The sequence below is a fragment of the Fistularia commersonii genome, chromosome 17 (assembly GCF_037954325.1).
Source record: "Fistularia commersonii isolate RoL2024-O1a breed Wild chromosome 17, RoL_Fcom_v1.0, whole genome shotgun sequence".
In the NCBI taxonomy this organism is placed as follows: domain Eukaryota; kingdom Metazoa; phylum Chordata; class Actinopteri; order Syngnathiformes; family Fistulariidae; genus Fistularia; species Fistularia commersonii.
This window is the reverse complement of record NC_141300.1, coordinates 6,589,101-6,733,279: the sequence shown is the minus strand read 5'-3', so window position 1 is coordinate 6,733,279 and position 144,179 is coordinate 6,589,101. Positions and strand designations below refer to the sequence as shown.

General features: G+C 38.9%; 2 protein-coding genes across 4 annotated transcripts in view; both read left to right on the top strand.

Moving 5' to 3' along the window:
* The window catches only part of trim44 (tripartite motif containing 44), a 56,414-nt gene extending 13,285 nt beyond the window's left edge, over window positions 1-43,129 (top strand). For 2 of the 3 annotated variants that reach the window (XM_086163097.1, XM_086163098.1), the window contains exons 4-6: window positions 8,169-8,459; window positions 13,226-13,248; window positions 41,832-43,129. In XM_086163097.1, coding sequence (XP_086019223.1) covers window positions 8,169-8,459; window positions 13,226-13,248; window positions 41,832-41,913 — 396 coding nt within the window. In that variant the 3' untranslated portion in view covers window positions 41,914-43,129. The remainder of the gene's footprint in view (window positions 1-8,168; window positions 8,460-13,225; window positions 13,249-41,831) is intronic. The other variant, XM_086163099.1, reaches the window with a different exon arrangement.
* A 20,332-nt stretch (window positions 43,130-63,461) lies between these two features.
* Window positions 63,462-137,478, top strand: ldlrad3 (low density lipoprotein receptor class A domain containing 3). The gene is made up of 6 exons (XM_086163470.1): window positions 63,462-63,550; window positions 87,775-87,921; window positions 100,643-100,768; window positions 102,072-102,206; window positions 134,740-135,136; window positions 135,489-137,478. The coding sequence occupies exons 1-6, from the start codon at window positions 63,508-63,510 to the stop codon at window positions 135,691-135,693; spliced, it is 1,053 nt and encodes a 350-aa protein (XP_086019596.1). The 5' UTR covers window positions 63,462-63,507; the 3' UTR covers window positions 135,694-137,478.
* Window positions 137,479-144,179: the final 6,701 nt, after the last annotated feature.

The window sequence follows — 144,179 nt, the reverse complement described above, 5'->3', positions numbered from 1 at the left end:
ATGAGCAATAGGTGCTGTAAATTAGATTTCTTTTCATTTGAATTGGCTCGTTATTAACAAATTTGGAGCGCAGACCACTCTAAATCAAATATTCGAAACAAACAATTAACTTTGTTTGTGACTAAAGTCATTGCAAGTTTTTATTTTTTCCTTGTCAAGAAAAAGGAGATGAATCATCAGTAAAAGCATAACCCCAAGCTGATCATTCAGGCTGAGCTGATGCGGTTTCACAGGTCCAATTATCCAGACTGTTGCCTAGCTCTAATTATTGTTTGTATACAGTCAAGTTTATGCTGATCTGCATAATATTCTAGTGAACTGCATTGCACTCTTCTAGTACTGGTTGCCCCAAGGCAAGATAAATATACAAGTGTCATATGCATCAGTGGTGTGAAACACTCTGTTGTTCTACGAAATTCCTTTTTTTGGATTTTACACCATGAAAAATTCTAGGAACAGTAATCGATTTAGCATTTCTTTTGGGGGAGCCACTAGCTCGTGCATCTCCCAAAGTCAAATACATCTCCCTCCCAGCTGCTGATCTCAGGTTAAGATGCTAGGATAATTTTGCGGCCCTTCTGCTACCGCAGGCCGTGTACTCCATTTACGAAAAAACATGTATCATTTGGGAGTGACCAATTTTGCCATTTTTAAGTATTTTTTGTGATATCCTAGGGCCCTTACAGAGAGAACTGGTGTCATACTGATCTATAGAACCCACCCTGATGTTTCCTTACAACAGATGCACCAGAAATCAGCTGAACAGTTTATTAACAATTTCTGTGCCCTTCTACTTGAGAAGCACAGACTGTAAGAACATATTATGAATGTACAAAAAAAGACATTAGGATGATTGCCACATGAACATTTACCTAATTTTATAATATAAATATTATTTCTCTCAGCAGAAATCATGAAAACTTCCGGCACAACACATTGTTAATCCAAAACCGATTGGACTGAGCATGCTGAACCTTGTGAAACTGCTAACATCATAAAAATTGCAAATACTCAACTTTGGATCATGTTATTATAATGCCAAGTTATTTTTTAAGATTCAGTGCATTCTTATTTTTTCTTGGACTTTGGTGTTTGGGAGGGCCAGCATGGTAGGATAATGTGGGAAATTCTGCAAGTCATTTTCTGCAAGACTGTATTTCTCCCAGATCTGTGAGGTAATCTGGAGGTCGTCAATTTGAAACGTGTTTCAGTTAAATAATTTGGGTATTAAAGTCCCTGAAAAAATGAGGAACAAAATTTGAAGTGAAATGCATTCAAATAACATAACAAACAAACTCCTTATATAATTTGCCTGAATTAATGAATTTACTTGAAATTCTCATCTTGGAGTCTCTCTTTAGAAACGTGTCCTTACGACCTGGGTATGTTCTGTTTGAACTGCCTGCACTTATTACTGTATACCTAAATGGGCCTGTGATTTGTCATTGAAAGTTCCTTTATTCTAATGGGACCTTTTATTGGAAACAAAATGCACCTAGACATGATGACCTACTGATTTTGACTTGCCTTCACTAACCCTTTAAAAGAAGCTACTTGTCCCTTTCAAACCCAAATGTCACACACTGCTCTGCCTTTACTGCTGCACCAAAAATCGGCACACAGGAGGATTGCTGGATGCCTACAGAGATGTGAAATGACATAATGAAGAAGGTTAATCTGACTTGGTTATGAGGGCTACCATGTTTATTGGCAGCCTGCACCCCAGCCAAGTTCATGTCTATTATCACGCTGAAATATCAATGCTGCCCCAAAGACTTCCTGGACATGAAGTCATCTGCTGTTCCTCCACAAAGGTGCAGCACATTCGGCAAGATCCACTTATCTCCTCAGTCACAGGGCACTATATTAGAGACTATTATGTGGATTTGTCTGTGTCCTCTCTCCACTCTCAAATGTCAGTGTTTTTTATTATGCATGACAGGTTAGCTTCAGTGTGAGTAGTTGCATCTGTGTATGTGCGTGTTTGAGAGAGAGGAGGGGAAAGGAAGATAGTGAAGTAGATAGGAGAAGGGTTCTGTGCCATTGTCTGTTATTGCCGTCCTGAAGGACTTAACAGAGGGACACGATTATGGGGACTTGGCAAAAAAAAACTTTAACCATTATCTGGTGTTTCCTTATTAAGCTATCTTAATTATGTGCATAGGTATTGGGAGTCCTCCTCTCAAAGTGTATACTTCTATTCTCCACAGGGGATTTGAATGTAATGGAGACACTGTAAGTGATCTGCATGCATATAAATGTGGACCAGGGGGCATAGCATAACATGAGAGGCCTGCATGGCTGTCTATCATTCAATAAGTCAGCTAGTGTTACCCTTCATTGAAGACCTGGAAAAATTACAAGTGCGCATGTGCGCGTGCGTGCATTGGCTACATCCATTTTCTCTGCCTCATAAAATCTACAAGAGCAGCAGACACATTAAAGCTGTCTTAGGGAGCCAAGGCTGAGGAACAGACGGGACAGGCATGAAAAGACTTGGCTGCTGTTGTTGGGTTTATTTATCCTGCTTTTTCTTGTCCTTTTCTACCTCATCCTTTCTTTCCTTCTCCCCTATCCTCATCTTTTTTCTTTCTACCCCCTTCTCCCATAGCTGTTTAAGTCTGTCACTGCCTCTGTCTCTGCTCGCAGCATTTTAATTGAATTACTCGGTATCATTCCCCAGAAAGTTGCTTGGCTGACATTTCTTTGCTCAGAACCAATAAAAAAGGTGTTGAATATTGAAACTCAGCTAGTGACAAACCAAAGTACTTCTGTCTTGTTTTCCCCTTCCCTCTCTCAACTTCTTGTACATCCCAGCCTCATATCAATATATGAGTTTTGAAGTGCTTGCTGTGTGTGTGTGTGTGTGTGTGTGTGTGTGTGTGTGTGTGTGTGTCTGTGTCTGTGTCTGTGTCTGTGTTAAAGGCTAACTTGGAGAATTTAATTTCAGGAAGGGATAAAAGAGTGCATGACAGAGTACTGTTTATTTGAACCAGGGCTACTATCACTGTGGGCAAGGACGGTTCAAATCCATTTTCTCCTAATGTTCTATTAATGCTTTGTAGGCCTTGGAAAAAAGGCGTCACACTAAACAGACTTCCTGTGAAGTCACAGCTAAGGCTCAGCTTGGTGTGTTGTAAGAACGTCGCAGAAACTTAACCCTTTAAATTCAAGCATGACCAAAATTCCCTAAAAGAAGTATCTTTTCCTTTCTTTTTCTCTCCATTCGACCATTTGTATCTGGAGTAGTCAGTGCTTTATCAAAGCTCTTCTCACTTGTAAGCAAATATTTATACACAAACCATTTCTGCATTTTCTAAACCATTAAACCGAAAAAGCCTTTACATATAACATGACATATTCTCAAGCAAAGTCTTAGTGTTGTGTTGGACACAAAGGGGCGTGGTTTATATATATGTACAAATATACATATAGCCCGGAACAATAGCTAGGAACTGTTTTGCTTTTTTAGATATGCCATATCTTAAGTGTGAGAGATGTGATGATCCAAAATCTTAACTAATAAGATACTAATCACTTTGTGAGAGCTCAGGCCTTTGTAGCTCTGATTTAGACATTATCTTGCTGTATTGCAAACAATTATAGTTTGTAAAATTCAAAAATTTTATGCTATTATGAGATATCATTTCATGTCTTTTGATACATGTTAACCACATGTTTCCACATGTAACCACATGTAACACTGTATCCAGTGTTGAATTTGTTCTAGTTGTCTGTTATATTGTGAATGTTTTGAAGGATAGTAATTAGAAATACTAATTCAGTCGTAACCTACTCACCCCTGTGTAAAGCAGAGAAGTTCAGCCAAGGTCTCTGCTTTCTCTCAACACAACCGGAGTTGTAGAGGACCTTCCCCCCAAACAGCTAAAGTTAATGATGCCCAATAATAAACAGATAAATAATTTAAAATTAAATTAAAAAAAAAAAACCTACAAACTTCATGGTCAGGACTCTCAGCTGTTAGGCACATATTTAGTATGTTTGCCACTTTTTCACATTTGCAGCTCACAGTTCACCTCAGCTATTTGGGTTTTTCTTTAAGACTCTAGTTGTACTCTCTGGACTAAATTTTTTTAACCCTGGCTTCTCTCAGCTTCAGGCTGAGTAAGTAAGACTGATGTGTAGTTTGTGGCTGAACTATTCTTTTCAGCAAACCACAGCTTTTCTAGCTTTGTGCTCCTAAAGAAACATTTTCAATCATAAGTAGATTTTTCCCCTTGAGGTTTTAACTTTCAAAAAAAAAAAAAATTCTCCGTATGGACAGGAATAATAACGGTAGGTCTGTCTATTTTAGTTTTTCATTCGTATTGCATTACCATCTCATCTGAATATTTCATTCTGGAGTATCAGCTATACACATTTTAGAAACAGGACTTTGAGAGATTCAGACTCTCTAATTCTTCGCTCCCATCTCCGTCCTCACCTCAACTCTGACCTTCTAAACAGTCTCCTGGGGCCATCTTTCGTTGCCTCAGCTTGCGGCAATGCGAATTAGCTTTAGCAAGGGTGAATGCGTCTTCCTTGCCAGCAGGACAAACTCCCAGCGAATCTCACACCCACACGCACGCACGCACGCACACACACAGACACACACACAGACACAAACACATACACACACACAAAGAGCAGTGATATTGGATCAGGGCTCCCATCTGCCACTGAGGCCGAGGGGACTTGATGACAGGGCGGGGAGATGTATGGAGGTTCTGCAGAATGGTGGAGGTGGTGAAAGAATGGTTCAGACTGATGAGTGTTAAAAGACCAGGGCCGATTAGTTTTGTGTTACAATGCTCTCGGCCCCCATTCATGTTGCGTCTTTGCTCTCGGTTGGAGATTCTTCAGGATTTATGTTAGCTGCTTTCCTGGCTTTCTATTCACAGAAACCATGGGTGGTGGGGCTTTTGAATAAGTGATTACAGAGCAGTTGTAAGCACCTGGGACACATGCTATAGGTTATTTATAGATATATACATTATCGCTGTGTACGAAAGAAAGAGTGAGGAGAGGATGAGCAAATACAGAATTTGAATAATAAATACAATTAGAAACACTTACAAAACCAAGGCAGTCTATCACACATAAACTGCCTATGTAAAGGTGAAAACTGTGCACACGCTTTGAATTTGTAAGTATAATTAAAAGTATTTTTGTGAGTGACACATTTAATATGGTAAACTGATTTATATTCATAGACTGTAGTAGATCCGGTCTAACTTTACAACATACCAAGTAAAATAATTGCTTAGCAGATGTCAAAGTTTTGAGAATTGAATATTTGCCAGGATTACTTACATTTGAGGGAAAGCTTGACCAGAATTTGAATTAATTTATATTCAGTGGACATCAAAGGCATCAAAACACTTTTCAGCATTAGATTCTGCTCCCATCACGAAGTGAAGCCTTGTCACCTTTTAATGTATTCGTGTTTAAAATGATGAGTCTTCTGGACAATCTAACAGGCATATATTATCATGCAGTCTGTTGTGTATATACTTGAAGGCTGCATTTCTCTAAAAACAAAAATGGGTTCCATAAACAGTAAATTCCATAATCAGTATTCCAGAAAAGGAGGTCCACTGCAGAGGGCATCAGCTGTTACTCATTTATCAGATATCTATTCAGGCCAAAGATTTAGACATTCAAAAATTTGGAGAATTACTCAGCTTTCTAATTAATTTCAAGTAAATCCCTTTGCCTGATTCCAAGTGAATGATCTGCGTGCTTCTCTCACACAGAGAAAGTAAATCACAACTGTTACTACTTTTGCTGGGTTTAGTGAGCAATTTAGACAATTTGATTGCTTGCGCAGACATTGCAGATGCACAGTATAACTTTGGACCCTGAACGGCCACAGCTCTTCCAATCTCAGTAAAGACTGATGACTCTTTGTTCACTGAAGGGATGGGGCACATAAAATAGATGGAGGAGGAAGAAGGAAGAAGTTTTGCTAAGGAGGGGAGACACGCAGTGGCTGATAGGCATAGCCTGAACAAATAACATTGTCTGGGGCAGAAATCATGACCAGGGATTTGATGGTATTTTTACCTTTTGACAGAAGGTCCGTCTTTGACGCATCTTTTTTTAGGGGGGGCATCTGTTTATTGAGGGATTTAACATAACGAGCCATAGCTTAAGAGACCCTCATTGGGAAAACCGAGAAATGTATTAAAAGGTATTTTACTGAACAGTTCAGTTGACTTGAAAGCCAAACAGATGGCTTGCTGTGGTGGAAGGAGCCTCTAAGGTCTCAGTCTACAGATGGGATGCATGGAGTTTTCCTCCAGGATATCTGCTTCATGCTATCAATTAGCCAATGCATGATGAAAATGACCGAGCCCATTTTTCACAAAGGGTTAAACAGACATCTCTATCCAGCCTTTTTTCCCCGGTATACATGGTGTAATATATTTCTCTTGCTTTGATTGTTGCTGACTTTTTTTTCTTACTGAAAATGTATTAATTCCATACAGTCTTAGGAGCATATCCTTATCATGTATCATATTATGTGAATTTTGTAAAAACACAACCCCATAGAGGGCTTTTTATTTCACTTTCACATTTCACATAATGGAAAAATGAAGTTTTGCTTGTCTGTACCGTCCCTTGGTTGACTTTCTCGTAATAATGGTTTATCTTTAATTTTAAAGTGAGTGCCTCAAAGTAATGAATGGAAAAGACATTCTGGCAAAACATCAGTATTTATTTTCAAGAATAATACAAACAAACTATCAATCAAACAAATAGATAATCACAAATGGATTGGCTCATACAAGCATTAACAGCTCAGCAAATCACATCATACACACTGAGTCACGCAGAGGCAAGGCAGCCCCACAAACCCAGATGTGTGAGATAGTCACAGAGCCTGATCAACTCAAAGATTTGTAAATGCAAAAAATCTGATTAAGAGTATCAATCATGAAAACACTAGCCACCTCAACATGTTGCAAATTAGCAGTATCAGAGAAGATTTACAAATCTTAAATTTCAGTTGGCAACCCAGTTGTTCTTTTTCTTATCGGTGCTATTTCAAATATTTGATTATAGCCATTCAATTTATCGTTGTGTTGGACCTATTTTCTGTTGGCATTCTCCAGCCTATTCTGACATTTTCATCTGGACCTTCTTTGTGGCTTACAGAAAATGTAACCTATTGCATGAAATAGCATTTGCTAATGCTGCCAAATAATCAATAGTAGTTGGAAAGGACAAAAATAGAGATGGAGAAGGTTGATTTGCTGTGGTGACCTGGAGGGAATAGTCGAAAGGAGTAGAAGAAGTTGGAAAGGACAACACTTATAAGTCCCCTAAGCTGCACTCCCCATGTAGCTTTCCTTGGCCGCGTACTACATTCTAAAGGTACGACATACACATAATCACAGTTAGTTGGGTTTGTATTTTCATGATGAATATTTCAGGCAATTATACATTGACCTTTGGAAAGATCCCACATTTAGTGAAATTAAATTTGTCCATCCTAATAAGTGTACTTCATGTCTTTGTGATTGAAGAGTCATCCTGGATTTAGAACAAGGCAGAACAAGGACATCACTGTAAAACCAAATGCAACACAATCATTTATCCTTTTAACAGTGTGGGTGGCTTTGTGATTAATTTGCTCTGTTGCTTTATCTCGTCGAGTAACACACTGTTTGTGTGTTACCCTCTTTAATGCCTTTTTATTGTAATGTGTAGTTTTTATGCAGCACTCATGATGACATTCTCCCATGAGAGGCAATTATAATAACCTTAAACTCCACATCGTCTTATGGTCTTGTATTTGTGACTTTTTTCAAACCAGATGCTATATATCCCTTTTTCAGAGGATTATTTTGCTTTAAGCTGTTAAAACCTTCCAATGCTTAAAAGGAATTCCTTTAGCTTGTGTTTCTAGATATTTTGCTCAGATTTTTTCCTGTATTTTTTATGACCTAATTTTTACTTATTTGGTCTTGGGTTCGAAGTATCTCTGTTACTTTTGTTCAATTAATTTCAGTGTTTCATACTAACCATGAACTTGCCAATTGTTAATTCATAATAAAAGCCTTGGATTTCTTTCATTGGTAAAGCTGTCAGATGTCTCCCACTGAAATCTTCCCATTTCTCTTTCCCTCCTCCCATCTTCCTTCCCAATCTACGCACCTTAGATGTCCTCAGATGAATTAGAGAAGTATGTGAACAGCCAGTTCAATGAGCTTCGTGAATTGGTGCGGCTGGAGGAGAGGAGGACTCTTCACCTTGTTGACCTCAAGGCAGCATTCCTGACAGGATCGGCAGCTGAGAAAATTGCAGAGATCACTCTGGAAACGGAACGCCTGCAGGAAGAGATGGACAACATTACACACCAGCTTTCCCTGCTGGAACGGGTTGAAGAAATCAGCCCTGCGCTTGCAGCCGAGGCCCTTTCAGCATGCCCAGGACCCGTCCACAGAAGACTGGTGAGAACTGTTCTTCCCCTTTATCATGCACCCTTCTTATCCCTCTTTAATTGCTTATACAAGCGCAGGACAGAGAACTATAGTTTTTAGGTCCTGTACATTTTTGGTCATCTAAATGTGATGTCATAGTCTACCATATACAATGGATTTTATGGATTCACTTAATTGTGTTTTTATAATCAAGTTGTTATACCAGTTAATAGGCTGGTCATTACTCAAACTTTCAAGCTTGAAAGCACCTTCTCTTTTTTAACTGCTTTGGCATCTTGTACAAAGCATGCAGTTTGTGAGGCCGCCAAATACCTTTTTGATTGAACATGTATGATGCATAACATGCATGATCACTTTTGTCCATTCGCACACTTGCCCAAACAACAAGTCTAGGACAGTGCATTATTATGTTTGCGGCTCTTTTGTTTTTTATCCGTTTTTGTAGAGGATTAGTCAAAGAAATGAACTGTGCAAAAATGTTTTCCCTCTTGCCGTTTATTTCCTCACATTAAATTTCTCTTTTTTTTCGGCAAAGCTCTGCACTAATGACAGTTTCACATCACAAGGGGCAGCTCATTACCTAGTTCCTCATCTTTCTATTTGGTCACAATTCCCTTCTTATAAGTGTGACAGATTAGTTAGCAGTTTACAATCGGTGCTCATGCACAATCGCGCCCAGGACTGTGATACTTGTATGAGCCGCTCACATCACTTCAGGTTTAGCAACGCTTCAGTCTCCCTCTCGTCGCCCATTTAAAAATTGAAGAGGAAGCTTTTACTGTTTATAGGCCCCAAATTAAAACATCCCACTAGTGCACTTGTCACTTGCAATGCTGTCGTCACCACAGTCGGGCTAAGAATTTTGAGTGTTGCCTGGTGATGCTCTGCTGGCCAAGGTAGCTGTAGTGCCTCTAGTGTCTGGTGCACTGAATGCTTCTCTAGCTGAGAGTTGAAATTCACGGAGGGCCGTGTTCATTAGAAGCCTAATTGAATGCAGACGGCTGACATGTTTGTTCGCATGTGTTATTCATTTCTGGTGGAAGCAATAAGCAGTGTTATTTAACATATATGATCACACGGGAAAGATATGTGGCCACGTAATGCCGGCTTTAAGCACTCATGAATAAGTCAAAACCTCATTTATGAATTTAAGTTATAAATCAAAATGACTTTGCTTGACACATTCTCATAAGCTACCTATTGTTTAAGTGATTTAAAATGATCAATTTAATAATACGCATTTTGAAATTGACAGAGCTTGTGTGAAATGGCCTGAACATATTTAATTGTGTTCATATACAGTGCATTCAGGCATTTGCCGCCTGAGACTCTGTTGCAACACTGGCTCATTCACACATTCACAATCAAATGCATACTTTGGAAATTTCAGCTTAACTCTCATTAGTATATAAAGTTAACCCTCATTAGTACACAAACCGACCGTATAAGGAAATTACTTTCTTTGCATCTGCTCATCATGAAGCTATTGTTTGAGAGACCAGACTTATTTATCTTAGATTGTCAGTCCCAGTGCAGAGTGCAGTTGCACAGTGATGGAATAATGTTTGGGAAATGAAATCCATAAAAGAAACCATCAAGAGATTTGACAATTAAGGGGGGAAAAATACCACTACTTTGTGTATGGTTAAAGTTACCGGTTTGTTTCAATGAAAATTGATTTTTAAAACTGTTGGTTTTGTCCTTACGAAGCCTACTAGGGAGATACAGTTGTAGCCTTTAGCATTTGTGAATGTAATGCCATTGTTTGTTTGTTTTCTTGAACAAGAAAAACAACACTTTCAAGCATCTTTGTAAACATATCAATTGCACATGCCACAGCCATGAAAAAGCAAACTCATGTAATTGAAAAACACATGAAATATTTCTCACCTCCTTATAATCTGTTCCCCTAACCTCTCCCCAAAGATCATAGCACGTAATTGGGGTGAGTGTTCTCGCTCTCGGCCAGACAAACAAATTACCACCGGTTCTGTTAATAATCTCTTATCTGTCTCGTAATGCAGGGACACTGGCACACATGTAGAGGCAATAAACACACGCGACTACAGTCATGAATCACGAGAAACACCTCCTGAACACCAAACAAACAATTGAAGCCAGAAAAGAAAAAAGGAGACCATATTATTTTGGCGTATTTTGGCATTTAAATTCATATCTATCATTTCCATGTACTTATTAAAAAGTGCTGGGGGGTGTCAGTTTGTATAGCAGTATAGTGTGTTTAATTGACACAGACAATCAGGACTATCAAGGTATTGTAAAAAAAATTATCTCTAAAATAATATCTAAGGTATAAGAATTTGAAAATGTGGTATTAAAAATCACATCCATCCACAATTCCACCTATCTACCCATACATATTAAGAGCTTTATTGTATTCTTCATCCCAACAAACCCCTATTACTAACTAGGAATATACAAACCTCTCCTACAGTATAAGGAGAGACCAGATGCCCTTTCCAGTCTGTGTATACGAAAGGCCATTAAATACACAGCCCACCACCTCCTGAATTATTTCATGCAAATTATATGATGAATACATTCACTACATCATGTAATAGCAATGTGAATTTTATGAGAAAAAGTTCGATTTTTGAATAAAATCCAGACTCTCTAATTTCATGATGCATAGTTACGAGGAGGTTAGCTGTTTGCTCCTTTTTAGTAATGTGCTGCAACAGCAAATTCTCGAAAAGTTGCCATATACATTTTAATTAAGTACAGAGCTTGGTTCAAAGTTAGAAAAAGAACAGACACATGGAGATGGGGGAACAGGAGGTCTGTATTTAATAAAGTTTCATATCACACCATGGTCACAATTGGTTGTTTTTTGAAGTTAATCTTTGTAACTATTCTATTACAGCTGCGGCTGAGCATTATCTATTAAGATGGCAGACAGCAGAGTCAAGGTCGTTTGTATGCATACAGCCTTCGCTCAAGGATAAGCAAATAATAGTACATTGCAGGAGAAGCAAGTATCCTAATGTTTTGGCCCCTTTCATGAACTATTGTCATTAATGTGGCAACTCAGAGAAAACTTTGTGTCAATTTCATTTGTGTATTTCATTTGATTTGCAGCCAGTGATACTGAAAATAACAAGACTGAATTGGATGAAATGAAAACAAACCACACAACTGGGGATCCGACATCATTCCATTTTCATTGTAATATAACACAGTCTGAATACATACTGAAAAATGCAGTGTGCATAACTAAACTAATACTTACTGATCCCTCCAAGAATTACCATAGTATCATTCTGACAGTAGAAATTACATTCTGTGGCACAATTAGATCCTTATGAATGATTATTCTTATAATAGATGATAGCAATGATAATATTGATGATTTCCTCTCCCTGTCCAAAAACATGCCGTAGGTTAATTGGAGACCATAAATCGCCCAGATGTGTGAATGAGAGAATAAATGGTTGTTGCTCCAGCCCCCCCCCCCAAACCCTGAGCGTAGGATAAGTGGTATAGATAATGAGTTGATGAATGTTGATTTTGGTCATCTCTGGAGTTTACATACAGACGTTTCTTTCATGGTGCCAGAAAGAAAGTCATAATTAGAAACACCCCATTATCCACTAAGAATCATTTTGCTGGCTAAATTAACTACTAATTGGTCAGGTAAGCGAGTTTGTGCATTTTGACTTTGTGTGTTATTGTCTTTACAGCATTTCAAGATTGTCTTTTCTGTCAGTTTTTTTTACTCTGATATAATTTGAGTCTAATTAAGGATTTGACAAGGTAAACCAGAAACCTTCTCCCCCCAGCCCCGCATTTCAAATATTTGAAACCGAGAATTTGTCCCGATCTGAAGCTAATTAAATCTAGAGCCAAATCTTATTCAGAGAGGCAGACAGCCAGTCACGGCTCCACAGCCTCCTCTCATCAGCTCTCTTCTCATCTGCAATGCTGCCAAAGAGCAACAGCCTGCAAGAGGCTGTTCGTTACAGTGTCAAAATCCCTTCCTTGGCACGGCCATCTCGGCGCTGGTAGTCAAGGTCCACTGCTACAGCACAATCACTGCTGGGCAGAATATTAAAGACAACAAAAGAGGCCGGCTCTTGCTCGAGGTTCTTTATGAGAATAGAGCAATTAAGATCACGAAACATTGTAACAAGTGGTTTGGGCACTGAAAAATATTCCAGAAAAGCTTTTGAGCTGGGTCAATCATCGATTTCTCTTTGACTTCTTCACACAATTGCAACAGGGGAAGAAGGGAAAATAATCTCCTGTTTCACAAGCATTCTTTTGGTTTTCTTATATCTGTTGCACCTTTGCACCCAGCTAGATACCCACAGACCCAGCAAGACAGTTACATCTTTATTTCAGCTTAATCCAAGGTAAGGGAAAGCCTCCTAATCACGAAGAAGAATAGAACCACTTAAGACTGAAAAAATACACTCCGTTTTCAAGGACGGTTGGCAACAAGCAAAAATTATGTCTCCCATGCTGATGAGTATACTTCTAAAATAATAGTGCTGAGAATAAAGCAAATCTATTTTATATTTCAAACTTTTGACCATCCTATTAATGCTGATAACTATAAAGAACATTACAAATTGACAAAAATTAATTGGTCTGATTTGGAGGCCCACCAGCTGTGCAGCATGGACGTGAATCGTTATGTTGTTTACCTCTAATTTGACACCCACAACTCTTGCAGATATAATTTAAATGCTTTGCTCCTTATAGTGAGAATCAGTTCTAACGATCTCTGTCGCTCTCTCTCTCTTTGTTTCCAGCACAACGTTGAGGCCAGGCCACGGTAAGACTGCCAGCGTGATTCACGTTCACCTTTTTATAGTGCCATACTTAAGCTCAACCTAAGGCTTCAACTGCTCCTTCTGGCAGTAACCAGAAGGAAACGGAGGAGTGTGAGTCTGCTCTCTCCACATCTTCTTCTCCTCACTCTGATTTTTCATATACCTCATTTTCACTCCAGACAAAACCTCACCTATGTGTGTCAGCTCCCCCCCCTCCTCCCAGACTCATCCAGCCACATGCGAGTCACGTTGCTGTTCCAGTGAGGCAATTAGTAGTTCTTATCTATATGCACCCGCTGGAAACAGTAGAAGTGACAATCTGCCTGGTCCAATGACAGCGCGCGGAACAGTTGCTGACAGTGTAGCGTAATGTGTGTGTGTGTGTGTGAGGCCTGTTTGCGTGCACGACCATGCATGTACACACGCATGTAAGTTAAGACTTGCCCCATGATACGCAGTGTTTACATTTCTACTGGTCCAAAACTGAATTTGTGTCTGCAGTCATCAGTAAGCGACAGCCATTTAATTTTCAAGCTACACATACATTATGGGTTGTCTGGGTTTTTTGCAGGAGAAGAAGGGGCAGCATTTTTAGCAGGTATCTCTGTCCATGTCATACAATCTGAAAAGGATAGTCTTCATCCGGGCTAACATGTATTGATCTGTTGACACAAAAATGATGTGGCCTCCTTCAGTCAGAGCGTGAGTGCTCTGAGCACCACCTGCTGTTCCATCGTCCCCCTCCTGGCTGTCTCTCCAGGCTTTCATCTCAATCCCTGCATACACTGTTACACACATACACAACTCCGACATCCTCAGCAAATGTCAGCTCGTCCATGCTCGGAGGAAAGGATCTTTAAATTTCTACACCAAGCAAATACAAAAGTGATCAGCAAAAAGTGCACTTTTGATGAGAATGCTTCCCTTCCCTTTTCTGCTTCTCCAGCAAACAAAAATAAATTACTTTTAATTACACTTTGCTCTTTTTTTATTTTTCATTGCTGCATAAATCAAGCAAAAATCCTCTCTAGTGTGTAATGTGCCTGACTTTTAATAAGCTAATCGTAACCGGAGCTGATGCACCGTGCCAATATGTAATATGTTATTGATTGGTCAGCCAGTGTAATGGCTCCGAAGCTCTGGAGCAGATGGCAGCAAGCTTGGACCAAAACAGTGAGATGAGCTAAAATTTTGCCCTTGGTCAAGGTTAACCTTCACATTTTCATTACTCAGATGCACACACCCTGTGATAATTACTTCCAAAGTTCCACACATTGCCCTAAAAGTCAGTGGGTCAAGACAGCTACATAGCAATTTGGGAAGTAGCCCACTCTGAAAAAGAACGCTTGGATTGAAGGATATTATTTGTGAGGTTTTATGCATGTTTTATTGATAGAAATTGGACTTTTTATAGTCTTGAGGTAGGACAATAAATAAAAGTGAACAGGAGGGATAGAATGGAACTAGCGTGGGGAAAAATGAAAGGGTACAGCAGGATCAAACAAGGAGTGGATGTTTAGGATTATGTGCAATGGGATCCAGACAGCAAATTGATTATAGAGCAGAAACACAAATCCGCTGTCTGAGCTGCATATCGCTGCCATAGACGGAACATCCCCCTCAGGACCACAATCCTGCACCCACACGCATCTTTCCTGTACTTCCTCATCAATACAATCCCCCTGCCTCCTCCCGGAAGCCTCTTAACATAGGTACTTCATGCCAAGATTTCTTCCCCTCTGAATATAAATCTTGCATTGCTCCCTCAGTTCAGCCATCACATTGCTCTGGCTCAACTGAGATGCATTTAAATTTCATTTTATTCCTCTACTTTAATGCCACACCTCCCTTTCAGCCCCTTCTTTCAGTCTCTCGTGTTTCTTTTGTATGACCATAATTAATGGATACTGTAAGCATTTAAATGGAAATGTTTTTTTTAAGGAACACAGTGTGCTTATTAAAATTAGATGTAATGTAGATGTATCTTACGTGTAAGAGTGAATTACCAACTGATTTATTAAGGTATACATCCATCACTGCATGGGAATTAGTTACATTCATAATTGTAGTATGTAAGATATAAATACAATCTGCTGTTGAGTCCTTCTTTTATAACTTAAGCATCATATCATGTCATTATTAATTGAAAGGGATTTTTATTTCATATTGAAGCGTTTATTAAGAGCGGCGTAGAATGGGAGGTAGAGCAATCGTCTTTAGAACTGAACATTCCTGGTTCGATTCCTGGCTTCTCCCAGTGTGCCGAAGTGCTGTTGAGCAAGACACTGAACCCCTAACTCCTCCCCTGGAGCTGATGGATATCAGCCAACTGCTCATGGTTCATCCATGATGGGTTAGATGCAGAGAATAAATTTCGCTGTGAGGGATTAATTAAGTATACCGGTACATTACATTTTTATCATACAAAGTTGCAGCACCTAAATCAAATGATGATCATATCTGCAAAATCTACCTGGTTTGTTTCAATCATATTAATCATGCATTGTGATATATTGATATGTACTGTATTACCAAGAAATGTGGTATACTGCATTACCGAAACCGATCAATGTCAATGTGGCTTATAGAACTGACCTGAAAAGATTTATATATAAAACCACTGCATTTGCATATCTATATACAGATTTATTTTTCACTAGCTCACATAAACTTAGTTTGCTACAACATTTTATGGTATAATATTGCTTGCTTGATCACTACCTGTGCAGCTCTGTGACCTTGTAATAGAATTATGATAGAAACAATTGAAAGAGGATATATTCTTTCTTTCTATATTCATTTCTTCTATAAGTTATACCAATCAATAGTATGGACAATACAATTGTAAGTAAGAGGTCCCTTTGGATCATGGGGAAGCCCACCACATATGTGGAAAGACTCCCATACAGGAGCTGTGAACACTGCCTTTCGAGTTACATTTATTGGATACTGTCATTTTTAAGTTAAGTCGTCTTTTGGAGGCCCGGCACTGTTTTCTTCACCGCCTCCGCTGAGCCCTCCCTTGTGGTTTCATATCCTGTCATTCTGTCCACATAAAGAAGTGCAGATGAAAATGTGATGAGAAGCATCAAAGACGACACTTTTCCTTGAGGGAGAAGCCTGGCGCTTGTTAGTCAGCATTGTTTGGATAGTCTCTCGTTGCACTTACATCACTTTATGGCTTTATTTTCTACTGCGGCTTTTAATGTAAATATCTGAGCAGTTGCAGAATAGCGTCCATGCATCTCTTCCTTTTTGTGTATCCATTAACACACTTATTCATTATACCATTTAAAAAGCCACTTGAGGGATGTAGAGCTCTTCGTGCTTGGCTATTCATAAATCACTTGAAAATTGTTAACAGTGCATGCATTGAATAACATTTACATTTTTTTTTTCTTTGTAAGGGATAAAGTTGTTTATTTTAATTATCAAGCCATTGCAATCCAAGAAAATAAATAGGATACAATTGCCAAGGGACAATAGCCAAGGGCCAAAGGACTGTTAAAATGAACTCAAAACAAATAAGGCAATAATAAATTTAATGGAAATGGAATCCATTCAACAGGGATGGTCTAATCCCGGATTTGGTCAAAACCACTTCACAGTCAACAACAAATATCCTTGTGAGTCAAGCCCAGTTAAAGCTATGGGATGTGAGAGGCCTACCAAGTGAATACTGCAAATCACACAATGTAATCACCTGACATTGTTTCGCCCACGGGTCGCGCCTAGTGCAGCTAATTAGAATTGAAGATCTCCAACTCATCACTCTAGTCTCTAACACCCCACTCCATCTAAGGAGCTCCGTCACCTGCCCCACTCACTCAGTCATATCTTTCCAGCCTCAAACACGCACACACACAGCTGGAAGGCACTTGGACCCTGTCCTTACAATCACTTATCATTTTTCGCATGAAACTTTTCTCCAACAGTAGATCATTAGCATTTGTACACAGTTGCTCTTCACATTATTTAGTACTGCTAAGCTTTTCATTTTAATTCACTAAATATCAAATCTTTGTCATTTATATTTTCTATTTATGATATTTGAAAAGAAATTTTGAATCATGTATAGAATTTGAGCCCTAATGATTGGTCACTAGATTTATTGAAAATAATCTTATCTTCAGGCCCCTTAAAATCTGCTGTGATCAATATTTTATATTAAACAGACTGTTGAACTTGTATATTTATTCCTAGCAGGCACAAAACTGTACACAAACGTTGTATGACTGTTGAATTGGGGTTGAATGTGAGTTTTACAATTGGTATGCCAATGGCATTAAATCATACTCCTCAAGACCGTAACTTTCCATCACATAGATTCAGATCATCCTGGTCAACATCCAAAAGCAGTGTCCTCTGTGCTTCCTTTGTCCTCTTGATCTTCCTTGTTACCAGAGTCATCTTACAAACCACCATCCTATGCTGTCTGGCTACACCCTCAGCTACAACTACTTTGCAGTCACTGATCTCTGTCAGGCTACCTCATCTGTACAAGATGTAGTCTACCTGCGTGCTCCTACCTCCGCTCTTATAAGTTACCCTATGTTCCTGTCTTTTCTGGAAAAAAGTGTTCACTATAGCCATTTCCATCCTTTTTGCAAAGTCTACCACAATCTGACCCTCTGTGTTCCTATCCTGTTAACCAAATCTGCCTAGAACTTCTTCATCACCAACATGCCCATTGAAATCATCACTTCATCTAACTCATTCCAGAACTTCTCTTACTCCTGTCACTCAATCCCACCTGCAGGGCATAGTCGCTAACAACACTGAGCATCGCACCTTCAATTTCCAGTTTCAGACTCGTAAGTCTATCTGGCATTCTTTTCACCTCCAGAACATTCCAAATAACTCCTTCATGATAACTCCTACGACATTTCGCTTCCTGTCAGTACCATGACAACAACTTAAATCCTGCTCCTAAGCTTCTAGCCTTACTACCTTTCCATCTGGTCTCCTGAACACACAATATATCCACCTTCCTTCTCACCATCATGTCGACCAACTGTCTATCTTTTCCTGTCATAGTCTCATTATTCAAAGTCCCTACACTCGCTCCCAGACTCTTGCCTTTCCTCTTCTCTCTCGGCATCCGAACACACCTTACTCCTCTCCTTCTTCAACCCACAGTAGTCCAATTTCCACTGGTACCCTGTAGGTCATCTGTACCACTGGCTGTCCGGTACCACCCGAGCCTCGACCGATCCGGTATGAGATTATTAGGTTTGATTCGCATGTTTGGTATTGGCAAAAGTCTTACACAGGATGCCCTTCCTGATGCAACCATCTGCATTTATCTGGGATTGGGACTGGCTCAGGGAGACACTGGCCGTGCCGCCCTGAAGTAATAACAATAATACTAATTAATTTGGAATTTTCAGTGACAGCTCTCCCATTCCCTCTGTTAGTGAAAGTCTGATGTTTCCTAACTGTTAATCAATACCCTAGTGGTTATTTATTGAAAAGGAAACACCATTTGGATATTTACCCTGTGGGCCTCCAGCTTTATCTTACATTGTCCCCTGATCCTCCACATTAAACATTTATAACATTCCTCATCTTCCCAGTAATACCCTACTGAAATCTAACTATGTAAATGGAGGATTACGGCACCATAATCTCAAAACTGGATATGGGACCCGACACTCAAATTTTCATGTCTCGCAGATTTTCTTCTTACTGTGTCCTGGGGATCTAACAAGTTTTTGCAATTTATTCAGGGGGTAGAGTTGAATTATCTCAAACTCTCCTATACCTGTTTCTTAGTATTTCCCCAAATCCCTGCTTGTAATCTGTCATCATTACATGCTTCCTGACACATTGGGGAAAGGCCTAATCATTGCTGGAAGAAAGAAAAAGGAAAAAAAAAGAAAGAAATCATAGCACTACACTGAGTAAACACTCTTTATGTTGCTTGATATCTGGAGATGTGAACAAGGGAAAAGCATCTGACAGGGTCCCTTGCTCCAAGTCTCTGAAGGCTGTTGCTGGTCCTTCTCTGGGAAAAACAGAAGGTGTGAGGCGTCAGGAGATGAATGTATGGAGGGCAGGGAGGGGGCTGCATTTGCCTCAATTAAATTTATACATTGCTTACTCCTAAAGGAGTCATGTTATTTATGTGAAGGTCTGTGTACTTATTCTTCACTGTGCAAACATATAAAATCTCTTTTGGTAATGTGCTGATTAGACCCAACCCCCCTTATTGGTACAAAAAGCTAGTTTTCATGATGATATTTTCATGTCAAGTTTTGCAAGGTTAGACATATGTGAGTCTGCGGAGAATTCATGTAAATCAGTGTAGTGTCCTGTGCAGTGATCAAAACTCAACGGTGTGTGTGTGTGTGTGTGTGTGTGTGTGTGTGTGTGTGTGTGTGTGTGTGTGTGTGTGTGTGTGTGTGTGTGTGCGTGTGCAACCCTGCCCTCCTATAAATAATTTAAAATGTTTCAGCTGTATGCAGTAGTACGTTGTGTACTCCTACCCTAGAAATGAAATGGGAGATTTAGCATGCACTTTACAAAATCACCTTAATCCATCAAGCATTGGTCTCTAAAGAGAATGATATGACTGATATATTAATTGCCTTCTCTGATGTGTGGTCCAATTTGCATGTCTGGGTTTTTGAACTCCGTGTGTATGTGCGCTTGTGTGTGTGTGTGTGTGTGTGTGTGTGTGCGTGCGTGCGTGAGCGTGTATGTGTGTGTGTGTTTTGTTTGTTGAGCCTTTCTGCCTACCAAGTCAGTGTAATAAAACCTCTTAATTTGCTCTCTATCTTGCTCTCTGTTCCTGCCAGTGTTTATTTTTTTCTTGTCTTTTCTCCCTCCCTGCCATCACATTCACAGCAGTGGATATTGGATCGCAAATAGATGCAAAGCACACAAACCAAACTGACAAACAGACATGCCGATAACCGAATATGATCATGCATAACACATACTACACTTGCTGTGCTCATATTCTAAGATGGCTCTCATTTGTTTGTGCGTGTGTGTTATTGCCTCTCTCATCAAAAATATTTGTTTGAAAGACAGGTATGATAATGAAGAAAATGAATTGATCGAATGGATATTTTAGTAGCTTGGGATGTGTTGATCACCAGTATAATACATGGATATGATCTGTGAAAGAATTCTGACCGCGATACAAAGTTTATTTCAGCACTTATTCTTTTTGCATGCATGTAAGAGTGTCCAGTTTCATTAGGAATGATCCAGTGTTGCATTTAAGGTTTGAAAAAAAGCTGAGAAAAGAAGAGCTGTCAAATTAAATCCGTGCACAAGTTCGGAATGTGAATCACAACCTGTCAAAATGTGTGAAAAGGCAGGTGTACATTTATTGTTGTGAACCGAAATGACATCGAAGAATCTATTTTTGATATCTTAGTCCATGATTTTTTATTTGACTGTTGTGGGGGAACCAGCCTGATAAGAGTGATGTTATTTGGGTTTCAGAAGTGACCAGATGTTTACAGGCACTAATGCTTTTTTTATTTATTTATTTATTATTTTTTTTATTAAGTGCTTAATTTTCTGTAGGCTTGTTCATGGGCCTGCTGGGACACTGCAGAAAGCTTTGACCAGAACTGTAGGAGTGCTTTCAGTATGGACCTGCTGTGTAGATATGAGCACTGTGCCAAGCGCTGTGTGCCGTTGCCTATGACCCCATAGAGCTAAGATAAGGCACTAAGTGTCCTATCATGCGTCCAAAGGCTATACCGCTGCAGTATCAGTTGACTGCTGTGTTTGTGTTGATGCTTTCAGTCTGTGGTGCTTATAAATAATGTATTGTCAATCCATGTGTTCAAAATATATCTTACCACGCACATATTCACCATTCCCTGCCTTTCTCCCTCCTATTTGTGATTACTCCCCCTCCCCTCCTGTTTTGTAATGTGTGTGTGTGCACCTGCTTTTCTTCAGAGCCGGGTCACATATCTTAAAAAAGGGATGACTGAATTGTGTTATAACAAAAGGCTAAAGCAACCCGGAATGCATAAGTATGAATATTTGCCAAACTTAAAATTCATTGTGATAAAAGGTTCCGTTTGACATAAAGTAGTGGGTTGTGACTCTATACAAGGTAAAGGCATTCTCGGTTAATCTTATACTAAGCAGTATAAATGAAATCAGTTACACTCAACAGGTGGGTGGATAAAGACATCCCAGACTCACTAAGCTGTTTCCTCTCTTAAAATGAGTTGGTATCAAGCTGCTCAGGCTTTCAATTGTGCATTTTTACAGTGCCTTGAACTGGAGCTAGTCTGTAATATGTCATTGTAGGATTTCTACTAGGTCAAAATAAATTGATATTGCCATAATAAAGTGTTCTTCATTGAAACATAGAGGTGCCTACACATCAATAATTGATTACAGAGAGATGATATGTTCTGCAGGGCCTTAGGCCTGTCACACCGCCGACTGTGGCTGTGGTGGACTGTGCATGGCATGGGTGCCTAAACCTGACCGCTTACCGCAAGGTTTTGCTGCAGGGTCTTCAGCTGCGGCCCAGCACTCATTGATGTTTTCCCCCTTAACCGAGAACATCTCCTGGGGGAGGGCAACGAACAGGGGACATCTCCCTGACACCCCCTGCAGCAAACGCTATCTAGATTTTGCTCCCCAAGCCTTGTCTTGCCTCTTTAGCCACGGCGTGTGGCTTGCTTTTTCTTCTTCCTCAGAGCCATCTTTGATGGACCAGCTAAGTGTGGTTCAACGTAGGCCCCGGCTCTTGAGCAGGTATGATGTTGACCTGCCCACAAAGCCTTTAGCTTCCACCTCCACCAGGTAAAGCATCACGCTCCATCCACACTCTCTGCATTTTGTGACCAGGTCTGCATACTTCACCCTCTTTGTCTCGTGGGCAGCTTCCAGTCCATCCACCCGTGACACTGTCACAATCAGTAATGTTAATAGCTTGCTGGGTGGTCTCTTGCTGGTATGTATTGTGGGTTCCTCCTACCTGAGCAAGTGGATCCTGTGACAGCTCGCCAGTGAATTCTGGTTGTTTGCTTCCTGCTGGGTTTTCTCCAGCACCAGTGCCAGCTTCCTGAGCAGTTGGTCGTGCCTCCATCCGAGCCCACCCTGTGTCAGTGCTGTTTCGTTGCCTGGCAGCACATGCTGAAGTGAGGCATTGATAGTCCTGCAGAGATCACGGCATTGCTCTGTCCCAAGCCTTTGGTCAGTAGGGTGTCATATGTTGCCCTAATGAGAAAACTGAGCCGAGCCTGAGGCAGCTTCCAGAGATCCAACCAGCTGATTGCTTGGCTGTCGACACCTAGCTCCGTTTTCCACCGACCTTGCTGCCCCTGTGCCACAGACCTTATTCTGAGCACCTCCTGGTCAATCCTGGTGACATCTGCCACACCAAGGTCCTTCCTCTCCTTCCTGCTCGCCTTGAACCATAGGATGGCTGGGTTTCTCCAACCAAGGCCTGCTTTCCCACAGCTTCTTGGTGTTGCAGTCTTCCACCCACCATTTGTACCTCATCCTTGGCCCTCCATTTCCCTCCGGTCTCAACCCTGATGGTTGCATTAGCCACTGCCATGTCAAAGGAGTCCGTTAACTCCTTCAGCACCTTTGCCTTCTCTTGCCTGTAGCTCAGGGTGATGGATTTCAGGGGTAGCATGAGTGAGTGCCATCCATACAGGCTGGCAGTTGAGAAGCCCCTTGGTAGGCCGAGCCATTTGCAGATAAAGGAATTGACTTTTGCCTCCATGTGGCTGACAGGTGATGAGGCAACTTTACACAGGGCCACATCACCCTGGGGTAAGATAATATATAATATGGAAATATAGATTCTGCATTACCCGTTTCAAAAAATTACAGTTAAAAGTTGATCTGAGTATCAGACTAATTTATAATTAATTAGGTGAAAGTTAAGTTAAAATTCTTATTTAATTTTTATTTTATATTATTTACCTATTTTCTGGCTGTGTAAATATTAATTGTGTTTGATTTTCCTATGATTTAATCATGAAAATTATGGCTGGAATGTAATAATTCAGCATATCAACAAATAGTATATGGTTTACAGATGTGTAAGGGCCGAGGTGTTCTGTGTATGGGGTTTTTATAAACGCTTGAAAAAAGCAGCAGCAATAATATTAATAAGAAAAAATAAATACAAACTGATTAAACTGCTATTTATTAATTTGGTAGGCAAAACATTAAACGCTACCATGCTAAAACATACAGATAAAAAGAAGAGAGGGAATAGTGCCGTAAAATATCTTTGAAGTATAAATTATCTTTGTAGGTCTTTGTTACTATAAATAATGCTTGAAATAATTGAAATGTGTTGCATAGTTATATCTGTGTTTGCACTAGTTTTTTTTCATTCATCAAAAACTGCATAAATGATAGTCAAGCATTTCATAATAGATAACATTGCATACATTTTGAGAGCTTAAGTTTAATTAAATCTGACATTTTTGGACTGAAACAACATTCTGCTTGGTTGAGAGTCGGATTAACTTGGATGATTTCAGACTCTTCTTCCTGACATCGTGAAAGTCTGGCAACTTCACTTTGACGCCAAATGTCTTGTGAAGTCACAGAGACTTTGGATATGTGACTTGAAAGACTTGATACTCTCCCCAAGGCTATCATTTAAAAGAAGAGAAACAAGTGCCATAAAATATTTTATGTGAATCAGTTTAATTTCCCATCTTAAAGGTGCATTGTAGATTGAAAAAGTAATCTCACTGGGCAAATTTGTCCCATTTTAACTATTTAGGGGCATTTGGTAGCCTTGCTGTGTTGCACCCCAAGGGCCAACGCTTAGTGTAATTTCAGAGTTTTGTTCAATAGCAGTGGCAGGAGTGTGTGCCCAGCCTCTCTGCTTCTTTATAGTTTTACTTTTCCATTAATCACACTCATTAAACCACATCCTTGTTAATGGAAGAATAAGGTCTGCTGACTTGAGAGGAAAAAAAGGATGGGGAAATCCTTCTTTTTAAAAACATTGTCGTTTTGGTTCTACTATTATATAACGTTCAAACTGTTCATGTACTAATGCAGCTGATGGTTCTGAAATGAATGTGTTATTAGCAGGCACTATCAAATGAATGATAACGATAACCTATTGTCCGGTTATTCAGTGTGATGTTTCACACTCTCCCGAACTATATGCAGGATGTCAATCCCTGCACATATGTCATTTAACACAGTGACGCTCACAGGGAGAAGAGAACTTTTAGCATGGAGGTGGGCTTTCGGTGTCTATAACTTTATAAAGTGTTAAAGTCGGAAATGCGTGAAGACAGACTAGGTGTTATGAACGAAAGGGTAAAGACCATTTGTCATTTTGTCCAGGGTTGAAATGAAGTTGCACATAGACTTGTTGAGACAAGATGAACACAAAGTGTAGCCAGTAGAGATGTCTCTTCACTCCTTCACAGAAGATGTGGTCTGATTATAGAAGAGAAAAACAGGACACATCACAGCAGCTTTGTTGGCAGGTTGGAAACAGGAAAGGCATAAAAAATGAAGAAGAGCGTAGCAAATAATGTTTGACAAAGAATACTCTAGAATGTTTGACAAAGAATCCTCAAATATCACAAAGCTACCTGGCATGGGGATTTTATCTCTTACACTTATTCATATTTTGTTATTTCTGCTTCAAGAAGTATCCTCCATGATAATCTTACACCATCCAATATGTAGCCCAGTGTGCACCATTAGCCTCTGTCACTTACAGTTTTTTTTTTTAGTTGCCGCATTTTATGTTATCAGTGTATTCTGTGTAAATTGAAGCTATGTTTATGTCACTTTTGAAAAAGCAGTTGGGGTGTATTACCTACTTCATTACTTGTATATGTGGAGCAACTATTCCATATTACATGCCCTTTTTCTCCCTCAGCCCCTCTTGTTAATTCTTTCTGTCTGCACCTGCTCATTAAATCACCCATCCAGACTTGTCTAGCTGTCCAATTTCATAATCACATTGTCATAGAAGTCTCGGCAGTCCTGTTAATAGGATGGCTGTTAGCTATTTGTATCCCAAATTGATAAAAATAAATAAATAAGGGTTAATGTGTTCATTACAACTCACCGCTATGAAAACTGATACTTCCGCTGCATGCATTTAATGTGAGTGTGCTGATGTGGGTGTGTGTTTTTGCACCCGAGCAATTACTTGTAAAGATGAAAGTGTCATCATGAAAAAAAAAAAAAAAAAGGAAGTGATGGTGGAAGAAGAGTATGAGGAGACTTTGCAGACAGGCATAACTGGGAGTGTGCAGATGGTGCAGTAGTCCATCACTATTACATGTCAGGACACATCTGGCAAGATGCGGTTCTGCCACACTGCCGAAGAAGTGACCTTCAAATTCTATGATAGATTAATGACTTATCTATTATAGCCAGTCATTGCTGTGACGACAAGCATTTAAGTCTCCGTGACCGTTATCTATCTGAAAGCCATAATGTATGACTGTAAAATATTCTAAAAGCTCACATTCTGATCAGCAATAATAATTAAGGAAAGTTGTCTCTACAATATGACTAGCAGTTTACAGTAGGCATCTCTGGGAGACAGTGCTCAGACTAAGTGTCATCTAGAATTTGGAGCTGACATGAGAAGAGATGTAATTTCATCTCAATTTTTGTCCTTATAATCTTTTTGGAATGTGTCTGGTAATACGGAGATTTTTCAAATTGGAGATCAGAATCCATTCGATATCTGTGGATGTTCTCAGTCATCCAGATCATGGTGAATTCTTGTCGAAATCATCTTGTCTTGGCAAGACAACAGTCAGGAAATCATTGATTTAGTGATATTTCAGTGATTATCCACAAAATTATCCACAAAATTGAATTATCATCTGCATTTGTATACTAAATTAGGCATAATTCAGTGATGTTGAATTGAATTATAACAAAGTAGTTGGATGGGCAAAGGTCCTAGTTTTCTGCTGTTTCTACTAAATACAGAAGATACTGTTTTGAATGTCAAATTTTACATTAAAATGTTAATCATTTTATCTGGGTAGAATCACAGATTTACTGATCTGCACAGCTGTTTACAGATTCGTCTACTCATTAGCATATCTCTATACACATTCAGATACATTTTCCTTTTTCCCCTGGTTATGCACACATTTCCTACACATGCATTCATGTTACAATTACATCCCCATAATACATCTTATTAAACACCATTTCTGCCTGTGTTTTATTTCATCCGATGTTGTAGCAATCGATCTATTCATGCCATTATGTTGACTAGGATTGACATTTTATAGCACTCTGATTCTTGTACAATGTTGCACCATTAAATTCTTCTCTTCTTCTAATTGTTACTGTAATCCTTCTCCAACTGAGTAGATTATACCACTCACATTATATGCATTAGAAATCCACCAATCGATCTGACCACGGTCACATAAAGCAGAGAGAAAGTAATACAACAGAGTCTGTGTCAGGCTAATTGACATAGACAGTGAAGTGGATCATATCATGCCCACCCCAACATACACACACACACACACACACACACACACACACACACACACACACACACACACACACACACACACACACAAACACATGCACAAAGAGCTTTTAGAACTGAAAAATCAAGTAGCAGAGGACCTACTGTAAAAACTTTATCAGACACTTTCCATTACCCTGCTATACATGTTAAATCTAAAGAGAAAGAAACTGTGGCTTCTGATGCACTCACTACAAGCAATTTAAGTTAAAACGTCATTCTTCGTTAAAGCTGTGTTACCTGGTATTGTAATGGGCAGATTAATTTAAAAAACCTCTCATTAAAAGATAATTGACAAGATCAATAAGTGACTCTAGCTGCTTGGTTTAATTGATCTTTTCCACCTATATCCTTTCAGGAAGAACCCTTATCTAAGATTGAGTGGGACGTCCTGTGATTCATTTTCAGCTTTATTCTCATTTTATAACCATTGAGCACCTCAATTTAATATTACTTTAGTAAATGAAAGAGAACCCTAAAAGTTCTTAATTAAAGAAAATAAAAAAGGGTCACGTCATACTTTTTAAAAGGAACTACTTGTACTTCTTGTAAATCAGTTGGACATTTTTCTCCAAATATCTCAGTTTTCCAGGGTTCACCATAAAACACACTACATCTGATTATTCATGGAAATTATCTTGCTAAATGTGTTTTTTTATCTTCTATAGCATGCATAACTTAATTTAGTCTCAGAAGCATAATTCCAAGGAAAGTAATAAACGCTTAAATTCATGATTGGTTTTGTATAAATATGATAAGTGTCTTGTTAAATCTTGCCTGAATAAAGAGGTAGAGATTTTAATATATATGGGATAGCACAGTTATCATCCTTGGTAATGCAACGTTGGCTAGCAAAGGCCAATATGTGAGGTCATGACCTCCCTGATATTTTCTCTCAATTGTCAGATTTTTGTTCCCAAAACTATGACGCTGGGTTAAGAACAAACACACACACATCGCTCACGGTTTGAGCAGCAAGTCATCCTCTTGAGTCTCTATTCATGCTAGGCAGTTTTTCTAGAAGGAAGGATCTCTAACACAACATTCACTGCAGTTATGTCGACATTTTTAATCAATTTAAAAATATAATAAGCCTTTGAAGAACACCATGCCAGGAGATTTCATCCCTGCTCTTGTTTTAATAAGCAAACAGTTCCAATTGCTTTGGTTTTCAAATGAGCACTTAACTTCATTCACTTTGTAATTATATGAAATTACATTAAGAATTGTATTATTGATTCATCATTGATTGATACTGTTAAGTAGAGAAGTAGCCGCTGTGCACCGTTCAGCATAATGTTTGGTGTGAGAACAATCCAAAACGGAGAATATAATTATAGGTGGATCGATGATTAATTACTGGCTGCAGATTTGGATGGAAGACTTCCTCTTTCTTTTCTCCTTTTTTTTTTTTTAATCATCATTTCAGATCCTACATTAGCAATGCTTGCAATGTGCAATATTTTCTTAGCTGTTAAAACACTGGCGTGCCACCAGATAACGATAGCACCGGCTTAATCTACTCTCGGAGCAGGAATGATTAGCAAGTATTCTTATTCAAGCTGAAATATCAACCATCTTAAATTTGCTTTTTTAACAGCTTATGTGAAGAGCAAATGTGAGTGTTGTTCTGGGTGGGTGGTGAGTTGAGCAGCCAGACTGAATAGAGGAGTTGATGGTGTCATTTTGTTTACATTAGATAATAACATTATTCGGGCTTGTTTAACGGTTATATCATACAGGAGCCAAGAAAAACTTGAGTTTTCTCATCTAGTTCATTGTCTGGAAATGATACCCATTTACAATAGAGAAGGGTCGTATGCAATCACTTTGCCCAATTTCCGCCATTCTCTCTCTCTTTCTCTCTGTCTCTCTCTCTCTCTCTCTGTCTTTTTCTCTCATGCAAACTCTTCCACTCTGTTCTATCTGCAAGGCAGATTGTCACACTGAATCTCCAGAGACTTTGCCTCACACCCTTCCATGCATACAGTGTTCACGCACACACTAGTCAAAGCACTCAAACACTGTCACACTATGTATAAACATTCATTATTCATTCTAATACGACGCATAAACATGACACGCACACACTGTCACGATTAGAATAATTAGTGAGAAAATTAAAAGAACAAGGCAAATATCATCTCACACCAAGGAAGACATTGGTTCACCTCCTCTGCCCCTTTTAGACTCACACAAGCGCACGCCGCCATGCACATCGAAGTGTGTTAGCCTTAGGGGTGGAATTTCAGGTCTGTTCTCACCTCAGTGAAGATGCCGGAATATGATAGTAGCAGGCTTAACCAAGGGGCAATGAATCAGTGCCTTATCAAAGTTCTGGCCACAGGTATGAACTGCTTAGACGGGAACACAGCACACACACCGCTGGCCAACATCTCCCTTCCCGCAGCTCACATGGTTGGAGACAACAATGTCAGAGCCCATTTGTGTTGGCTTAGTGGGTCAGTTGTCATGATCGACTCCCTCTTTCAGTCCAGTCTGTTCAGTATGGAGATGGCTGACTGTGCACTGGGTGGCATGTTTAATTCAGCAAGCCCACAACAAGCCCTGTCGCCATGTAGATTTATAATATTGGCTGAAGAGGAATGAAGAGATGTTGGGGGGTTTAACTGCCGTAGGAATGTAATGGGAGATTTAGCAAGCACTTTACAAAATCACCTTAATCCATCCAGCATTGGTCTCTCAAGAGAATGATCTGACTGATATATTAATTGCCTTTTCGGATGTGTGGTCCAATTTGCATGTCTGGGTTTTCTTTTTCTTGTGTGTGTGTGTGTGTGTGTGTGAGTGTGTGTGTGTGTGTGTGTGTGTGTGTGTGTGTGTGTGTGTGCGTGTGCGTGTGTGTGTGTTCAACAATTAAAAACTGGTATCTGGAGGTCATTGAGATTTAGGGAAATTTGGAGCCAAGTGAGCATCCGGAGCTTTGTAGCCAAAACTATTACCGAACCAGTTTTGCAGTGTAACGGAATATTATTCCACTAAGGAGGATGCCATCAGTCAATGCAGTTTCATTGAAGTGAGTTTATTTGGCATGCAACAGTTTTTAGGTAGGCGTCTCAACTCAAAGTAGCCTGCTGCCTCTCCTTTCACTTGTAAATAATGCAACAGCCCCCAGGCCATCCACATGATGTTGAAAAAAAAAAACATTATTCAGCAGACCACATAGTCTTTTTTCTATTCCTCTGTGGTGTAGTGCAAATGTTCACTTGCCTGTTGAAGACACTTATGATAGTGCACAGCGATCAGCATTGTTGTCTTGACTGGTATGCACCCATGCAGGCCCCCTGCAAAGAAGCAGTAATGCACTGTGTGTGTGGGAAAAATTTTTGACTTTGCAACTTAAAGTTAAAAGCACTACCTTTTCCAGAAATTGCATATGTATATACATATATATATATATATATATATATATATATATATATATATATATATATATACACATGATCTCTTCCAGCATCCTTGACTTCACACACACTTCATTGGGGCTTCAATTAACCTGTTACAGGCACACCCATTTTCTTTTCTTCAACTTCTAGTCAGTACTGACCTCTGCAGCTTTTGAAATGTGCTGATCCATTCGTTTCCAATTCTTTTTGTTACTTATATCCTTACATTTGGCCATTTTTCCTGTTTCCATCTTATCTTGATATTTTAGCCAAAACTTGTCACCTTGGATTTAGACTAAAACAATGATTTCACCCATAATTTGAGATTAAACTATGTGATTACTGTTTTTTTTTGTTAGTTTGTTTGTTTTTTTAATAATGAAATATCAAATAGGGATATGTCACCTTCAGAGGAAGGTAAGGTTTTATGACTGATGGTTTATAGGATGCATTAGTACACATAAAATTTTATTAGTCAGGCAGCACTGGGGAGCTGTCAAGCCCCATGAATGTATTTCATCATGTTGCAATATCACATCTATCGTTGCTGCTGCAACTATTTCAGACTACAAAAGGCGAAGGAATGTCGGTTGGTGTAGATTTTATTGTTGGGCCTGGCAGGTAGCCTTATTCTTTAGCATTCATTAAGTTGTTGTTAATATTTTTTTTCCTCTCTCTGACGTAAGAGAAAGGTATCTTTGCTCCAGAGGAAGTCCTTTATCCCGGTGTTTAAGATTCTGCAGGGGAAGTACAACGGGGGAGTCGGTTGAGGCATGCGATACTTTTATCAGCAAGATGAGAATTTTGTGACAGTCTGGAGCCCAAGTTTTCTGGGCTGTCTGTCTGGGTGTCCTTCACACCGAGGGCTTGAATGTAGGGGGAGGGGGCTCGGGGTTTGAAATGACAGAAGGCTTTGACTAATAACCAGTCTGTTCTCTAGCTGTCTGATCGACCCCAGCATTCTCTTTTTCACATCTTCTCTTCTCCAGCCATATGTGGCGCTGACATCGCTCCATCTTTGATCAGAGAGATAGCAAACAGGGGAGGAGCAAGTCGGTGTCATTGTTCAGGGTCTAAATGTAAATAGCCTTTTAATTTTCAAAATACTCCAGGGCAATCCAAATTCTTGGATGGCGCGTCAGGGCACCTGGGCCGCCAGCTTATTAAGATGGCGCCAGCGGTCTTGTGTTAGAGAGGGGGCTTTTTGAAAGAGGCAACAGGGGGCAAGTACACCAGCCTGCCAAGTGTGTGGGTGCTGCTGTAACCAGGCAGTCTTCATAATGGCTGTCTGGCCCTGTGACAGATCCAGCTCAGTAGTCACATGGTACACTGAGGATCAGTCTAGAAAGGACTCCCTTGAACTACCTTGGATCGATGGTGCCTATAGAGACAAGGAAAAAATGACAGAGAGATGGGGATAGGGGAGAGTGATGGGTAGAATTATGTGGAAATGTTGAGACACAAAAAGTAAGAATTTGAGAATAAACTGCCAAGTTGAGGATATGAGAGGAGGGCTGGAGAGTGGAAGAATGTATACAATGTGTGAAGTAAAAGAAGGGGTGGGGACAGTGAAGGCACTTGCTATTCATTACCTCTAAGCTGATGCTATGTGCTTTCTAAAGGACAGATAAAAGTTTATCTCTCCAATGCGTTTGCACTGACTTTCTCACTCTTGTGGGTTTGAGATTCAAAAATCAAAGGAATATTTGATACTACAGAAATATCAATTTTATTTTCAATCATCAATCATATTTGTAATTAAAGATTACATGTTTTAAGATGAAAACTTAATTTTGATATTGTGTAGTATCAACATGGGATCCAGAGATCTTTATTATGACACATTGCAAACATTGTGCCTAAGGTTTTGTGTACCTTTTAATAGCGGTGATTGATCTGATAAAACCCATTAAGGCTCCCATTCCTGATCCAGTTATGAGCAAAAATGATGATGGCATTTAAAAAGAAGTCTAATCCAACTAAATTTTAATCCAAATATTAGCTTTTCTTAATTTGAAATCATTTACATGTATTAAGTAGTGCATTATCATTATGTAGTAAATATGAGTATGTTATGTATGGAGTACAAAAGAAGGATCGAAAGGATATGTAGGGCATTCTTGTGAAGCTCAGATGCTCTTTGCAATCAGAAAAAAACTCATCTGTTGTGTGGATAAAGCCTTTAAAGATAGTCTAAAACTATTAGGTATTTACCACTGGCGGGACAATAATGTTGAGTTTGGCCTGGAGTAGTGGATTAGGAAATGGTATGTGCCGGCCAGCACAGCAGGGCTGTGGTTTGTGCTGTTGCCCGACAGGAAGACTCTGGGTATGAGGCTGTCAGCTATTAGAGGCCTTTCTGCGAGGTGTTTTCAATGTTCTCCCATTGTCTTTGACAGTTCTCTCCAGACTCCACCATCTCCTTCCACCAACTAAAGACATGCAGAAGTATAATCAAAGACTTAAAATATCTGTTTGAGTGTGAATTATTATTTGTCAGCATATCTGACCCCATGATTTACTGAAATAACCTGTCCAGGGCAAATTCTGCCTCCCTGTGAATCTGTATATGTGGTATAAGAGCGATAAGTAATGAATAGATGGATGCCATAACTTTTTGGTATAAACACAATAATGGTATGGAATCAGTAATGGAGTTAACTTTTGACAGCAACCATGATATTGATTATTTTCCACATGTTAATTCCGTTTTACCATTATAAAGAATAAAATAATTTATGATGGACAGTCACGACCTTCAGACAACCCCACTGCCTTACATCTTTATTTTATAAATTGTTGATCAAAAGTTTGCTTGAACTTAAAGAGCAATTGGAATCATCTCAGATGAAAGGAAAATTAATAAATACATAAAACAGAAGAGAACGAGTCTTGGTTCGAGTCTGGCATTTATTCTAATTTCTCTTTTAATTGTGAATGTTGAAAAATCGTGAAAAAGCTTTCGATGAAGCTTATCAATCGTATCTTTTCCATGCCGTGCATGTGTATACTGTATATATTTAAAATTGTATATCAGCACCAAAAAAATGGTGTGCGTTTTTGTTTTTCTGTGCGCGTGTGTGTGTGTGTGTGTGTGTGTGTGTGTGTGTGTGTGTGTGTGTGTGTGTGTGTGTGTGTGTGTGTGTGTGTGTGTGTACTAGGTATATTTCTTTAGAACCCAAACCCCCGTATGAAGCATTCACAATCACAGTACCTCAAATAAAGAATGTAAATAGCTTGTCTGTAGCATGAGGTCAAATTACCATGATTGTGTTTTTACTAGAGAATCCAAAAGATATATTTTCTGTTAATTCCATTTATTTGTGTTTTTCTTTGTTTTTGTTGTTTTTCGTTTGTTTCTCTTGGTGTTCCATGCCATTAGAAACCAGAAGACCATTATGCTCTGCTGAAAAACTAAGGCCTATGTTAAACATTACTTCTCCAAGATAGGGTCAGTGCTATGCTCCCCCCACAAATCAACCTTTAATAATTATTTTGGAAATTAAAGGCAGGAATAGCCGATATCCAAGAGTCCATTCATGTGTGTCAAACTATAACCTCCTGAACACCAAAAAATCCTGTTAGCTGGATACATCTCTGTCTTGTTTGTGGATCATTATCAAGGTCAGTTATTGCCAATTCATGTGTGTGTGAAGAGAATAATGGTGCATTTCCCCTCAAGATGATACTGATATGCCTTGAGCAAATGCACTGTTAATGCCTGCCTTCGTATTGAAGCCACCTGACCTCAACATTGATGAGCAGTTTTAGTTTACTTGGCTACAAGGATTGGATCCCAGCAGTTCTCCTTTGAATATATCCTCCAGCTTCCAATAGCCCTTGCAATCATAAAAATCCCTAAATGAGCGAATGTAAGGTTGAGCCTTTACAGGAGTTTAATGTTCTTATCCTATCTCAGCATTAGTTTCTCTGTGTGATTAAAGTCCTACTTCTCCTGCTGAAGTGAATGTGAAATAACTTAATCGAGAGGAAACATAACCATCTCGCTTCTCAGACCAGCAGGTCTTCTCAGGAGGAGTGACGAAGAGTTTTAAGTGTGTGTGCTCCTGGTTGGAGTGGTGTGCACAGTGCCGGCAAACTTTTGTATCTAAAAATTATGTGGATTAACATTAGTGTTAAAGCACAGGTTCTCTTTGAAATGATCCATCATATCCAAGATTAGACAGGTTTATCCCAGCTCCTCTACTTTTGTTCTAATGAAGAAGCCATAGTCTGGGGTCATATTAAACAGCCCCTGGGCTTTGTCCCATCGACCGTTAATGCTCTCTGTTGAGCCTGTCGCTTGACTTCTGTATGCTCTAATGGTGTGGAAAAATCAATTCTTTGAATGCATGGCGACGTGTTGTCAGAAAATCTGAAGCCGAAAGTAAATTATGACATTTGCTTTGGCCAATATCCAAAGCAGGCTCACCGAGTTTAGCCGTAAAAAGATTTTTTATTTATTTTTAAATGACACAGGCTGCATCATTAGGACAAATCCATCATGGCAAAACATCTCACAGACGTGTTGATGCATCCTAGGAAGGATGCAAAGGAATCAACAGGTCAGCTTACAGGTGGAAGAAATACGTTTATTCTTTAACAAGCTCACTCTGTTCAGTTTGAGCAAATAAAGGTGATGATAACTCACCACACCATACTGTAACTTACAGCTAAAAATCAAGCTTTGCTCAGCCAGCCACACCATGGATTAATATTTAATGCATTGCTACTTGGTGCTTGTAATATACACTTTATGGCCAAAAGTATTTGCTCACCCTTGCAAATAATCGGATTCAGGGGTTCCAATCACTTCCATGGCCACAGGTGTATAAAATCAAGCACCTCAACATGCACACTGTTTACAAGCATTTGTGAAAGAATGGGTCGCTCTCAGGAGCTCATTAAATTCCAGCGTGGGACTGTGATAGGATGTCACCCGTTCATAAATCCGGTCGTGAAATTTCCAAACTCCTAAATATTCCACAGTCAACTGTCAGCTGTATTATATGAACTTGGGAGTGTTTGGGAACGACAGCAACTCAGTCAAAAAGTGGTAGGCCATGAAGCATAAGTATGGAGCTAAGGAGCATAGTGCAAAGAAGTCGCCAGCTTTCTTCAGAGTCATTAGCAACAGACCTCCAAACTTCATGTGGCCTTCAGATCAGCTCGAGAACAGTACACGTAGAGCTTCATAGAATGGGTTTCCACGGCAGAGCAGCTGCATCCAAGCCACTCATCACCAAGTGCAATGCAAAGTGTCAGATGCAGCGGTGTAAAGCATGCCGCCACTGGACTCTAAAGCAGTTGCATTCCCTGGAGTGAAAAAGTGTGTTTTTTCATCTGGTAATCTGGTTGACGAGTCTGGATTTGCTGGTTGCCAGGAGAACAGTGCTTGTCTGACTACATTGTGCCAAGTTGTGAAATTTGGTGGAGGGGGAGTTATGGTATGGGGTTGTTTTTCAGGAGCTGGGCTTGGCTCCTTAGTTATAGGGAAAGGAACTCTGAAAGCTTCAGCACACCAAGACATTTTAGTTAATTCCATGCTCCCAACTTTGTGGGAACAGTTTTGAGCTCCCCGCTTCCTTTTCCAACATGACTATGCACCAGTGCACAAAGCGAGGTCCATAAAGACATGGATGACAGAGTCTGGTGTGGATGAACTTGACTGGCCTGCACAGAGTCCTGACCTCAACTCGATAGAACAACTTTGGGATGAATTAGAGAAGAGACTGAGAGTCAGGCCTTCTCGTCCAACATTAGTCCGTGACCTCACAACTGCGCTTCTGGAAGAACGGTCCAAAATTCCCATAAACACACTCCTGAATCTTGCGGACAGCCTTCCCAGAGGATTTGAACCTGATAGACCTGCAAAGGGTGGACCAACGTCATAGTAAACCCTGTGAATTAGGAATGGGATGTCACTTCAGTTCATATGCGAGTCAAGGCAGGTGAGCAAATACTTTTGAGAAAACTACATTAGGAATGTAGTGAGGCTTTGCTGTGAAATAAATTAAAGGTACTGAGAACTTCTTTATTTAGTGCATCGGTCCAGTAAACCAGATAAAGGGGTTATTGCTTTTAATTTAATAAACAGTGTTCTGTGATGTAATATTTTCATTTTTTGATGTCGGGATATTACCACATATCTTGACAAAGTTTCTTTTTTTAAGCTACTAAATCACAATTAGATATATACAGATATATATATACAGACCAAATATACAGACCAAAGTACATATTTTTAAGAGCTATAGAGATAAAAGTGAGAGGGAGAGAGTATTTTTAATGTCAACACAACAAAAGGTCTTAACCTCAGACAGAGAACTTCTCTTGACTTTTTTAATTTGGTTCTGAAGGCTGAGTGAAATTACCAAGGCCACTTCAGCCAGAGCTTTGAAGTCGGGAACATTTTCTACCAGGGATATGATCAGAAGTCAGCCAGCCTCTGACCGTGGAATTTCAAGATCCTGGGTGCATCAGTGCACCAGGAGCGCTTTGCTTTCCAGTTGATCCCCCTCGGTGTCCTAATCTATCAAAATGAAGGATGGACAGATTTTTCCATCAATGTAAGAAAAAAAAAACCAGTCAATGGAAAAATATTACAATGTTGGTGGACTTGTAACATAATGTAGACTAAAAATCTTTGGGTTGAACATTTGTTGGGCTTTGCTGTATATAACTGGTTTAAATGTTGATGATTTTTGAAAAAACTCCCTAATGCTGGTTTCTACATCCTTAGCACGATAACAAGTTCACATGAATTGTATCTATCCACTCAATCCAATGTTATCAGTATAAACAAAGTTTTTAGAAGGGCCAAAGATCATTATCCCTTGTTTCCCACGATTCCTTTCCCCACACGTGCACAGTTTACTCTTACTTTGTGGGAGTCAAAAAAAAAAAAAAGAAAAGGATTTTTCTTTTTCATTATCTGCTGAAACCTTTCTAATGACAAATGGTTTAACTTCAAACAGCAGTGCTGTTTGAACACCTCTGGGCTAGCAAAACTTTGACGTTTATAATCCTTGAGTTTAAACAAAAAGAGCAGTGGTGTAACCGGAATACAAAATCCTGAAAGTGTTGACCCATGTCCTCGCTCAAATTCTCTAACGAACATAAGATGCTTCAATAAGCCTAAACTGTCTCTTCATTAAAGTCTCCCTGAGCTGAGTGTCACTTCTTTGCCTTCCTCTGGTTTTTCATCCAACTTCTCTTCATTTGGATACATATATATCCACAATTCTAGCTGGCAGGATTGTCCGGGTTTCAAGGTGTTGGCAAGATCACAGGGGTGTGTTAATGAAAGGTGTGCGCAGAGGCTGCTTCTAAATGACACATCCCCCAGTTGGGGCGCTCAGATGAAAGGAAAATGACATAAATCCGTCAGGAGAGCAGGGGATGTTGGCAGACAAGATGGTGAGCGAGAGAGAAGAATGCAAACCCTAACAGGACAATGGCCAATTATATCCAGCAGAGCATTAGAGCAGAGAAGATAATTTACACTTAACTATATACAGGGTGGCATTTCTTTCGCACACATCTACGCAGTCATGGTTTTTTTTTTTTTTATATCTGCTCCCCGTGAGGTCTGCTTGTCTGCCTCTCAGTCATTTTTTGATCTATTTTGTGTATCGCAGTCAACGCTGGTCACAAAGCTGTTTGTAGTGTTAAATCACCTTGCAGGAGCGACAGGTTTCACTTCATATAGCAGTGGCAGGGTGCACTGCTTCACAAGAGAGTAATGGCAAGCATCTGTCCTCGTGGGCTCTATCAATAACCATTAAGGATCTTCTCTCATTAGACCAAACCTCATAAGCCCTCAGGGCTTGAGAAATGGGCCACGCCATCTTGTGTGATGGAGTACACATAGATGGCATCACCAGTGTTTGGAAATGCAAATTGCAGTAGTTATTTTCCCCCGTGGGTGATTGCCACCAGTGCTGTACACACAGCCTGATTCTCAGGCAACCTCTTTGCTTAATCAAGAAGAACCCCGGTTCCCCTATCTACAAACCCCAGTTTGCTCTTCAGCTCCTCCCTTTCCCTTCCCTCCATCATTTCACACACACCAGCATACAGCATATCCAAGCTACTGCAGGATGATTCATGTGGCAATGAAGCTGGATCAAGCTGGCACGGCTGACACAGTGTGATGGGAGTGTTTCTGGATGATGACTTAGGAGTCCTGCAGCCTCTCTGCCAAGAGCAGGGAATTCAAACTTAATCAGGGCGAGGACCCCTCCCTCTTCTATCTCCCATAGAGCTCCACAGGGTTGAGGCCAAAATAGGGATCGAATGAGGGAGACAAGAGTCATAGCCAAAGTAACATCGCAAAGTTCCGTCCCAGTGTTTTCCTCATGGGTAGCCGGACGTTTTCTTCTCGTGAGTGACAGGTTCATTGTAGGGCTATTTGAGGCATTTCTGTGTTCAGCCAGAGAGGATACATTAGCTAGATTCACTTTATACTACTCTATCGGCCTTATCTGAACTCTTTCTTTCTCTCTCGCTCTCTTTTACACACACTACCACAAAAGTTACCTTTTGCTCTCAGCCCCTGTCCTCATTTTGCGTAGCTCAGCCAGGAACAGAGCTAGTGCACTTCCCTGCAACTGGTCATATCTAATGCTGCCCCGTCCTCAGGCCATGGTCACACCAAGGGGAGGAGGCAGTGATCAGTCCTGATCAATAATACATCGACTGCATTAGGCTTATGAATAAGTCATGGGTGGAAAGATGCCAAGCAACAGGAGTGAGACGCCCATTCGCACGCACACAGAAAAGTGATCTCTTATTAGGCCCGAGAAGTGCTCAGATAGAAGGAGAGAACAAAGCAACGGTTTTAAGTTGAGGGAAATTTATCACCAACCCAGTGACATTTTGTTTCATGGTGGAGCTCCACTCTGTCTGGTGTTCACCAGCTCCCTCTCGCTCTCTCTCTCTCTCTCTCTCTCGCTCTCTCTCTCTCTCTCTCATTCTCTCAAGTAATGGCCTTTTTCCTGTGGGTGGAATAAATAAGTTATTACATCCATGTGTCCTAAGGCTTAGCAAGGACCGTCTGAATATAAATAGTTCATTTGCCTCCGTAGCAGGGACCTTGCTTTGTGGCATATGAATATATTTGTAATTACTTTTTTTTTTTTTCTTTTATGTTTTATTTTTTTAATGAAGAGCAGGGTGACTGTTTTGGTTGACTGGAGATGCAAGATGAAATTGCCTTACACAAATAACTGCCAACGTCCTAGCCCAAATGCCATCTTAGAAAGGAGGGAGCCGTTTGAAAGAGCAGGCTTAGCTCAGAGCAGACTTTTGTACTGCGCTGACAACAAAGACAGCGCAGCCCGTGTGATGCTGCAGAAAATCTGAATACAGAGTGAAATTAGTGTGTCGTAAGGAAATACATGTGGTAACTTTGCCCAGACTTTGAATGAGAACAGCACTTTTGAATAATTAATCTGTCAATTCTGTACTGACAGTAGATGTAAATATATTACACAACAACTCTTTGCATGGAAACATAGTCTGCTTAGTGTCATCCTTTCTTTTGCCAGCCAGTGAGTCGTACTTAATGCCAAGATGTGTGTTTCTGCATGCATATCACTACAGCTTTGTTAAGAGTGCCAGTTTTACCAGACCCCTAAACATTACGGAGCTGATGGATTCAGGTCTTAAAGGCTGGCTCTTTGATGAGATGCCCCGGTGTTAGTTTGTTCGGTGATAATGTGCTCCTTGAGGCAGGAGCTCTTTGTTTCTGCCAACAGAAATGTGTCAAACAGGAAAATCGAGGGAGCAGCGCTCTGAGATATCAATGCCTGCGAACAGACACGGAATTTTTTTTTTCCCTTGTAAAAGACGCTGCTGTTTACAGCAGGGGCAGGAGGAGGGTGTCGACGGAGGTGGAACAGCGTTAAGCACAATGTAGGAGAGAAGCATCAACACAAGAGAAGGCAAGGAGAACGGAAAGGTTTCTTGATCACTTGATACAGACCGGAGTCACTTGATATTGATGCGACACAAAACCAACATGTGTATCTACCATTCATCAATTTGCTGCTTGAATGGAAAAGTTTATGGAGATAATTCTTGGTTATTTATCTTGGAGCATATTGTAATTTATTGCATGGCAAGTTATCTAATTAGAGGTAATTTGGGGAAATCATAGCATCTGTTTTTGCCATTATAGGTAGCATGGATGTGCTTGCATCCCTAGATCCAGTTCAGATTACATTTTTGCGTCCCTGTTTTGAAACCCTTATCAAAGGTGAACCGTTAAAAGATAGGGAGGCGTTTATTTTTATTACTTTTTCTAATAACTATCTTGCTGAAAATCTAGGATTTCAAGCAAGCAGACAGTCAATTATAGTACTTTTTTTTTTTACTTGAACTGGCACATATAAGATCATTACACAATCCCTTTAAGCATTTTCTGTATCATCTTTATAATCATGCGCCCATTATTACACGGCTCATCTAGTCAATCCACCTCTGAAACCCACACTCCCGCACCTGTCACTGAAGGGCTATCAGGTGAAACATCACATCATCATGTGAAAAATAACCTCATATATTTGTCTACACAAATACATGGTACCCCCACCACCACCACCACAGCCACACACACGCACACACACACACACACACAGATACACACATTCTGATATATGTTTTGTTTTAATTCAAATATGTTTGCTGATTTGCATCACAGTGAATATGGCGCTGTACAGTTTTTGTGACAGCCAACCCCTGTCATCTTCTTTCTAAATGCTTCCAGAAGCTGTCCATATGGTGGCACTTTTAGTGTTTAGTTGACGCTAACTTTGTCCGATAAATTATTCGTTCAAACCGGTCATTGCACTGCACTGCAAAGACTTTAGTTCGAAAAAGAATCTTCCGTCATACAGAAATTGCTTCTCTTCCAAATTTGATAGCGAGAGGAAGAAGCAGCTCACTGCGGCCATACATGATGTCGTTTTTGTTCAATCAAAATACAAATATTATTCTGAACCTCAAGTTACAGCAAAATAAATGTTATCACACTTGCTTAGGTTGTCCTTCTCATCCAAAAACTGTGAATTAGTATGAAACAGACCAGCTGTGTGTGAATTGCTTTGAAAGAATTAATAAATGAAATGAAGTGGAGCGACTTGAAGTGTGATGATGATCACAGCACCTCCTTCTGCCGTGCTTAGAAAAAAAAAACAAAACCTCTGTGACTCTCTTTGAAACCGGATGTGGTTGATCTTAAGGGAGCAAATCAGGATTTTAAAAAGGAAATGGTGGGTTAAAGGAGAGGAGGAAAGAAGTGAGTTGCTCCTTGAGGAGCAGAAGTGCTCGATCACCCCTCCCGACATTGTCCAATTAAAGCATATGATTAGTGTGGACTTTCCCCACTGAAATTGAATTTATCAGCCGGGGTGCGATTGCTACAGGTCCTTGCAATTTAACCATCACTTTGTCTCTGTCATCGCAGTAGCTGCTAATATAAAGCCGACTGAAAGGATGATTCCTTCTTAAGTCATACCATGATTAAAACTGATTACATTCCACAAAGGTTCATTATATTTCCATAATACGAGCATAGGTGGAAGCCGCATCCACGCACATCTGCAAACTGGTATTTGAGAGGAATGGTCCTGACTTGACAGTCTTATTTATGTGTTTCTGTTGTTTCCCTTTCCAGCCATCCGCCAAGGGTGGACCCCATGGACCTGCAGAACGCGGGGGATAGTGATACTGAGCCGCCCGCTGACCACGCCCCCTGATGCATCCTCTCAGTCCATCCGCCTGTCCTTCAACTTTCGCTTCAGCCAGCTGTCAGCCCTCTTCTGCTGTTAGCTCCAACCCCCACGCCAGCCTTCTTCCCCCCTCCCCTCCCCTGCTGGCTGCCGACTGGCAGATAGGTGACCTTGAATGAAGCTGCTGTGACAAGTAAGGATGGCTGTGCCTTTCCTGCTTGCAAACTTCTGAAATTCCTCACTTGCTATTATCTTGCTTTAATAGAATCACTCAAATTATGTGCAATCAATTACTATCGGGCCTGGTATCCGCAACCAGTCAGATTGGCTTTACTGAAGAATTTGGCTGAGTCAGCCGAAAGGGACCAACCAATGACAGAGCACAGAGAAAGGCTTTAATTATGTGTTATTCCATCTCTGTTGTTGCCATATTTCTTAAGTTTTCTATTTTTAATCAAATCTCTTAACACTCTGCCTCATCAAAAGGGAACATTTGCAACATACCTTGATGCCTTATATCCTTGAGAGAATATATAGCAAAGATGTATATTTAATTGTGAAAAAAAATCTTGTCTAGCTTGTTTCCTGTGCACTTGTCTCATCTTCTTCGAATCACCCCTCCTCTCTCTGCACCACAACAGTCACTTACTTCCATCTCCTCTTTCTTTAAGCTAGCGGGTTTCTAAGTGAGTGGATGTCAAATCTATTACCTGAGGCAAGGGGGCATTTTGACACCTATCGATCAGTGAATGTTGCTGAGTCTTTTGTAAGGTGAAAATCGAACTGTAATTTGACTGTGCAAAACAGCACGCCTGCGGTCTCACCTCTCCGCATGCCGTAGTGTCAGAGCTCATTACTCCTGGCCAATCTGCAGCACATGACGGATTACAGCCCTGACAAGTTTATGCACTTTCCACCTTGACCCGCTTAGCCATTGCTGTTGCTCATGATGTACCACCCCAGGTCTGTCTGTATCAACAGTTTGTTTTTACCGCGATTGTTTCCGTTGCCATAAATTCACGTAATTTGTGTATGAAAATGAAATGACTACACTGCTATGGCATTAAAACTGCGCCAGGGGTTGTATTTCTACCCAGGGGAGATGCCGATGTCTCATTGGGTGTTTGAAATAACTCAAGGGGTGCATTCTTTCTTCTGCAGTCTGACTGTCAGACATTTGCGCTTGTTTTTATTTCTTGATTTTGGTCTTAACGCTATAAATAAACTTGTTTCTTAGATATGACGATGAGCATTGTGTTCATTTTTCCACTGAAAAGCATGAGCCATATAAACAGCAACCTAGAGACTTTTAGTCATACAGACTCTGTCGACCAAAAAAGTTAACAGACAGATGAGGATGCAGGAAGAGAGATGACGTATTGAAAAGGGGGTTTGCAGATTTGAATGTAAAGCAGTACCACATTCCAGATAGGACTGAGAATTCAAAGTTGGGAACAAAGGGGTTTGATGTAACAGAAGAGCTCATAGCTCCTTGGTCCCCACACACACATTTAGATACAGATGTTTTAAGGCCACCTACCCACATAAGCCCACACAGCCCACTTTAATCAACTCGCAGCTGCAATCAGAGCGCCTTTGTCTCGACACCACCCATTTCCCTTTCTCACATTCCAGCTCTGTACCAACCCCTCTTACTGGCGCCACACCAGTGTTCTTGCTGAAGTGCTTCATCAAGAAAAGAATGCTTTCTCAGCATGTCCCCATCTCCGCATTTAGATATTGACTGGGAGCAACTCATTTAGCCAGTAGACGTTGCTGTCTGGCTGGAAAACCCGGCTGGATTTGCATACTCTTACGGGATTCCCCTTCCAGAAATTAAGGCTTGATGATTTAGCACAGGGCATTGATCCTCAGCGTTTCCAAAGCACTCAAAACCTTTTAGGGTTTTTTTTTTTTTCCTCGGTTTGTGTGTGTTTAATTAAGTGTAAGGCCAGATACAGTCTGGTTTTTCTGAATAATTTTCCACAGACATCGCTGAGTCCAACATCATCAAAGAAATAATAACAAAACCAAGAGGAGGGACGATGTTCCCGTTGTCTGGGGAGGAAATGGAGGGGAGAAGATTGTCTGATCTCGTTTAACCAGCAAGACCACAAGGTTCCCTTTTTTCCACACTCAATTACACCTGCTCTTCCAGGTTCACTTCACTGAGCATGTTCACACAGAAACAAAGACACGTGTGCACAAAAATAAACAGCCACAGGACCTCTGCTTCCTGACGGGCAATATTTTATTGACATGAATTAATTGCTTCATAGATTCTGGGATTGAATTAGCTACGTGACTTGCTTGCTTGTAGTGATGCTGTTTTGATTGCCGTCTTTAATGGAGCCTATTCCTCTCCAACGTCATTTAAAGACAGTTGCGAGTCTGTGGGCTCGCATTAATGGAAAAGCCACCCACCAATCCACCATGACATGCCTTAATGATTTGGTTTATTAGCATGCAAGAGCTGGAAGAGAACAAGGAAATGTGTCTCCAATAAAAGATCCCTCATTGCCTGAAGATATATGTGTGCTTTTAAGTATTTGGGAGGATGTATATATGGTGGTGAAAAATGATGGTTTATTTAGTGGGAGTACATTTCGAGTGAATGTATTGTTTCTAATACCTGGTGACGCAAAGATTGAGTTGAGCATATTTGTAATCTTTTTTGGTTATTTTTTAAGGATTATTTTTCTTTTTTTTAATGTGTTTGATTTTTAAAGGTAAATGTAGGTCAGCATTTCTATGTTTTTATCCTCTATTTGGACTTGCAAAGATTAGGTTAGCACACAGTTGAAGAAAGGAATAACACAAAGGTAAGTACTCTCTTTTTGTATTTTCTGCAGCACTGTATATTGGCCCATCTCCTTATTCAGTGAATGAATGGATGAATCAAAACCAAAACTCAGGTATGCCTCATATTAGATCCAGCTCTCATATGAGGTCTGGAGAGGGAGATGCAGACCATCCCAGACTAACTGACAACAGGCATCTGTCAGAGGTGGCAGCTACAGACAGCCGTCTGGCCGCTTTGGCTCATGAACAATCACCAGACAGTCGGAGTATCCATCTCTCCTCTCTCTAGCCTCAATCACTCTTCCATCCCAGTGTCAGCAAAGACACCTTCAGGCTGCTGTCATCTTCTGTCTCACCATCCAACTGGCAGAAATGGGTGGATTGAAAAGAGAATGAAGAGATATTGTGCGCAGAGGAAAAAAAGAGGTCATTACAGGGTTTAGAATGAGGATTAGAGAGGGTATTATGACGCTTGCAGCGGAAAGACGTAAACCTGGTCACAGTGAAGCTAGAAGAGATGAGGATCTTGATGGCGGGGATGCAGTGGAGAGGAGCTTAGATACTTGGTTTCGTCTAACCGATAATGGAGCATGCAGCTGAATGAAATGAATATCCCGCCTAGATAACACCTACTGCTGTTGCTTCTGGGAGCTGTAACACATTATACTGTCTCTGTCACCACTGTGATGAATCATCTTCACAACAAGGATGACTATGGAATGCAGAGAAGTAGGAGGCAAAATATCACACTTTCCACATCCCTCTCCAAAATCTCTGCCCAAAAAACTTGGTTGTGAAAATAATATATTTCATGCTGTAATATCAAAATCGAGTGTCAGAGGACACAATAAGGTCTCCCAGGGTATGACTTCTAAAAAATTATGTTCATTCAAAATCCAGAGAATCACTGCTCTCTGGTTGTACGTTACTAAGAAACACTGACAGTTAAACATCCATTACACTATTATTCACAACTCAAGTCTTCCACGCTCCGTTCTCTCTCACACTTCTTGTCATTCATGCTGTGTACAAAGTCTGTCCCTTTCTGCTTGCCCTGACTCCTCCGGTGCTTGTTAATTGCGCCAGTGACACGGGTTTGTGTGTGAAGCAGCACTTGTAATTGCTCTGGCCGAGTCTGAGGAGAGGAAAAGGTTCGGCCGTCTGACCCTCAAGGCCGCCCCGAGATACCAGATTAAACACACACTTCCATGTCTGATGAGAAACATACCATTAGCTGTATCATTAGGGACCGTCGTTCCATCAAACCTGACTGGACTGCAGATAATGCATTGATGTGGTACAGATGTGTCACATTTTATGCTTATATAACCAGAAGCTGCAAAGCTGTACAGCACTGGCATGGCCTTCAGTCATCCCGTTGTGGGACTCATAGTCAGGTTTTTCTTTAATATCGTTTGACAAGAGAATCAAATTCTATCATTTTGCATAGTTGGCAAATCCAAATGTGTTAAAGATTGAGAGACTTCATATGTGCTGTGGCAAAAAATAGCTTCCTCCTCATTTTTAGCCTTGTCAGCGGCTGCTTTAAATTGAACTATCTTAAAAAAAGCCTTGTGATCCATTTGGGCACAAAAAACCCCCATCAGTGGTATACATCGATTATAACATTCTCATCCCTATACTGTTAATCAACAAGCCCCTTCACATTCTATAGTGAGATTGTAAAATTCCATGACATCCTTTGAGGAATGTGAGAGATTATAATCTTACACGGCTACCATAGGAATTTGCATTGATAAAAACTGGTAAGAATCTGCCCTGGAAGATATTTAAAACAGTTGAATCAGTTGAACAGCACTTGAATTCAAGTCAACTCTGGCTAGTTTAGGGTAAGCACAAGCACAAGGGTAATTGTGTGGAAATTTGTTTTGTAATTTTTCTGCAAATGAGCAATGATTTTCTAAGTATGCACTATGTTGACACAATACTGAGATAGGTGCTGCCAGGCAGGTGGTCTAGAGGACGACTGGATCGGAAATTTATGGATGGAGTGAAAGAGGACATGAAGTTAGTTGGAGTGTGAGGAGGATGCTGTGGGTGGTTAAATGGAGGAAGATGATTTGATGTGGTGACCCCTGAAGAGACAAACAAAAGGAAAATAAGAAGACACTTAATGCATGTACAAGCTCTTTCGCTCTCTCTCTTTCTTTCATACACACACATACACAGACGCACACTTTTTCGTACTACAAATGTGATAATTTATTCAATGAAACACTCAATTGTTAAAAAGAAGTGCAATAGTGAGGCAGTGAAGTACATCATATCATGCCTTGCTTTAGTTGGATTATCCCTCAACGGGAAGGTGAGTGGAGAAGTGAGTGAGGCAACACAGAGCAACATTGCAATATCTTTCATTATTTGCCTTTCCTTTCAACTCCCAGCAAGAATGTATGTAGTCTTGAAAATAAATACTGTAGGCGTTGGTTCAGCTCCTTCTGCCCTCGACCAAACCGCTGGGGAGCTGCACCACCACTGCCCAGTGGAAGGAAGTGGTTAGAAATTGATACATTTCCTTACAGTGATCAACGAGGTGGAATATCACACACGTTGCATGGACTTCCTGCTTCAAGGTTGCGTGTATGCTGTTCAAAAGCCTTGCCTTTTGGCTGCCCTATAAGTGTACTTAAGGGATGTCATGGAAACAACATTTTTTCTTTTATCATAACCTTTCTCAAGGGCAAATCTGCTGCTGAGCTGTGGCTTTAGCAGGAATTAAAAGGCAGTTAACAACAAAGAACCCAAATAAGAGCTATTACTCTTTACTGTGTGAAGTATTCTATCATTTCACTACTAAATATGGAGAATTTTAAAGACATGTTTGTGAGTTAAAGGCATATTTAAATAAAGACATTTTGTGAAACATCGCAATAGCATATTTGTTAGAGATGTATAGGCAGTTCATTTGGAGGTAAAATAGATAAAGTATCGTTCCCAGGCAGTTAATTGCCTTTTCGCAATAGCCTGGGGAATAAAATAACATAGATTTAAAAATGTTAGGAAAAAAAGACATTCAAAAAAAGCAGTAGATAAACTGCTAATCTGGTATTTACTGCATTTCGGCACAACTAACATTTCAATAACCTGATATCAACAAACGTTTATCATACATTCACAGACTTCAGCTCGAGGGTTTTTCTGCGATATAGCGATATAGACAACTCTGCTTTCTTTTTAAAATATTCCAGATGGAGCTGTCATTTTCTCATCACACCTATAACTAATAATTATTATAAAAAAAAATGGGAATATTATTAATTTACTTTGATTTTGAAATTTTACTTTAAAAAAGGTCCTCCATCTCTTTTTGGTAAGTATGAGACATTTGAAGGCTGTAAGTAATTAGCTCTGCTTTGCATACTTAATGCCTTTTAATTCAGACTTGTCTTTTTAATTTTTGGGGGGATGAAAGTCCTTGAACATGAATTGTTGTCAAGAGCAGATAGCCCACAAGGCTGTGCTTGTATTCAGAGAGTTAGACATTCTCTAATCCAAAATATGTACCAGAGCAGTGACACCTAATAAAAGGGATTCTGGTTGTTATCTTTGCTCTGTGGAGCTAATACGTGATGCAAGGAAACATAAATTCTATTTTGGGGGCCATCCTAAAGCTTCTGTTGGGTAATTAATTCCAAAATCAGATTTGACTACAAAATAGCTGGGGCAAATCTGTCAGGATTATTGGACTCTAATACTTCTTTTAATGCTATAAAGCTATTATATTGTCTGGCTCTGCCAACGAGAATCTAAATCAATTAAAGGATATGGAATAACCTCAACAAATGTTGCCAGTGAAATACCAGTATCAGTAAGCTCTTGCAGAGTCAATGTGATATTATCAGTTTACCCTCATAGAGACATGATGAATTATTCTCTGCCCTCCCTCATGTCTGCACCAAATCTACCGAGGTCTCTGGGGTGACAGCTTAATTAAGATGACAAGCAGGTAAAAATTAAGGAATTTGCTCCACACATTGATTATAAGACATTAGCTAAATTCAACAGTTTCTGAAAAAAAGATTGTTCTTGATATCACAACCTGTCTGAACTATATGTTGTTTTTAACTGGTTCTAAAAGTCAAATTATCATATTTGGAAGTGCTCTATTGTCTGCCGCACCTGTCTGTTTCACTTTAACATGTCTGTCACCTCCTCGGTGATACAAGATTTATTTTCCTCCAACACTCCCTAGCATCTAACAGTTGCTGGTGAGACAGAAGTACTAATGACCTCTATTAAGCAGAAGGCCTTCATCACGGGCCACACAGCAAATACTTCACCGCTGCCTTTGCATAACTTTAGCTAATAATAAACTCTTAGACACTGCCGGTATGGTATTTTTAGATGACGCTAAAATCACAGCCCACTAATTCATCAGGCATCTGCAGGCAAAATCAAACAAGAAGAGAAATTTCAAAAAACTGCGCTTTGCTTTTTTCTTTCTTTCTTTCTTTCTTTCTTTTTCAGTTTTGTCCAATAATAGGGGCTGTAAATTGACACATTTCAATCTACTGGATTCGTAATATGTTTTCTCCTGTCTCTGGGAGAGAATAAAGGTGTGGTCTCGGTGGGTGGTAATTTTAAATGAGAGACAAGGAGACTTGTGTGGTCTGTGAGCCACAGTACAGTCTGAGGAGCATTAAAAAAACAGCAATAAACAAGGCACAAAACTTATTCTAGTTGTGGATTGCAAGTCAGTTGCTGATCCAAAATTTCTTGTGAAGTGTAAATGCAGCTTAAATCATAAATACCGCATTGTGGGAGCATTAGAACCAGGTTTAGCCACAATGGGATCCCTACGGCTTCTGTGCCTTCGGTCATCCAGAAGTCTATATTCAATCACCCCTTTGCCATATTGATGCATCTTTTATCCGTAGAGAGGTAAATAGTACAGGGATTGGATGGGAAATACAGAGAAAGAGTGAATAAAAAGTAATACTATTCTCCAAATTGACCATGAGAAACTGATAAATCAAGGGTACGGTAAAACAATGGTTGGAAGCATAGTTCACTTTTCGGGCAAAAAAAAGTAACCGTTATTGAATTCAAAGCATGTCTAGTACAAAGTGTAGAGCAGAGGGATTAAATGTGTTTGTCCACCTATAACATAAGAGCCTTGAATCTTTCTTCGATTTCATTGTCTCTCCAAAACAGGCTAACATCCATTAGTGCTGGCAGGCAGAGGATTGAGATGAATGTGTTCCAATTTTAACCAGTTCCCCCCAACACACACACACACACCCCACCCATGACTGCCCTGCAGGGTCTCATAGTATACGGCAATGTGAAGTGAGAGCTGGAGCCGTCCCAAGGTAGCTCTGACTGTTTCAGAGTGGCCTTACCTGTGGGTGGAATACCAAACAGACATCTATGAATGCGCCTGTACCATTTCATATAAATAGTTTAGCACTGACAACTCTCTCTTTCTCTCTGGTCCACACACATACACACACACACACACACACACACACAAACATGCACTTCACAGAACTGCACTTATAAAAGGGCAGGAGAAAAAGGATGGACAGATGGAGCATGCAAACACCCATCGGGAGCCCCAAAATATCACCTGGTGGAAAACGTAACCTGTTTGTCACTGAGTTCAAATATCATTCTATATAGAGGGGACTGTGTGGGTCACAGTAGCACTAGATCCAGGATTTTTTCTGCATGGTTTGTTCACTTATGAGAGCATGGATAAAGAGTACACACAATAAAGCTTGTTCCTCTCTTTCATATTCAACAACTAGTTTGTGGCCTCTCTGGACCTTTAAAGGTCAGGTTTTGAAGCTCTGTGGTGCCAGAGCCAATCAGAAAGTTATTTTTGGCTGGATTGCACATGAGACCAAAACTTGATGAGCAGGGTTCGACTTTAAGCGTGAATTATGAGTACCCATTAAGATAATGATAAAAAAATGGCTGTCTGATTAAAGGAGCATCCAGTTTTGTTAATTGATCCTATAATGAAAGGTCAGGCTCACTATTTGTCTGAGCCCAGGCGCCAACGGCAACACTATCGAATGAGGCTTTCACAATTTAATTATCCACATGGAAACAAAGATGAAGGCCAGTTATGCTCTAACTGACATTTATAGGGCATTCTTTGTGTGTGTGTTAAAGATAAACACAAAGCCCTTTTTTAAATTTTTTGCCTTAACATTTTTTTCAAAACCTTGAGTGATCATTTAGATGTTGTAAAGGTAATGTATGCAGAGGCCCTGAGCAGCTGTTTTTTTTTTTTTTTTTCTCTATAATAACAAATGCAAAGAAAATTCAGCTAAAAATGTCACAGGTCTCTCAGGATTTGAGCAAGACACAACACCGAAAAAAGATCTACATCAGTGATCCGCCTTTTTTTTTTTTAATGTTGAATTTGACCATGCTGGTGAGAGAAACCCTGCCTTCTTTTCGGATAAGAAATGATCAAAGCTTTACTCATTCCATGCTCATATATCCTCCTTCCTGACAGGTGGGAAACCCCCCACCGCCATTCCAGACACATGTTTATATCAGGCAGCATTTAAACTTCCAGACAGGAATGTAAAGGCAGCGCACTATATTTACATTCTCGTGACATTTCAGAGCATACTGAGAACCTTATTTATCAAATCACTTTATTGTGAAGATTGCATGGGTTATTTATAAGACAATAATATTTTAACCGCTGAGTTTTAGAATCTGTTTTTAAAAGTTTGTGTTTTTGTTTGTGTGTGTGTGTGTGTGAGAGAGAGAGAGAGAGAGAGAGAGAGAGGGAGACATCCCTCACATCACTGTGTGTTGCAGCTCCACAGCTTTGCAGCAGCGGTTCTAATCAGAGTTGGCCTGGAGCAGAGCAACAGAATAAAGTGATTCATTTGTTTGACTCAATATGTAGAATGCATGTGTGAATTTGTGCATTTCTCTGTGGGTGTGTTAACCAGTGAATGAATCACACATGTGTTGTGAAAAAAATGGCAAAAAAGGGGGGGTTGACATTTGCACACATCACATAGCACTCTGAGGCTGATGTCCTGCAACAGTGGCTGTTGAGCTGGTAATTCCTCACTCAGAGATCAAAGAACCAGTTCTCTGCAAACTCCCCCGCCACCCCTTTTCCCACTCCCCTTATTTCTCCTCCCATTCCTTCTTGCACCAATCGGCGCCCAGAGCAGCCAGGCGTGAGTTATAACTCACTGGCAGTGCTGCCTATTATCCCTAAGTCTTGCCAATGCTACTGGTCTGTACATGATGGTAAGCCCACAATGTGCTGACCCTTCAAAACCCTACTTCCCCCTGTTGTGGTCAATCTACATTTTCATGAAATACCCAAGAGTTGCAGCATCTCTTTTAGTTAGTGTCTTATTTTAGTGTTTCTTCTCTTGAACTGTTTCCGACCTCATCATAATTCTGTTCTGTTTAAGTTTCAGCTGAGATAATGCATGCTCCCTTCCCTTCTTACCAGCCCTCTTCACATACCCATCTTAATCATGCCACCATGGACTGCCAAATTTAATCTGCAAGCCATATATTTCTTAACATTTTTTCCCCATTTTTTTCTATTTTCAAATGCTCCCAAACTTCAACTGATCTCAAATCCCTCTCTCACTGATTGTGTTGGCTATCTGTTGTCCTGTAGACGCGCAGCAGTGTAGTATCATGCTCAAGGTTACCCTCAAAGTTACTCTGCCACAAATCTGGGTCTTTTTATCTTACACAAATATAGCCTGGAGCGCTGAACAGGCTAATGAAAAATGCAGAATAGAGGCTTTGGCAGGGCGGCTTGGAATGAGTGGCCCATAAAAAATACCTGCAATACTTGGTGGTCTTCTAAACCAAGGCAGCCTGGGGGTGTGAGCGGCAGGCCAAGCCAAAACGATTGCTATAAAACAGGTCGACCCCGTTGGGAGTGCTGTTGCCCGCTCGCATCTTGGCCTAACATCCTCAGATGACCTTCATAGCTTTATGGCTTTGTCTGCTGACTTTTGCTCCTCACTCTGTCACTATTTCTAATATTTGCTTGTTGCGAGATACAAACTCATTCGCTTCTCAAATACTTCATTCATGTGTCAGTGCAGTTCTCTTCACATGCCCTGACCAAGGCCACAGTGGGAGAGGTTTTGTTGTTTTACTCTGTTTTAATTATCTTTGATTGTGCTTTCGATAGCCAGAGGTTATTGCTATGTGAATAAAGGGTTGTGTGTATTGTACTACAAATAGGAAAATAGAAATAACAATATGGGGAGGTTAAAAGACATCAGAAAAAAATGTTTGAAAAATCTTTTTGTTTTTATCTTGAGTCAACTCAGGAACACAGTTTTGAAAGGGACAGTGACGGTGAATTTGAAAAGCATGTGGTAAAAGTGATGATTCATCGAATCATTTGAATTACACAGAATGTTAAACATTTTGGGTTGTACAACTTGGGTTCTGCTCTAAGAATCACTGTGCTACCCTGAGCTGCAGAGGAGTAACAACTGAGCTTTGCAATACCTGATAATTAGAGGTCTCTCCTCTTACCGATCAATAAAAGACTTTTAAAATGGAAAGTAATTGCTTAGATAGTACGGAGAGCAAGCACTATGAAAAAAAGCCACTCGCTTTTTGTGAAAGGCCAAATGTAAAAGCAACGCTCTCACCATTTTATCCTCCTTGATGAAACAAACTAGAGATATAGAGAATCACTTTGTAATGCGGAGAGACCTTTTGAAACCACTGAAAATGATGCCCTCTCTGCTGTTCAGCCATTTGATTCTGTTTTATTGAAAGTTTGTACAAGCATGAAATTTCCCACTGTAAAGGGAGTTGGATTCATTCTGCTAGTGCAGGGATATTTAAACTTTAATTGTTTCCAATCAGGATCTGCTGCAAAAGCTGGGGGGATGTCTGCAGTGTCTGAGTGAAGTAGGTGGAGACTGACTTGTGAGTTTAATAACAACATAAGTTTGCCTCAGAGAGAATCATCATTATTTACATGATCAATTTGACACACAGCAAAAACTGCCATAGCTTTCACGATCCCTCAGGCTGCTGCTTCGGATGTTTTTTTCCAACAGTTTGGTTAATACTAAATACCCGACAAACAGTTACCAGGTTAAATGTTAGCTATTTAGCTCAAAGCACCAGTGTCTGGATAGAGGACGGTCCTGTTTTGACATGAGGTCTCTCATGTTTTTGCTCCCTCCTTAAGTCGAGCATCATTTAAACTCAAATGACAATGATTCTACCATTTAAAGTGACATCCAAGTTTGTACAGTGATGATTAGATGATTCCTTTTTTGACTGAAGAGCAGGAATTAATATCAGGGATCAAATCTTGCTGAGAGCTTGCGGTATCGACTAATTATGTCAGTCTGACAGACTGCTCATCGCTCAGCTGGACCCAATCTTACATGAACCTGCCATTTAGAAATGCCACATACTGTGCGAAGACAACATAATAAAGGCCAACAGCATCTCTGAAAAAAAGGTTTAATAAGTGACCTTTTAAGAAACTTATTCTGGATCTTTTTTTCAGGGTATCAAACATAATCTATTTGTTTACATTTCTAGTATTTTCCCAGTGTCTATTTCATTGTTGTTAAGGATCAGACGCAATTTTTTTATCGGGTTCTAATTACCGGTAGGTTTGTTTTGAGTGTCCATCATTAGTGGACTGCAGTGAATGGGTCTTTAACAGGCATTCCACTGTAAGAGCATCTGTTTATATGTATATCTAACAGTGGGTGATTTATCTAATTGTTAAAGACTCACAATGTAATATTCCTCCTTTCAAGTGTTGTCTAGTTTCACGCCACAACACACCATGCGGCCAGATACAATGAGCTAATGCTGTGAGGAATCTTGCAAATCAAAGGAGACCTTTTATCAGTTCAGAGTTCTTAGCTGGATTCTCAAGTTTCAAAATCGTCATATGACCAATTTTAGGTCATATCTTTCTAAAAATTTGTTAAAAAGTTTGAAGTTAAATACATTGGCATTTTAGAATTAACTTAGTCAAGGAGACAGTATACCAACAATGTGACAAATATAATGACAATGTCACAAGTTGGGTAATTCTATATTTCTAATATATTTCTAAGTATACTGCCGTTGCACACACATTTCACTAAAACTGTCAATAAAAGACCCATTTGGAAACCAGGGGGCTAATTTTAAGCAATATTATGTCCACTCATTGAAGTCCAGCTTCGCACCCCTCAGGCCTTAATAGAACAGAAAAACACCAACATATACCAGTTTTAATTTTCTAATAAAAGCGGCACGACCTCCTATCAGTGTAACATAAAAAACACAAAAACATGAGCGTAACAGATGCAGGTACTCAATTTTTCATATTCATTATCATCCCTGTAATTTCCAATTTGTACTGATGTAATGTTAGACTGATACCGCCGAGGAGCTCCACTGAACGCCACAGGAGGTCTTTCCTACCTGAGGCTATCAGACTTTTTAAGTCCTCTCCCTTCAGCCGTAGGGAATCTTAAAATCTTAAACCATAAAAAAAATAAAATAAAAAAAAAAATCTCCCACTTACTGTAAATTGCAATAATTTAAACTGTAATAATTTATCTATATAAGTTCATAACTGCAATATTTCATTTCATAACAGCTACTCGTACAATATTTTTTCATACGCTTGTGCACTCCTTATCTTTCACTTGTTACTTAAGACACTTTATAGTTTTCACTTGTTACTTAAGACACTTTATAGTTTGTTTTTATTTCATATTCTGCCTTTTCTGTTTTTTTTTTTCTACTGTTTATACAATTTTCTACTATTATTTATTTTTGTTATATTTTTCTTGTAATTCTGGCACAACAATTTCCTTTGGGATAAATAAAGTTGTTCTTATTCTTATTCTTATTCTTAACCCATTTCATTGTGCACAAAATTTTTAGATTCATTAAGGAAGTAATTGTTGATGCTTCAGGCATTTCTTTCTCGAATTGTTTTTGACTTTTACATCTAAAAATCCCAAATCAATATTCCTCATTTGATTCTTATCCAGGGCCTTGTTGATTGACACCTGCACGTGCTAACTCAGTAACACACGCGCACAAACTTGTTCACTTATACACACACACGCAAATGCACCCTCACCCATGCACCCTCACCTCCCATCAGTACTTATTATATGCTTTATTATATGCTATTATATGCTCCTTTGTGCCCACAGCCATCAGACTGTTTAACAGCTGTCTGGATGGCACACAACTCTGACTGGCCGGAGGAACATCTGTGCTACCACAACCTCACTACCTCACCCCATTCACTACCTCACCCTTTCACGTGTCATGCCCTTACTCTGCTGTCTTTTTTTTTAATCCTTGTTGGTCTCAGCCCACTCGCATCCTGCCTATTAGTCTGTCTTTATTTTATTCTTGTCATTGACATTGTAACTCTGTCTATGTTGTCGTTCAGTTTTGGTTGTCTATTTTCACTCTATCTTTTTTTTTCCATTCTGTTCATTCTTACCCTTGATGTTGTTGATGTTGTTGTCCTCCCTGCTTTCTATTTTTTCTGGATGACTTTTGCTTTTCCTAATCGCCTTCTAATTGTCTGTCTATTTATATTTATACTCGTATTTATTGAGACTCATAGCTGTTACACTGCTGTTACAAAAGAATTTCCCCTATGGTGATCAATAAAGTTTATCTTATTTTTTGACAGTAGCTGTATGTATTTTCATAGCAGTACTCACATTTCTGCTTGTTGTTGCTTTGTTTTGAAAATGTTTCACAAAAGTCATCTTTTTAATGGGTCAGCAGGAAGAAACCCAAAGAAATCCTTAGTACGTGACTTGCCCTCTATCCTGCTTTCTTCTTTCCCTTTTTGTTGCTGTCTGACATGCACACTCTATCAGACACAAATATGTTATTAAAGGGGATTGCCAGTTACCAAGACGTCATTATCCTTTGTCCTACAAAAAAATGACAGTAAAATCTCTCAACATATCATAGTTTATATAAAACTGTAAAAAAAAGTTTTACTCATATACCGCCATTGTTGTTTACTTTGCAATGCTGTCTGGGTAGCGACGTCATGAGGTTGCACTGGACTCGGCCGCATTCATTTCACCCTACGGTGCAAAAACATGTCATCTATGCAACCCTTCACATTTGATGAGAGACGTAAGTGAGAAGAACACTGAAAACAAGAGTCACAACAAGCTTCAAAATGAAGATGAATAAAGTCATAAAGAGGCAAGAGTCGGCCAAAGTCTCTGATGTGGTCTTTCGTCATCAGACGCCACTTTTGCAGTAGCAAGTTGTTGAAATCCTCGCAGGAGAACATCGTCTCCTGCCTGTGGCATTTCTTCAAGTGGACTTCACACATTTCCCAACAAGCTTTTGTATATTTGTGAAAGACAGCTCTAGGCACGGCATTTGGCTTTAGTGTCTGTTTACAACTAGCAGCACCCGAGCTCTTTCAGCAGCTTAGATCAGTTAAATGCGTCAAATGCATCCGGAGAGAACAGCGAGAACACAGCCGTGGAAGTTGTGTACCTTTGCCACACCTTTCTTCTCTTCTTGTCCTTTGGAAAACTGTGTAGATTAGCATTATTCCCTTTGTTTCCCTTGGACTGGAAAGTGCACCCTAAATCAGCACAATGTGACATTATTATCGTATATACAGTAGAGTACAGAACAGAAATAAACACTCGCTAAAAGCCAAAGTTAATGCAATGCAACCTGTTTACGTCAGCAACACAGCATTTATTGTGCTAGTAAAATATGTTTAATAAATTGTGATTTTTAAAGAAATAATAATTCTTCATGATTTTTTAACAACACAGTCTAGTATGAGACAAACATTAAAACATATTTATGCCAATTAGTCGTCCCTGGTGGGGTTACCTTTCACATCCAAGTGCTGGTTATGAAATGGAAGATGAATATCACGAGACTCAAACTAGTGAGTGAAACTGCCAGACCTTTTGGCAATATGACATTTAGCAGATGCCTCAATGACATGACAAGATCATTTCGACCTGGAGTTCCCTTGACTTGAATCCCAGCACAACATCAGCATCATATAAAACGGGCGTTACACACTTTTTGTGAGCTACTTTTCAAATAACCATTTAAAATGATCTGCCTTCAGTAAATGTTTTGGTTGTATATATACACATATATATGTGTGTAAATCTACTTCGTATACTTAACACATATATATATATATATATATATATGGTTGTGCACCTTTCATAACTGCATGAACTGTAATGGCACACTACAACAGAGTACATTTTTGGTCATTACATTACTGTGATGACTTGCATTGGATGGAGTCGGCCAGAGCTGCATTGTCCGAATAGTAGATGCTGATGGCCAGAGTCCAAACTATTGAAATCACCCCCAAGAAAAAGGACAGTTGTCCGAACAAATGATTTGATTGCCTACACCTCTTGCCTTCTCAGCTTCCTTTTCGGAGAGAAATTTGTTTGGTAGCTTTTATGAACCATTCGAAAGTGCTGCTCCCCTTTTTCCCTTCTCTGGGAAGGCAATGGCAGATTGAAAGATCAAGCAAATGCACTTTGAACGTGACATTGTGAAAGAAAGTTTTCCACCTATCGTGCACTGAAGTGGTAAGTTTTTGATTTCTTGCTTGATCTGACTCCAATACTTCATGTTTAACTCTTTCTTCGGAAGAACTCATTTGAAAGGCTAACATACTGGTTAGCTCGCTGGAACTTGCAGATGCTTGTGTGTGGTGTGTGTGGTGTGTGGTGACTCGTGTCAGAAAAAAAACACATCTCAGACTGGCTGTCCTGTAGTTCAATCAATTGGCAAGTACCGTTGGGAGGATGGATGACAGACTTTGATTGGCATGCGATCTACAACATTACCTTTGCTATTGACCAGTCAATCGTGATCAACATGTTTGGCACCCCTGATATGAAGTAAAATGTTGCTCTAAGTGGCAGAAGTTGCTAATTTTTCCAAAGCTATGGCATATATGCATATTTAACTCAAAATACGACAATGCACTAATAATTTAAGCATATTCATTACCTATCTACAATGAAGTGGTCTAATATTTAGTCCTTCAGTTTCAGTATGTTCATATACAGCATATTAGCAATCATTTCTTTTTCTAGGAAAATCCTTTCCAAATTATACGAAATTGAGAGAAACAAAAGACATACGGTGTGAATTAGGATATTGTAAGACCAATTTAATTTTCTATGTATTTATTTTGTTTCTCATGAATATGTAAATAAAATATGCTGACAATGTCAATGTCAGAAGCGATGTCAGATGTGTATACATCCTATGGTAATTTAAATAATAAAAAAATACTGAGCCAAAAAAAACAAATAGTTATGTGCAGTGAAAAGAGAAAAATTTGTGAGAGAATATGGAGAAAACATTAGCTGGATTTGAGATTTCAGTATTTGAAAAAATGTTACAAAAATTGTTTTAATCATGGATTCAGAATTTGCTTATAAAGACATGCTAATAAAGACATGCTAATGGTTTAATTTCAGAGGCTGATGCTTGAGACCCAGATGTTATGTAGTTGAGGGATGGGGAAGAACTATGCATGCATAAATGATGAAATAACTTCAAATGGTCTGATTTGCCTAAATGTTTTAAAATGTTCCCTTACAGTCTTATCCAACTTATCTAAAACTATCAGCAGTGAGAGCAATGTAATGTAATGTAATGTAAAAAAATCTTCCTTTGCTCTCAAATTAATGATTAGCAAAGTTATCATTCATTCAATATCTATACTACTTATTCTGCACTCAAAGTGGCAAGGATGCCGGAGCGTATACAAGCTGAGATTTGGGAAAGAGTAGGGATCACCTACCTTATATATATACTCTGCATACTTTATGCACAGGCGTGTGTGTGTGTGTGTGTGTGTGTGTGTGTGTGTGTGTGTGTGTGTGTGTGTGTGTGTGTGAATTTAATGGTTTCATGTCTCCATATGTTGCCTTGTGACAGTGAAGGGCCACCTCTTACCTAAAGTCAGCTGGCATGGCCTCCAACAGCCCTCTGACCACCCCATCCAAAGCCCCTTGCCTCCCTCTCTGCAGAGTAATAACCAATTTTAACATATTTCAATGTTCTGTTTCAGGTACAGAACATATATTTGGGGGAAAAGAAATGGTTTTCTTTTAAAAAAAGTTTGTGTATGATGTTAATGAGTGGCATTAATCTTATTGTTGTGAGAATATGTTAAAATACTCATTGACTCTTCATTTTGTGTAGTAATATCTTTGGTTTACATGAAAAACATGTAATTTCCTCTGTATTTCTATTGCAATATCTGGTACTTTTGCTTTGCTCCATCCTTGTTTACGCACAAGCCTCATCTACCACCTTTTAATTTGATGCCTCTGGCGTCCTCACAAAATGCCCCTCCCTGCTGCAACATGAGTGTTGTTTCCAAATCCACACCCTGGCAGCACACACACACGCACACATACACAAAAACATATTTGCACATGTATATTTTTCTCATTTTGGGCTTCTCCAGTTATACATACCCTTCCCTCGCATTACATCTCACATAAAAATCTCCTGTCACATTCTCATTACCACCAGTTACTCACAGGCAATGTCATCCCAGGTTGGTATGCTCCTGCTACCAAACCAGTCAGGTTGTCTCACTACCACAAAGTCACAATTTTAGCCACTAATTGGGTTGCTTCAGCAATTACATCAATAACAACCTCAGTATTAGAGTTAAATGTCCTATAATGATGCCATTTGTTGGCCAGCAGCTAATTAGGCCTGAGCTGTTTATAGATAGCCTAAACTAATTGATGGACATTATGGAAAGACAGTGTGTCAGTCAGTGATGTAGTTGAACCTCTTTCTGTGTTTAATCTGTAACCCTTCTGTGCAGTGTCCCCAAATATAGATTATACTATTGCGACTCATGATTGAGGCTTAAATTTATGAAACAGTGTTGCATTAACATCGATGATAACTCTAGGGCGGCAGAATAAAATCTATTTAACATTTTGCCTAACAAATGTGTATCTTCTTTAACAAGTACTTACAGATAGGCGGCAAATAAAATGAAAAAAAAAAAACAGCTTTATGTGACTTAGTGAGCTATTGGGCCACCAAGAGCAGCTTTGCATATTGTCATATTCATTGGTATTACAAATTTCATGAACACCAAAGAACATTTTCTCTTCTAAAGAAAAAGATGGGTAGGATAGGAGAGCATCTCAATAAACTAGTAAGATGCCAACTGTCTTTGGTGACAGTGCTACATTAAATCCACCATTACGTCATATACTGCATTGCTTTTGATAGGTTAATAACAAAATAGACATTTGATATTAGAATCACAGATTTCTGACACTGTCAGAGGTTCTTATGATTTTATCTTTGGTCACATACATACAATAGCCCTCTTTGAAACTCTATCATGCGTCGTTCAGACTACTAACAACAATTAATGTTCACTAAAGGCCCGAGACATACAGCCACGGATTCATGGCTTTAATCATTGTATGCTACAAATAAAGCCGGTCTATTGCAAAAGATCATCGATTCATAGTTAACACACTCAAAATAATACACCCCAATGTGTTTACGAGAAACTAAGCAACACTTAAAGACTGCTTTGTGTCTTTTATTGGCAATAGTCAACACCTCATCCACATATGATGTAGAAGTACAAGTGGAGCCACAACCAAAGACATTGCTGTGTTTGCTAGTCCTGTGGCACCGACTGGCCTCACTTACCTCAAACCTTTGTAAGTAAGTGTATAATATTGCTTCAGGTAGTTTTCAAATATTTACTCCCTGCTACATAAACATATGACATATAAAATGAAACAGCTTACTGTAATTTTATCCACTCAATTTTCAGCACTTTTGTGGTTTAATCATTTTACCCCAGTGCTTCTGCAACTTTTTGAGGCCAAAGATGGTATGAAGCTATTCCTGTTCCAGGCTACCTTTTCTGTTTCTCTCTCGGTGATATAAAGAATGTATTTATTTGTGTTCATATTTAACCTTTGTCTGTCAGCTATATGTTCCTCTGCCTTTATGACCAAGTCATCGGGCTTCCGAATTAATAAAATTCAAGCTCTGGCACCAAACAAAGCCTCTTTATTAAAGGGATAAAAACTACAGATAAAAAAGTATTTTCCACCACAGCTGCAAGCTGTTGCCTCACACCCGTCAAATATTCAGGAACTCCCCTGTTCAGTATGGTATCATTTGCATTTGTTTTGTTTCTGCACTCATTTGTTCAGGTTTTTCCTTTAATTTGTCACCCATCTGTCATTTTATTTGTATTCAGGCTTCATGCTGAAGGGATGTGTGTCTACTTTTGTTAGCTGTGGCAATCATTCAAATATTTATATCTGCCAACTGTAGACTTTTCAGGAGTGGTTACACTGTACACCTATCAAGACAAATCATAACAGACTGAAACACATAGGGGCCTACAGGCAACAATGGGGGCATGTGAGGACAACAGGCCCTTGCAGAAACCATCAAGCACAAATCTTTGAGCAGGAAAGTTTAAATAGATCCAAGTGATACGGCATGACGGTCCCCTGGAGTTCAGGGCTGCATGAGTCTTTTGCTTGATAGGGTAGTGTTAGATGAATATAAAGTGAGCAGGAGTTTGAGTCTGATACTGAGTTTATGCCTCCAGGTTAGTGTCTATAAAGGAGGCATTTGTTTGAAGCGTGGTTGTCTCCCTGCAAACAGCTGTGGCTCTATGATAAAAAGGAGAATTTGGAAAGGTGAGGCATAATGCCCTTCTACTTTGCTCCTTCCAGTTAATTTCAACTTCAAATTTCAGAACAATGATATCAAGCATCAAGATTCTCTTCAGTATTGAGATTTGGAGTATCAGTGTGAGTGATTTGTGCACAAGTGTCTGGACAAAGTGCATGAGTGACAATGGCAAAGTTTGAGCGGGGAGGAATAGGAAATGATGTCTTTCTAGAGCACCATGTGTGACTCACACACACACACACACACACACACACACACACACACACACACACACACACACACACACACACACACACACACACACAGAGAGAGAGAGGGGGGGAGAACAGATTTTCCTTATGTCGTGTCACACTCATTAAAATTATTTATCTTGCTAATGCCGTCTGTCTTGTTCATTTATCAGTTTACACTGTTCACAATAAAAATATCCCACTAGTCTGCAAGTCTTTGCAACGATCACTAGATTCTGAAGTATTGCATTGAGTGCATTGTGTTCATCCATCTAACTTTATGGATGGATGCATTCAACGCAACACAAAGTTGAAATAACGGGTTCTCAGTTTTTCCTCTAAAGGAGGAAGCGATAGTCCCTTAAGCTCCTTTGTGTTTCGTGTGCGCCTTAATATGTTTTTCCGACCTCGAGTTTCCCCACCCTCTGCCAAATTTCTGCGGTCAGAACTGTTTACATCCGTTCGGCCGTTCGTTCGCGGTCCCTCGCCCGCATTTCGGGAACCGCTATTCCGGAGCGGCCGACCTCTGCTCCCTCCAGCTCTGCCTCCGACTCCGCCTCCCAACAACGACACAGGAGCGAGCGACTCCCCGGCCTGCCAGCCTCCACCCCGAAGCCCCGCTCAGCTCAGGCCCGCCCCCCTACTTCCAAACCGGACTCCATACTTCTGACCCAACGCGAACCCGGTTCTCAAACGCCAAATGAATACCTACTTTTGTCGGAAGAAAAGAAGCTCCTGGGTTTAAAAGACCGGAGTGCGCAGCTTTATCGGAGAACTTTACCCTTCTTTGCCCCTACTTTTTTTTTGGCCCCGCGGTGGAGTGAGGGAAGGGCAGGCCTGGGGGGGCAGGGGGGGAGGAGGCCGTATGATGTGGATCTGGTACCTTCTGCTTGGCTCAAGAACCGTCGGTAAGTTTTCACACGCATACGGAAACTAGCTTCGGTGTCTCGGTGGGTCGGGGGACGAGTTGGGGCGAACGAGGGGGTCTTTTCAAACGTTCGCTAAGTCGGCGAGTGCGCTCAAAAAATTGGTCATCTTTCGAACAACGGTTTTCTTGCCGTTTTTTTTTTTTTTTTTAATTCATCGAGTGTTTTTTTGTGGCAAAAATGTGAGCTGTGGTGTCCCGGGCAGCAGTTAATGGGGTTTCCTTGCATGTCGAATGCACTTCTGCGTGAAAATATTGCCTCCGACAGCCTCCGTGCCACATCCATCCGCTGTGTGTTTTACGGAGACGGGGGTTATTGGCTCCTCTGGGCGAAGTTAGGATCGAGAGCTTGTTGACAGGGCAGTGTGTTGACAAGTCAATCTGTTCTGCAGCCCGGCCGTGGCAGCTGGGGCTCCGCGGAGAACAACTCGCACTCGGTTCATAGCCGGGACAGCCACTTGGCACCTCTCTCTTTTCTCTCTATATGTTTGGTCGAGCTTCTCCTATAAGGCACCCGCCCTTGTCAATAATCAGATCCATTTGAAAAACCTCATATCAAATAATAAATCTATCTCTTCACGAGTAAAACTAAGTAGTTTTTTTTTACTTTTGTAAATGAGCATATACTTTTACCCTGTTAACTTAAAGTATGCTTTTGAATGACATGCTGCTTCTGGCGGCATCACTGTTGGTTGAGGATAGAGAGCACCATGTTTTCTTGGTAATGTAAATAAAAACTTTCATTTGCATCAAAGACAACTTTCATGGTTCAGTAGAAGAAAACTCAGAGTTGACCAAAACAAAGTTGCAGAGGGTTTAAATGTGGACTGAAATTCAAACATAATGTGTGCAGTTGTGCGTCTATATTTTCACCGCATTTTTGCATTTGACATATTTCACTGTTTTCTAACAACTGCATCTCTACATGTTGAAGCCATTAAGACAGTGGTTCTTAACCTTTTTGGAGGTGCTGAACCCCGCCAGCTTCATATACACATTCACCGAACCCTTCTTCATTGGAAAAATAAAAATGCATATGTTTTACTGGAGGACAACATGTTCGAAGAACAAAAACAGCAAAACATGATTTTCAAACAAAAACAAAATACAGTTAGGACGCTGACTCCCATCACGTTTCGTTATACACGCGTATCCATATTGGCACATATTGCTCGATATAATTAGTGTGAAGGGATTAATATATTAAGAAAGAAATCACACGACGTACCATCACGACAGTCGCAAGTTGTCTTAACAGATAGGCCAAGCTACGGAACGTGATCATCTGCGGCTAGTGATGGCAGGTCATTACAAATTATAGGCATTGGATGTGTGTCTTGACCTCCGCCAAACCCCTGAGACTTACTCGATAGAACCCAGGTTAAGAACCACTGCATTAAGAGTTGTCCAAATCTTTTCATGCCAACTAGATTTGAATGTCTTCCCTTGAAGACGTTTGGTATCTTTGTTATTGTCTCAGTGAAGAAGTCTCTTGGATGAGAAGTCCACAAAAAGGGTTTCAACCAGAATTAACCAGAAGCTGGATGACTGAGAATCCATATTGATAAGCCATTAGGAGCTAATACTCTTTCTCAAGCTTGTTGTTTGCATAGGCAATGCTTTAACTCTGCAGCTTTATTGGATCTTCTGACCACCCACACAGCCTCAGAAGACTTAGGGGACAATTTTAATATCTCCATTAGCTTCACGTCACATCTGGAATGTACAAGTGAACATACACAGTTGTATATCCTCAAGACCCAAAGTTTGAAACAAACTTTGATGTGTAAAATAGGGGGAGTTTTGGCTTTACTTTTCCTGCTGTGACAAGTCATGATGTTTGCTCGAGCTAGAGCTGCACTAATAGCACAGTTGTTTTTCTTTTTTTCATTTAAACAGATACAACTCTTTTAAATGTATGTTTTTTTTTTATAATCACACTTCTCTTCTGTTAAGTTTGAATGAATTAGATAGGTTACCACCTTTAATTACCACATACTTTTGGCAGACTTTTTAGTGGAAATGACCTTGGATTATGGGGCCCCTCTCAGCCATAAGAAGTGATATCTTACTTGCTTTAATTTACCTTTGCGAAAGTGAAAACTGATGTATTTTTAAAATGCCCCTAATATATTGAAAAATAGGGTTTCTTTTGCCAATTGTTTTACCCTCACCATCTAGATCAATGTATATGCAGAGTTTGATAATAACATTTCCAATTGCAAAAGCTACATCTTAACAGTAAAGATTTTATGGAAAATTAATGTCCTCAATGCACACATTTGTCTTCTTTTTAGACATCCTCTGTCTGTAGCATAACAAATGGAGAAGAAAAAAAACATTTTCATGGCAGGGTGGTGCGTGATCCTGGATTTAATTCAGGTAAAATAATGGATGACAAAAGTCATTGTGTAATATTTTCAATGCTTCCACATACATTTTAGAAGAGATTTATAGAAAGTTAATGAAAAAACTAAATCAAAGGCATTGGTGAAAATGAATCTCTTGCATTCGTGAATTGCAGGCTGAACGTCTGATCTATCAGTCATGATGCTAAAGTTTTCGATGACCTGTCCTTCAGGTATCAGGTTTGAATTAGATAAACAAAGGGATAAAATGTACTGCTAAGGGAGAAGACAGCTCATTACATATTGATTTTGTATTGATCTTAATTAATTTGTCATGCAGTGAAGTAAATACTTTGTTAATCCCTGATGGTTGACTGATATTGATCCAAATGTCCTTGGTTGCCCAGATTAACCTGTCTGATAAATCTTTTTTTTTTTCTTTTGAAGAAAAGAGGTTTTGTGACTTATATAAGGGCTATGACATCAAATCAACAATGATAAGTATTTAAAACTTTGGCCATGACGATACCTAATGAATATCATTAATCTATTTTGTTTTTTTTGTATCTGACTTCATTTCGTAAGTTGTCATCCTTGCTGCAGGCAAGATGTTCCTGAGTGATTAAGAATTCTTTCAGATACAAGCTGCTCAGATAGTGACCTTTTTGTTTGATAGGGATTTTGAAATTACATTTTTGTGTTTGTCAATGTTCAGAGGTTTTAAACCGTTCGATAGCACAGTAATTTTTCTTACTTGTTCTATGGGTTTGAAAATTGATCATTTACTCCACATCCATGTTGGTTGTTTTAACTCAGCGCTGTGCATTGTTTCGTTGAATGGAGGATGACTTTTAAGATGTTGCCTTGGAATGATAGTAAGTAGCATGGTCAAAGACAATATTGTTCAAGTTCATAAATAATATTTTCACAATTTTCTAAAGTACATTTAAAAATATGACAAAGATTGATTAATTTAAATTGCAGTCTCAACTGAAACAAAGCAAGTCTGAAGAATGCAGTTTGAAATCAAATGACGACTGCCTTAAAATTAGTGACCTCACTTATTATCAAGGGTAACATTTTCAAATTTTTTTATCCGCATATATAAAACACATTATGTAGGTATAGAAGTGTGTCCGGCTCAGTGGTTTCTCTCCATGTTTAATTTTGCATTTATGGGGAGATGTGATGTAAATGCTCTATCATTCAATATTCACTAATGAGAAAAAGACAACCACAGCTAGTCAGAAATTTAGTAGTGCTGGTGTCCTCCTTCCAGAGAATGAAAAAAAGGAAAAAATTTGATCCTTGATATCTTTTGGTCACCTGTGTATTCTATGGCATGAGAGCTGACTATTAGATGGGTTTATCTGTGTTCTCGTCAAAACGCACCCATGATTTCAATAAGTTACTTCCCATTTTGACTGATCCCTCTGCTTCAGTGGTTATTTATTAATACCTGAAATGGCAGAAATTGGTGTGCTAATGCCCTTGATTTATCTAAACTCCCCTTCGCTTTAGACATTGGTAAATTAAGTTTCATACTGTAGTACCTCTGCTCTTGCTCATTCTACTAAATATTCACAAATTTCAATGTCTAAAGGGAAGAATGGACCCAAAGCACTCAACTGCCAAAGCACTTTACTACTTCTTCTTTTCCTTTCGGCTTTTCCCTTCAGGGGTCACCACAGCAAATGAACCTTCTCCATCTAACACTATTCTTTGTATCCTCCTCTCTCATACCAACTACCTTCATATCCCCTTACTATGTCCATAAATCTTTTTTTTTGGCCTTCCTCTAGAACTCCTGCCTGGCAGTTCCAATTCCAGCATCCGTCTACCAATATATTCACCATCCCTCCTCTGTACATGACAGAACCATCTCAGTCTGGTTTCTCTGACCTTCTCTCCAAACCATCTAACATGTGCTGTTCCTCTGATAGACTCATTCCTGATCGTATCCATCCTTAACACTCCCAAAGAGAACCTTAGCATCTTCATCTCTGCGACCTCTGGCTCTGCCTCCTGTCTTTTCATCATTGTTACTGTTTCTTGGCAATACAGATTCGCTGCTCTCACCCCTGTCTTGTACACCTTTCTGGATGATACTTTTTATCGCATAGTACCCCTGACATTTTTCGCCGCCCATTCCTACCTGCTTGAACCTGTTTCTTTACCTCTTTCCCACACTTTCCGTTGCTCTGGGTTGTTGACCCTAAGTACTTGAAATCATCCCACTTCTTGATCTCCCTGTAGCCTCACTATTCCACCAGGGTTCCTCTCATTGTAATAAATATATGAGACAAAAAAATTAACAAGTCCCACATTTAGTCTTCTGCTAACCTTGAAAGCTTTATTCATCCTGAAATTCATTCATCCATCTGACCTCATTCTAAAATAAATCCCCTCCCACCTTCGTGTATGCAGTGCTCACTAACATCTATATCTGACAGTCTAAAATGAAAAAATTGGTATGTTTTTTTAATCACAAATCACTGACATTTCACATTTTTGCTAATATACATACATCTGGCCTTTGGTATGGACTGTGTTTTAAGAGATTCTGGATGGCGGGTTTTGGATTGATATTTTTCTTACAATTATGTGGAATTTTAAGTTGGCCTCTACAATGAAATTTTGTGAATTTATTTTGAAATGTTGGATTGCAACACAGGTTTGCATTTTTGATTGGAGATGGAAGAAATGGTTAACTTGTGGTGGTTCATATGCAGCAGTGGTTGCTAAGTGTGTTTCTTTTTATTTGCAGACACTTTTGCTTTAGAAAATGTGCTTTATTTACTTTTTACTTATTGCTTTCATAATAATATATACAATCCATAAGTTTAAATAAAACCGCAAGAAATTACCCCCAAAAATGATAAACCATTTCTCCTGAGAAAAATTGTTAGATGTTTGACACAAAGGAAGCAGTTACAGGAAAAAACTAAAAGTGGGCTTATTTCGGTTCTTCCGATTTTTCTTCTCTTTCAAATGCAAAGTGCTACATTCAGCATGCTATAAGGACTAAATTCCACTGAAAATGTGAAATGCTTCAAGGGGCCAGGGGCAAACCAATACACATTGTTAGTTTTGACGGCCAATACCAACATGTCGAGGGTAATATCATCATTAAATGATCAACATAAAACAATAATTAATTCAATATAAACAAACCTATACAGTGCAACAAATTGATGATCTTTCAGTCTCGAAATGTATTGGCCAGTTACTGCAGCCAAGGTAGCAAGGTTTTGCCCAGTCCAATCACCTTGAGCTGCCTATTTTTATTTTTATACTTATTGCACGATGTGCCCAATTGACCTCCTGTATGTGTCCCCTGTGGTCCTGAGCAAGCAATCAGACGGGGGATGGACCCTGGCAGACTGACAGCTGGCTGCCCTGCTGTTCCCATGATCAGCAGTCATTTGCTGTTCTGACTATCAGAGCCACTGTAGCAGTCAGTGTGTATACTGACAGGCTATTTTGGACTAAAACTCTAGCATCCCTCTGTCACACCAAACAAACATGACCCTAGAGGTCAAAGGAAAAAAAAAAAGGAACCATCAGGGCAGCTCAGTCTGTGTTTGGCAACCTGATTCAAAATTTTGCACTGTGAGTCTTTCTATCGAATTGAATATGTCTGACTATTACCTGTCAGATTTAAAAACAAGGATAATTGCATAGCACAAGAATGATATTTCTTCAGCTCCAATTTCTACATGAGATTTAGGAGTGTGTCTGAATGCAGTTTGATTATTTTATTCATATATATGTATGTATGTATGTATGTATGTATGTATAAAATAAATATAACTTATTGTTTTGTATTCTATTTTAGTAAGGAAAATCACAGAACACAAACACAAGACAACTTAACATCTCATCTCCTATGGGAAGAATTTTGTGAAGACTAGTTGAAACCAGGCTCTTTATTTGAAGTGGACACTGCTGACTGTGCCCACGAGTCTTGTCTTATTATTGCAAGCTCTCTTGCATTGACACACGTTTGATTTTGCAGGCTCTTAGGTTAAGATGTTATACACTTGCTGCTTCTCCTTTAGGCAAGTGAATAAATGAACAAATAAAATCAATCTCAATTCAGCATGACATGAAATAATTGCCTATTTGTTGCAATTAATTTAGAATACTCCAAGACCCCTTGATAGAGAGAGTAAATTTCTCATTATTCCATACCAGAAAAAAAGATCATTAAATGAGGGTTAGTCCCTCTGTAATAATAGGGGCTGAGCAAGCAGGGATAATTCCCCTGTCTGTTTGAGTGAGGAGAGGTGAACTGATTTAGAAACTGGAAGTTAATATGTGGATAAGAACTATCTTCACCTTTGGCATGGCTTAACCCTTTTGTCAGTGGGAGTCTTGCTTTAAGTGGTCTCATTCTTTGATTCCTATGCTCGTTCTGCATTCATGTGTTTTTCATGCAATTTTTTGTATGTTTAAGATCCTTCGGCTATGCGCTAAATCTATTTTTCCTCTTTTGGACAAGGACTGGGGGAGGTAAGGCGCTCTTATTCACAAGAAGTTAATTGCCCCATCGTTGCTGCTGTTTACAGAGGCTTTCTCCTAAGTCAAAGTCAAATACAAATGATAATAGTCGTATTGCTTATTCCCTGTCAACCATGGCTTGACAGCTGACCCAAATATAAGACTATGAAATTATTTCCCCTCATTTGGTCATAGGAAAGACAGAAGGGGGTTACTTTTTCTCAGAGAAGCCTGTCGTCCATCTGATTCTGAATTAGACAGTGAACCAAGGTAAAATGGGAAACAGTAGTGGAGGTGGTTTCATTCTGGAGAGGAGAGAGGGCAGGAAGTTCATTCATTACACACACACACACACACACATACGCTCACACACACACACACACACTAGGAGAGATTAACTTTCCCATAATTTATTTTGGGTTAATTATTCATGTACCAAGAGGGAGGACAGACAGAATGCTTTTTTTAACATCTATTTCTTTCTGAATTCTCAAATTACAATAGTCTTCTACAGAGAATGCAAGCCTGAAACTTTTGGAATTTTCCCATTGCAAAAAACACATCAACATCTGCATTAAATGTATTTAATTATTGAAAATGTGTATCTAAATATGTTTTTGTATCAAACAATGATTTGTTTGTTGTCATTTTATAACCCTGAATGGTTATCGCAAGCTCTAGAGTTGCATCTGTCTCAAGCTCACAACTTCACTGAATATGGTATTTCATAATTGCTACCATCAGCTACAATCATGCTTAAAGGATAGAATAGGATTTTTGGGCTTAACCAAAATGTTTAGTTTATAGTGGACATTTTAAGACATGTTCAATGTTAAATGATAGCACAGTTTGACAGTCTGTATTCATCTTTCTTCTTTATTGAAACTCACTCCAGGAAACCCTTTGGTATTTCTTAAAGGGGCCAGTGTTTCTCTATGTCTAAAGCAACAACAGCATTTTTTATAAAACATCTTAGCCTTTCAATTTCATTTTAGAATTCAAGTTGTTTTTATAATACTAGTTAATGGTCTGTGTTTCCCATCTGTCCTCAGTGGTCATCCCACAGTTTTCTTATTCTTTTGCAAATTAAAATGAAAAAGGTCTCATGTGAAAATACAGGGCATGACACCTGTAAATTTTTTCAGCATGTGCTTTTGATTTTCTCACTCTATGCACATTTTTTTTTACAATCTTTTGTCAATTATTGACTGAATCCTTGAATGAGGTTAACTTTCCAGGTAGCATTTCTAAATATGATAAGCCATTTCGTCTTTTGAATTCTTTAGAAAATTGGAGTATCATATGCTTATTTGATAAGTGTACACACAAGTTTATTCTTTGACCCAAAAGTTATCTAGAAAACCAGTTGTTATAGAGTTAAAAACATCTTATTTTGAAACCAGTCAAGCTAGTAAACATTACATTTCACCCTCGTGATTCTCATCTTCACCATATCTACTTTGGGTCAAGAGCTCATCCGTCCTGGAGGAACAGCACAGTAGCTGATTATGATGGATTATGATAGATTCCTCCTTCACTGACCTCTGCAGCCAGTTGCACAGTCACCACAGTGAGCAGTCACACTCAGACACACACATGTACAACACGTACATTTACAAACGTAAACATTCACATTAATTCTCATGCCTCTACACACTTATGCATGCAGCTGCCATGTTCATCTCGACAAACACGATGCAAAAAGCAAGTTAATACATGGTAATACAGCATTATACAATAGCATGTACATGGGTATTGCTAGTAAATGTGTCTGTCATTAATCAAACCTGCTAGAAAGTCATTACAGTATCAAGTGAACTCAAATTGAACAACTGCAAAAAATAAAATAAATAAAAATCCAAAAAGCATACAGCAGAAGCTGCTTCCTGAACAGGCCATTCATTTTCATTTGATTTGATGTCCAAACTATTGCTGTAGAGAGCAATTTCAGGACTGTGTCTTTGTCAGACCAGCAATCTCCACCCTCAGCCACCCGTCATTCCATTATCCCAGAGGGCACAGGTGTAACAGCAGTTAAGAAAAATGAAGTAGATGACGCTAATCACTGGTTCAACCTAATGCATGTTCAGTGTTCTCGCCAACAACTTGTCAAAGTGCTTGTTTTTGCATTTCCTCGTGCTTTGAAGGAGTGACAATGCCATTAGCCACTGTAACTTGAGTGGAAAAATACGAGTAGATTGTGATACTTGCCCAAGGGAAGGTGCTTTGGGGCTTACCAGGGTGTGAGTGTGCATATGATGTAGAACAGCTGGAGCACTGACATGTTGTGCAGTGAAATAGTATTGGTGTATGAAGCTTTTTATCTGAATAAAGCGTGAGAGTAATTTTACTATGATAACCCTGAGGTCTAAGACTCAGTGTAGGAGTGTATCAAAATTAATTACGGGTCTGAGTAATGTAGCAGAGCCTTCAAAAAGAAAGTTAGACTCAAAAGTGTGGGATAATCAGCAGGAATCAAGTGGCAAAAAGACCACGCTGACACATATTCAGGTGGACGTAGATCTACAAAGTGCATATCTCCTTTTCGGATGCCTCAAAAGTGAACGTACTAAAAAAATGTGAAGTCTTCACCCTGAGTATAACCAACAATCCAAGAGAGGTTGTTCCCTGGTCCTCTAATGATCTTTCGGATTTAGCTTCCATGTCTTAGTTGACTTTAAACAAATAGTGTATGTAAAAGGCAGTCTATTTTGAATGACCTTTAGTTACAATTCAGTTCCATAGCATGAGTCTCACATACACTGTATTGATTTTAAACTAAGTCTCTTTCATCTGACTGAATTTTCATCGTTTGTCTGCTATTCTTTATTACACAGAAATTGAGCGAGTTGAGACTGACATTGAAAGAGAGCAGATTGTAGGGCCACTGGCAGTCTTTTATCTGCACTCTGTTCAAACAAATGTTTTAGATATACCACCCACATCATCTCCTTCCCTTATGTGTCTCTGTGAACCCTGAACCCAGTTTTTTTTCTCTCCACCTTTTACACTTTTTTTGTTTATTTCGCCTTTTGCCTTGTCGTGCTGTTATTGCTAGATTTCAACCCCTGCAGCGGATCCATGGTCTGGCTGCACAATTAGGAGCTCATTACTTGCTAATATAGACTACAAGATAGACAAAGGCAGTGTGCGCTTTTTGTTGTGCGCCCCCACTCCTGTTATTTTATCTTTCTCTCTCCCCAGGCACCTTTCAAGTAAAAGAGTACTATTTCTCTTCCTCCTCCTTCTCTCTCCTATCATCATACCCTCAGCTCCAGTATTTTCCGTGATGCATAATGATCCTGCCCATGCTTAGAAGAGTTAAATGCTAAGTTTCATTTTCTTAAGCATTCCTATGCATTTAATGTACAAGTCCAGTGCCTACACATTCTAATACTTTGTACATCTTGACCTCATTACCATTCAGGCAAGCTTAACTAACCAAATTAAAAATGGTTTTGTACTACTACATTCACTGTTTAGACTGTGACTGGAACAAAACAAAAATCCAGCATTTGCTTAATTTCTTACTGCCTGTTTGTAACTCTGAAAATACCAATTTTCTCTGTATGGGGTCTGCAGTGTACCAGTGGATGCAGGGTGTGTGCTGTTTACTGATATTTGGTCAACTGTATGGTTAAAGAGAGACAAGGGGATGGTGGCATTTAATATTTTTTCAAAAAATGAGTTGGGAATCCATTATAAGGGATATATGTGTTTTTTTGACTGGACAGGCCTCCGTAATTGGTCTGATAAGGAATGTAGTCCTCTTAAAACATGTGCCTGGCTGGAAACCAATGCACGTGCATTCTTATCAAGTCTGTGTTTATGTTTCTTCATTTTAAAACACCAGTTGTCCACATTTGAAAATTGAATGACTTACCTGCACTCTCAATACTCAAACACCGTTTTTGTCACCATTGTCCTTCTCATCCCTCATTCCACCTTTCTCCATCCCTCATTCCACCTTTCTACATCACCTCCTTGTTGTGAAGGTAATCTCAAGGTGATGTTAATAGCTGGAAGTTATTGAAAACACCACTGTCATCTTTTACAGGATTAAATGAACAATTGCCTCTCTTAAAGCCAAGCAAAGTGGGGGATAGAAAGCTACCATTAAAAAACTGTCTTAAAAGAGACTAAGTCGGCCTGCATGCAAGTTTGATAATAGTAATTTATCAATCCATCATGGTGAAATTTCTTCTCTGCATTTAACCCATCTTGGATGAACCATGAGCAGTTGACTGCCATCTATTAGCACCAGTTAGTGGCTCAGTGTCTTGCTTGCCAACACTTCAACACACGAGGAGGAGCCAGGAATCAAACCAGGAATGTTTGGTTCCAAGGTCGATCGCTCTACCTCCAGCGCCACACTGCTATGCATTAACATAACCACACTAGGCTTTGGAATGGAATCATAAGTAGCCTAAATAAACTGTTGCAATGGGATTATGGGCTCTGTGTGATCTGTGATCTCTGATTAATGGGGGACCAGTGTGTGATTAATGGTGCCATGTTTGGTCAAGCCAGGCTAATTTGGCAACTTCCACAAAACGCTCATTCTTTCCCTTGTCTGTTTGGGTGCATTCATGTATATTTACAAAATGGATTGGGATACATTACTGAAATATAATTTTCCCTGATATAAAACTGCATCAGTTGTATCTTATTAAGCCACATCATTTATAGTGTTTCAAAATGCAAAGCATCACAGCATATATAGTCCCACAGGAACTGTGGGGACTTGTTTCACTCCTTGTGCGAACAGTAAGTCAGACAAGCACTGCACTGGTTATGCTGCACCACTGCTGTTGGTCAAGTCATTATGGTAGATAAGGGGATGGCTCTGTTTTAAATTGCATTAGTCCAGAATTTTCTTTATAAGCCACAACAATATTACACATATATCCATATCAGTCAGGGTTCAGTTATTACTGATCATTTTTTGTTCATGCTTTTCTCACTTGTAATGTTTGAGAGAAAATTTAAAAGTCCATAAATTATGAATATTTGTTTTATTGGTCATTGATCTGCACATATCATTCCCAAGGCATAACATGGCGTGATTATTGACGGTTATCATAGTGCATACAATTGGTTTTCTGCACTATTTTAAAAAGAACAAAGAGAATCTCAAACTTCCAATTTGCACTTTGATGCAAAATTAGTTCCAGTCATAATGAAGTGTTGCAATCTTTTCTCATTAAATTAAGAGACACTTTAACTCGTAAAAGTAATAGTGTTGTGCCATATTCAGTGACGTCCTCTTCTCTGGAACTAATTATTTCTAAATAAATGAATCACTACTTTACAGGATTACTAGTTTATTGTTTTAGTTAAGTTATTTTTTCCCATTGAGTGGATCACCATTGAACTGTGTTGTTCCAGCAGAGCCCAACTTTTCAACTCAACAAAGAAGTGTATTTTTGGTCATGGGGAATTTGCTGACAGTTTCAGTGTTTCCTGCCGTGCATTTTATAGACAAAAGATCACGGCAGTTGAGGTCTTGCAGTGGATTTGCTTGTGCATAAGAAATCTGACATTTTTACAGAATTGCATGTCTGTTGTTCTGCCTGTCTGCCTTGTCATCAGCTCTCTTGTTACTCATTGAATATAAATTTAGGGGGAATTTAATGAAGAGCAATTGGCAGAATAGAACCCTTTTGATTTAATTATATCATTAGAGCGAGATGAAAATTCACATCATATATTGTTGTTCATCATAATTCAAAGCTAACAGAGCTATTGCTCAAAATCCCCACCATCCATGCCATTGGTCTTGGTTCATACTTAAGATTTCTGTATCTCATATTAGTTTTTCTTTTCAACTTCATACGCCCTCCCTCCCAAATGTATTCTCTCTCTGTTCTTTCTGTGCTATCTCAGCTCACAAATGTTTCATCAATAATGCAGCCCCTTTAACAAGGCTATGGCTGTTAAGAGAATTTGTGAAGCCCCTCCTTTGGGTTGCCGGGTGGCCACATGCAAATGAGTATTTTTCACATTTTATACAGATGTGGCATATATATTATATACGTGTGTGTACATATTTTATACAAAAACATATACATACACACACACACACACACACATACACACACACACACATATATATATATATATATATATGTATATATATAAATATACGCACACATACATACATACATCTTCTGCTGCTTAATCTGCACTCCTGCGGGCAAGCAGCGGGGTACGCCCTGGACCAGTCGCCAGTCAATTGTAGGGCCACATACAATGATAATTTTCACATTTTTTTCCAATTAACCTGCTGCTTGTTTTTGGAATGTGGGATGAAACCAGAGAACCTGAAGTAAAGCCCATGCAGACACAGGGAGAATATGCAAACTCCACACAGAAAGGTCCCGTAGTCGGAATCGAACCAGGGTCCTTTATGCTGTGAGGCTGATGTGCCACCGTGTTGCCTCATTATTAATCCTTTTTTTTTTAATTATTATTATAATTTATCCAATTCCGTAATCATTGTCAATGCTTGTTTATCGTTGAAAGCCACAAATGTTGGAAATCACTTAGTGGTGGATGGTGGCTGTCTTTCTGTCTACAATTTCATTCATACTTTTGTTTTTGTGGAGAGAATAGAAGGGTTGTGAGGCAGTGTTAGACAGCTCCACACTGCACTGTCTGAACCACCTTTTCAGGCAACACCCATGTGGGGCGGCCTGCATATTTTTGTGTTGTTTTTTTTTTTTTGTGAGCATGTTGGAGAGTTTTTATGTTAGTACAACTCATTAGTGTTGAGGAAATAGTAGTTTGCTTTTTTGTTTTAGTAAAGCACTAAAATCAAGGTGATTCTTCATTGTTAGTCATGAAGGCATAAGCTACAGAAGGTTAGATAACTGTTTTTTCTTCTGTCACATTGACTGAAAGCAACACTAGATTTGATGTTTGTTCAATGGTACAGATACCCACAAAAACACTGTAGCATATACCTTCTGTATTATGCACACTCTCCAATTTGGACTGCTCAAATTCCCTTGCTCAAATGTAACCAACATTACATTTTCTCTTGTTTCTACTCTTGATGTCCACAAAAGCTGACAGACTACTGACATTTACAGGACTTAACCAAACACCCAAAACTAAAAGCATTGGATAATTTCAGAGTACATCTTCTAAGGAAGACAGAGGACATCGGGTAAAGATTTCCTGACAAAAGTTAGCCAGTATCTCTTGACCCACAACATAAGTGTGAAATGAATCAGCGCACATGTTTCTCCTTGAATTCTCACAGTTAAATTATTATACTTTGTCTTTAATGAATGGGATGTTAAAGTCAATGTCCCTTTCTCTCTCTTTGTGGCAGTAGTTCTGATTTATGTCTAATAGCGATACTTACAGAAATTACATTATGTTTGTTTAATGTGACATGTTTAAATATGAAAAATAAAAAATGAAAATTAAAAAGCCTTCCACTCTTTTCTTAGTATACGGGATATTTTAGGAACTGATCATTTTCGCAGGACCTTAAAAATATCAAATCTTACTGAAGTATCACTTATTACCCATACTTTTTTGTAAGTATATAAAAATCTGATGCTCGAGTTTTTCTTTTTCTTTTCTTTTATTGATCTAGAAATAAGATGGATGTTGAAATGCTGCAGTCCTTTTGAATGTGAAATGACATATGATATGTGACATACACATTGTGGTGTGAATCCTGATATCATATGTGGCATAGTCTTATGTGATGCCCTTCCTTTACGATGGTTTCTTCTTTCAGAGGTGAAGAATACCTATAATGAAAAGTAACTCACGGAGATTAGTTTTCATAATTCTGTATGCTGTATCATTGTAATGAGTGTATTGTTTCACAGACTGATGTTTTTGTTAGATCAAATCATATTGAATTACTGGCTGTTTCAAATTTATTTAGATTGGTTACTGGAGATGACATTCAAATCATCTGAAATGACTCACGTCCTTGTCAACAAGCAAATGCTGAATCCTCGAGCAATTGACACAAGTTTGTGGGCGGTAAGCAAGTAAAGACTATTGTAATTTCCAGACAATTGAGCGCACCGGATTATAAGATAACTAAAACTAATGAAATATATATGTGTACATTTATAGGCCGCACTTGTCTATAAGCCACAGTTGTCCACGTTGTAACATGACACGTACAAATACATACTGAAAATGTTTTTTCCTCAAAGTAACATAGCAAAAGAAAAAGATCAGTAATAAATAACACAAGGAAAAGTCCATTCATCCGTACCTGTTACATAGCAAATGAAAAAGATTAATAATAAATAACACAAGGAAAAGTCCATTCATCCATCCATTTTCTATCCTTGCTTTGTCTTACTCCAGCTGATCGCTAGCTTCGTCTTCCTCCTGCGCACTGAAACAACTACAGTCGTCTTCGTCTGACTCGAAATTGAACAGCCTCAGAATTTCACATTAATGTCATTGGTCCTATGTGACAAGGGTAAATGTTTTGGTGGCATGAAGCTCAGGACCCCAAAAAATCCATAAATTAGCCCCATCATTGTTTGAGGTGCAGTGTTAAAAGTGTGTGAAAAAAGTAGCGCCTTATAGTCCAGAAATTACTGTACTTTTTCCTGTGTATCACAGTGGGATGTGGCTGGGAACTGGCCATTACTTGCAGCCATCCAGTTAAAAGCTGATCTATTGGTTCTTGTGAGGCTCAAGATCAAGATTTATCTGACAGGAAGTGTTTGGGGGAGGTCTTGAATTTCAGGATAAGGTTAGCTGACTGCCATTGGTGTTTTTTCCAAATCAGTTAAGAAATGTCTGTCTTTTCACACTAAATTGTTGCTGTTTGACAGGCTTCAGGTTTTCTCATCTAATTTCCCTGTTATCTCTTTCAGAGTTACACTGCATTTAAACCTTCTCTTGTAGTCTACCAGGATATGTAAATTCATGTATATGATTTTTTTTGTGAATTAAAAATGGGTGACATTTATAAAGGATTTATAATCATATTACCCCTGTCCTCATCAATTTGCAATCCTAATGAACATTCCAAAAGAGGTTGGCCTCACAATGTGTAACTGGACCACTTTATCAGTCCAGTTATACTATGAATTGAAATGAGTTAACACTTTTGAAAATAAGAAAATCCTCTCTTCCAAACAGGGATCTTTTATGAATCTTAAAAAAAAAAAAATACTTGTTTATTTACTGGAATTTGGCTGAGGAAAATTCTGCTTAATTCTGTTATAGTTTTCATACTATTAGTTGTGTAGATTAATCTTTTTCACAAAGTACATTTTATTCTATCTATTTATTCTATACATTTATTCTTTTCTACCAAAGTTGTTTTTTCCTGATGTGAAAATTTGAAACTACAGTGGTGCAACACAAGTTAAATACATCACTTTTCAACCATGCTGACTTTGTTCAACTTTGGCTCAGATGCCTTTAACATTGTCTCTGGAAGTTTGAATATACATTTGTCTCCAATAGAAATGAAATGTGCCGTAGTACTCCATTCCACTGTACAAAAATTAAATAAGAGCAGCAGCATACTCAGCACTACAAGGGGCCTTTCTATGTCCTTTTTACCCCAGAAAAATAGAAACACTAATACAAATGCTGGCTAAAGTATGAGATTGTTAAAGTGTCAATTTTCCCCTCTTCAAGTTTTACTAAAAATTTTTGAAGCTTTTGAACTGATTTAATTCTTAACTTTTGTGTAACTTTTGTGCCTTATGTTCTTGTTCTCTGTGGAGGTGACAAAAAAAAACATAATTCACAGAAAAAAATGAACAGGAATTAAGCCCAGGTTTTTGTCAACAACAAAATTAGACCAAGAGTTGCGGATTGTTCGACTATTTCCTTGATTGAAACACATTTGAATTTTGCAAAGATGATTTGAGGGTTCTTGAGTTGTAGGTAATGTGTTTTTTTTCCCAGGGAGATATATGTGCCATTTGGCATTTAACTTCAAAACATTTACTGCTTCAGAAGGATGTTATAGTGATGCACTTTGCATGGTATTTTAATCCATTCCCTTATTACTATTTACCATTTTACTATGCTGTAAACATCTATTTAAGACATATTTTGTTACAAAATCATCTTCAGTTTGTTTCCAGTCATTAATAGAAGTGTTTCCTGCTAGAGGCATTAATAGCCTAGCAAGACTTGCCTTGAACAACATGAATTATACATTTGTAAACAAACTGTGGATGATGAAAAAATATAATAATAAACAAGAATTACAAAATAACAGGTGATAACGTTAGTGACACTATCCCCAAAACACATAATTATATGATCAAAATTTTGTTTCTTTTCTTTGTGTCTCTTTGCAAAGAACCTTGCTGATAGTGACAAGTTCCACACGCAACACATTAATCAGTTTTTGCCATCCTGTTTTTTTAAATGTGTGATTATATTTGACAAAATCTCCTTCCTATCTGTACGGTTTCTTTGACATGGACAATTGGACATCTACAATTGGAGTCTTTTTTTTGAATGCTTTAGTTAGCTGAAAGAACAAGCCTAAGAATCTTTCGCCTCTGCTCTCTGGGAAGGTCTTTGAAGGTCACTGCTACACACGATGCAAGAGTCGGATCACCTTCACCCCCTTCTGTGCTGCACCGACTACTGGTGTTTCCAGCATATTTATAATGGCCTATAATTGAAAAATATGTGTCTATATTTTCATAAATCATTCTAGTCAAGTGGTCCTGTTGTATAGCGAATGCCTTCCATGTTTATATTAATGTTATGAGGCTCTAAAATTACTTGAATTTTGTCCTAGTCAACAAGATAATTGAAATGAAATTGAATGAACGGAAAAAAAAAAAAAAAAATCCTGACAGATCCACGACTGTTTGAGGGACGCATACGGTTAAAACTTCCAAACTGTATAGAGGCAGTCCAAATCAATTTTTGGTGTTACTCCGATTAGAGGCTCAACCTTTTACCCGGGGCTAATCAATGCAGGTTAGATACCTAAGCCAGCAGAGAAAGATGGGGTTATAGCCGCGAGATCCAAGCCAATAGTCATCTCAAATATAGATTTATATCTCTGACCTTTCATGCTCAGAGCACAGAGAATAAAGCTGGCCAAGGACAGCTACAACCACATGTATTGGGGCAGAAAATGATGTTAGTTTTCTATTTATTGCCTCTGTGCCTTTCCTCACATAATTGTTCGATGCATCTCCTTTCCAACTGTCCTTATTCTTTCCCCCTTCTTAGGTGTCTTGCTCTTGACGTTTCTCAGATTTCTGTGCTATTTTGTATGGTGTGTGCTGAACTAATCAGTAGACAGTGCAATGTTTTCACCAATGTATTTCAAGCCCAGTGAATCACCGGGCATAGACTGATCCCCTGCTGGATCTGGGACTTTTATTTTTCAAATTTACATAATTTGAATAAATACATTGAAAACAACAACAAAACCAAAACATGTATTGTTTTCACCTGCTTCAAGCCATGCTAAAGAAGTACGTGTGGGTGTGTGCTGCCACAGGGCCACATATAGAGACAAACAACCATTTACTCTCTCATTCACACATCTGTGCGAGTTTTCCAATTGATTCCAATTAACCTCCTGCATTTTTGTGTGTGCGTGCGCGTGTGTGGCAATGTGTGTGCAACCTCCTTAGTAACACAAATATGGAAGCAAAAATTTACCCCAAAATAACTTTTCACATTTCAGTAAGTAGCAAAAAGGGGTAGTGAATTCTGCTGGCTGTGAACTTTAGAAGTTTATCCACTGAATAGACGATGTTCGCCCAAGCTTCAGTTGTTGATGCAGAGCCTGTTGTACATCATCTTCAAATAATAACTAATGATAACTTGCAAGAGAAGAAGCACTCTGAAATCCAGCTTGTGACTTTGATTCTGAATAGATGGCTTACTTTTCACCTTAAAAACTACAATATAATTTAATAATTTATGTTCTTGAGGATTCACTTTCTATCTATGATTAATATTTTAAATCAGTTTGAAGAAATGTCTTCTTTGTGACCCATAATATTGTCGGTCTATTGTCAAAAAGCATTGATTTTATACAGAGCTCAATATAAAAGAGATATAAATAGCAGAAGCTCTGTTCTTTCTTGATAGATGAACATCTAATATCACAGTAACAGCTAATTGGATGCCTATTTTCTGTTTATAATTTTTGGTTGGTATTTTTAGAAATATTCCTTAAATGTTTGGAAACACTCAAACCAATAAAAAGCAAAAAAAAGTATTATTCATAACAAATTAATAGATGATGCAGACTTAGTGGATACAGGCTTTGTGGAGAGAGGAGACCGAAGGTAATGATGGGTGAGCCAAGGATATTGTAATTAATATTTACACTTAAATAATTGATCTACTCTTTCCACCTACAAAGCACACAGAAATCCAACGCTAACCATGCCTCGTCTCCTCAAGCTCCCTCTCTGGCACCCATCGTGTGCCTGCAGTCCTGCATAAAGAGGTGAACCTTTCACTATATAGCACTATGAAAATGAATGAATCACTGTTCCTGGATACTAATTTCTACAAAGTTCTCTGGCATGTGAAGTGTTTCACTGACAGCAGAGAACTAATGTGAGTTACTGTTCTGAATTGAGAGGTTTAGTGACGGTTACTCTTTTTAGTTAGGTCACGTTTGTCACCTCAACCAATGTATGAAAACAGGCTTCATCCTTTAATCCTTTGGGGCTTATAGAAGTTGACTGAAACATGAAAACAAAGACTCAGAACTTGCATAGTAAAACATTTGCAGAGGTTATCTGTTAGTATAGAAAATAATGAGCTGTTTATCAATATTTTAAGCCCTCATTTTTGTCCATTCTTTTTGGCCACCTCTTATAGAGTATACTCTGTTTTCTCTGTCCTCCCCTAAAATATTCAAAGACATACCAATACAGTCATACAGTATATATTTTACATAACATTTCTGTGTTGCCCTGAATTTATATTTCTCCATTGTTTTATTTTATAGTTGTGTTTACACGTTTTCAAATTCTGATGCTTGAGATGTTTGTATACCTAACCGTTATCTACCAAGGCATTAATAGCTTGAAAGAGCAGCATGCAGTTAGAATGTATGCTTTACATGACATTTGCACAATTTATAGCTGCAGCTTTAAGTGGAACCCAGAGTAAAGGAGGTCAGCAGAAAATAGAAATTATCATTGTTTTTACCAATGAAATGTATAGTTTTGAAGTCACTTGGTTTCAACCCCTTCAAAGTCAGCAAATAAATAATCCCTCTGCATTAGAAAAGGATGTCTGCCAGCTGAGTCCTGTCAGCTGGGACTATGACAGCATCACTGAAGTCGTTAATTACAAACTAGTCTGCTGTCTGTTTTGCTCAGATCTGACATCTACACCCAAACTCTCCATCTGCATTTCCCCCCAAAACTTTCTCTGCACTCCATTACAGTACTTGACAATCCAAATATGACATAGGTTATCATGTAAAATAAAGATTAATCCGATCATGATGCAAACACATTCACTTTTACACGTCTTCACTTCATGATTTGCAGTTTTGCAGGATTTTTCTTGTCATTCTTGTCATTTATGTTTCATTGTATTTCTCAAATGCATAGTACTTATGTATATATATGTGTGTGTGTGTGTGTGTGTGTGTGTGTGTGTGCATATATACATATATATATATATATATATATATATATGTATATATGCATTCAGAAACCCTAAAAGATTATCATTTCTTTGCCTATCTTAGGTGTTAAAAGTCCACTTTGTACGGTCCAGCAGATGTTAAAATAAATATTTTCAGTCATTGATGGGATTTTCTTTTGGTGGTAACGGAAGAATCCTCGGACAATCTATGAAATACATTAGAGGAATTTGGCTTTCTTGCAGGGCTCAACAGATATTCATACCAAGATATCAAATGTCTATATAAACAGCTTAACACTTGGGTAAACTGACAAACCTGTTTTGTTTCATTTAAGCTAAAGGTTAAATGTCCACATTGTTACGATACATAAAGTGATGCATACTTTGATGGCCTTTACAAATACTTTTATTTCCCCGCTAATCAAGAAAACATTGTCTGTGCCTTCAGCCTCTGTTTTTTTAAAGAAATGTTTTCCTAGATATTTCAAACTGTTTCCCTATTTTGCAAGAAACAAAAACACGGGCATCATAGCCTCAGATGGTCAGAAGGGTTATGCTATCAAGTTTTAAAGAAAATATATACAAGGTTTCAAAAAATTTCCAAAAGGACATGAGAAAAAGGATGATGTAAGTGCAGGTGATTTCAGTTAGTTATTCAGCTATTCTCTGGAAACTGTCCTCATCGACTGAGTGAATATCAACTAACTGTTAAACCTGTGAGCCCTGGTTATGAATTCAGAGACATTCAACAAAGGTCAAAGCTTTCCATTTTGAGTCAAATGGATCTGTCAGGTCTGAATAAAGCCTCACAAGGTTTATGTCTCTGCAATGATTAAATCAAATATCTCATAACATTTCTCTGCGCACAAGGTGTATTCGGTTGATTGTTTTTTGTCTAAATGTGAGAACAATCAAATACACAAAACATTTTTGAACAACACTGGAATTTGATAAGGATATTTAATCACCATGAAGCATCCCTAAGAGGCTAATTTAAAATGGACATGCAGTTTATCATTTTTCAATTTATACAAAGCATAATGTGGCTGGATTTTCAGGAATGATTGATTTCTAAAAAGTAAATATGTTTCATGAGCGTGCAAAACTTGCATTTCAGTTAAAATTAAAATCTCTCTCTTGCAAATAACATGATTTTACAATGTAGGAGAGTGGCAGCTGTTCAAGATTAATTGAGTATTTGATAAGTGTGAAATTAAGGTTTTCTTTGGTAAACAAAGCAAAAAAAATTGAACTTCACTAACTTCTTTTCAGAATATTAAGTATAATGACTGAAAGAAAAATACAAACAAAATAGGGTGGAACATCTGCATGAGTGAGAAGGACTCGGAAGGGCAGATGGACATAATTTGAAATAATTTTGTTGAATTGAATTTGTCAAAAAGCATTGTGAATACAAAAGTGCATTTTGAGAAACCAAAAACCAGCTGCTGCAGCTGCTCTAAGATCAGCTGCAGATTGAAACATGGGTTTTGCTCCATTATATAAACACTACACCTGCCTTTTCCCAGCTTGACTAGCCTGAATACAATATACTTGTTCATATTTGTGGATGTTACCGGTATGTATATAATCAGAAGTAAAATGTTTTTGTGTAAATATATCATGCTACAACGTGGACACCTGTGGCTTATCGACAAGTGCGGCCAATATATATGTACACATATATTTATTTAGTTATTTTAGTTGCCTTATATTCAGGTGTGTTCAGTTGTCTGGAAATAGTGGAATTGTCTGTCTTGTGTTTGAGCTGCAGCAGAGCACATATGAGTTATGATTGATAATATTACGGGCTTGATTGGTATACAATTACAGCACTGTATTATCTCTCTATTTAGTGACAGACACAACTGATGATGTGCAGCTATTTCTAATCTCTTAATGCTCCCTCCCCCTAGTCGGGGCTTCCTTGATCCCCATTCAATTGTGCCCACAAATTAATTATTCCATTCAGTTATTGGAGACACAAATAACTGTTAGAGGGCAGCAACATGCGTTGATTTTTGATGAGCTGCCAGTGTAGCAAAATAAATAGAAACACCATTCATCCTGTATGACTGGCCCAAACTGTATTTGCTCTGCATTTTCTAATGTACATATGTCTGGCCAAAGATTCACAGTTTGTATTCCATTTTCCAAAAGTAATTCACATTTTTTTAAAGACAGTGTTAAGAACTGGAACAGCACCAACTCCAACCTAACATTAATTTACAGAGGTGATGAAATTATGTGTTTAAATTCTTAATTAGCAAGTCAATCTACATAAAAGTTTTACAAATGAAAGAAAATTTTGAATTGTGTGAAAGTCACTGACCATTATCATACCTCTTTACAATTACTCAAAACCCCCAAATTAATTCAACATTGACAAACATTCCTAAAGCCTTCAAGATACCAGAATTTGGAAAGGGACCAGAGCAGTACCAGAAACCAACAAGCGTAACAGAAACTGTAACAGTACCTCTGGGTAGTGTTTTTAATTACCATCCTAAACTAAGAAATAATATCTGATACTAAACAAACTTGTTAAATTTGCTTTTTGTTGCTAAAAGGTTTCTGCTAATATTGGAGCACAAATTTGTTTGTACAAACAAAGTAAGTCAGGTTTTTATGTGCTTTGGCAGCAGTTTTCATTTTATTTCTTTTAAGAGAAACTATCAGTACTAAATAAGAAATGTTTTGATTGCCATTGGTATTGTTTATTGCCATCCCATATTGTTATTATGCTATTTCCTGGGCTCTTGGTATTTACCTTTAGGCTGCAGGTACAGCCACCGCAACAAGAGTAATTGAGTTGACTTCCTGCTGGACTCAGTTTCAAGACTGCAATTGTAAAGTCTATGTTCTGCTGGAGACACCTCATTACTGCCCTATGGTTTTGTGTATGAGTTTAGGTGTTCATCTTACGGTGTCAAATGCTACCTTCTTGCCCCTTGTGCTACCGCTGAAATAGAAACTATACTAAAATGCAGAGTACATTGTTTCAATCTTTTTGTTTCTGCTTTGTGCATTTGACCATCCATCTATTTGCTTCTGTGTGAATTTTAGGTGTTTGTATCTTTGTCTGCCTCATTATGACATTCACAAGCTCTTGTCATGTTTAAGGAAGGTGTGCCTGACCCGAACACAAGGATACTCAGGAGGAAGGGCATCTTAAGGGGTTTATTTGACAAGGAAGGTGAATGGAGAGCTATTCCGGGGCTGGATTGTTTCTAGGGGTGTGTCATGGAGAGTCTCGGGAACTAGCAAGGAGAGGCAAGACAAAGAACGCAGGGACTAGGAAGAAGCAAGGAACAACCAACAGGCTGGCAGCAGGCTCCTCTTATCCTCCGCTTGACGAGGCCTGATCAGCCACAGGGGTGCCGGCACCCCCAGCTGGAGTCATTCACCTGCTCAATCAGGCTCACTGGTGGAGGGGGCTGCACCCAGAGCCCTGGACTCGGATCCCAACAGCTCTCAAGAGGCGCAAATGTCCAAAATCCTGTTAACGCTACATGACCTCTTCTGTTTTAGTGTTCATGAGATTTTCTTATGTTTATTTTTTTCCATAGGTTGGTACAACTTTTAAATAGAGACATTTGGTATGATAATTTGGTCTTTACTGAATGGAGAAAACTTTTATCCTCCATTTTGACTTTGGCGATGAATATCAAAAGATTGTAATGTTCATCTACTTGCGAATTTCTGTTTGGAGTAAGATAGTAAATCTCTGTTCTTTTTTGTTAATCAGAGAGCCAGCTGCTCCCAGGGAATAACTTTACAACTGAGTGCAACATCCCTGGAAACTTCATGTGTGGAGATGGAAAGTGTGTACCAGGAGGCTGGCAGTGTGATGGACTGCCCGACTGCTTTGACAAGAGTGATGAGAAAGGCTGTCGTAAGTCCAGTTTTAATTGAATAATTTTTGCATTCATTTGATGTCTTCAAGACATTAAGCCCGGCACTTAAAGAGGTTAGCACTCAGCAATTGCAACATTAGACAATCGTCAGGACAGGCTGACCATGGAATGGCAGAGATGAGACATGACAAGTCCACTAGCCCTGTGCTCTTACTCACAGGGTCACTACATCATACATCATACTACATCTGCATGAAGAACCCCACAGCAGTGTAGGTGAACACAATTTGATTAGAAGAGCTGCCTTGTAATTCTCTATGCAGAAATTACCCATACAGCAGTTGTTGTGTCATGTCTTCTGCTGTTTTTTGCCAACCCTTTGATTGATACTAATGTGAATCAGTTCAAGCCATGTGTTATTTCTATTACTTGAACTGTTTGTCAGAGGGTAATCAGTAAGGCATGTTTTGTGCAGTTTATAAACAACATTTATGTGTTTGATAACTAGTGATTTGATTTAAAGATAAGCAGTAATGATCATGTCCTTGATTTTTTTTTTTTATCTGACTTAGAGATTGGCATGTGAAAGAATATGTCTTAACCAGATATCAAATCCAAACCGCAGTGCCAGCTTATACATGCAGTGAAGATGCCCTTTTCAAATGAGCAAAATACATATTTCCAATTTATTACATTTTTTGTAACAAATCAGGAATATAGTTTGTTTCCAAATTGTCCTGCAAAAATTTGGAATAGTTTGACACTTAAATTGAATCTGTGGCTTTTTCTTTTCATCTGCAGATGATATAACATCCTGATTAATAACCCTAGACAGAGTTTGGCAAAAATAGGCAACAGGTAAAAATAAATATAATTATTATCTTGTATTAAGGAAAAATAAAAAAGAGAAGGTGAATGGATAGATGGATAGACAGATATGCTGTACCAGGATCAGATCATTTGTGTCAATGAAGGAATAATATATTTTTGGCTGAAATATTTTAATTCATTTAGTTTGCTCTTTTCTAAAATGTGTTGGCATTTTTTTTCTTGCCAGAAAGGTAAAACATTATATGCTGTTTTGTTTAATTTGTTGTAAGTTTCTAACAATAACCAAATTATTTTCTTTACTTAATATTTTCAGCGCATAACTTAATTTATGCTGTTGATAGCTGCTATAGATATGAGTTCTATAAATGTGTAAGGTAATTTGTTTTCAGTTTCATATCTTTAAAGAACCATTAGACCAATAAAAACTCAATTGTTTCCTAACTTAAATACCTCCCTTGAGCTAATCTCTGCTCATAAATGGGACTGCAGCTGAAGATTGACTTCGAATCCCAGCCATAGGAAATGTAATCACATCTCCCAATAAAGTCATCTTTTCAGTACTCTCTCACTGATATGTTTTTCAGGCTTATCTGGACATTGTTCTTTATCTGACATCTCACTTTACACTTGTAATTTTCTACCCATAGGCTTATTTTTAATGAGAAAAGTATAATCCTCTTGTTGTTGAAATCTGTTTATCTGTATACGTTGAAGTCAAGTATAATATTGTTTGTCCCCTACTATATTGCTCTGTGCCCTTTTTGTCTACCTCTCTACCTTGCCTTTCTTATCCTGCTGCCTTTTGTCCTGATGGTTGCTCAGCAAGCCAGCAGGTTCCTTTGGACAAAGTTTAGCTCTATAATTCTACAGTATGCACACATATCCCCCCACACAAGAAAACACACTCCGCCCACAGCTAATTGAGGTCATGCATGTGGGTGGATTTTATCAAACAAATCACATTTTAGCTAATTTCACCACATCTGGATGTATTGCATCAGAATTAACTACTCATGCTCTTTCAAAATGTGAATTTCAGAGGCCGGCTCACAACATGTATTCGAAAACCACCTGAACTACTTGCATTTTCATCCTCAATCCGAGATTGATTTTACCCTGCAATGGAAATACTGCGATACAAAAAAGCCAATTATCCAATAGCTTCACGGTTTATGTCTCTGGATTTTAAAATCGCTAAATATCGGTACCATCATCGACTATGCAGGGATAGATAGCTGGGAGTAGCGAGATCATGGGATTCAGGAAAGATGAGGAGAAGGAAAGAAAAGTCATTATGCTGCTGCAGTTTGGATGTCTAAGGAGAACTGAGAAGAACACAAAGCCTGGAAACCTTGAGACTGTAGCAATGGATAATTAGAGAATCCCTCTAAGAAAACACACACAGACATACACTCAGATTCATAGGCCTATATATATATTTAACAGGGGGGATGGAAGTTTCATCCCAACAAGTTTGTCAGAAGTTGGTTTATTTTCCTTGCTCTAATGACTGTTTTCACTGCAGACTCTTAGGAATAAAGTCCCAATCATGTGTGTTTATAATGAAATATGTGTCTTAGCAACTTTCCTTATCTTCATATAACCAAGCTGGAAATGATGGTTTCTCGTTGCCGATTATGTCTGTCAAACATCTTTTGCAGCATCCATTAACATGAAGACAGAGCAGTGGTGACCACTACAAGATATTAAATTTCCTCCCTTCCGTAACGAGTGGGTGACTTCTGTCAAAAAGTTTCCGAGAGCATGCGTTTGAATTGTCCATATGGGTGGAAGCTTAGATTATATTGAACACCTCTGACAAATCTAGCATGAATTAATACATGTATAATCGACACGAATTTGATCCAACTCATTAAAGTGTAAACTGTCCTCATTTCTCCCTGTGTGCAGACATCTTGTACTTTGTGTCCATGAAAATAATTATTAGGTATTTATAATGTGAATACATGAAATATATCATATTCTTTGGTCTATTTTTGCTTTTGCACAACTGCCTTTGTTTGACTATGTAAAATAGCTATAACAGCTAGAGAGTATATCCCCTGTAAATCCTATCCATTTAGCCCACAGCTTGCCCTTGTGTGGGTGTCTAATTCAAGTAGTACAAGTGCAGAAGTTAAGGAAAGAGTTATAGGAGATGATTGATATCTCCTTAGCATCTCATTAATAAGCATTTAGTTTCTTGAAATAGTGAAACTAAAGAGATACCCCCTGAAATTAAATTGTGACATTAAAAAAAAAGACTTACAGAGGTGTTGAACTGGAAACCAAGAGCATTCACCTCTGAACAGATTGCTGTGTTTAGGATTCTTACTTGTGTTTGAATTTGGCAGATTTTATTGTTTGTTCACCTCACAAATTCAAGCAACAGAGTTAGAATTATCCATATAAATAGTTTATTTTTTAGGCCCCCAATAACTAACCAGGCTGAGAGGAAAATGCCATATTTCCAACTTGTTATTGTTTGCGTCAAAGATAAAGCTCATGATATAATACCGGCAATCTTTATGACCAGAAACTACACACTGTTTTTATGAAGTCCCGATTTTGAAGAAGTGCAACATCTTTGCTTCTCATAAGTTGAATACTTCAACAAGTTCAACAATCTCAAAAAAATACTATTATATGAATTTAAATTCGGATTTCTGCTTCATGTTTTCTGTGTGGGTGTTCCTATTGGCTGACAAGGTCTGAGGGGTCTCTAAAGAGGGACTGCTTACTAATTTATCTCACAAAAAAGTAAAACATGCCACTCACTCTATGGTGTCCTTAATAACACCCCAGTAAAGTGTTATACCTAACAGATTCAAACAGAAGAGAAAAGGAGAGCTGACTGAGCTTACCGGGCCTCCAAGCCAGGATTAGCCTCTTTGCCCTTGTCTGGGTAGGGCATGAGCAGGCAAGACCGAAGAGATATGTAGTAGGACTGAAAGGGTGAATGAATGTGATGTATAATGCATCGAGTTGGAGTCAAAGAATGGGGACAGAAATGCTGTTGTTAGAGAAACACATTTAAGAGATTCACATTTCAAAGAACTGACTGTTCTGAACTTACTTTCCTGTAGACTGATGCCATGGCCTCTCCATGTAGAGTAGCCTGTATAGTCTGATCCAAACACCCACAAAATGATTGTGGAACTTAGGGCTCAGTGATTTTTTTTTTTTTTTTTTTTTTTCCAATTACACATTTAAAAAAGACCTCATAATTAAATTAGTTGAGTTCCCGGCCATGAATATAATCACTTCATGTTCTATTCACATTGTGCTATTCATGTGCAGGGGGAGACTTTATTATTCAATTGTTTATGCATTTAAGGCAACAATAAATACCTCCAACCACAAGAAAGTCTATCAAAGGATTTTCTGTATATATATTGTTGTTTTTAAGTTGTCATCGGCTAAACTAGAGGGAGTGTCTGCAGTTCCGCTGGCTCTTACAAAGATCAGAGCACACCACTTACATGAAAGGGCTCGCGCTCCTATGTTCATATTTTCCATAAAAGCAAATTATGTATGCATGTCAGGATTGTTTTGGCTGCTTTGCCACTTGATCAATACCTCAGTGAATTCAATGACTACCTTTGTGCGCAATTCATTTGGCTCACCACAAATTTAAGCCTCGGGGTTGAGCCTTACAAAAGTATTGCAAGATAATTATAAAGAGTCACAACATATTTCTGGCTGTCACTTTCACTGTCCTAAGAATCAAATTCAGCCACAGAGGTACTGATTTATAGAACCTAATCAGTTAAATGTACTTGGGGAAAAAGACTCGAGAAGCAAAGAGGTGTCTAAGCAGTATGCCAAAGGAAAAAAAATCTTCATGTTATGGAAAAAGGAAAGAGCCATTCATGAATGGCAAGCACATCTCAGACCAGCATTGTGGTTATGCGTTATTATCCCAGGTTTTGGATAACAAATTATCATTTGTTTTGGTTGTCATTTACTCATCTATATTTCTATCAGAAATTAGCTCAATATAAGAAATTATAAAAGAGCAGTTTTCTTAGTTTTTTAGGTCCCCATCCCATTATCTTTAAATGACGGGAGAATCCATTATGTAACCTTTACCATGCCTGGATTTCAAAAATGAATATCAGCCATTTCAATCTGTGAATCCTATGTGCTGAAATGCTAATGGGACCAAAGAGGGGAAATAACAGCCGATGCAATGTATGGAGGTGGGTAGATGCAGATGGACCATGCAGCCATAAAAGCTGTACAGAAAAGACAGGTATATGAGCTCCTTATCACATGTAAAAGCCAGGTAAAAATGTTATTGATTAAAAAACGTATGTAGCCTGCACGGTACAAAGGATAATGCTGTCTTGTCAAGTCGATTTCGCTTACACCATAAGGTACACCAACTGGACTCCCTCTCCTGATGTGCTAAATCTAGGGACATAAGAAGGACGCCTTACTGGAGGCTCACAGAGGTTGACTTTTAGTCGGTTTCAAAGTCAGTTAATACTCAATAGAAACTAAGGGTATCACCATTTTCAGATGAATTATTGATTCCTGTTTGTGCTTCTGGTATTTTCTGCAGTCACAACACCACCTGTGCTTTTTATTTATTTATTTATTTATTTATTTATTTGATTCTATTCTGACCTCTTCAATGTGCCCGTGAGATATTGAGTTCAAATGTACTGGTTAAATGCTTATGAACAACAAAGGAGTCTTCTGCAGCAGGGGTTGAAATACCTAGGACTCCTGAGGCACACACATTACGACTGCATATTAAATCTCACCTACTCTCAATTCTCAACACAACATTCTACAGGGTGAGAGTGAATTTGCCCAAGTTAGGCTTCTGTGCATTGTTGCATGTGTGCATGTGAGTGTACATGCGTAGGAGAGAAAGATAAAATAAAAAAAGAAAAAAAAAAAAACGAATCCACAAACTCACCCACAAAGAGCCATGTACTGATGCCAGATGTATTTTCCCCTTTTTCCGGCTGTCCTGCTGTGTCATGCACTGCTACATTTTGCGTTGGCATTTTTACTCCAACAGAGCATTTGTTTTTCTGTGTGGGTGTATACACCAAGGCACTGCAGTTGAAAAAGCAGAAAGGGTTGAAAGAATTTAGGAATATGTTTTGATGTTTGTTTGTATCTTACCCAGCTCAACAAAAGGCAAAACCACAATGCAGAGAAAAATAATAAAAAGTTGAGATGGTTTAAAATGGTTTAATGAAAGCCTGGTGCATTTTGTTACTTAATGGTAAACTGATCAATTATACTGAATAGTAAGAAACAGGGAGGAAATCTTGATCGGATGCATACCTATAGCCTATAGCCTTTTACATTAGAATTTGTCTTTTGCTGAAGCTTGTTTTACTCCCTCTTACGCAGTTTCTATTTTAGACAAAATCCTATCCTTGTTCCATCGATCATTACGAATTAGGCAAAATGATTGGTTCGAAGTCTTCAAAGGAATGAGAAATGCTGTCTTGCCATTTTACAATACACTGTTTGGTGCTACCAGATCAAACAAGCCAATTTTAGCGTGTGCTTTCTATGATGAATATTGCAGCAGGGTTATTATCTGCTGGATCACTCACTGCTTATTCACTATATGCCTTTGCTTCCCTTGCATTTTGTCAGAAGTTGATGAAATAGTACTAATATTTTGCATTTGAGTCTGCTGTATAGTGTTTGATGGATTTGCAGAGCTTCATTGGCCTGTAAAACACTTGGCCCTAGAGAAGAGGACAGTCCTATATAGTTGGAATACCTCTTCATATGCTCTGAAGGTTACTTTTCTCTACAACCACTGTGCAAGGGTGAGAACTGGAAGTGACTGTAGTGATTATTTTGATCCCACAGCACCTTTGGCCCAACACTAACCCTGCCCTTCTTGCTTACACTCTGATGCTATTACCTATTGATTTCCTCCCTTCAGAAATGCTTTACAAGGTCAGAGAATCCTTTCAAATTTTCACTTGTCTATTTACTTTCTTGGCCTCTGTACTCTCCTGCTCACTCTTCACTGTTTCTTTCGTGTTTGTCTCTTCCACCTGTCTTTCCATGGCATCTGTCTCTCCTCACTCCATCAATCATGCATGCCCATCACGACCAAGCCTACCTGTGCTGAACAAGTTATTCCGTTCTCTAGGGAAATGTGGAGGGTTAGAAAATGGGAGAAGTGGAGAAGGGCATAGAGGTTCATATTTGGGAGGAGCAAAACATTCTTTCTGCAACCTGAGTTTGGCTTTCAGATTCTGCCTGACATGAATGCTAAAGATAAAGATGTAGGGAAATATAAACTCTGATATTCAGTTTTTTAACATTTTGTTCGATTAAATGGATGGGGTTGTTTGTCTCATTTGTGTGGATTTCAACATTGATTTTCTTTCCATTGTAAAAGGGAAATTTCTATTGAATGCATCAAGAAGGTTAAGTTTTCAACTATTTACTTGCCAATGGGAATTGGGAAACCTTCAGAATCAATTCTAGTGTAATTTGGTGGAGGGCTGAAGCGAAGCTCCTTCTCATGGTACTTGGTTAGTACACCCAACAAATAGCTCTTGGCTACCTTTCATTGAGTGTTCCCCTACAGATTTTAAGGTAGAACCATTATTTGATTACGTCTTCTGCTATTCTCTTACCAATAATTTGTAGTTCATCAAATGTGTTTCTGTTATATGTCTGTAATAGTCTGCAGACTCATTATGAATGAGAAGAGGGGAAATCATGGTTCACAATTCACACAATTTTTTATTTTCATTATTTTCATTACATGTCAGAATGTGATTATATGCCGTAAGACTCCTTTTCCTACATGTCCAAGTGATCCTGCGATAATACAGTTTCTTTTTGTTTGTTATTTTACTTCTACTGATTTTATGTTCAATAGTGCAGTATTAGGATATGCAGTATAATGTGGTTGGTTAACATCGTTGCATGATCCATCCATGTTTTTCAGAATGTTAATCCTAAGGAATCAGCTTCTGATACCGCATTTACTTTCATCTGTACTGCTCAGCAGCACTCTCATAGAAAGAATGGAAATGGTCCACAACATGTCTTAATTTTGTAGACACTTTCTCGAGTTATAAATAAGCGTAATAAGTAACATTTATTTTTACACAAAGGGAGTTTAAAATGAGAGCGTGACAAGAGATGACAAATAAATGGCATCAAATCAATGGATATAAGTCTACAAGTTCAAATAGAACAGTTTCACTTGGATCAATATCAGACCAGTGTAACTGGTAGATAATCATCCATCCCAAAGACTGTCTAAGAATACACTGCATTATTGTCTTCTTAAGACCACCATATACCACCATTCTAATTATTATATTTACAAGTAAGGAATATATAAACAATAAAAACAAACTGAAACATAAAAAAAATCAAGAGGGCAATATGTTTTCTTCTTAAGAATATAATTGAATTAGGATATTTAAAAAAAAAAAAATCAAAAGCATAAAAAAAATATATGAATATGGAAAGTAATCCGAACGGTTGTTCGCACTGTAAATGTGCTGTCAAGGTAGTAGTTAGGCAGAATCAAAACATGTCTGTCTGGCAATGATTAGGCTCTGGGAAGAGATGAAAATACTCTTGTGATGTGGTGCAAATATGGTTAATGTTTTGCATAGAAAATGTAAATGTAGTAATCAGATTTTGATTAAATTCTCACATGATGAAGTAAAACAGGCACCTTTACAGGGTTACCAGGAGTCCTATTATGATCATGTGTTGCCATCCCTTTTTACAATGAAGATTCTTCTTAGAATTTATTTTTGTCTTCTGACAACTGCTCAGCCCTGGCTGTAGGTCCATGCATCCCAAAACACTGCTAAGCACTTAAGCCCTATCGCTCCAACCAGTCCTGTTTCTCCGACCCACGAATTTCCCTTCAGGAGCTTGCCCTTCATGTGACTTTTGAGCTAATTTGGAACACAAACACTGGGTCAGATTAATCCTGCCAGAAGCAGAAGCTGTAATGAGGATTCGGATGAGGACGGAAGTGAATAAGGAATCACACAGCAATAACAGAGCTGTTCAGGCCAAGTCTGTTAAACAAAGTGGGGAAAAAAGAACAGTCAATATCTATGTCCATTCAGAGGACAAAGTTTGTCCTGGAAGAACAAAAGCAGTGAAAGAGAGTCAAATATACAGGAAAGAAAGAAATGTAAAACAAATAAAACCAGCAAATAAAGGCTTGCTTTTGTTAGTGCCCAAATGAATTTCATTTTAGCCTTCCACAGCAGCATGTTTTTGTGTTTTTTCCTTTTATTTGTGTATACAGCTCAAAGCCATTTCTCTTTTCTCTGTGGACTTTAATGAAAGTGATATAGCATGCAAAATAAGCTTTTGGTGCTTAGAGCTGTGCTGTCCAGTTAAACAAAGGCTTCCCAGACTACAGACACAGAAATCGGGCACAATCCCAGCTTCCTCCTGAGCTCAGCGGATTACCTGTCTTCCTGGAGACAGTGTTCGGAACTCACTTGGTTGCTATGCTTAGCTTCTCCCACATCAACATAATTGCCGCAGCTTGAAAGAGCTCATAAATTGGCTGACTATATTATAAACAAAAATATTCGCCCCTGGCATTTCAGACTGAAAAATCCAGACTGTTATTAGGGTATTCCCACCCTTTACGCTCAGTGAAAGATGAAAAACAGCAAAACGAGTAGATGGATTGTTTAGTATCCTGCTAAATTCTAAACCTCCATGTCATTTTTTCCTTGGTTAATTTCAGAATGCATGAAAGTAGAATTTTTGGAAATAACTTTGAAGAGCCCTATTATTTCATCAATAAATGGGGAAAAATATCTGTATCTATTCTATTCAAATGAGTAAACTTGAAAAAATCTTGATGTAAAGTCTTGTGCAAAGGTGTAGTCATAAATTTCTAAATTAAGAGTCGAAAATGTCCTTGTCTCTAGCGATGTGTTCTAGCTCTCCATGGATACCCCAAAGCATTTCTAAACAGGATGGGGTATATAATCCCTCCTGTGTGTTTTTAGTCAACAATGGAGCCTCTTTTCAGGTGGATGTGTTGTGCCTGAAAAACAGAGAAGTAATCATGAGGTCCCATACTTAACACTCCCCTTCCCCTCAATAGTACCTTGAAAGCGTGTTGCCAACATAAAGCCTCTCGCCATTGCCTCTGCAAATTCTTTCCCCACCTGGGACTTTGCTTTTGCAAACTCGAAAGTTTCAGCCCTTCTAGCCCTCCTTTACTTTTTCAGCAGTTTTAAGAGACCCCTAGGCCAGCCATGGCCAAAAGGTCTCCTGGTTCTGCTTTGACAGCCTCCTTCGTAGCAGGCGACTGCTAACGGGTTCTCGAGTTGCCGCCACAACAAGCAATGATGACCTCATGACCAAAGTTCCATGAAGCCGTGTCCTCAATGGATGAATATGAAAAATTTCACCCAAAGCTGTGAATTAAAGACCTGGCAGATAACACTCCTCTCAGACTTTCTTTGATCACCTAAACTAACCATTTGTTTGTGGGGTCTGTTCTTTGTCACCTGATCCAACTAATCATCAGGTGATGATCATCTGAGAGCTCTTTTTCTCTATTCAGGGAGGCATACAGAAGAGTGTCCCAACAATCTCAATTTCATTTTTTCACCTACTGGCTGTAGCTCCTTCCCCCATCAGACAGGACACATTCCACATCCCAAGAACCAGTTTTTCACAACCCTGCCAAAAACAATCTCATATCCAGCCTTGTCTTTTTCCAGAAACACATTGCACCCAGTCATGAAGACTCTGGGTGAGGAACCGAAAGTGGTGAACAAAACCATCACCTAAATTTTTGAGAAATAATATTCTGTCTCTTTTCAATCAAAAATGTTCTCACTAAATTTTAATTAAACTGAGCCATAACTAAATTGTATTTTATTGCATATATGGAGATTTGGGATTGCCCAACTGTAGCATAATTATCCAACAAGAACGTATTACGGGCAACTGGACTTTGGTGTAGAATAGCAACATGTCCTCTTCAGTTGTGACTCACGTGGGAAAAATACAGCTTGAAAGCTGTCGGAGCTGCTAGTGTAAATAGAGACTACCTGTGGTAATATAGAAGAGCCCCTAACCTGGAGTTAGTTATTGGGAATGTGGGTCAATTCTCATATGAATATAAACAAGAATCTAATCTAAGATGCTGGGGAGATAGGTCCTCTACTATTCAGAGTAGGAATGCAATAACAGGTCAACAATAGACGACACAGTCATCCACCGAAGCTTCTTGAGTTGAACCCGGTTTGTGCCAATGATATGCTAAACCATACTTCATTTTTAGACAGGCAAACGCCAACTTGGCTCTGTTTGCTGTTTGAGAAATATGGGAATGTTACATAGATGCTGTGTGCATGTACTTCATTTTTTTTTTTTTACGAAAGGCCCGAGAGACACAAGCTGCTCTCATATAGATCTGACTTCCTAAAACCATTATTAATTATACATTTTTTTGCTCTTGACCTTTTTTGGTATGTTGTTTTAAAATGTCCATGTTGTAGTGATAAAACAGGACCTTTAATTTCTGATATCTTCCCTTCTGTCCTTTTTCTCTCCCTCTGCCAGAGATCAATGTGTCTGAGTTTAACCTATAGGTTAGTGCTAAACAGAGGTCACAGGCATCAATATCGTGAGGGCTCATCACTCAGATCTGGCCTTTCCTGTGTAAATAAGACCTGTGGCCCATTTAGCCTGATCAGTTGCAGAATCTATACAAGCATACACGTTGCGCTTTCTGTTTCTGTCCTAAGAGAGTTTCTTCTCACACCAGTAATCCTGCTATCATCACGCACAACAGATTTTGAAGAAAGGTATTTTTAATCAATGGGAGCAGAATTATTTAAATAGTATCAATAACAAAACCACAGTATTAATCTTTTACCATTATTTGCAGACTTATATTCACACCACATTTGCACACATCTGTTTCATTTTTAATTCTCTCAAGGGTAATAGTTTCATTGCTCAGAACAAAATTAGTTGGGATTTGCTTTGTCTTCAAATATTGCCTAAATGTATAAGAAAAGCAACTTTTTGCTGTTGAATCAATCTTGGGGTACAACACTCAATGTAACACTGGAAAAATAGCAAATTCACAGAATCTCCCTTATCAAAACTGTTAAAACATATCAACTCTGATCAATAATAGCAAAGTAGCCATGTCTAGAGTGACTGAAGGATTCAGGAGTTTGTTTTAAGCATTCAATTCACTCATTTATATGAACTTAATAGCCTGTCAATTTTAAAGCATGCCAATACACCGTGTATGTTTATGCATCATTGTTTCAAGGCCATACATAAACCTAAGTATGTGTCAAGTCTGAGACAGAGAACAGTGTTAAATAAGGGATGCATATTGTCTGTTTACATTTTTATTTTTTAAATCACTTGTGTGGGTAGTATGTGGGTGGTGTGTGCATTTGATGGTATACTGTATATGTGAGTGAAACCCAATAATGGCTGCTGTATGTATTGAAAATGTAAAATTATCATGTTTCTTCTGTGATAATCATATTATTGGTGTTTAGAAATATCCTATCAAACGTTGTACTTGTTTTTAGTGAAGAGTTACTCTCTTGCCAGTACATTTACTATTTCTGTTCAATGCAGTTTAGCTTAAGTTATGGCTTCATCACTGGTTTATTCTTCATCTGTTCATGTGGTACTTGGTGTTTAGTTTTTTATTTTTGGTTTATTTGTTTAGAAATGCTAGCAAATTGCATCTGCCTTCAGCAGATTGACGTCATTTTTGACTACAAATTAAAAGTATTCTCACTTCTGATCATTTACTGCCGATGTCCAGATTGTCATCATGCATGAGTTAATATGTTATAGTTTATGTATCACTTATCAACCACATACAGACTAACCCACAGTCCTACTCTCTTTTTACCTTTCCAACCCTTCTTCTCTCCTTAGCTAAGGTGAAGTCAAAGTGTGCCCCTACGTTTTTCGCCTGTTCCAATGGTGTCCACTGCATCATAGGGCGCTTCCGATGCAATGGCTTCAGTGACTGTCCTGATGGGAGCGATGAGGATAATTGCAGTAAGTCCATATACAAACACTTTAAAAGATCTTTTTTAGAGGCCATGGTTTGTTCAATTGTTTTGTCATCCCATCATGTGTATGCAAGAAGAAAAAGTCTAACTTTTCGTCAAAAATCTGATAGATTAAACCAAAAATTGAAACTTGAAATTCCTCAATTGTGGGATGATTAAAAGTGGATTCTATTGTTTTCTAAAATTTTCTTTATGGAGAAACTACAAGATCAAATTTCTTTGTGGACTAGTTAAATACATGCGTTAATCTGTTGAATTCAGAACCACCATAAATTGTCATATAAATTCTAATAACAATCATCCTGTCCTGCCCTTTTCATTGTTTATCTTTTGAAAAGATAAAAGAATAAGCCTTGTTTTCAAACGCTTGCATGCTATTAATTTCTAGCGCCATCAAAGTGTTCCGTAAATATCACACATATTTCTAACAAAACTAGAAACGGCACATGTGCGAATATGTTTGGAGAATCATCTGTACTAGTTTGTATTGTATGTGCATCTGACCATACACCTACACAAACTGAAAATCTACTGCACACGTGTTTCTACTTTTTATCACACAAGTTCATGGATCTACTGGTTGACTGTACATAATAGCATTACAGGGACATAGTTTGTCCTCACATGACTTCATTTCTACATTCCCAATGGGGAAAGTGCATCAAGCCAATCGCTTTGCATTGTCAGTGGCAGTGCCACTAGCCTGCAGGGCCCCCTGCTCACAAATCTAATCTAGCTCTTTAAATGGGGCTTTGCTCCACTCTCCCAGCACATACTGCATCACTGGAGTGTAATTGTCTGGATCTTCTCACAAGATTATTTTACCTCATTTTGCAGACACTAAAGACAAAACCAGGGCATGTAGAGGAAAAAAAAGAAAGTGATGGTGTTTATAGGTTACCAATCATTTTTGTTAGTTTGTTTGTTTTTCTCTTGAAGTCCTTCTTTATTTGATCAAACTCTTAAGATCAAATTTGTTGCAAACTTACTCCATTATTAATTATTAATTTCTGGAATCACTCATGAAAACCAACTACCCATGTTTTATTAAAAATTTAATCATATCAAAGTGTTATATTTAGCATTGCATCAACAAGTACACAAAATCAACTTCAAACGAATGGATCAGACAACCCCTGAATATTATTTTAATATATGGTTTCACAAATGTTGTTTATGCATGGAACACTATTTCTCTGTGGGAGAATCCCACACTGTGCTTTTTCTCCAAGGTAACTGAACTGAAAAACATGCTTGAAGATAGGCCTTACCTCTTCTCTCACTCACAGCAGGCAACCCACTGGTGTGCTCAGAGGCTCGATTCAAGTGTCGCAATGGCCGCTGTGTAGATCGCAGCTTCTTGTGTAATGGCCAGGACAACTGTCAGGATAACAGTGATGAGGAGCTCTGCCTGACCACAGCAGGTAAGACCATACATTCATAAAAGGGCCAGAACAGCATGAAATATGAAGGAATCCAAAGCAGGAATCAAAGTGGATGGGATTCTGGTGACTATATGAAAAAGATTTCACCTTGAATTTCATGTGATTACGATTACATGTCATACCAAATTCTTATAAGACTGCTATTATACTCCAAGTGACCAGTGGTTGAAAGGAAATTCAACAAAATTCCTTTTCAATTGGACATGGTGAAGTGAGTTCCGCTTCATGCCTTGATGGTGTGAACTGATAACCATTGCTTTATTCAGAAAACCAAGGTAGTTATATCTTGGTTATAACACAAACATACACGTTGCATGACTCCAATTTAACCTCTAAAATTTAACACTATTTAAACACACAATAGCAGATAGATGACAGGATTGCTGAATATTAAATACAGTTTATACAGGGGACACCAGCATTTCTTAAGGTTTACATGATTTTTGCTTGTACCAAGTTACAAAGAGTAAAGCTTTTGTTTGGTCTTGATAAGCAATATAAATATGAACAACTTTCTTTGAAATTTCAAAGAATTCTGTAAAATAAGAAGTATATGTGTCATAATTTATCACTCTTCAATATCAATATTGGTCAACCTTCGAGGAGGCACAAAGTACTATTCTGTCAATCTGCCTCAAATTAGAAAGTTGAGGATGGCATTTGATTTGCTTTTCTCGAGAAATTGCTCAGCAAATGATTGTGCACTTCGGTTGTACAATAGATTCAATATCCAACCATCTTTATACCAAAGTGGACAATCTCTGCTATGATACTTTCTCCAAGTTGTGGATCTTTTTGTACTGCACTGTGATAAACCCTGGAATGTTGTGAAATGTGATTCTTTTGAGCAAGAGTTTACATTTGTTTGACATTGTAACAATCAAGTAGCTGTTATATTTGGGCCCTCTGGTTTCAGTTTTCTTAACTGGTAGGTTCATCATGCTATGGGCAAACTCTACTGGCTGCTTCACTTCTCTCAGGCATAATCACAACAATCCATATTTAGATTAACATTTATACATAAATAGTTGGGTTAATTATCTTTGATAATATTATTAATGACAATAAAAAACATTTATAAAGCCCCCTCCATCAAAGTTATACACACATGACAAGGACAAAATGAAATAAAGTAAATCATTCCTTTATTTATTGTCTATTCCAGCGGTCCCCAACCAGTTTTATGCATGAAAATGTTTCCACTGTATGACGGTTAGAGGTGTGGGAGTTCAAATAATAAAAACTTTTGTCAGTTCACAGTAATTTAATCTGAATACAAAGATTACACTTTATATCAGACAATTACAATATTAAGTGCGGCAGTAAGGTGAAGGCGGAAACAGTCGTTTTTCAAAATTGTGAACCGGTACCAAATGATCCAGTCCAGGGACCGGGGCTGAGGGCTCACTTGTCTATTCCACCTTTCCCTTAGTCAGAGATGTAGTGCGGTTTGAGGTTTTCAGTTGAGCTACTCCAAGTTTTTGGAACGTGGGAGGATACTGGAGAACCCAAAGGCAACATTAGTAGACATGAGGAAAACGTACAAACTCCTCAGAAAGGGCCACATGTTGGGATAGAACCAAGAACTTACTTCCTTCAAGGAGCAAACGGGAACCACTGTGCAGCCCTTCTGTGAGATGCCTCTATCTTTCTCGATATGCCGCTTTCCTCGTGATTAATACTATCTAATTTAGATTTTTTTTTTTTAATGGATTGGAATAACAAGAATGGAGAAAGGTTTTTTGGGTCATTTTATTTCCAGTACTGTGATAAGTAAAACCCTCAGAAAATCTGGATGAATTATAAGAGACAAAGTGTATTAACACATGAGGGAAAGGACAGCATGTTTAATACATACTGGAAAATCTTTTCAATAGTGAGGTTCCATGTTTCCGTACAAATACCAATTATGATTTTCGAGTTCAAAGATCAAATTAGTTGGATTAAAAAATGTGGAACGACAAAGAATGCTGCTACATATAAGTATATATTTAACTTTTCTGATATGGTATATTATGTATGTTACAAATACATATTTGGTCAACATGTGGATATTTTTAGTTCTAATTCTGTTTGGCACTACCAAGCGGACATTTGAAATGTAGACTTGAAAATCTCAAAATCTTTGTACTTAAGACCTTAAGACACTTTACAGCCCTGACTTGTTACTTAGACACTTTATAGTTTTATTTGTAATTCTTATTCTTATTCTTATTCTTATTCTTATTCTCCCCCTTTTTTTTACACTGCTTATACAATTTCCTACTATTATTATTGTTATGTTTTACTTGAAACTCTGGCACAACAATTTCCTTCTGGATAAATAGAGTTATTATTCTTATTCTTACTCTTGAAACTATACTTGAGGATTTCACTACAAATATTGCATCAAAAATGTATTGGTTACAGCCAGTGTTATTCATTATCACTCCTTTTCAGAGGTTCAAAGTAGTTATTTTAGAAAATGAAAGTGGATATAAATATTCTAGAAATACTTTGAAGAAAATGTGCAGCTTCTGTCTGCTGCCTTTAACCCCTGGTCATCACTGAGAACTTTTTTCCTCTTGCAAAACTGGACTGTTTGGACTTCATGAACAAAAGATACACATTTGGGATGGGATTGGTTGTGTGACTCGACTGCTGAAGAATATCTTATCTCATCACCATTTTGCCAATTTCAAGCAGAAATTACAGTTTTATTAACTTTTAAAATTGATCTTGCCAATTCTATGAGTGCCACATCAGTGTAGCGTTTCCATTGGCAGCCATACTTGCTCTTGTATTTCAGTCCTTACAGTGTGATTTGACACAGATCATGAACTATTCTTTTACGTCTCCACTCTTGTCTCTTCCTATCAATGTGCCAGCAGAGTGAACTTGTATGAAACCCTCTCTTATTACATCTCTTTACTGAAGATTCAATCAACAATCACCCTCCTCCGTAATGTTTTAGATTGAGAAGTGGATTTTCTTTACCAAACATGTAATTCTATTATCTACTATGATGTTTTTATGTTTTTACATCTTCCTGGCCTTTTGATGTTGCTTGCCTCACCATTGCACTTCTTGTACTGTTATCTAGTCTATTCCAAACACAAAGGCTTTGTAATCTCGGGTTAATTTTTTTTTTACTTAATGATGGGTTCCTTGATCTGCGCTGGTCTGCCCCCCTTTGGACCTCATAATGACAGTTTCAAAGAACAGAGACCAAACACAAATTTAAAACCAAACAGTCTGCATAATTGTAAAAACAATGAAAAATGCGTCAACTGATTAGAAACTTATCAACTGTCCAGTTACGTCTGAAACTAAAAACCATGGTCATTGTTAAAAATGTGGCTGTTAATGTAATTAATTTTGCAAAACACACCTAGATTATTTAAACATCAATTAATTGTGAGTAACAGTAGCGAAAATTAAGAAATGTTCTTCCTGGCCAAAATCAGGATGTCTGGAGCCCAACACCTGAAAATAAAAAAATTCTGCCTGTCTGAAGCTCTATTGGAAGCTCTGTTTTGGTTAAGTGAGAAGCTTCCCCAGGGGGCTCCATCTCAGATGTTTTCACTTATCTCGTGACAGAGTACCACATTTTTCTTCTCCTTATTGTAAAAGTGTTCATATGAACCATTAGAGCAAGTGTGTGCGTTTGTGTGTGTGTGTGTGTGTGTGTGTGTGTGTGTGTGTGTGTGTGTGTGTGTGTGTGTGTGTGTGTGTGTGTGTGTGTGTGTGTGTGTGTGTGTGTGTGTGTGTGTGTGTGTGTGTGTGTGTTCAAAATTCAAAACATTACCTATTACCACAGATGGTACAGTACCATTTATATGGCACACAAATGAACAAAATGTTTCTCTGCATATTTTGCTGCAGAAAATGTGTGAACTCTTGCATTAATTACATGCTTTGCGAAATATTGAGCTTTGTGAGGTGATGACCTTTAGGATCAAAAAGGAGCTATCCTGTTACTTTATTTTTATTTTATCAATTTATATTTGTTTCTCTTTTCCTTGTTTTATTATAATGCTTTGTGCTCTTGAGCAAGTAAAAACATCACTGTGGTTTTTCACTCCATCAATGTTCACAACACCCACGGACACACACACACCTTATATTCTGCTTTGCTCTGACTTTGCCTTTCTCTATAATAAGCACAGACCTGCAGGTGACAGATAAGGCATACAATATCCGCTCTAAGCCGCCGGAGCACAACACCTCCCCCCACACTTTTCCTTCTGCACATATGCCTATGTCCAACTCCTCCTCCACTCTTCTTATTACAGTTTGCTTCACTTAATGCATATTTTCCTCCATGTTTGAATAATCTATTGATAAACCAGCAAACATTCTCAGTTGACCAATTATCGCTTCATTTTTAGCATTGAGTTTAGATATCGTGCCCTAAAGGTGTTAACAATTAGATGTATCGCAGCATCCTCTTGGGTTTTCCATGCCTCAAGTGTTTTTTTTTCCTCCAATCAAATCACTTTCAACCAATTGAATTCAGTTACGTGTAACAGTCTTACAAAGGAGTTGCTTATCTGTCTATTGTTTCATTTGTTTGGTAATTGATCTTTGAAATAGTAAAGGTGGCAAAGAAGCAAGCAGTGCAATACAGCAGCATGCTCTTTTCCATAAATGCCATCACAACACATCACATCACAAGAGTCGGATAAACTCCCTGTAGCGGATAAGTGGGATAAATTCAGGGAAAATGCACGACATAGAAATAAAGTGAACCAGGACACAAGTTGCAAGCACTAATGAATAATAATGGACAGGGAGATGGAGGAAAGTAGGACAGGTGATTGATAAGAGAAAGGGGGAGATTTAGAATGTAAAGAGGGTTAATGATAAACCGTTGAGGAAGAGAGCAGCAACCATCTCAAGCCGAGCCCAGCGGCTGAACACTGAAATTTTGGAAACAGAATTCACATGGAAGCTAGTTTTGCAAAGCTGAGCTCCTCTTTGCTCTTCCACTCTGCTTATGGGGGTGCAGTTTGCCCCTGTAACGAATTGTTGTTGATACGCAGCCTCTGGGCATGCAGGACTTTGCCAGATGAAGGAGGATTGCAGACAACTGTGCCTGAGTATAGTCAGACACAAACATTGAATCAGTCATAGATTCTGCACATTTAATTGAAAAAAACGCTCTAACAAATCTTTACTGATGTCATAAGACTGAAAAGTTTAGAAATTTGATTTGAAGGAAATCCCTTATGAGTCACTTAAAAAAGTGATTGATAGGAAATGCTCACCGTGTCTCATTGCCTATTATCAGAAACAGGCAAAGAGCATCAGATTGCCTGGTTGCTACAAGAAAGCAGTGATAATTAGCCCTCACGTCGGGTCTCGATGAAAAAGGCTTCATTTGTTATCCTTTAAGCTGAGGTTGTGAAAGACAGAGCAGCAGTATAAACGTCTGTAAATTGAAGGGAGAAAAAGTGGTCAAATGTTTGAGACATTCAAGATTGGGCATTCTGTATTCTAATTTCTGATGGGTCATGAGCAATGTACACACTGTTTTTTCAGTGTTCAGGAGATATTTTCTTGTACCATAATAAGTAATAAATGATATACCTCAACTTTCCTGTTAGTATAAGGGAGATTATTGAAGCCAGTGTGATAAATGAATAGATAAGACTTGTATATTTAAGTTAAGTATTTTAGTTGCAAAATATTTAAAATCACAAATATTGTGTAGGGCAGCACGTTAGCGCAATGGTAAGCGCTTTGGCCTCACAGCACGAAGGACTCTGGTATGAGTCCGACAAGGAGACCTTTCTGGGTTCTCCGATTTCCTCCCGCAGTCCAAAAACATGCATCAGGTTAATTGAAAAAAATGTGGAAAATTCCCCGGAATGAGTGAGTGAATGATTATCTGTCTGTATATGTGACCCTGTGATTGACTGGCAATCAGTCCTGGGTGTACCCTGCCTCTTGCCCGATGAGAGCTAGGATGGACTCCAGCATCCCCCACAACCCTGAGTGCAGGATAAGCGGCAGGGTATGGATAGATGGATGAATAATGTGTAGCTTGTGATTTATTTGACATGAAAGCATCAAATATATATGTGATTTGTTAGTGAAAGGGGATACATCAAGCACTGTGGTTGACAAAATGTTGCAATTCAGCACACGTTTCAGAGTACATTTACAGTCACTGCTTGAACTATTTGCATGTTTGTAAGCAATATTGTAATATTCATTCTGTGCAGGGAGATCACTACTAGAATAAAGAAATCATGATTAATTTTTGTTTACACATTGATGCAACATACAAAGTATGTCTATAGTGTGCTAAATAGTGGTTGAGTTTTTGCCTCAATTGGATTATCAAATCTTTAATGTAGCAAATGCCTCTGAAATTACAATAATAACCAGAAGACAGTAATAGTCTTTATTTTAAAAACAAATATTTAGTTTTGCTTTAAGTACATTTTGTTTTCCCTCTTAGTCTTTTATTACATTGCGCAGTGCAAGTCAAACAACAAAACAAATATGAAAATAAGAGCCATTGGAAAACTCTGAATAGGATAGACACACATCCCTATGGTCAAAAAAAGACAATTAATTCATCATTATTTAAAACAAATCGTTTGTCTGGAAGCAGCCAGGCAGTCAGCATTAGTCTGCAACATGTGTGTATTCTCTAAAAGCTGGCAGCTGACGTCACCCTTGACCCTGACAAGTTAGATGAAGAGTAGGACATTCACTCATCCCAGTCCAAGTTTGGTAGGTGATTGCAGAACCCGGAGAGCATGAATATAATCAGAACCTATGCTTATTAGATATACAGAAAAACAAAATAAATGTGTGAAGTCTGACATGTGTGAATGTGTGAAGTCTGACAATTTTAGTAATGTGTAACACATACATGTTAACTTGTCTAGCCCTTACCACATCCAACATGGCTATATTTTAACAATTTCCCTAGGTTCTATAACACTATACAACAAGCCCTTAGGATCCTCTTGTTTGTCTCCTTTGAGAAGTCAAATCCCTCATTTAAAACTCATGGGATGCTCCCCTCCCACAGAGAGTAATCTGCAGTGAGGCATTTGTTATAGTCTCCCAAGACACTGTAAGAACTGCTCGACAGATCCACTTGTTCTGCATGTGCTCCTTTGCATAAGTAACTTTTCAACAACTTGTTCTCACAGGCCAGATGTTTACAGAGCTAATAAACACCAATAATTTAGACACGGTTGTACATACAGCGACTCTTTGCTGAAACATAGCAATAACTCTGAAGTCACCATTAGTGTTGCCAGTAGACTAGACATAAATCTAGTGTCAGGCTGATATATAGAATGAACGAAGACAGTCGGTGATTAAAATTCCTTCTGCCTTCACTCACAATTGTTATCCTTTTAGCTTGCTAATAGCTTCTCACACGCCTTCTCTGCGATCATTGATTGCTGCCAGACTTTGGTTCCGAATAATATTTTTGCTATAGATCGAAGGGAAAATTGAATACATTTATTGCATTTAGTGCATTTATTTCTGTTTCGTTGCAAAGCGGTGTGTGTTGCAGAGATGGTCTCTTCATGCCCTTCGTCAGTACCACTCAGAGAGCTGGCAGAGAGTGAAAGCTGTGGGTGGGAGCGTGAAATGGCGTGGGGGAATATAATGGCAGCAGACTGAAGTGTAGGAGTGGAATGTAATAGTGCCAGTTTATCAGAGCCAACGCACACTTGACAAGCGCAAAGCAGAGAGGTTGCCCATGTCACCACCGCCCATGAATTTGAAAGCTGGAAAAGTTTCAGCTTTTTTGATTCGGCAACATGTAGCATGGCCGCACTTCGGTGTGGGCTCCGGGGTGGTATTTAGCAAGAGAAAAATATACCCCGGTTCCCTCTTTTAGTTGCTGCATGCAAAATTCAACCCAGTGAGTACAGTTTCCCTCTTTAATTTTAATTGTGAATAGAGTTCAGGGATAAAATAGAAGGTCATTAGAATCAATACTTCTGCTGTGTTTGTGTTTAGTAGTTCTTGCGGAACTACTAAATCATGCTCCTGCATCTATCAGTTGGCTGTGTCGCTCTTAAATAGATTGTTTGTTTGTTTGTTTGTTTGGGTTTAATGAAGGGCTACACTCGTTTTTATCTTTTTATTCCCCCTCTTTCTCTCCCTTCAGCCAAGGCAATGTGTCAGTCCTTTCACGGCTCCACGTAATTAAAGGTCTTTGTTGCCATTGGTTATGGTCACACAGGGGCGTCATGGGACCAGGGTCTGCATGAATTCCTGCCCTTGAACCAGTACCAGTCAGCCATCACTGTTTAAGTTCCTGTAAATTAATAGCCTCTCTCTTCTCACAGTATTGTCATTCAGTCGCCATGGTGATGGTCTTCACGTGACAGCCGGCACTCGCAGAGTGGTTGAGGAATTTTAGTGTGAACAAAAGCCACACCTTTCAGTTTGTGCCAGAGTGGTGGATACGGGTATATAATAGTAAATAGTCATCGTCTTACCAATCCTCATTTCCAACTTGCTTACCTGAATGGCAGTGAGAGGATGGCGATTGCAAGCCAAATACAATGAAGAGCTTTTTAACTGGCACTAAAGTATGCAAAAGCGTAGAATAAAAACAGCCTTATTAGCGCACTGATTTGTGCTGCTCACATTGGCATTCGAGTGCGTTAAGCGTGCAACGTCCCTTGTTTTGTCAACGCTTGGCTTGAAAGACATGCTCTTCTCTGGCCCCCCTCAAAAAACGCTAACCAGTTGTCTGACAGCAGAAAAGAGGGTTGATCATTATGTGTTTGAATGTAGCACTTCATTCATTTTCTTTCCGTGCCAAGTCTCTCTCATTATAGCTCCCTAAAGCTCCTTTTCTCCCTCAAAGTATAGTGATTTCCTGTAATATTGTCTCTGCATTTCCAGCTCTGTCCCAAACTCCATATTGCCACTATCTTTCTTGATACATTATAGAAATATCCAAAGATGGAAAAGCACCAAACTTTCAGATACTCATTAGTCACCCTGCTAAAATCTCCAATAGCCTTAAAGTGGCAACATATAATTTAACTTCTTTGGAAAAGTTGAGATATTGTTAATGAAGTCCTTCAGTTTTGTGTGCAGTAAAAGGGCTTAAAAGAGAAACTTTAATCACTTCTTGTTTTTAGGTTCCCTTATGAAAGTTTCAATAAATTTATACAAGAGACACTTTTTCATCTTAAGTCGGCTCTTTATGGGCCAAGAGAAGAGAAAAAAAAATGCTGTTTTTGCATTTTGGAATCCTATTGAGTAAAAAATGAGAAAATTATCAAGCCCGAATGAAGAGGTGCACTGAATATGATTTCCTACTCTCAGATAGCTTTGATTAATGTTGGAGATATCTAGACACAATGCTTTAAAGAGATGGTTATGTGCCTAGAGCTCAATTTATTTTCCCCCACTCATTTTTTTCAACCTCGTCTTTTCTCTAGGTCTGTATAATGCACCCAACCACACACAGAGCATTCACTTTAATAGCATCACTACTCTAATCTTCTGCATTGAATCATAGTGTTGTATCAGAATTTGTGTCATAGGTTTTTGGGCACTTTCGGACATCTTGTAAAATATCGGCTAACAAAATAAATACTGTCACAAAATCTATGTGAGAGGCAGTGATGTTTTTAAGGAATGATTTAGGGTTTGGATCACTAAACACATCAGCCGTGTATTGTACAATACGTCATTGTATTAAATGGTTGCCTGAAAGCAAGTAAGCCACTAATAAATCAGACAAAGAGGCAACATTACCCCCACTTCCTGCTTAATTTTCAGTGGACAATAATACTACGCAGCCTCTGTATTTGAAGGCACCTCATAGTGTCATCACTCATGGGCATTAGGTGTCAGTCAGCTCTCACTATAATCCACCAGGTTATTTTCTGCTTTATGCCCATACTGTGATTGTGCATCCATCCACGATTAGATTTAGCATGCTTGACAGTCAAAAGAGCATTCGCAATCATGATGTGTAACAGAATGCATCCACGTCTGTGTTTTTCATTTTTGTTTCCATCAGGAAACTGCAAGAAAAAAGGTTTGTAGGGAGAACATGGAAAAGAAAAGTGCCCCAGAGAGTGAAAAAGTGGGATTGCATGTCAGAGATTGCGAGAGACAGAAATGTGAGTGGACAGTGGGGGTGGGGTGGGGCTAAATGAGCAAACGTGAGCGTGAAATACGATGGAGCAAAAGAGGGGAAAGAAAGCATGGGTGAAAGAGTGATCGGGATTGGGAGGGAAGCTGATGGAGATGAGGGTTTAGAGAAAGTGACAAAGCCATTGAGAAAAAAAGATAAAACCCTCTGGAGTCATTGTGTAGAAGGATAGGGAGTCAAGAGGGAGGACAAAGAACAGGGAAACAGGCTGGGGGAAGAAATCTTGGATGCTGGTGGAAGGAGAACGGACACGGTGGCAGGTTAATACTGGAAGAAAGGACATGAAAGTAAGCATTGCATTTGCAGGGATGGAAATAAACAGGTACAAGCCTGTTAGAGGTGCACAAAGCAAAGAGAAAACCAGAGAGGAAGAGAGGAATTGCAGACAACAAATTGATTGACTGTACCTATGGAAAAAAAGGATGAAAGAAAGGTTGAAAACATCAAACAGTGTGAGAGAGTGGATAGATAGGAGAATTACAAGGTATGAAATGTGGAAAGAGTCAAGACTATAAGCTTAGAGATTGGAGAGAAGGCCTATTTTAATTTCTGCTCGGCAGTGTTCATGCTAATTATTGGATTTTGCACCAACATTCTCATGTGTTTTTCTCACACCTGTCCATTACTTGCTCTTGTCATGTAATCGTATTTAACCTTATGAAACCTGTTCCTTATCATTTTTCTTCATAGTGTGTTTTGTTTCCTCTCATCACAAGTTGTCTCTTGTCACTGCAGTACCTTGCTCTCATCTCTTGTGACATTTTGTGGTTGGTTCGTGCAGATTGGGCTGCTCTACCACAAAGCGTATGATGCGAGTGCAGTGGTACAGTTTTTTCATCATCCCCCCTTTTCCCTTTTCTCGATGGCTCCTCTGTTGTTTCGGTTTTCTTATTGTTTGATACCACCATATGGACAATCACATGCCAGAGGCATGTTAAAAAAAAAGAAAAAGGCAGGGGATTGGGAGAGCCTGTGGATTAGATAGAAACACAGCCAGAAAGACAGATACAGTGAACAAAAGAAAGAGATTAGTGCAGTGTTTCACCTTTGGTCCTTCTTAAGCCGCTTTTCTTGATAGAATGTGCCAAAACTGAGAAGTATGCCTACAGGACAAATGTGTTTACAAATCTGTTGTGTGAATGTGTCGTGGGGGCTGATAGAATTACAAGGCCTGAGAAGATGATGAAGGCAGAAAAAAATGTTCACATAATTGCATCGCACTCAAAACCCATGACACCGACTTAATTAGTGTCACATTCAGCAGAAAAGTTGAGACTTATCAACATCACTGTACTGTCTAATCCTTTCATGAGCACTGAATATGAATAAATATATATGCATACTGTAATATTACAGTATTTTGCTGTTTAAGAATCTTACATAAACACCTGACTACAGCAATTCATTTTAACAACTATTTCCATAATTGATATACTTATACCAATAGAGCCTTCATTTCAGATCACTTCCTACTTTGGCCAGTTGGATTACATGTTTTTCTTTCACTTTCTCCGTTTATTTAGTTATTTCTGTCCTTTGTCTGTTTTTTCTTTTTTTTCCTCTATTTTCCTGAATATCTATTGTGTTTCTTTCTCTTGTTCTTTATTCCAAAGTAAAATTAATTAGTGAGTCGAGAAGGTTCCTTAATTGAAGACTCTTACTTTTTATAGGTGGGATACTGTCTGGTCAGAGGTCCTGATCTCAAGTTTTTTTTAACCTGGTGAAATAAATGTTAACAATAATAATAATAATAGTAATAATAGTAATAATAATATGTTGTAGACTTGTGACCGACTTACTCCCTCACCCTCAGTCAGCTGAGACTGTTTGTATCAAGTCCAGTTGCTACGATAAGATTTTATATTATTAGGAAGTGTCGAGAATAAATGCATGAATCTGCATACAAAAGCCTGTTTAATAAGGAAATACAAAATTCCAGGACAATGTATTCCCACTGAGAAATCCTTTCCATAGCTGTGTTATCTACATGGGTTTGTACCACAGCAAGTCTCAGTGGATCATGTCATTTATAAATGTATGATATTCATGCTGTGTTTGCCTAAATCCACCTAATGTCTACAAACATCAAATGTCTTAACAGCCTGCTCACAGCAGAAACTGCACATGTTGGTTAACCCTGCTCTTGGCATGGGAAAGTTGAGGGAAATGGCTTTGCGAATGAAAACATAGGAAGAAATCCACAAGGATTATCTATTCTTTTGAAAGGCTGATACTGTGGTGGGTTGTTGCATTTGTTTAGTTTTGAAAAAACCTTCTCTTTTAAAGCAGGTGTAGACTTAAATATACTTTGTAACGGGGAAGAGAAAGCTCCCCTCATACAGGGCGTGTTATGTCGCTTTTCAGACTATTACATGTTAACCAAAATGATTGACGTTGCTTTTCTTCAACTCTCTGAAATAAATTATATATAAATCAGTTTATTTTTCTATTTTAATTATGGCTGAAACAATAACTTGCAGTACTGTACTGGTACAACAATAAGGCAATAATTATCATGGACCTCAGAAAGAGATAATTCCATGGAAGAATAAGCCACAGACGAAGGTGTATATTTTGGTGTAGAGAATAAGAACTGAAAGAAACCAGTTAACCAATATAACATTGTTTTTTGAATTAAAAAAAGTACCCCAAAACAACTCTTAAGATCTTGTTTTGTTTTCATGATGCCTTAGTTAAGTGTATAAGAACAGAGAGCATCTGAAATAGTGGCTCATCAGAATTATGACTTTTGCCAACTACTCTGCTGATTTTTAAATTTTAAACAGATACATTAAAATCTGCAACCTTTCCGTGTAATCACAATTAACATAATTTACAGACAGTTGCAGTGCTGGGATTTGGCTACATTTAAATGTATAATTGATCCATCTAGGATAGGATCAACAGAAAGCTTCTCGAAGTGTGCCTATAACTAATTGTACTGAAAATTTTGTGCTACTCCTCTGCTAAAAACTGAAGAGTGGAGACTGAATTCAGGTTCACCAACTGTCTTTTGTTTGCTCAGAAAGACACTAGATTTGGCAGCATTGTTGGAGGTGACTGGAAATAGAGTACAGGCAGCTTGGTTTCACGCCTACACTATGAACCTCAGTACAGGAAGCTCCAGCCTGGAGATATGTGAAGTGAGACACCAAAGCAAATCTGATGTTCAGATAATAGTCAAAGCTCTTGAAAATGCTTATATTTGTCCATTTAAGCCTGGTACTGCTCGGTCCCTTCGAGCTCTTTGTTTGTTATATACTCAAAAATCAAGAGTTGCTAGTATTATTGTTGTTGTCGTCGACGTCATCAGAAAGATAAGAAATACTGGCCATTTCATATCTCACTGTTTCGGTTATGTTATCAGCTGCGGGTTTGGAACTGAGTGATCTACTCACTCTGTGGACAGACAATGCTTCAACGTGTGATCCTGCAGATGTAAATCTACCCCTCATACTTGAAGTTGATCAGGATTCCACACTTTCACTTTCTCTTGACAAAACTACACAATTCTTTAATCAATATATATTCAAATGTAGTTCATAGTGCAGCTCTTTGCAAAGTGAACAGCATCTTTCAGGTCAGTGTTTTTACTATGTGCCAGATAATAAAACCCGGCTTCCTATCAAAGCACCTTCCATTTGGTATTGTGCATGTATAAAATGTCCTTTTCTTTAAAATAATGATGTATGTGTCTTTCTATTGAATTTATTCTGTTAAATTCAATTGGAAAGGGTTTTTTGTCAATGTAGTTTTGCGCTCCTTGATGGGAAGGAAGCAGATTGTTTATTTTTATATTTTAAGTCCTTCTTCTCCCTGTTTGATATTGTTTCTGTTCTACAGCTATATCTATGTGCCACTCACTTTTTGCAGTACTTGCATGCAGAAAAAATGTGTTCACTAGTTTGATTTTAGTGTGCTGTGCACTATGTTTCACTTTCTCGTCAGTGGATGAATCCTAATCGATTTGATCATAGTTTTAATCTAGCACCACCCAGAGGCCAATATCCCTCCAGTACTCTTGTCGAAAATCTTCTTGTATTGGCAACTGGACTAGAATTTCCTCACTTGAAGACATTCCATGAGGGGTGAAACATCTTCAAGTGAAGAAATTCAAGTCTAGTTGTCAAGACAAGAAGATTTCAACAAGAGTTCACCATGACCTTGATGACTGAAAACCTCCACAGACAAGTCTCCAGTATCATATAGCATCACTGAGGTTCCTTATATTTGTCTTTTCATTTACCTGTCTTTCTTTTTGCAGTTCACAATTAAAGCTGCTCCGCAAATGGTTATAGAAAAGAGTCGAATAACTTCCATCCCCTGAATTTTGCCCGTGCAACAAAAGTTCACACACATAAAAACAATACAAGCATATGTTTGTAGTCAACAAACACCTGTTGTTTATTTGTGATATATATTTTCACCATGTTATACTTAATGTGAAATTGGGGCACAGTTTCTCTTCCCCACACTTTCTACTTGTGAAATGTATTTGTGAAATACACAGTGCCACACGATCACCCTCTCTAATGTGGTTTTTTTTTTTTTTTTTTTTAGGCCACAGATAATGCAGGTTTTGAAGCATCATTATTAGTGACATGGACAAAAAGTTTACTCCCTTGCACTATGTGGCACGCCTCGATGTGTGGTCTGCCTCATCTGTGGTTGTGGTGAACAAAGATTGTGATTTGTGTGTCATGGAAAAATGTGTATTCAAGCCTGAGCCTATGACTGATAGATGAGCTTCCTTGCCATAGGATTAAGTACTGAGACTAAATGAATTATTTTGAAGGTGCACAAGCATGCGTATTGCGAATTATGCAGCTGCATATGTTAAAATATATCGTAGAAAGCTCCTACTAACTACAAGGTGATAATTAATGTTCTTTGAACATTCTGAGGGAACTCGAGCCGAGAAAACATAACTGAGAAAATAATGTCCAGGGGAGAAAAGCAAAACACAATATATATTCAAAAGCAAAACACAGTATATATTCTTTGAATAGTTAATACTCACGTTTTTGTAGCAAGAGCCAAAAAAACAACCAAAGGTGGAAAAAAGTTTTGTACATTGAATCTGGGAGGAGTACGTTCCTTTATTAAAATCCAATCAGTTAAGTCACAGGGTTCCTGCATGTTCACAGTATGGTAACATGAATTGATTTTAGAAAAATTGATCCTGAATAGATCTGGCTTACAAAGACTATTGACCGACAGAATTTAATCTGTGTTCATTCATTCATGGCTCATGATGTAATTTATAGCCAGGAAGTAAGTTGAAAAATGCTCGAGAATTCTCCATGCAAGGAATCCAACATTGATTTGCAGTCTTTTTGGTCTTCACGAAGATGTCTCAGCTATTTCTAGGTACAGTATGTGTGTTTCACTTGATGTATCATAAGATGCAAATGGGAGGGGGAGGAGGAGAGACAGGTTCGATGGACTATATAAAAGACTACCGCAGTCTGATGACATTCTAACAATATATTCTGCAAACCAAAGTACAATATCTTCTCTCTTTTCCCCTTTATTTCTCATTGATTGTCATGTTGTGCAAAATGCATGACCAGTGCCTTTCATAGATTGGCCTTCACCTTGCCCTGCAATATGCAACTTCAGAGTTATCTCAGAAGACATGCAGAGGCCAGCTTTATCACTGATCTCCATGTTCTAACCTTCCCCTTGAGGACTGTTTTCAAATCTGTCCATTATTCTTCAACAGAAACTGTCACACTATAAGAAAATGAAGCCACAAACACTATTATGTTGTATATTCTATCACAAAGTCCATTGATTCCACTGTAGCTGAAGAAAGAGATGAGCTGAAGAGCATGAGATGACAGTAAGCTTGGAGTGTGTTGCTCTGTTGTTCAAGTATGATAAAAGGGGCACAGGGGCTCCCTTTGCTTCCACCAGCCTGACCAGGCCTATCATTAAAAGAAAGAGGATTAGATGGAATGGGCATCAGGGGTCTTGCTCTATTTCTTAACCAGCGGAAGAATCTGGGAGAACAAGGGCCACGGGAGGGCTGGCATCGTACGTGGGAAGTGATATTTCAAGCTCGAGTGTCTTAGTAAATCGTCATAGCTGCGCAAAGATGGTGTTACTGCAGTATTTTTGATGTGGCCATTTTGGCCACAACAAAATCTACTATTTTGTGTGTATTTACAAATGTCTACATGGTGTTTCGATGCTGGGCTTATCCCACCTAATCTGAATCAAGATCTTGGTCTGGCTTCCCTTGACCCGTCTCTTCTGAACCAGAGCTATCTTAGCTTGGCCCGCCTGGATAACATGTGTCTTTTCTTTGGGAGAGTGCTCACTGTACCTCTAACAGATAAGCCGTTAACCGTATTCCCATGATTGCCATTCCTGAATATGTTCATACATATAGATGCATGGTAGAAAATCGCTATTTACGTGTATGTGTTGATTTGCACTTTGGTCGTATTTGTTTTGTCCTGCAAAAGGTCATGATGTGTTTGATTAAAGCACATAAGATCAAATGGTTTTAAGTGGCCTTGACCACAAAGTTTTTAAAACTTTCATGAATCTGTTTCTCTATCTTTCGCTTGTGTGTTTTCTTTCTGTTGATTTATTTTTCACTTGAGACACAATTAAGACACAACTTGCTTGAAACCAATCAGTATTAAAATAATTTCGATTAGCCTACAATTGGGAATTTAAGGTCATATAACTAGGAGAAACAGCTAACTTTCAATTGCTTGGGTTTCACTTTCCAGTCCCACAGGAGCTTCTTAGATGCAGATACATGAAAATATAGATAGACTGCTACAAAGATGTTTTATTTTATGCCTCTATATTGTTAGGCCTCCATTATCCTTTTTAATGCTAACATTAAATAGAAGGTTAGTTTTGACAAAGTAAGCACACTAACCTGTCAAGGGACATATTTACAAGAAGCCGTTCCACAGCCACCATTTTGAAGCGCTAGTAATCTCATCTGTTGGCATTCAGCAAAGCACAAAGGGACAACAGGCATATTTAAGAGGGGCAGTCTAAGAATGACTGATGCACAACTCAATTTATTGTATCTGCAGTGCACACTTTGCTTTTAACAGAGCAACAGCCTAATCATTGCAACATGTAGACCCATGGCACTGTTTAGCCACTGGTGTTTGCACTAGTGTATTAATGTGTGCAGTGGCAACTACGCAACAGTGATAAATTAAGAGGAAAAAACAACAATAGGTGTCTTTGTGAGTGAACAGGCTGCCATAAGCCTCCAGGGCAGCTTTGATGCACCAGCAATTATTTGGAGCTGAAGGGGTAAAGAGCAGACTTTTTTAGCATTCTTTTATTTGATATTTTGATGATGTTGCTGGAGAGTAGATATCATTAAGATAACTTTTATGTTCAGCAAGCTATTCAGTGTATGACTGAATCTGCATTTATTGCTTTTACAGACATTTATGTATTTTATCAGTAAAATTACAAAAGGACAAGAGCTACCTTTTGAAAGGAGTAAGGAGAAACTGAATTCCCTACTGCTGCTGACAGGCAGTTATTAATCAAGTGGAGTTTAAAATAGTCTTTTGGATATACTCTTTACCTGCATATTGAGGATTGCTTTAGAAATAAATATGTAACCGTACAAAGCCGCCTTATTGGTCATAACCCCATCTTTCCAAGATATCTGGACAATTTGCTTTCAATACCATTAAAATATTCCAATTGACCTTGGGTGTGACTAACACTATATCTACCTTGTAGATCTAGAAGGATGGGAAGAAACTTTATATTTTTACAGTTGTATGTTAATTGGCTTTATTATGTTCTCTCGCAGTTTCTCTGATGCACAACATTTGTTAAAGGACTAATGAGGTGAAATTCAAGATCAATTAGTAGAATTCTCAACTTCAATGTTTTAATTCTAGTATTTCTTTCTTATCTCCTTTTCACCAAATACTCAACATTCAAGTCAAATTATCTCTTCAGCTTGTTTTACAATGTGAAGACTAAAGAAAACAAATTTGTCATCATAAATGTAACTGATGCAGTTGAGGAAGTAATCATTGCATGATACTATCTGATTGATGGATTGGATATAATTTTCATAAAAGCCCCAGGAAAAGGAATTCAAAAAGACATATTTCAAATGTAGCTGAATTGGACTGTTGACATCATCCCCATACAGAACGCTTTTTAGTGGTTGAGAGATTAACAAGCTATTTATATGCATTTTAGAGGCTTGGCCTGTTGATTACTTGGGTTGCAAGTGTATTTAGTGTTTTAGGTTGTTATACTAATCATATTTAGGTTTAAAAGTAAATTAAGATTTGTTGTCAATCAACAGAAGCTTAAAATTTAATTTAAAAAACGATCATAACTCTTTTTTGGATGGCAGGATCAACTAATTTAAATGCCACCTCCCAAGAAAGACAAATGTGCACTGCTTCGACGTAGATGTCAAGAAACCGGTCTAATTTGTTACATCACATTTCTGCAGGGCTAATTTTTTGCACTGTCTTATCTTCTGGTCTGAGCATATGTAATTCCAGTTAATTTATCATTCTCTGAAGTTTATTATGTTCAACGGTGAAATAGAATATGAGAACCGGAGTATTTCTTCACTAAAGGAAGAATGAGCAGCTGCACAAGAGGCTCTTCTTGACGGTAAAGATGTTTTTTTTCTTTTCCTGTCTCGGTTTGGCTTTGCCATTAGCAGGAATAGATCAGTGATTTATCCAACAATATCTCAAGTTTGCCTTGTAAGTTGTGGAAATTGTGGAGTAAATCATCTGACATTTCAGGATCAAAAAATCAGTCTTTTGCCTCTGCTATGTTTTGTGTATGCTAAAGTGCAGCTCTTGTTAAATTCTTTACCACATGCATTCATCAATATGTCCGAAATTCTGTTAGGAAAGATTGTTGAGGATTTTTAACAAACGGGCACAAATCATTTAAAGAAATGTGGCTGTTTGGAGCTCTACTGTTTAGCTCCCATTTTTCAAAGAAGGAAACAAAGGATGCCAGCTTTGGTGAAGAGACAGAACTTTGATATTGCGTATTTATCAAAAAACACCACTCAAAGAAAAGTTAAGGAAGTGTCTGGTTTTTTATTCATTTATTCCTTCCTCACAAAATATAAAAACTTTGTCTGCCACATATTGATTTTCTGTTTGTGGAACAGCACGCCCGCTCTCGCTTTCTCACAGACACATGACAACGGTAAATCGAATGATGCTCCCCAAACCTGTCTTCTCTGCAATGCGCTGAGAGAATTACTGTAAAAGCAAAATATATGGGGCATACCGTGAACAAAGAATTTTTTGTAGCCTGCCTCACTGGCTCAATTCAGCTACCCCGTTAACAGTGTGCTCTGCTTTTGCACACACGCACTATCAGACGCTGCACGTACAGGTTAATAACAGGAAGAAGGCCATTTACTAAGTCTATTAAGGTTGTCATTCGACTACGTCATGGAGTTTTTATTTTTCAAATCTTCTCACCACTTATTTGCAGTTCTAGAAATGCAGAAGCTCTCAGAGTCCAGAGCAATCACAGATGAATGGGCTTGAGGGAATACTGTTATGCAAAGAGAGAGCGTTGCCTGTTCTCAAATGCTGTTGGGTCTCCACATCTAGTCCAAAAATAAAAATCAGTCTGCCTCTTTTTTCCTTCATTCACCTTATATTGGTCTAGTATTGGTCACATGGAAAGTTAGCCACTTGTAACATGCCCAAGCCCTACATATAGGATACAAACAATTTGGTTATGGGCTCAAACACATGCACCTTTTCCATTCAGTCAGTAGCAGAGGAAGTTTCTGCTCATGCACTTACTGTACTTTACAGCGTTTACCAAATGCATCTTGTCCCCAGGAGGAGCAAAGCTAACACGATGATACTAATGAAATGTGAATGATATTTGACAACTTAGTATAAAAATAAGCCACTTTGTGCTGCAGACATCATGTGTTTCTTTTGCAGCAGATCAAATACAAAGAGTGAAACAGTGTAGTATTGAGACATACCAGGATAGCAACCCACATGCAGAAAAGATACACTATCACTCCAAGAACAGTTAGACGCCCCCAATACACGCACCCCTCTCCCACCCACTACCCAGCTCAAGGTTCTTGAAGGGGAAACACAAAATAGTGTTACATCAGTAATGTATGAAAGTTTTATGAGTCAGTTTTCCCTCAGCCAGGCTGTCAGTGAGGCAGTCAGAAGTGTGTGACTCCTCTGTGACTCCTGTATGTCACTCTGCCTGCTGTTCTGTCTGTGTTTCTGTGGGCTACTTTTCTAGTAGTCTGCCATCCCTTCCACGAAGACAGTTTTAAGCCTGTGGCTGGCATTCCTAAGCATGCACACAAGCCCCAAATAGAACCAAAATCGCCATATTCATCACATCGAGGCTTTAGGCTAATCTTGGTGCGCATGCGTCCGGCATATTCGAGTTCTGTTTGTATCCACTCTCAAGCTACCCTCTCCTCACCTTGTGGCCCCATAGAATTGTTACCGTGGTAACCACACCCATCAAGTTTTGTTGGAAGGGCCTGTATTCAAGCCCTCAATGATCCTCAGCAATTCTCACTCTCCTCATTTGTCCTTTTTTTCTTTTATAAAATGGCCTCCCTGACATCACTAGTCAAGCTTGTGGAACCCAGCTGAAGCATTCAATATGAAAAGAAAAAAAGAAATGATGAGTATCTTTGTTAGTGCAGTCCCTGCAGCCTTTCTGTATTTCCCTCGTTATAAAAAGTGGTATTTCATAGAACAGTGCTACTATCTAAAGCTATTGACAAACATTCCTCATACATAGTGTTCTTAAACTGTGCTACAGCAGCCAACTGCTTTATCCACTTCACTATCTCCTTTTTTTTTCTTTCCTATCTGCCTGTATCTATAGTAGGATTAGACCTCAAGTTGATCCAGCAAAGAAAGTTTTGCTTAAGTCTGGTATGGTCTTTCAAAATTTTCTTTGTCCTTTTTCTGTAAGTCTTAAACAAAAAAAAATTCCCAAGTTATTGCACAAGGGTATGTATTGTACATTAAATCACACAGATTTCCATCAAGAGCAGTCACTCAAAGAAAATCAGACCCCTTGTTTCCACATGCATGCACTGTCTGTGTGAAAAAAGCAAGATGTCAGTGTCCATTCTTGAGGATAAAATATTAATAAAAGATCATATCAGTGTACTGTACTCATCAAAAAATGGCAAAATTATACATAGATTACTTTAGATTGTAACCTCTAATCTTTCTGAGATGTTTCAAATGAAGCATCATTAGAAAATAAGTACACAAATACTATACAAATTCATTTTTATGTTGTTTTTTTGTTTTGCTCTTTTTCATTCTTTCATTCAATACCATACTGTCTAGACACAGTTAACTTATTGATTAGTGGTCAAAGATGTAGCATAAGCAAACACAAAAATTTGTAGGTGATGTTTGATATTATGGATACAAAAACAGCCGTCATGATAGTACAGTAAACCAGTCATCACCACCAGTATAGAGGATGATTGAATGAATAATAATAACAATAATAATAATAACAATAATAGTAATTGGCAAAACTTGATTCTGGACTCACCCTCCTCTCTCTCACCTCCTCTCAAGCCTATAAAGAAAAGACATAAATCACTATGAAAAAATACTGATATAAAATGCAATCTTTGCAGAGTGAGGGAATCATCCTACCAAGAAAGTTTAAAATGGTTAATGGAACTGTTTTATATACAGTTATCCTGCCTCATCCGTACTGAGTGTTTCTATACACTGGCACCTCATTTACTTATATACACAAATAATTAATTTCTGCAAAGAAATTAATTTAAATTACTTGAGTTCTGACAAAGGTCAAACACAAATTCTTCAGTCTATTTAAACCACCACTGGTATTGAGAAAAAAATCTGCTGACTCTATGCTTAAATTTACATATGCCGTATATAAATAACATATTTACATTTTCTCAGTAAGCATTTTATTTAGAGCAAATAAACTCACAAATATACGTGTTTAGCGATCTTGCAATTTAGACAGTACTCCAGGTATTCTCAATTGCAGAGTATCTTCCCAGGTTTGCACTATTATTATCATGGACAGGAAACGTCACCTGTTTTTAGCTTTGTCAGTTGTACTTTCTAACCCACAAACTAACTCTAAACGTTTTCATACTCACTCAAGCCTTTTAACCACTTCCTGTTGTGTCCTTTATATCAGGTCCCTTACTATAATCTTCCTCCTACTCTACGGACGTTCTCCAGATGCTGAAGTCATCCATTATCTCTACCCCTCCTCCCGCTGTCCTGTGGATGCCCACCGTAAGCTTTGACTGAGTGTTATGTGGGGGTCTGATAGTGGCAAGCAATGGAGCATACAAGTTATTACAGGGCAGGCAAATAGAGGTCCGATCAAGCATGACAACCTTCCTTCCCCAAACCACCAAACACACATACACACACACACACACAAAGATAACCATACAATATAAATTTTAAAGGCATTTTATTTCTTTTTTTCTGGAAATTACTAAGACACATGTAGAGTTTTGAAGAGAAAAGCAACGGTCAGTCATATATGGGTGACATACAACACACAATATGCTCATCTTTCTCTGTGCATGCTAATGAGAACAGACATATAGTACATGATAGGGCATAGTAACAGGAACAGGGTGACAGCATGGGACATGAATATTAATAGTGGGATGCTGAAGGGATCTGGAACAGTCCAGTCGTAGAGCAGTTAACATGCTTTGCTTTCCAGGGTGGCTTGGCAGATCAGGCCTCAATCAATTAAATCGGATATGTTTTATTGTTGCAGCATTGCTGGCAGAAAATCCTCCGCAGAAAAATAATGCATTACAGAGTACAATTCGGTTGATCCTATCCTTAAGAAAAGGATATATCAAAACCTCTAATCACTCCAGAGTAGTAGTTAAAAGGCTAGCTGAAAGTACTACATTAGTGTTCAGTCTCATAAATTTTACAACCCGCCACTTGTATTGTGGCGTTCCACTGGTTGTTACATAAGTGTAGGTCAAAATGATAAAACTATTTCATATGCTGCAAATACTGTGTAGTGTCAAGCATCCACCTAATGAACAATCCAATATCCGCAATAAGATGACATTAGACTTGTATAGTCTTTAGTCCAACATCAATTGTTTCAACATCTCTTTTTGATAAAATATATCTCTGTGTCACAGTTTCCATAGAGGGTTACTTGTCTCATAAGCCGTGTATCTGTACTGACAAAGAAGACATGTTTCCTCTGTAAGATAGTGCAGACAAATAAGCATGAATGTTTCAAGTGCAGTGCTGTGAGCAGAGAGGAACAGAGACAATGGGCCTCGGCACCAATATCCTCTTGAATTTCTCACAAAAGTCTGCACCACATTCGAGTCATGGTCTTCTAACAGCAAAATTCTTTTCATCTGCTTTCTTGTCATGATGAGTCTAGGACTTAGCAGGTGGCAGATTTTATGTACTTTTTTATATATTTCCTACAAATGGCAGTTTGTGGAGTAAAGTCGACAATGATTAAAACGCACATTTTGGTGTGAGGATTAGGTCAGCTGCTGGATGTGAAAATGGATGAGCAAACATAGCTATTATGGGCAATTGTAAATGCCAATAGCAGAAGAGTGATGTGATGCTGGTACTCACATTGAGTGGACCCTACCTTAAGAGGGGCGTGCATTTGACGCACTGTGTTTGAAAAAGGATTTAAACTAGGAAGCCCACAACAATGGCAATGTACAGATGGAGGTTTTTAATCTGAACACAGGACTTAGGTGTGATATTTACAAGAATTATGATGTAAACTTTTAGAAATATACATCACATTAAGATATATATCAATATATACCTTAGATATGTCAAATACTTTCATTCCTCCATGAGTTATACAAAAGTATGTGATAATTCATTCATTGGCAGTACTGCTTATCCTGTGCTCAATCATAGTGGGGCTGGAGCCGATCTAACATTGGATGAGAGGCAAAGTTTATCCTAAACTGGTTACCAGTAGATCAGAAAGCCACATACGGTAGCGACGTACAACCAGTAACTCTTTTCCACCTACGAAAAATCTGGAGTCTTCAGCTGCTTGATTCTCTCTGTCTCTCGCACATTGACTCTCTCTCTCTTTCTGGTTATGAAAGCAAAATACATGTTAATCAACCACCCATTTTCTACTCAAGCATTAATCCCTAAAAAAATTGGCTGAATACTCGAGGGAAAATGTCTGAACAAAGCCAGTGCATCAGCACACTGTCAGGTTCAGAGCAGTCTTCTTATGTCATTTATGACATTTGGACACAGACAAGGACCGCCTTTAAGGTTGGCTGTCATGAATTTAAATGTTAGTGCTGAAATCTTGTCAAAGACAAAATATTGTAAAATTATTCTAAAAATCACTACTGATAAAGTTATTGTAATTCAAATGTGTTATTATACAGCTGTGCCTGACTGCCCTTCAATGCGAGTAGTTATTGTAGGCATGAAATGACTTTTTGATTTATATCCGGAAACAGAGTTTTTATAAGAAAATTGTATTTAAATGGAATATAGTAATGCTGCACATGGTGAATTGACATGTGACTGGATAAAACAGATTTGATCGCAGAACTATTATGTGAGACAATGTGCTATCACTAGTTACAAATAAAAAGAAGCTGTGCTGAACTACATGCCAAGATGTTGTGAAAAACAGTTCAACATCATTCCAGTGTTGAGCCTTCATTGTTTTCCCTCCACAGTAACCTTGATGTTTTGTTTGGGAGCTTTAAGGTTCGAATTCCCACTCTAATTACCAGTTTTACATCGTGTGATTAAAAGCTAAAATGCAGAAGAATCAGTTGGAATAAATCTTTTTTGATTTAGTCCAGATGCAGGCCAAAGTTTAAATGAAAAAAGGGTGTTACATAGACTGTAAAACTTAAGTAGCTTATGCTTTATTTTCCTTCCTACCTTTTTTTGTTTTGAGTATAGCGACCAGTCACTTTTAAGAGTTTTTTTTTTTCTCCCTTTTGATTCCACTCAGTTAAAGAGAAAGGCAAAAGCCAACCACAAGTTGTTGTGACTGTCCCCCTCCCTCCTCTTTCAAACTCCCCCACCATGTGGCAGGGGTTTTAGTTAGCATGCTCTGGACCAGGATGAAAAGATTTCAGGGATTTTGTTTGTATTGAATCTGAGAGCAGTGTATATGTGTGTTTGAGCCTGGGTGCATGGATGTGTTTGAACTTTGTATCTGATGAACTTGAGTATATGTTCGTGGCTGGCATGTCCTATGAGGGGACTGTATGGTAATTGCCCTGCTGTGCATCTGTTCGTGGGCACATTAAAAGCCAGATTGTCCCTCCTTCCTCTCAGCCCGGGTGAAGTGTGTGTGTTTGTTTGTGTATGTAAGTGTGCGCACGTGCGTGCACGCGTGTATCCAAATAAACATGATTTGTCTGCCCCCTAGCGGTCTCCTCCCTCCCTCTTCTCTATTGGCATCTAGTGCTGAGGTTGCTGAACTTGTCACTCCTTTTGTGCCTCATTTTATCACTCAGTCATGACCGTTACTGTGGCAACAGAGCTGGCAAATGAGCCAGCAGCCCCACACCTGTAATTAGCTTCAGTAAAAGTAACTGCAATGGGGGGGGAAAGTACTTCAATGGCCAACCCCTATCAACGTAAGACAGCTAAAGTCTTATAGCAGCAAACCCTGGAATGCTGATACCGGGGACTTATTTCTCCTCACTTTGGACTCTTTTTAAACCTCGTACTTTGTGAATATAGAATAAGTCTTCAGAGCACAGGGAAAGTACAGCACATCTGTGCAACCCCTATCTTATTCCCTAAAGAATGAGCCAAAGAGGGGGAAATATCTCAATTCTCTTTATTCAGATGTGTTTTAAGTGTGGCAATTAAGATATATGGAGGTTTTTTTTCCTCTCATCCCAGTTTCCTTTCATTTCATTTTCTTCATTCATCCTCAGTAGAGCATATTCTAATGGTTGTTAGTGATATATATTCTGTGGCAAATAGCCAATCAGAATAAAGGAGTGCATTCCATTCAAAAAGCCCTGTATCTCGGTGATTTACCAGCTTGTCTGCTGTTGATTTGCAGTGCAGTCTGGTTAAAGACAGACAATGGACTGCGTTGGAACTTATTTGAAGCAATGAGCACATTGTGAGCCAATATCAGCCTTCATTGTGCTCCTGTCTCTGCATACAATTTCCTGATTGTTGGCATGCACAGATACTTAGTCATGTCCTCAAAAGAGTCTTCTTTGTTTTTATTTTGTCGGCTCACTGAGTAATTTTGTACTGCAGTGTTATGCAGGTTTTCTGCATTCTGGTTGGGAGGTGCATTTCATGTATATAAAGGAATATAGGTCTAGTTGATCAAATATTTAATGTAATATAAAGGGAGAATTCATCATACAGACTATATGATGAAGTGTTTACATAGACCATGCTTACAAGCCATTGTGGCATAGCTTTTGGGTTCCGTGTAAAATACTGGCTTTTTTTTTTTTTTTTTGAGGCACTAAAAGCTCCTAATGAGGTTGTGTATTGATCCTTTCATTTCCCCACATGCCATCATGAGGTTAACATTTTTCATCTGTTTGCTTGCTTGTTTTGGTTTTGTTGAGCTGTTATTCCATGTAAATGGGATGATGGTTCAGAATTAAATTTCTTATTCATATTCTCGTCTCCCACGGGATGAATTTCAACCTCTGGTCCTTCATCATTGTTAAATTTTAAATTTTTCCAAATCTTCACTCCATGATGATATTCCTGTAAAATCTCGAACATCCAGTCAGCCACAGTATGATTATTATATAGCTGCTGTTCTCAGTTAAGATCACTTTGATATTCATGAATAATCGCAATGTGCACTTTTCATTGAAACAGTGAAGCAAGAAACTTGAATGTGCATCATTGGAAAAATGATTGCATGTCTGTTACAAGCCTCAAAGATTCATTTTACATTTTGCCTGATATGACCTATTCAATGAATAGTAACAGTGATATTTAAAATAAGGAACTGAAACACCTATCCAAGAAAAAAATGTTAGGCTACCAGAGGTACTGTGGCGGGATGCAGGAGGTCTCTGCGACTCTTACGCTTTCTCGGAAGAGTAATCTACAATAGTAGATGTGTGTGCACAATACCTAACAGACACTGCACTTCAATCTGACCATGTTGCCTTGGAAATACCCACGTGTTTTCTGTCTTTCTACTTTCAACCCCTTTACTTTGCCCACTGCCGCCTTGTACGTGACCTCCGTGTGTCCCTGTAATTCTCTCCTCTCATGCTAGGGTAATAAAATTGATGCAGGCGGAAGATAATTAAATGCAAAAACAGGCCGTGAGAGGCGGACAGTGAGAGACAAACTAGGGCTAGGCAGTATAAATGTCCCAAAAAAGCACTCTAATGAATAGAGTAGAGAATAGGCCTATCGTAGCTGTTATGTACCATAAAGGCAAGCCCCATGGCATCTCGGTAAATAATCAACAAGTGGGAAGAGAAGTGGAATAACAGCATAGAGAAAATGGATCTGAGAAGCACAGAGCTGAAGGAGAGGGAGGCATTAGAGGAGAGAGAAGAGGTGGTAACAATAGGCAGTATGGGGTGGAGAGTGGGGGTTAGGTGGAGATGTGGAGAAAATGCACTCTGATGTAATTAAAGTGGTGGAGTTGAAAGGACGTACCTTAGTGCCCCAAACAACCCCCCCCCCCACCTCCACATATGAAGGGCTGAAAACAGTACAGGCTCTGTAAGGCACCACTGTTACTGGAAGAGTTCTTCATTGAAGTTATCGATGTGGAACACTATCCACTGGAGCCACCCAGGGAGATTTTCAGGAAAGAAATTTAGGCTAGGGTCAATATGAAGAGCTCTTCTATGTATGTATTAAAGCATAGCAAATGTTGTCATTTCTGTTTGACAAAGGTTTTGCTACTAAACCAGGGAACTGCTATGTCAAATTTCAGTGAAAAAACAGAAACATTTGAGTCTGGACTAATTTTTAAATACCTTTCAGAGAGAAGACAGTAAAGCGCACACATTCAAGGATGTATAAATAAAAATGGATTGGGTAACAACAATAACAATAATAATAATAATAATAATAGTGTGCTGTAGATTTCTATTTTTGTCATATCAGATTAGGATACATCAATGTAGTGTCCAAATCCCCTTTTTTTTTTCTTCTTTCAATCCTTTTTCCATGTTAATCTGGGATTTGGGACAGTTTCTCATTACATAAGTCAAGGTTTTTTAGGACAGAGGGTGCAGCATCTGAAATCATTAAAAAATGTGTTAACTGTCAATCGTCACCTTGTCTGACATGAAAACGTGAAATAACAGTCTCTCAGAATAAGAGGAACAACATTTTCATCAAATTTCTACTGAAACTGTGTATGCATGCAGTATTTAGACAGTATAAAGGGTTGAGCTGTATCAAGAAGTCCTTCACAAACATTTTAAACATTATAATGATTAAAATGGAGGGAACAAGTTCTACCACATCATTTCCAACCATTTATTTTGATCACATAGATATGAAAAGGGGGGCTTCTGAGATGTGAGGGGAAGGCTTTTTTGCAATATATCAGTATCATAAAATCCCTTCAGGTACTTATTTATGGAAAAGAGGTCAGTGTATACAACCGAATCCTTGCCAGTTTTTTATATCTTCACAGCTGACTTTCCAGCTTTGAAGTAAATCTTTTCAGGACCTCATCCTCAACCTAAGCGATTGATTGGTCATAAAAAGAAGTCATTTGTTTTAACTGGACACCCCCATAAGTTTAGTAACTCATATCTTCTTCATTTCCATTCTGTTGACTTGTATGTGACACAGGGCTATTATGTAGTTGAACGGTTTATGAAAGGAAAGCTTCCATTACTTAAGACTTTGCCTTCCCTGAGGTCAGAAGTGTATTCGCTCGTCTGCAATTGGTCAAAAGCATACCAAGTTGGACTGGACAGGAAAACCTCTGGTGAACTTGGATTCTCAACTTTGATCATGACAGCTCCATTTATTACATTTTGTTGATCGTGACTGTCAGATTTGCCGGTAGGTTGAGGAATGGTTGAGTTCGGCACTCATCGGAGTTTGATCACACACATCATTTTAATGAAAGCAATATTATCATTTTGAATAACATCTTATTTCATAAAGCTTCTTCTTGTAGATCAGCCATGCAGTTCTTTGATGTGCATGTCTATGAATACATTATGCTAGGCCAATGGATCATGCTCTGTTCTTATAAGCAAAAACCCCACTTTTTGAATATATAAGAGGTAATCGCACCATCCTAATACTGGAAGTAGATGTAATGGGCGCAGAATGAAAGGGGTGGACACACAGGACCTCTGAGCAACATACAAGAAAGCAGCGTGCTTCAGTTTGCTCTCTCTTCTTCCTTGTCTTTTCATCTCTTGTGTGATTTGACACAGTCTCCCAGACCTTTAATGTTAATGCACTAAATGAGCTCCAGTTTTCAAAGTTGCAACATTATAAATATGTTTTTTGTGTATTACTCTGTACTCCCCCGAGGGTTTCATTGAATTCTGATTGTAGGATGGCAGTCATGGTGTCTCTTTATGTTTTTTTTTTTTTTTCCTTTTTTCCCCCTGGTAATTATGTAAATATTTCATCTTTGTTTTGGCCTTTCTCTGCTAAGAGTACGGTTTGTAATTAATTGGTAGCGTGAAGGACGGGCCAATTTAAAATCAGAGGGAGGAGGGGTGAAGGGAGGCTTATTTTATTGGTCAGTGTCTGATTCAGAAAGAGGACGGGTGGAGCATCTGAATTAGATTTAATTAAGGCATGGGGCCCCTGAATACACACCGCCACATAAATAGGGTATATCCCAGGCTGGTAGGTTTACAACAGTATGTGTGTGCACTCGACATTCTATTGAACCTTCAAGGTCAGATGGACAGAAGAAACATGGAGGAGGCTTACAGGGAAAAATCAAGCTGAACCCCCAGCTCTAATTATAGCTTTTAGGTTTGTTCTGTAACATTTATTCTCTCTTTCTCTCTCTTTCTAACTCCCAGAGTCAGGTTTATTGAGGAATAGTGTGGAAAAAATCCAAAGAGAAAAACACCATCCAAGCTTTTTCCTCCCTCGTCCCAGTTAATATGCTATGGGAGGATGACCACTAGATGGCCTTACCATATAGATATATTAAGAGGCTGCAAGTTTGATCTTCCCATTTGACCTGGCCGAAAGCAAATCGATGTGTTCTCATGAGCTTCACTTCACCATATGAATCCCACTCACAATAACTTTTTGTACCTCAGTTCACCTCCCAATATCACCTGGGTTCCTATACATCGCTCACAGTACTATTTCTTCACATTGTATTATGATCGTAAAAAAATTGCACCGTGCGGTGTTTCTTGAAAACATCCTTCTTGGTGTGTGAGACAGTAAGTTGTGTTTTCTGATTATTGGGCTGAATGATATGTTTGTTAATAGTGTCTGGTTGAGATTAATCCACTCTCATTGTTTTTTTGTTTTCAACGGAGGTTGAACCCAAATGTCACCTTAGAAACAGGAGGTCTCTGCTTGTTCTGCTTGAGGTTGTGAGTTCCAGGAGACACAGTACCACACCAGGGGACAGTGCATAAAAATCAATAAGGAATTGTGGAAAAATATGTGATATATTGCTGAATCAATATTATTACACATTACTACACATCATATTATTAACTCTGATTTAGATTATCTTTATTTGTTGAATCTCAATCATGTTCACTTAAGTAGGAGTATAACCTCTCAGATCTTTTTCCCCCACCAGCATAAAAGATAACAGAATTAATACCATCAATAGATTAAAAAACATAACAAAATCTATATAATTACAATAAAATTATTCATATAATTTTCAATAGAAATTAAAAAAAAAATGTTTTGTTTAGTTTCAGTCTAAAACAGAGGGCTTCCTCTCATGGCCATTTTAGTTACTTTTCTTCTGAGAGTCAAACCTATAATTGACTCAAACAGGGTCACACCAGCTCACTGCTTGCAGATCCCTTGACAGTTGGAGCTTTTGCTTGTTACATTTGGGGATAATTACCCTGTGGTAAACACAAAATCCATGAAGTCACTATAAGCCCTGGATATTTCAAGTCTCTGAATAGAGGATTCTCTTCTTTGCAGTTTCCGGACATGTAATCTTTACAGATGGAGGCAGATTCACTCTATTGATTTTAACCTGGAGATATCTTGTAATGCTCATTTTGTAGCAAATTTTCTGGTCAATATCCTCCACTGCCTTCATCGTGGCTAATGGAAAGAGATAAGCAGCCATTGGACTTCATGACATGCATTAATATATGAATTATGTTAAGCAGAAACACAAAAACCTGGAACACAGAAACTACTGCACTGTTCATTTTGAACTTTTTATGAGGCACCCTGAGGTTTGATGTTTATAGCCCCAAGAGGCCCCGGTGTAATTTGAACTGAAACCGCAACTGTAAAATAGTTTTATGCAGCTCATTCCTCATTAGCACAGCCTTTCTACACTGCTGTGATAAATCTCCCTTTTCTCTTTTCTCCTAATACAACATCACTGTCTGCCAGCAAGTAGCTGAAACACCACTTAAATGAACTTCACCCTAAGTGCCTGAATGAAATTCTTCCTGTAATATCAGTTGGCTGAAATGTTTAAGGGCTATTCCTTCGTGCCATCTGGCATAAAAAGCCACAGTGCTCTCTGGCCTCGTAGTCGTCACATTCCTGATTTGAAGCTGCTCAGTGATTCTTACTTGTTGCCCGGGCTCTCATCGTGAAGTTCCCCGCTCCCCTAAGTTGTCTGCAGAAACACCCCTCTCTGCTACAAACTAATCTGCCATGGCCCCCAGTGCTCTGCTTCCTTGTCTCATCTGCACACAGAGCAGACTTGAGCAGCGCCTTATCTGCAAGTACTGTAAGCTGTTTTGCTCATGCAAAGACTTACTCAGCTTTTATTCTTTCTCATCATAAAGAGTGGAATTTCTCTTTTTTTTTTTTAAGTAACACCGTACATGACCCATGGAGGTTTTCTCCTCATTTCAAGGAGTGTTTTGATCGAGATGGCTTGCTCCTGTACTTGTTACTAGTCTCGTATTGGAGAGAAGCTGTACTAAAAAGTGCATTTCAAAATATAGGTCCAGGCAGTTTAGTTCCCTGACTCTGCAAAGTCATAATTAATTATCTTGTCTCGGCAAACCTCCTCCCCCAGTACCAACTCTGAAGTGATCCCACCTCTTTCCTTCCCTTATTCTCTTCTGGGATTCTCTCCTTTTATCAACCATTTTCTCCGACCGCCTACATCCTTATGCCTGCTTCCATCCTCATTTAAAATCTCCTTTGTCGTCCCCCACAGAAGCTCCTGGGCAGGATTACGTGACACTCGACTACCATCTGCGTTACTACCCCAGCATCACTTATGCCGTCATTGGCAGCGCTGTCATCTTTGTCTTGGTCGTGGCATTGTTGGCATTGGTGCTCCATCATCAGAGGAAGCGGAGCGCCCTTCTGCCCAGAGGTGTCAGAGGGGGCTCGCATCACCACCACCAGCCTTTGCTTCTGTCCCGTTTGGTCATCTTGGATCGTGGTCACATGCATGCCGGAGGTCCGGGTCTGTCCCCTGGATCCACCACTGCGGCCAGCCAGTATAACGCCACTCCTCAGGCACTACAGCTGCTTTCTGGGACCTTGTGCCCCTCCAGCCTGTCAATGGACTCACCTCCATCATACTCACAGGCTGTCCTGGATGTCAGGTGAAGACAAAAAAAATCCCAACAAATGATTGGATAGTCATGACTTAGTCCCTGTAACCATGATGCCATGAGATTGTTTTACCCATTAGTACATAAATCTGTTTGTGTAGCCACAAACAAAAATGTTTTGTTTAACTACTCATTATGGTGAACCATACATAAATTTCTTACATACATAAACCAATTTAAACTTAATTCATTACCAGATTGGATAAAAGGACGTATGTCGCCTTTCAGCCTTTCTTATAAAAATCTGAGAAAGGTCTTTTTTTGATATTTGCACTTTTAACTTCTCCCCATCACAATTTATTCTAACATACAATCACACATCTTTTCATCTGTCTTTCCCTAGCCGGCCTCCCTGGTTTGATCTCCCACCTCCTCCTTACCTACCAGATGGGGACGTACCTCCAGAGGGAGAGCTGCCTCAATACGAGGCACCCCAGGAGGCTTCAACCCCCCCTACGGTGCATCCAAGTGCACCATCCACACCCAGAACTGCGGTCTCGAACACACAGCTGAGTTCAAACTCCGGGGAGGAGTCAGAGCAGCTGTAGCCTCTCATCAAACTGAAAATAGTTGGGTCTTCTCAGTTGAGCTTGAGGGAAGGACATGGCTGCAGGGACAGTCCAGAGCACTGGTCTGCTGAGACTAAACATGGACGGGGACCCTAAAAAATATCCTGATCTCACTGCCTTAGTTTACTGAAGCACTGGATTAATTCGCTCAACCTTGTTTATTGGCGACCCCTGCTGGGTTCTTGTAGTATCATATCATTGTTAAAACATTCAGTTTTTGCTTAATTGTGCCTCCTTTAATTAAACAGTTCATCTGATTGTGAAGGTGAGAACACCAAGTAAAAAAAACAAACAAATGAAAAAAATTGTCGTTATGATAACAACTTGATATTTGTTAAATATGCTCGCTTTGGCATAACTAGCAATCAACTTACTGCAGAAGGAGTGTAACCATGGACTGTTACAAAGTTAAGTTGCATTACTTTCCTTGTGTACCACAATTTTGGCAAAGTTGTGCTTGTTTGTGCTTGATTTAATGTCAGTCAATTGAAGTTTCCTTCACATGGTATTCAAAGTACCTGAACACATGGTGAAGCTATTTAATGCCACATTGAATGACTTAGTATTATATGCTTTTTCCTCTGTTCAAATTGAAGTTTTTAAGTAATCAAAAAAAAAAACAATAATGAAATACATACACACAGCTCTGTGTATGGCTCTGCAAATAATTTTTCATTGTTAATGTGAAAAATCATTTTTATGAGGATTGGGAAATTAACATTTTATAACAATGTGTGGTAGTTCAACTCAAACCATGTGTTCTCACCGAGTTGGGATGCAGAAATGTTTTAGAAAATCAGCTGAGGTTTTGTGTGGAGTTTGGATTTTGTATTTTTGTATTTTTAGCATGCCTTAAGTGGTAAATTCCATGTTAAAAATGAAGAGGACCATTGAGAGATCATGAAATTATGCTAAGTAAGGATTATGAAAAACCATATCATTGCAATGTGAGATTCGTTAACCATTCCTCTGAGAAAAGAGCCAATTGTGATTTTTCCTAAAGATTCTGTCAGTCCCTATTACTGGCCAGTTTGGCCCCTTGTGCCTTTTAAAAATATAATTTCTGGGTTCAATCTGGACCATGATGCTACATTACATTGCTACCTACTGAGCATCCAAGAAGCTCTTGACATTTCAAATGTAAATAACTGTAATTGTTTGATTTTCAGAGAGTTGTATTTTACCATTGAACTCAACAACTGAAGGATATGTGTTTCAATGTACTTTTGTCTTGCGGCCCTTTTTTGAGCCGCTCAGATGCGGTTTAGCAGTGTAAATGAGAAATAGGTAAGATAAAGAAATTTATTTAAAAGCAAAACCACATTTAGTGTGAAATAAGTTTAGAGAAAAGGTTATTGCGTAACAGTGAATTGTACTTGGTGCTTTGCGTCTCACAATTTTAGGAAAAGTATGATGCTATAATGCAAGCCCATGGATAACATTCAAACCAAAGAAAATAATTTTATCCTTTTCCAGAACTGTATCTCTTTCCAAAGGAATAATCATGTGTCTGCAACTGTTTGTACTTTTAAAGTATAACCATTCAAGTCATGTTATCCGCTGTAAAACTGGAAAAAAACTATAACACTTCTCAGGACAAGATTTCTACCAGTTGGCTTTGTTGTTCATATCTTCTGGTTTTAAAAGTTTATCATTTATTTTCAATATCTTTCTAGTGATAAGGTGAACTATTAACATATTTTTGACATTTGATCACCATATTTTTTTCTCTTTATCCTGTATAATAAAACTATACAATTCTGACTAAGGCCTTTGTTTACATTTTTATTTTTTTTAGTTTAGGTTTTTGTTTGGAGATGAATCATTCATGAGATTTTCCAGCGCTGGAGAAATTACAACAGTAGCTAAAATTATACAAAGATTTGTAAACATTAAGGTACACCTCAGTAATCATCCACTCAAAGTCTTCCATCAAATGTTACTTCACTTATAATCAATTTTTGGGGGGAACCAATACAAAATAACTAATTAACTTCATGCAGAACACAGAATCGCAATTATGACTGTCAACCATGAGTAATATGTCTTGAAGCAGGCTTGTTATACCAAATTTAAAGAAGAGCCAGTTTTACAAAGTAAGAAGAGCATTTTGAAGAGCACTATCTTATTGTATTCAGAGTCGATTGACATAGGTAAGATGGCAAAGCTTTTTGGGATGCTTTGTCTCATATTTGGCATTAAGCAGCTACAGATCCATCATTCATGTTATAAAACGCAGGAGCATTCGAAGAGCATGTAAAAATCATTATCAAAGGTTGAATATGATTGAATTGAATATGATATATTGAATATGATTTATTATTTCCATTATAGATATGTCTGTTCACTCAGGGAAGCAGTATTTCAAGAAACTTCATAATATTTATGTTTTAAAGGCTGAATCTTGCAATCTGGAGGCCTGTTGACTATCCGCATCCTTCCTCTCAGTATCAATATAATGTTATATTTACACCAAGAGGTGGCGCTGTGATGCCATCATAAATTTACAGCCTCAGTTAGCAGACACGCCTCATTGCCTTCACAGTGTTTGTTTATTTTGACACGTGTTCACTTTTGTTGTTGTTACTTTTCTATTCTTAAAAAAAATTCTAACATCTATATGATATCTTTTCACATTAATTTCATTCGATTCCCTGACTGCTTGTATCTTTTTGGATGCTTGGCAACCATCTGCGTTTCTAATGACACCATGTTCAACAAGTAAATGGATGAATGCCCCCCCTCCCTTATTATTGTAACAACCCCCAAACAAATCTAGACCCAGCATCTCATCTCGCCTCTCAATTCCAAGCATATGCATCACATTGAGCGGCAGGGTGCGATACCATCTCTTGACAACACAAAGCCATCCTTTTCCTTGTCGCTGCCGTCATTTTACCTGTCACTTCCCGCCTTAACTCATCTCTTATTTCCGTGCCCTTCACCCCATCTCATTCAGTGTAAGGATCTTTTTTTTTTTCTCCTTGCCTCCCTCTCCTCTACCTCATCTTAACCTGGCGTAATTATTCCTTGACTAAACAGGCTGTAATTAAAAGGGATCCATATTTATATCTGCCTTTCTTTCTTGCTTTGCTTTTTCTGCATGATAGCAGGTGATGGGCAGGAAGTAGTTTTTGAAGTTAATTGTCCACCCTATCCCCCACCCCAACCTCCGACTTGTGTCTGCAGGGAAAACAACAGAAAAATTAGATTAGATGAAAAGTCGACGGGACATCACTTATTCAGGCAGATGAGGAAGGTTATTAAAGAAAATCTGTGGCATTATTACAATATAGTGGTGCAGACTTGAGTGTCATGAGTGTCTTGTCCCGCATGATCACCGCTGTTAGTTTTCACAGATAATGCAACGAACTTCACTTAAACTGCCTAAAAAACTCAGCTCACAGTATAATTTCATTTGGTGCTGAATAGGTTTTTTGGGGTTTCGCTGTATCCTGATGTTGTTTTTTTTGTCATTTTTTTTTCACTGAAGGAAAAAAAATAGTGTAAGTGTCAAGTGGGAATATAAATACAGATTTAGCAACAAAAAAAGTAATCACTTTCGGTATTCACTTTCCATAAGCAGCTATCTTGTGGCCACTTTTATTCACACGTATACACACATGCATCCACTTGGCTGCTGTGCCATCGTTCCAGTGAGCTGGAGATAAGACCCGGTGTTTTCACATGTAAATGGTGTGAGAGTGAAGGGGAAGGAGGGTGTATTGTCAGGATGGAGCAGCTCTTTGGGGCTTTGAGGAACTCTGCTGAGGGTTTGGCCAGTGTGTACCTTATCAGATGAAGAGCAGGCCTATGGGGGAAGGAGGGGTCGGCGAGGGCCGGGAGCTGGGTAGGGTTGAGGGGGCCAACAGGAGAATAGAACAGCTGGCGGAGTCACGCGTGCAACCCCAAAAACATACAGAGCCCAGACACGCTGAGCATGGTGGGAATCTCCTCAGTTAAGAGATCCACAAACACACAGCCTCTTGTGTTATCATCAGCCACCAGCCAGCAAGCCTGAGCGCATAATCATACACACACACGGGAGCAGGGATAGGCCGGCATTTCAAATAGTCGCTGACGCACAGACGCACAAAAAAACATTTAAAAATGCACATTTCCATACAGGCGTCTTTACAACACATTAGACTAACACAGGAAGAGAAAGAAACCGAGGGTCAGCCATACTCCCAGATAGCTAAATACCATTCATTCAAAAATAGTCCTTTAGTATGGAGATGACCAATACTTTCATTTGCCAGCTGCTTTCTATGTCCTGCTCCTGTTTACTTGTCAGCATCAATCCCATGATTGGACCCTGATAGTCATTCACTCTCTGGGACATTTTGGTTATAAAATTAAAAAAGGCCCCAATGGGCAAACTAAATGCGACTATCCTCTGAACTCGATTCACCGTTCATTTTGTCCAATGGGTAGATGAAACAACCATTCAGTTACATTATTTAGAGCTGTGATGACTAAATACTTGTTGAATAAGATTAAAAAAAACACATTAATGCATAAAATATACGGTCCTTCACTGCAAATCAGCAGATATATCAATAAATCAGCCAGCATACCAATAGAGAATAAACGTCCCTCATATATAAACATTTATGTGTATTATATGCATAAGTCAGAGCAGTATTAGCAGCTGAAACAGTAACACTTCCCTGCCTAAGAAAAGATCAGGGGGTCTACCTCTTGTCCTCTCCATTCAGGCCAGTGTTAAACACACAAACTAGCATGCTAATGGGTAATCCCTGAGGACCAGCCACCTTTGTCAAAACCCAGAGAGGATGTCTCTCTCTAGGCACTGGGTGACAGCCACCAGGCTGCCTGCGACTGGACAGCCAGCAGGTTGCCACATGCTGATCTCAGTCCAGCAGGATGCCAGCAGGTTGCCAGGCCCTGATTGCTATCTGATGGGCGGAAGATTGGCGTCTGTCCTGATTTCCTTTTCGTTTCGTTTTTTTTTTCTGCCTGCAGTGCACCAGGGGGCTTGATATCTTTCTTGGTGAGAAAAAAGTAAAAGTGTGGCGTAGTTGCCATAGGGGCGCTTTGTCATGCAGCAGGTGGTCTGTATGTGTCAACAAAGAGCTCCAGTTAATCTGATGGACTACAGTGGGAGTGGTATGGGGCTGCTACTTTGACTGTTTGTCTCAAAACCCCATTCAGTGACCTCAAGAACAATGCGAAGCATGTCAAGTAAGCTTTAGAAACAAATGGTTGATTTACATTCAAATATGGCATGAATAGGTGATTTGATTATAACAGAGCATTTGGCAATAAATGCAATTTTATGATGCAATTTTATGACAGAATAATGACATTTTGGGGGAAATGGAGATGCTGAAGGGCTCTAGGAATGGGGATGTGGTTATGTATTTCTATAGATTAGGACATTCCACATTGCAAGGTGGACGGAAGGGGTGGGGGGGTCAGGAAATTCCTCAGTGCAAGGTGCATGAAGGAGACCAGAGGAGGAGGGCCGTCTCTTGGGAATTGTTGCAGTCCTCATCTACATGATGCGCTGCCCAGATTAAATAAGGCACAAAGAGTGGAAGAGGCTTTACAACTGATGAGGTTGTGATGTACCACGTGTGTGGTATTTTATGTTATTGGCCAGTGGATAGGTGTGAGATGATTAGTTTAAACAATCTATCCAGCCCTGGTTCTATACTGTCTGTGGTGAAATATTGCAGCATCACACAGACTCCGCACACTCATCTGTCTTCTGATCCCCAAGAGAACAGAGCTCCACATACAGTTACATTCAGGACTCACGCACCCACTTCCACACATGGGTTTGACACACCGCTGTGCTACACTGAAACTGCTTATTTGAAATATATGCACACTCATTTCAGATAGTTGTACCATGATGAGACAGAAGAGGGGGTTCCTCACCGGAGCCCCCCAACAGAATTGAGTTTATTTCAAGGTATAATAGAAAATCATTCACCCTCAGCATCTAGGGAAAAAGCTCATGGATGCGTACCCCCCCTTATTTTTACTTGCGCAAGATCATCGTGCAAACAACAGATCAGAATGGTTTTGTCACTAAGTGGCATGATATTTGATTTGTGTTCTGGGGGAATTATGCAATTGTTGCTGTAAAATGTGTGTGTGCGTCTCAGATGTTATGTGATCGCCTCTGATAATTTTCTGATCATGTATTGCTACTGTAAACCATCTCTCCTGGTTCTGTGGCTGAAATGCTTCAGGCTGAGAACAGAATCTTTCCAGGAGATCCTTCAGGGGAGTTGTCTCCCACACGATGCGAAAAACTTGTACTCTCCTCACAGACAATTCCCCACCCGCTGCATCATTCTTTTTCATACATCTGTCGGTACATATTGCTGGGACGGTCGTATCCCTTTCACACTTCTTCCCCGCTGCCCCTCCACCCCCCTTCATTTTCATCCACACGCTTTCACAACGAAACACACACAACTAGAAAGCTCTCCCTCCCAGACAAAATCCGCCCACCGCCCAGGGCCACCCCATGCCTCGCACGTTCCTCTCAGACAGGGAGCACGACACTGGGCCCCTCCATCCGAGTCCTCACTGTGGGCCCCCCACCCCCCCACCCCCAACTCAGCCGAGCCCTCCAGTTCCATCCATCATATCTGTCCCCCCAGCCTCTATCACACCCCTACAAAGGATGCTGGCCCAAAGAAAAGAAAAGCCAAAAAAAAAGGGAGAAGAATACAGCCGCTACCATGCAGAACAGTGCTGGCCGGAGCACCGTCTTTTGTTCCGGGACCTGCCTCCCGGTGCCTCGTCTCCCCTGCAAACACACCCTCTTCTCTGCAAACAACAGCGCCAAGGTTTGGGGGACGGACCCGGGGTGTGGTGCTATCTAAAGCAGTATAGTTTGTCCCCCATGATGGCCCCCTGGTCACCAGCAGACCCTGTGTGTTGAGCTGTCAAACGGAGCCGCCCTTGCCCACCCCTTGCGTCCATGGGCACTCCCTTTGGGAGGTAGTAGGAGGCCCCAAGATCCTGACTCGGGGGCCCACAAGTACCGGCTCACTGTGCTTCGCCGACCTGACCACTGAGACTCTGTGAAGTGGAAATGTGGAACTCAGGTGAGGAGGGAGAATCACGGCCCATCTGTTGGTAACATTGGAAAAAAAAAATGGATTTTAGATAGCTTGACATCAGAGACACCTGTGACTTGTATGTGAAGTCAACTGTAATACTGCTGGACCACAAATCTGATATCTGCAGAAAGGGAAGAAAGAAAAGGGGAAAGCACTGCTTAAAGAAAAGACAGAGAAAAGAGAAAAAATGAAAGGGAATCTAGACTGAGGAGGGGAGTGTTTAAATGAATGGGCAGCATCCGTTATGTGCAAACAAAAGTGGGTGCCTTTCTGCCGCTGCTGATGTTCTGTTGCAGACCATCCTGCCTTTGTGGCCCAACCAAGAGAGGGAAGTCCCTACTTGGTCACGTTCACACCCTCTGCTGATAGAGCACCTCTCACTGCTGGCCACGGTTGTCAAGAGGGTCCGGCAGCTGCTGGTGTACGAATGGAGGTGAAGGGGCAAAAAATGTAATACACGCAAGCAGGGTGATTGTTAAAACAAAACAAAAAACTCATTTTAAGCGATACGAAAAAGCCAAAACCATATTTGAGAGAAGCAAGAAATCAAAACAGCTATATAGAAAATATATTCTGTGAAACATAAACTAAATCTCATACACTATTGGCCAAAAAGTTTTATGCAGAAAATGAGGGAGCGCAGAAAACTCTGGTTTAGGGAAAATAATCCACATATTGGATTCTTTGAATACTTTATGAGACCCAAGAGACGTGTGAGGCAGATAGTAGACAGGTGAATAAGAGGGTGCAGGGACTAATGGGGCTATATATGGTAGTCCTACTGTTTATTGGCCAAGTGCCAGCATGCAGAGGTAGGAACTTTCATGGTGTATATCCCTTATTAATATTCCTAATATTCCTTATTAAGTTCACATAGTTTTTTTTTTTTTTTTACTTCAAGATGCGAGGCTTAAGATACTTAATACAGCATGAGAGAAGTATACGTGTAGCCTAAACTAATGCTCACACACACACAAACACACACACACACACACACACATACTCAATCACACACACACACAAATCATTCCTCAAACACACACCCTAATGAAAGTGTGACTGACCACGTTCCAGCTCCATTCACCAAAAGGACAATAGTGTGTGGAGGCTGCAAAAAGCCAGTGAAAGTGTATTTCTGGAGTGTGCATGCCTGTCTGTGTGTGCGTGTGTGTGTGTGTGTGTGTGTGTGTATGTGTGTGTGTGTGTTACTGTTTGTGTGTGTATGTGTGTGTGTGTGTGTGCGCGCGCTTTGGCATTTATGTGTGTCACAAGTTGTCCTGTGTCCTCTCCTCTGCTGCACAGATTGTGATTTTCCCAGGTGAACGGCGCCATACAGAGCGCTGCATCTTCAAGCTC

Bases quoted from the DNA above. Each gene is read 5' to 3' on its own strand.
- ldlrad3 (XM_086163470.1), top strand. From the start codon at position 63,508: ATGATGTGGATCTGGTACCTTCTGCTTGGCTCAAGAACCGTCG. The intron at 100,769-102,071 runs GTAAGTCCATAT...TCTCACTCACAG, and splicing joins GAGCGATGAGGATAATTGCA to CAGGCAACCCACTGGTGTGC. The intron at 102,207-134,739 runs GTAAGACCATAC...CGTCCCCCACAG, and splicing joins GCTCTGCCTGACCACAGCAG to AAGCTCCTGGGCAGGATTAC.